The following is a 138,347-nucleotide window of genomic DNA, read 5'->3' as shown; positions in this document are numbered from 1 at the left end:
TTTGGCGTGGCCACCTTCTTGACTTCCTTCTTCGTCTTCTTGAAGGCCACTGACCTCTTGGGCTCGTCGCTCTTGGCCAGCCGGAAAGACCCCGAGGCACCCACGCCTTTGGTCTGTTTGAGGACCCCAGTGGTGACCAAGCGCTTGATGGACAACTTGATCTGGGAGTCGGCGTTCTCACCCACCTTGTAGTGGCTCTTAATGTACTTCTGGATGGACTGGCGCGAAGAGCCAGCACGGTTCTTCTCCGCCTGGATGGCAGCCACGATCATGTCTGAATACTTGGGGTGGTCTGTGGACTTCTTGGAGGCCTTGGCCCTCTTGGGCTTGGCCGCAGGGGTGGATGTGGAGTTCTCGGTCATGGTGGCCTGCCTGGTCCTGCTGTTGAAGAAGGCACCTTCCAAAGGGCCAGCCCTCGTCGGAAGCCCAGGAAAGCCTGATTCGGGATCTGCTCTGGTGCCTCTGGCTCCCAAGCCAGTCCGAGGCCGTCTCTCGGGGACCTTGCTCGGGTCGCGGGGGGAGACTCGCTGGGCCGGGTCTGCGTGGCCCAGCCTCGCCGGTCTGTCGGTCGGTCTCGCCGCCCGGGTCTGCCTCCGCCTCCGCCTCCTCTGCCTCCCTTTTCCCAGCTCCGCGTCTGGCGCTCGGGCGGCGCATCCGGGTATTTAGCGGCGGCGGGCGGACCGCGGTGAGGACAGGGCTGTTGGCTGCCTGCTCCCGGCCCGGAATGGCGCCGCGCCGCCGCCATCTGTGTTTCTTCCGCTGAGCAAATCCGACCTTTCCCCCCGGCCCGGGCCTTCCCGCTCCCCGCCGCCGCCCGGGGACGCTGCCTGGCTCTCTGGGCTCCCCCACCGGGCGTCCCGCCGGCCCGGCCGCCGCCCCCCGCGCCCGCCACGCGCCCCAAACGGCGCCAAGGACCGCTGGCGCGCCGGCACATTTCCCCTTTGCCGGGGGCTGGCTCTGCGGGGCCGGGGAGCCCCGGTGCGGGAAACCCCCCGTAGCAAAGCTCCCCCCTGGGGCTACCGGGGACCCCGCTCCCGGCCCGCAGCGGGACCCCCCAGCCTGGCGGAGCGGCCCGAAAGCGGCCCCAACTAACACACGCGGCCCCGAGCCGGGCGACTCCCAGCCGGGCCGAGCCGGGACAGGGGGGAGGGGTCCCTCCCCCGGGGTCCGGTCACCTCTCGGGGGTCATCCCGCCACCGGGCCCCCCGCACCTCTACCCTCTCTCTGTCCATGGGGCCCCTAAGCAAACTTTCCCTGGAAGAGTTGGAAGGGCACTTTCAAACTTTGTCCCTTCCCCCTCCTCTGTCTTCGCTCCCCCAGCGCGCCCCCTGACCTCTACGTCGAGGTTCTCTCCTGAGACCGAACCCCGAATGCTGCCCGGGTCCCCTGAGGGAATGAGGAGGGGTCTCCGAGCCGCCTCTTCTCCTCAAAGACCCCCACATCCTCCATATGTCCTAACTGAGAATTCATTTATAGTCCTCCCTCAGCCTAGGAGTTTTGGGGTGTCAGAGACAGAGCTCGCTGCCCCTACCCCTAGGGCCCAGCCTGGGGATCCAGTCCCCCTCCCAAGGCTCCCTGAAGGCAGTGAGGGGGGCGGTCCACAATGAAGGAGCTGCCCCGCAGGCTCTAACCAAAGACTGTCTTGGGGGCCCCTGGGATGAGGAGAGGCCCTGAGAGCTTTGGGAGCTTGGGAAAATGGGGCTCTAGAGGGCAGGTCGAGGAGGGGGTCGCGCTGCTTGAGTCCTGACTAATCCTCGGAAAGTGTGAGTTGTTCAGGGAGCCGTGGCCCGGACCACCGCCATTTTGCTGGGAAGATGCGATGTCTTTGTTAAAATGTATACATCTTTTCCCGTGCTGCTTGGCAGGTATAGATGAGGAAAGCAAGGGGCGCCACCATCTGTAGGGAACCTTGGGGGCTCAGAGGGGCTTTAGCGGTCTAGAGGCCAGCAGATGGGACCCCAGAGTTCCTGGGACCCCTTGTCTGCAACAGACGTCCTACTCACGTGCAAGGTCCCGCAGGGTCCCGCTTGGCAGGGGCCCTGGGTTGAGATTCTAGGATGCTCGCTCTCTGAGCCTCCTCCCACAACAACCCGCTTTTATTCCCTAAGCAAAGAGGCGGCCACTCTTCACTTAAACAATACGCTGGTAGTGGGGGTTTATAGCTGGTCAAAATTATGAAGGCGGCTCTCCTGTACGGTCCCGGAGCTGTTTGCAGACACCAGCTATTGAGGAAGAGGGAGCGGAAGGGTTGGAAGGTTTAGATGGGGGGACTGGTCGTAACTGGGAGATGTTGGGGGAAGGGCTCCTACTGGACTTGGGAGTCTCTGAGGCCAGGGAAATTAATGGGTCCCCCCCACACACACAGCAAGGGATGGATTAATCCAAATGATTGGGAAAGGGGAGGGGGAGTCCTGAGACTCGGTATCGGTATGGGATGCCTTCTCCCGGGCTTATCTTGGTGTCGCAGGCGGGGAAGAGAAGCCAGGAAGGGCCAGGTTAGTTTAAAAGGTCAACCTTCTTATTTGGATGTTGTCAATTACCCCGAAGTTTCCTGATTTGAAAACACAACATTCTGGTGGGTTTGTTTTGGTTATTTTCAAAGACAATTCTTCTGGTTCCCACTAAGATCTAGATGGGAAAATAGGCATCCACATAGTCAGCCCCAGGTCCGAGATGTCGTTCCACCCTGTGCTCCCAGAGACATGTCATCCCCGCATCCCAGGTCCCTGGGTGTCTAAAAATAAGGACTGAACGAGTCCAGTGGCACCATGATGAAATCATTTTATTTGCACAGCGCTCTCCACCCGTTTCCTGATCCTTTGCGCCTCCTGCCTGGGGAGGCAGGTAACGCGATCACTCCCCCCATCACCCTCATCTACTGTGGAGGCCACGGGACCAGGAAGGACGGATGGGGGGGCGCACTGCGAGGCTCAGCTCCCGGCGCCCGCAGGCCTTCACTTCGTTTTGTAGCTCTCACATCCCGAGTCCCCGCCCATCCCAGCAACCTGTAAATTCTCTCCCAGAACTGAAGCCAGAAATGGAGGGAGGGGTCGCCTCGGGGTCTCGGGGGCTTTTACCGCCGGTGGACAGCTCTTCTCCCTGCTGGCGATGAGATTCACCGCCCCTCCCCCCGTTCGGGAGAACTTGAGGGGAAGGGGGTGTTGGGAGGGGTTCCCCGGGAGTTGGGCATAGAGTCCGAGGCCGAGGTGGGCACGAAGAGGACCGGCTGCTTCCAGATTGGCTTGGCCTCACCTCGCCTCGCTGACACTGCAGAGCTCGGGGGGCTTCTTGACTTCGGCCCGGCCCGCGTACCCTCGCAGGACGGTCTCGGGTCCCCACCCAGCTTAGAGCCGTTTACCGGCCGGCAGACGGCAGAACTCCCTCCGCCCCATTTAACGCGAGCCCTTTAAAAATTCGGGAGCCGCAGAGCTGCGGGCAATTCCTCCTGGGAAATGTAGTCTCCCGATGGCGAGCCCCGCACTGAGACCCTCCTGGGACCCTCTCGAGTCTCAGAACGCCGGGCCGCCCCAGGCGTGGGGAGGGGGGTCAGACATCAACTGTTCATTCACTTAGGGAGGGGCCCAGGCCTCTCTGCTGTTTTTTCACTTGTCAAAAGAGCCCTCAGTATTTTCACCTATCAGAAAGGGGCTCTACCTACATCTGGGGTTGGTGTGAGGGTGAAATGAAATCCTGTATGGAAAAGCGTAAATCGTACTAGAATGCCAGGGGTCCTGTTTTTACTAATATGCATGTGTGAGTGTGCCAGCATTTACTGAGCACATTCAAGGGATATATAACATCTCCAGTTTTCAGAGAAGATGTCTACGATGGCTAAATGACTTGTCCAAGGTGGGTCAACCTGGAGGAAGGAGGGTGACAGGTGACAGACTCCCCAGCCAATGACTTTCCCACTGCAGACATGCATTCATTCTGGTCTTTGGAACTCTAAGGTGTTCACTTGATATGTGCCAGGCACTGGGATAGGGCTGTGAACAAGAGACAAGAGATCCCTGCCCTTATAGAGCTGACATTCTAGTGGAGAAGATAGATAAGCAATAGACTAAATAAAGAAGTCCAGGGACTTCCCTGGTGGCTCAGTGGTTAGGAATCCGCCTGCCAATGCAGGGGACACGGGTTCGAGCCCTGGTCCGGGATGATCCCACATGCTGCGGAGCAACTAAGCCCATGCACCACAACTACTGAGCCTATGTGCCACAACTACTGAGCCTGCGCTCTAGAGCCCGCAAGCCACAACTACTGAAGCCCACGCACCTAGAGCCCATGCTTCGCAACAAGAGAAGCCACCACAATGAGAAGCCCGCGCACCACAATGAAAAGTAGCCCCCACTTGCTGCAACTAGAGAAAGCCCGTGTGCAGCAATGAAGACCCAACGCAGCCAAAAATAAATCAATAAACTTATAAAATAAAGAAGTCCATTATAGGGACTTCCCTGGTGGTGCAGTGGTTAAGACTCTACACCCCCAATGCAAGGGGCCCGGGTTCGATACCTGGTCCGGGAACTAGATCCCACATGCAATGCCGCAACTAAGGAGCCAGCCTGCCGCAACTAGACCCGATGCAACCAAATAAATAAATATTTTAGAAAAAGATAAGTCCGTTATATCGTATGTTGGAAAGCCATAATTGCAAAGACAAAATTAGAGCCGAGTGAGGGTGAGTGCTGAGAAGGTGTTAGCAAGTTTAAATAGGGTGGTCAGAGAAGAAGAAGCTGACATGTGAACAGATTCAAAGGAGGTGAGAAAGGGAGCCATTCTTATTCTTGGAGGAAGAATCTTCCAAGCAGAGGGAACAGCCAGTGCAAAGGCCCTATGGCAGGAGTGTACAGGGTGGCTGAATTAAGGAGGACAGTAGGAAGAGATGAGTTTTTTAAAAGGTAAGGTCTGGGAAGTAAAGGAGGCACAGGTCATGTAGGGTTTGGGGGACCATTGTAGGGACTTCGACTTTTACTCTGAGTGAAGTGGGAGCCATTGGAGAGTTTTGAGCAGAGGTGGGACATGGTGGGACCCAGGCAATAGTTAATCATAGGACTTCCCTGGTGGCACAGTGGTTAAGAATCCGCCTGCCAATGCAGGGGACACCGTTTCTAGCCCTGGTCCAGGAAGATCCCACATGCTGCCCAGCAACTAAGCCTGTGCACCACAACTACTGAGCCTGCACTCTAGAGCCCGCAAGCCACAACTACTGAGCCCACGTGCTGCAACCACTGAAGCCCGCACACCTAGAGCCCGTGTTCCGCAACAAGAGAAGCCACCGCCATGAGAAGCCTGCGCACCGCAACGAAGAGTAGCCCCCACTCACCGCAACTAGAGAAAGCGCGTGCGCAGCAACGAAGACCCAACGCAGCCAAAAGTAAATAAATTTATTTAAAAAAATAGTTAATCATAGTCAACTCTGGCTACTGTGTGGAAAAGAAGCTGCAGAGGGCAAAGACAGAAGAGGGTTGGGAGGCTGTTGCAGTAATCCAGGTGAGCGATCATGGTAGTTTGGCCCAGGTGTCAGCAGTGGAGGGGATGGGAAGTGGTCAGGTCCCAGGAGGACCCCACAGATTTGGGCCTGAACAAGCGAAGATGGAGCTGTCATTAACTGAGACAGGGAAGACTGAGGGTTTGAGAGTTCTGGCCGGGTTAGGTTTGAGATGCCTCCCAGGTGTGTGAGTGGAGATGCTGAGAAGTCAGGTACATGGAAGAATCCTGAGTCTGGAGTTCAAGGAGAGAGATCCTCTACCTCCCTCTTCCTCCATTTAAGGACCCTCTACTTTGGCTGAGTGCCAGGTGTGAACAGAACAGACCCAGCTTGGTCTCACGGGGCTCAGAGTCCACTGGGGAGACAGCATTGATATCATTACAAATTGTGATTGTGTCAAGTGCAGATAAGGATGAGAATTGGGGCCTGGGAAGGGGGTCACCGACGGGCTTATGTACATCAAGTGCCAGGGGAGGTTGTGTGGCTGGATGGAGACAGGATGAGGAGTGTGGAGGGAGATGCCATTAGACTGAAGAGCCGGCTGGAGCACGTGTGGCTTTAAGCCACGGCAAGGGGTGTAGGTTTGTTCTGAGTGCACTCAGAAGCCACTATAGAATTTTAAGCTTAAAATCTTGTTTCTTAAAATAATTAACCCAGTTATTTTAAAATAAAAATTTAAATGATGACATACATCATCCATGCAAGAGATTATGCAATGTAATACAATTCTAAAACCAACATGGAGACAACTGTTTCCCTTACTCAAGTTAACACGAGAATCATCATCAGTCCCTCGGAAGCCCCCTGTGTCCCCCTCCCTAACCATACCTCCGTGACCTCTATCCTGGAATTCTGTAAAACAATTCTCTCCTTTTTCTTTATAGTTTTCCTATGTGAACTTAACCCCATACACACTGTATAGCTTACTTTTGCCTGGTTTTGGACTGTATGCAAACAGAAGCATATCATGGGTATTCTTTTCTGTGACTTGCTTCTTTCACTCTGTATTTTTGAGAGTCGTCATGTTGGTGCAAGCAGCTGTTGCTCAGTGGTCAGAGCACATACTGGTTTTGTAGGACCTAACATTTATACAGTTTTTGAAGTCCTTTTTTTTTTTTTTTTTTTTGCGGTACGCGGGCCTCTCACTGTTGTGGCCTCTCCCGTTGCGGAGCACAGGCTCCGGACGCGCAGGCTCAGCGGCCGCGGCTCACGGGCCCAGCCGCTCCGCGGCATGTGGGATCTTCCCGGACCGGGGCACGAACCCGTGTCCCCTGCATCGGCAGGCGGACTCTCAACCACTGCGCCAGCAGGGAAGCCCTGAAGTCCTTTTTTTAAAAAATGCAATAATAGGGAATTTCCCGGCAGTCCAATGGTTAGGACTCCCTACCTTCACTGCTGAGGGCCAGGGTCAGGGAACTAAGACCCCACAAACCACATGGGTGTGGCCAATAAATTAAAATACAGTAAGAGAAAATTAGGTAAAAAGTGAGTTTATATTTAGAATGAAAAAAGAACTCACAACAAATCATATTTTTTTAAAAAAATAAAAGCTAATAAATACCACAAAGATCATGAAATCCAGAAATATACTTTTACTAATGAACTGTCTGACCCGTATTGCTAGGATCCCTCAGGGCCTTGGGCAAGGCAGAGACCCTAAGGCTCCAGTGAGGCCAGCTTCACAGTGAATCTCTCTCAGAATGTGGTCTGTTCCACTGTAGGAAGAGGCTGCCGTTTCTCTCCACGCTGCTTGTGGTAGATGGCTCCCAGACCTGTCCATGCCCTCATCCCTGGAACCCGTGTGTATGCTCTGTCACACGGCAAGGAGGGATTATGGCTGCAGATGGAGTTAAGGTTGCTGACCTTGAGATGAGAGACCACCCTGGATTATCCAGGGAGGCCCAATGTAATCACAAAGGTCCTTAAGTGGGGGAAGAGGGAGGCAAAAGAGTAGGAACCAGAGAGCTGGTGTCGTGGAAGAGTGGACCACTGTGGGCTTCTGAGATGGAAAGAGCCCACAAGCCAAGGAATGCAGGCTGCCTCTGGAAGGTGGAAAAGGCAAAATTCAGATCCTCCCCAGAGCCTCCAGAAGGAGCACACACCTGACGACACCTGATTTCAGCTCAGTGAGACCCTTTTTGGACTTCTGACCTCCAGAACTGTAAGGCAATAAATCTGTGCTGTTTGAAGTCAACAAATTTGGGACAATTTTTGTCAGCAGCCTTAGGAAATGAATACACTACTGTTTGGGTTGGGTATTTAGGTTGTTTCCAGCCTCTTGCTTTCCAGACGGTGTTGCTGTGACTCTCCTTCTCCAAGTGTCCTGGTGTAATATGTACAGCCTCAGCTTGACCTGGTTGTGACAGCTGCTTCTCACAGGCTGCAGTTTGGAAGATGGATTTGGGAAGGGCAGAATGAGCGTGACGAGACCATTACGGGCCATCTCAGCAAGCCAGGTACTGAGCTAAAGAGGTGGCAGCGGAGTCCGGAAGAAGGGGCAGATGTGAGAAATATTTAGGATGACAAGTCCACAGGACTCCCTAAAGGGTTCCTTGTTGGAGGTGAGGGAGCAACCAGAAAGATTCCCGAGTTCCTGGAGCAGAAGCAAGGATGGTGGTGGAACCAGAGATGGTGATGGCATGGAGTCTGACACCAGGACCCTTCCTCGTGGGCCTTCCCCTTTCCTGCCCTAGCTGGCAGCTCTCCCGGTCCCTCCTCATCCTTTACAACCTCATGCCTTGGAAGCTGATCTCTCACCCACTTCTCCCAAGTTAGGAAAATAATCGAAATCCCATGTGGGTTGAAAGCCAAATGATGGACAGAAAGACAAACACACACTCCATGACAAAGGAATGAAACTGCAGGTGATAGCTTCACGGTTAAATTTTAACTGATCTAGCTGAACTAAACTTTAACTGATTTCCTAAGATTTAAAGCAACAGAGACACCACCAAGGCAAAGGCTGAGGGTTTTGATTCTTAGAGATAATCTCCTGCATGGGCACCATCCTTTGGGAGGCCACGTGGCTCTTACACAGGAGAGGAGGCTGCAAGTGCAGAGTTGGAATGTGTCTGCAATGCACCAATTCAGAAAAGCAAGCTGACAAAAATATGCGTGGGGATCACGTTTTTATAAAATAGGGAAGTTAGGGAGCTCCATCCAGGTATAGATTGATAACAATAGTTCACATTTATGGAGCAGTTATTGTGTGCCCGGCACTGTGGTCAGTGCTCTACTGATAGGTACTAATGCCTTTGGATCTTTTGCTATTATTGTCACTTCCTTTGACAGAGGGGGAAGGAACTTGTCTAAAGGGATCTGACTCCATGCTCTTAATCAACTCTCAAAGCTTCCCCTCCCTTAATCTGGGGACTAGATGGGCAAATTTGTGGCTGTCCTGCGGAGCCCTGGGAGGAATGAGCTCTGGGCTCCAAGCCCTCCCCTAAACGGGTCAGTAAGATTAGCTGCCATCTGACCCACTGGGATACTCCTGACCAAGGTCATCTGGCAAAGAGGACACCTATGCCCCCAAAGAGGGAACTCACTCTGTGGGAAACGGGATATGGACATTGTGAGGCAGACAGACACCATGTGTGGCTTGGGCTGGAAGCCATGCTGGGCCCTCCCCTCCCCCCATTCTGGCATCATTCCCACTTCAGGGAGCAAGGACTGAGCTCCTGGTATGAACGAGAGGGCTGTAACCTCGGAGCTCACCAGCAGGCAGGCTGGGCCTTATAGGAGTGGGACCGGCCTCCTTTGGATGGAGTGAGCCCCTGGGAATCTCAGACTACTCTGGAAGAGACCTCGAGAGGGAGATGCTGGGCTTCTTACCAATAAATGCATGAGGGTGCATGAGAGATGGTTTTAAAAAACAACCACACTGCACTGTGATGAGGGGATTGTTTTCCAGGCTGGACAAGTGGACTGCGGATGTGTGTGCATATGTCCACATTATTATTGCCAGTTTTCTCTGAGAAGTGGAATTGGGTCATGGCAGGCTTTTACTTTTTACTTTTACACTTTCATATTGTTTTAATTTTTTAAACAATAAACATGTATCACTTTTTAAAAAAATTAATTTATTTATTTTTAATTTTTGGCTGCATTGGGTCTTTGTTGCTGCACGTGGGCTTTTCTCTAGTTGCATCGAGCAGGGGCTACTCTTCGTTGCAGTGCACGGGCTTCTCACTGCGGTGGCTTCTCTCGTTGTGGAGTATGGGCTCTAGGCGCACGGACTTCAGTAGTTGTGGCACATGGGCTCGATAGTCATGGCTCGCGGGCTCTAGAGCGCAGGCTCAGTAGTTGTGGTGCACGGGCTTAGTTGCTCCGCGGCATGTGGAGTCTTCCTGGACCAGGGCTCGAACCCATGTCGCCTGCATTGGTGGGCAGATTCTTAACAACTGCGCCACCAGGGAAGTCCCATAAGTATGTATTACTTTTATAATAAAGAACCTTCATAATGTCAAAAACATACATATGAGGAAAAGGCAAAAAAATATTTTTAAAAACCCTTCAGAGTAAATATGATGAACGGTAAGTATTCATAGCATATAGTAGAGTGTTACAAATCCTTAGGAGAAAAATGGTAGCACCACAGTGAGAGCTAGTACGTAAACAGATAAATTATAGACAAGTAAATACCAGCTAATTTGATCTCATACGTGAGCCAAGATGTGCAGCTTTAAACAAGAGCAATGTCATATTTTTTACCTTTCAGTTTAACTAAGGATTTTTTTTTTTGGCCGTGCCACACGGCTTGTGGGATCGGGATCTTAGTTCCCAGACCGGGGATCAAACCCAGGGCCCTGGCAGTGAAAGCACGGAGTCTTAACCACTGGGCTGCCAGGGACTTCCCTAAGTAAGAGTTTTAGAAATGGTAACAGTGCTGGGAGTGAGTCGTCCACTCCCTTCCCCTGCTCGCAGGAGTGGACCTTAGATCAACGTGTTTGGATAAGAGTTTGCTACTAGGACTCCAAGGCCTTGAATTATTCAAACCCAACCTGGATCCAATCATGAGAAAAGAACTGGACAAACTCAAACCGAGGGACGTGTTATAAGACGACTGGCCTGGACCCTCCAAAAATATTAAAGTCATGAAAGACTATAAAGGCGGAGACATGTCCCAGATTACAGGAGACAAGAGAGACCCAGCTAAATGTTGTACGTGCTCCTGGATGGACGTTGGGTCTAAAAAGGAACAAGTTCTAAAAGACGTTATTGAAAGAGTTGAGGAAGTTTGAATGTGGGCTGTGTATTAGATAACGTTGCACCTGCGTTCCGTTTCTGGAACGTGCTCATTAGAGTGTGGTCTTGTGGATGAATGTCCTTTAACTTAAGAGATGGATGCTGAAGGGCTGAGAGAGTGTCATGATGTCTGCAACTCAGATCACTGAGCAAAATACATGTACTTAGACAGAAGTATTGGCTTACAGATTTGTGTATATGTAGACAGAGGTGTCAACAGAGAGCACCAGAGAGAAAGCAAGGGTGGCAAAGTCATGACCGTTGGTGAGCCTGGGCAAAGGGTGCATGGAAATTTATTGGACTATGTTTTTGGGTGAAGTTTTATTTATTTATTTTTGCTGCGCTGCACGGCTGCGCAGCACGCGGGATCTTAGTTCCCCCACCAGGGATCGAACCCGCGCCCCCTGCAGTAGAAGCGCGGAGTCTTAACCACTGGACCGCCAGGGAAGTCCCTATTGGACTATTCTTGCAGCTCCTCTGTAGGTTTAAAAATGTACAGAGTAAGTTGGAGGAAAAGTGTTCGAGGCCAAGTGAGTGCAGAGGCATAGCCCATTCTCAGCCCAGCGTCTGAGGGAGAGGCAGGATGCGCGGCCTGGTGAGGCTGACCTTGGCTCTGGTCCTGCGTGCCCCCCGGCCTGCCTCAGCACCTCTGGGCTAGAGACCCTTTGCAGGCCTGTCTGGGGGGCACACACAGTTCACGCCGTGTGCTGCCTGCCCTGCCCTGGCCCCGGCCCCACTCCAGACCCCTGAGCCAGTCCTTTCTACTCAACCCCTCATCCCACATGAGGGCCAGGATGAGGCCAAACCAGGACCCTAGCCGCAGAGCTTAGCTCTCACACCTGGGTGGCGGCAAGGAGACGGAGTCTCCCTCTGCCTGTGATCTTACCCGAGTCTCCCCGTTAGCACTGCTCTGGGACCACTTCCTTGCCGGACTTGCCTGTCCATCCTCCCTAACACTCAGGCCTTGTGTCTTTTCCAGCAAGTGTTGGATGGGCAGCCATAGCCTGGAGGGTCATGGAAGCCCCCAGAGGTGGGAGTCTGGGAGAAGCCGGGATCACCCCAGCCCAGATCCAAGGCCCTGCTTCTGCCACTCAGTGCAGGCCCCGCTGTTGAAGCCCAGGGCACGTGGAGGGTCTGTTTGTGTTTAGTTTTTCAAAAGCAGTAACACCCAACGTCAGCAGCAGTTGTTTTCCTAACCTCGGGGCGCGAGCTCTGCTATGGAGATGGTCAGCTGAGCTTGGCCTTGGGGCCCTTCACGTGAGGAAGAGCCGCCTGGACGAGGAGATAAAAGGGGTCCCTGGGTGGGGGCAGGGGGACTAGGGCATCTTGGGAGCAACACGCAACACAAACAAAGCCAGAGTTTCCAGGAAAAGATGGCAAAGTACGTAGATCCAGGCCCCTTCCCTCTGAGAGACCGAAAAAGCAGCTGCCTCCCAGCACTTTGATGTTTTCTAGGCAGCCACTCCCTGATTGCCCAGAGGAAGGAGCGTTGGCCTTCCTTGGCCACAGCTTTTGGGAATGAAGGGCAAAGACTTCTAGAATCAAAGAATTCAGAGCAATTATGGAAGCTAAGAATTCAGTCCTCATATTAGAATTCTCACTTATGTTGAATTCTAAAATACTGGAATCACAATCTCTTATATCTGGAAAGTGGCTAGATAGACGGGTAAATATCATTTTTCTACTCCATGCACCGCATTCTCAGATCCCCTAACTGGTACCCTGCCCAGCACCAGCGGCTAAAGGAACCTGGAACCGAGGCTGGTATGCCCAGGATGGTGAGGAGGGCCTGCATACTCGGCCTGGCTGCTCTCTGGCGAGGGCCATGCCCAACTGGGGCCCAAACACAGCTGGCATCACTCCCTGCAAGTGCTCAAAACATGCTTTGGTGCTGGCTGGGGTGGAGAGCAAAGTTCTGCTCCCAGGAACGAGGGGGTATAAACTCCTGGTCACTGCAGCTTCTCTGGAAAGGTTCAGGAAACGTTTCCCATGGGCACTGAAGGTGTTTAAACACACCTTAGGAGATAGTGTGGGTGGGAGAAGCCCCTGAAACTGCTGTGTGACCTAAAATAGTTTGGTAACCCTCTCTGGGTTCATGTGCTCTCTCCTATAAACTCAGGGTTGGGAGGACTTCATTGACCCACTAGAAGTCCACAAAGTCTAGCATGGTGGTGAGGTCCAAGCACCATAGATTCATGTTGTCTGGGTTCAAATCCCAGCTTTACCACTTACAGGTACGAGGTTCTGGGCAAGTTGACCCTTCTGTGTCTCAATTTCCTCCCCCTGTAAACTGGGGATAATAGTGGCACCTACCTCATAGAGTTTTCATGAAGACTGAATGTATATATATGTGTATATGTAATATGTTTATAACAAATTATATGTCATATTATATATGACATCTGTAGTATTATATATATTATAATGTGATATGATTATATATACATCACTTAGAAGAATGGCAGACACATACTCAGCACAGTTTAAGCATTAGTTGTTATCATCATTGTTGGTATCTCATCACCTGGACGGAAATGATGTGTTTACCCACAATAAGGCGGCAGAGACTCACAAATGGTGTTGTGTCTTTACTTTTGGCTAAGATTTATGTCAATTCAATGTGGGAACAGCGGATTTGCTCCTGCTGATGCAAAGTTTTGACTGGCAGCTCCATATGACTTTCCTTAATTTTTTTAAACGGAGGAATCTCTTATTTCTGAATGTAGGTTGTTTGAGCGACCAGAACTTTTAAAACATGGAAGAGGTCCACTTAGAGGAATCTAGCCTAAGGAAATGACCAGGAATTCACACAAATGTTTCTGTACGAGGATGTTCACAGCAGCATTATTTTTTTTAATTTATTAATTTATTTATTTGGCTGTGCTGGGTCTGATGACCTCACTGATGAACAGTCTTTACCAGAATCTGAACTGGGTGTTGGGAACAAAGGCAAATCAGACATGAGGCCCATCTTCGTGAAACTCACAGTTCAGAGGGGAGACGAAGATGAAATATACAAGCCCAGGACTACTCTATTCTCAGTTTCATACAATAGGTAACCATTTGTTCACATAGTCAAATCTTGCCAAGAGATGGGGCTTCTGCTCGACACCAGGCACTGCACTGAATGCAGGGACACTGACGCGGCTGGCCTTCAAGGGGCCCCCAAGCTGAGAACACACGCCGTGACCCTGGAGCCTTCTTTCCATCCAGAGCAGTGGCCTCTGACTCAGTGGCTCTGGAATGTGGTTCCTGGCCTCTCATCAGTCTGGGTCTACTCTTAGTGGGTCTGACTGGGCAGCTGGGGCCTGGGAGACTGGCCTTGTTCAGGCTGGGGCGACCTTCCAGACCACCTGCCTCACTGCCCTGTGCGCTTATTTAACTTGGGAGGAGAGGGCAGAGGGGAAGTGGGCACGTAGAGAGGGTGCATGTGTGCAGACAGGTGTGTGTGTTTGAGTGTGCTGTATCCATACATACACACAAGCATGCAGGCGTACATGAGACGTGTGGTGGGTGCCTACAGGCTTGTGTGTATGCATACGTAAAATACATATAAATGCATGCCACTAGGCATGCATTTAGTAAAACATTAACATAGGCTATGAAATATGAACACAGTGTAATGATATTAATGTATCATTGAGTGTGTTTTAGAAATCATAACAGTGAATATCTATTGAATAGTGTTCTCAGTACCCTACAGGAACTGCCTCATTTAATCCTTACTGCATCCTGACGAGGTCAGTACTGTTATTATCCCCAGGTTAGAAGTGAGGAAACTGAGGCCCAGAGAGGTTAAGTGACCTGCCTGGGGTCACACAGGTAGTCAGCAGTCTGTCCCCAGCCCACACCCCTGAGCCTCAAGCCGCCTCCACGCTCGGCCCATCTGCAAGCCTCTGGAGCATGTGTGGACACCTGCTCAGGCTGGACGTGTGAGCAGGGGGACGTGTGAGCAGGGGGAGGTGTGTGGGAGTGAACAGTACGGGGCGGGAGCGCACACAGGTGCTCACGACAGCACGCATCTACAACTCTGTTTACGGGGCGTGGCTCCAGGCGTGCCTGCCCTGCTCCCCCAGCCTGGAGCGCCCTTCTCCGCCTTTGTCTCCTGGTGACGCCTATGTATCCCCGGAGACTCACTGTGGGTGTCACCTTTTCCCCCAGGCGGCCCTGGCTCCTCTGGCTGGGTCAGTTGCAACATTGGCCCTCCCTGGCGCTGTCTTCCGTCGGGGTGAGGGCGTGTCCTTCATATCTGTGTCACTCAGGTGTCTGGAACAGGTCTGACCGGGACATTAACAGCAATGATAACAGCTGCCACTCGGTGGGCACGGCCGCTGTGACTGGCGTGCGCGGAAGCGGCGCCCTCGTGACCTCCCTGAATCCCATTTGTCAATCGAGGTCTCAGAGGGTGATTGGAGCACGTACGCAGCAGAACCAGAAATTGAACCCCGGGCTTGGCTTCAGCTCTGTCGTTCCCATACCATGTTCCTTTGGGGCAATTTTATTATTTTTTAAGCTTTTATTTATTTGCGATTAGCTATCACACACCCCTGGGAAACAATTCAGAAAAGCATCTAACATTGAAATAAGCATCCCTCCACCCCTGTCACTCACCCTCCAGCCCACTCCCGAGGCAACCGCTGGTCCAGGTTCTTGCATGTCCAGGGCCCCCTTCCCGCTGCGTTTTCTCACGCTGTGTGTGTGCATGTGCATGCATGTGTGTGGGCGCACACACGTGTGCATGAGCACGTGCACGCGTGTGACTCCTTCCCGAGAGGTTTTGAGCATCTCTAAGCACGTACGCCAACCATACCTGCTGTTATTTCTCTCTCTCTCGCTCTCTCTCTCTCTCTCTCTCGCTCTCTCTATTTTTGTATTTTTGCATTTATTTATCTATTTTATTTATTTTTGGGTGCGTTGGGTCTTCGTTGCTGCGCGTGGGGTTTCTCTAGTTGCGGTGAGCGGGGGCTACTCGTCGTTGCAGTGTGAGGGCTTCTCATTGCGGTGGCTTCTCTTGTTGTGGAGCACAGGCTCTAGGTGTGCGGGCTTCGGTAGTTGCAGCACGTAGGCTCAGTAGTTGTGGCACACGGGCTTAGTTGCTCCACGGCATGTGGGATCTTCCCGGACCAGGACTCCAACCCGTGTCCCCTGCATTGGCAGGCGGGTTCTTAACCACTGCACCACCAGGGAAGCCCTATTTCTCTTCTTTTACATAAATAGTGGCGCACCCCACACCCAGATCTGCACCTTGCTTTGTTCACTTCACAGCACATCTTGGCGATCTCTCCGCATCAGCATGTAAGAACGTCCTCACTGCTTTTTATAACTGCTTGACCCTGGAGCAGTTATAAAAAGTTATAACTGTTATAAAAAGTTATAACAACGTGGTGGGGAATTTATTAAACACTTCCGACTCCCAATGCGGCCATGAATGTTCTCGTACAGGCGCAGACTTTGACTGAATGAATGGATCAATGAAGGAACGAGTGAAGGGGAGAGAGGATGCCCGAGGTTGGGGCCTGGGTTATGGGGGGATCCTGGGCGTGGGGCCAGAGGTACCTCCAAACCTGTCTTTCTAAGGAAATGGGAGAACGTGAGAATCCGCTGGAGTCCTGAGGTCACCGCCAGCTGGGTCCCAGGTGAGGGTCTCTCGGCAGGACCGCCTCGGCTCCTCGTCAACAATGCAGCGACGTCACGCTGCTGGTGAAGTGTGCCCGCCATGAGTCACCTCTCACACCTGCTTGGCCAGTGCAGCCAGCCGCCCCCCTCTTGAAGCTAGAGATGCCTCCGCTGAGGTCGCCGGGCCAGTGGGTGGCCAAACCAAATGAGCATCTTTGGGACGCAGGCTCCACGCCCCGCCCTGATGGGGGAGATGGAGACACAGAGATGGCCACTGACCTCGTTGAACCATGAACCAGGAACCACAAGGGAGCTTGGAGACAGTGGCCGACCGGGTCCAGGGTGCCCAGAGCTGGGGCGGGTCTGGTTTGGGAGTTCAGGGAGTGGAGTTGGAGGTCCAGGCAGGGATCCACACTGCAAGAGCTCAGGGACTTTGAGAAGAAGGTGTGATTGGCACCCCTCGTGACACAGGGGGGAGACTGGAGCTGCCGGATGGTGAAGGGGCAACAATTCAGGCACCTTCTTGCCCTTTCTAGGGGCCTCCAACCTTCCTAGCCCCCTTGGGAGGAACCTCTTGATCTGCTTAACTAGGGAAACTGAGGCAGGAGTGTGGAGGTGACTCATCCAAGTCAGCCCAACAGAGGTGCACCCAGACCTCCCCCCAAACCTATGCCCCAAGGAAGGGACCCAGGGCACCTGGTCTCTGGGCAGTTTCCAATGAGAAGACCTTGGTCAGCTTGGGAAGCCCCTGGTGCTATGAGAGCCACGGACCTGGACTCCAGCTCTGTGACCTCGGCGCTACTGAGTCCCAGCCCCCTCACCTATAAAATGGAGGTAACTGCGCACCTCCCTCACTGGGCTGTTCAGGGGACCAAAGGAGATAGTGAATGCAAATGCCTATTCCAGGACCTGGCACACAGTAAGTGCTCCACAAAAGGTAGATATCTTTCTGTTTGGGCAGGTGGCCTGAGTAAGAAGATTTGGGCGCTGGAGCCAGACATGCCATGATGTGACTCAGTAAATTACTGACCTTGGTGAGTCATGTCCCCTCTCTGATCCTCAGTTTCCTCCTCTGTAAACGGGCTCAGCCCTTCAAAGAGTCGTTGTCTAAAAGTCTGCTCACGGCAGGAGCTCCCTCAGTGTGAGCTCCTCCTTCCCCGGGCCTCAGAGTCCGCTTGTAAAGTCAGATGGGACGCTGGGATGACAGGGCTGACTCACAGTTACAGCCTAGGCTCTTCCATGTGCCAGAAACTGCCATTAGCTCCTAGCACCTCAGGCTGGTTGCTGGGCTTCCAGGCTGATTTACGGGGAGACCCAGACCTTTGCCCTTTGGCGTGGGAGTGAGGGTGAGGCTGAGGCTGTGGCTGTGCCCTGTCTTGAGGGTGCCTGGCTGGGTAGTCATTCACTTCCAGTCAGTCAGTCAGTCAGTCAGTAAGGAAATCAACAAACATACATCATACCGAGAATCCATGTGTTCTGTGCTGGGTCCTGGGGAAACAGAAGTGAATCAAAGCTGGTCCCTGGCTTGGGGGGCTCACAGTCTGGGGGAGCCATGTGGAGACAACATGTCAAGTAGAAGGGCTGTGGAAGCCAGAGCGGGCATCTAGCCCCATCTGGGGGATCTTGGAGGTGGCAGGTGATGACTGATCTGAGTCTTGACTCTACTGGGTCTCCCAGAGGAGGCGCGGGGAGTGGGCAGGTGAATGTGGAGGAGAGGGGTGAGGACAGATGAGTGCCTGGCTGGGCACCCTTAGGAGCTGCAGGTGCCTTTGTGGAGTGGAAACCCAGAGCCCAGGGATCCTGAAGGGGCAGCAGGGGCTCAGAGCAGGGTTTCACAAAGGGAAAACCCTGTTTTAGAAAACCCACACTGGTGGTGTGCAGATTGGATGGGAGGGGAAAAATCAGAGGCTGGGGACTGGGAAAGATGCAGAATGAGGCATGGGCTTAGGGACAAAGATAGGCAGTAGCATCCAAGGGTGGTAAAGGGGTGGCCAGGAGGAGAGGGCAGTACCCCACGGCCACGCTGGGCTCCTCCCAGACTGCCAGCTTCCCCCACCTGCTGGGGTCGAGATGGCACAGGGGCAAGTTGGTGAGAGCTTGCTAATAAGACACTCTTCCAGAGGATTTATCATAGAGCCCCTGAAGGGGTCTGGCTTTGTACCTGGCAACACATCCCACCCCGAGAGACGGGAAGTCTCAGGACGCCCTGAAAAGTGACAAGTGGGAATCTGCCAAAATGGGGGGAAGAGGCCTGGATTCTCACAGGCCATGGGGTCGGGGTTTGGACCAAGTTTAACCAGATCTCCTGGGAATGGCAGGGGGCAGGGACAGCCAGCCGACTTCTGACTAATAATAATAAAATAATAGCTCCTGTTTTTGAAATACTTACTGTATTCTGGGCCCCATGCCATGCATTTTACTTCCATCATTTCACTTAATCCTCATCACCACCCCATAACAATAACAACACCACAATGAGAACTAACATTTTAATTGCATTTTACTCTGTCCCAGGCACTCTTCTCAGCATTTTATATGTATTGGCTCATTTTTGAGCTTCACAACACTCCTGCGGGGTATGAACTACTATCCCCATTTTACAGATGAGGAAACTGAGGCACAGAAAATTTGTATAACTTGCCCAAGTTTGCAGAGCTAGGAGCTAGGATACGGATGGAGGGCTGTCTTGGTCCCTTTACCCCCCGCCACTGACCTCAGCCCTTACTCCTTCCTCATCCTGCCTCTCTCAGGCATCGTGGGACAGGGAGGGGAGGGTCTGCATCATTAGTGCCTTCTGAGGTGACATTGCGCCCCCTTCCCAGAGGAGCTGCAGGTCCCTGGAGCTGAGGGTGAGATGGTCCCAGAGCCCCTGGATGGGGTGGGCCTGGGGTGACTGAAGCTCTCGGCCTTAGAAAAGGGAGCCAGAGTAAAGTCTGACAAGGTGTAAAGAGTAAAGGTGACAAGGAAGTGACAAAACTTCTCTGTCCTCCCCTCACAGCCTCTGTCCCCCTCATGGCTCCCCACCCTCTGTGGCCTGACGAAATTCAGTGGGCCCTTGGTGGGCCTTTTCTCCCAGCCCCAGTTGGCCACTCCCTTCTCAAAGCATCCGCTCCCTCCGGTTGCTGGGAACCTACTTACTGCTCTTCCTTAGGGTCCTGTCCCCCTCTCCAACCCCCCGCGCCCACCCTGCTACTTGCCACCCTGAGACCAACTCAGAGCCTTCACCAACCCCCCGTGCTGAGGATGCCCACAGCCCCGTCTTTGCCCAGACCTCCGTCCTGAGCCAGGGCACCGCCCACCTAAAACTCCCCAATGGCTCCCCACTGGATTAAGAATGAAGCTAGAAGGACTTCCCTGGCGGTGCAGTGGTTAAGACTCTGAGCTCCCAATGCAGGGGGCCTAGGTTTGATCCCTGGTCAGGGAACTAGATCCCACACGCATGCCACAACTAAGAATTCCCACGCCACAACTAAGGAGCTGGTGAGCGGCAACTAAGGAGCCCTTGAGCCGCAACTGAGGAGCCCACAAGCTGCAACTAAGACCCAGTGCAACCAAATAAATATTTTTAAAAAAAGAAGAATGAAGCTAGAGCTTGGATGCAGGGTTCCCACCCTCCTTGCAGATTGAATTCTATTCTAGCTCTGGCCTGTTCCTCTGGCCTCATTTTGGATCCCTGTACGCACGCCAAACTCCAGCCAAACCCAGCTGCTCTGTCCCCGAATGGGCTTTCCTTTCCCATCTAGTGCCTTTGAATGTGATGTTCATTTGACCTGGAATACTCTCTCCACCCTCTTAGTCTAGCTAATTCCTCCTCAGCTCCAGGGCCCCCTCCTCCAAGAAGCCTCCCCTGACCTCCCAGGCTGGGTTTGCTGCATCCTCTGTGCTGATTGTGGCCTCTTGTAAGTAACTGAAGTGGAACAAGTTGGAGGGAAGACAGGGCCTTGATAGCAGCCTTGAGACGGAGGCTGCCCAGGTCTGGAGTTCCCAAGAAAGGCTTGGGTTGCAGGCAGAAAAAAGCCAAGGACAAGAGATCAAAGACAGAGATCAAGCTTGTCACAGGAAAACATGTAGAAGGAGAAGACAGGAGAGCTGAGGACAGACCCTGGGGAACCCCAACATTAGAGGGCGGGACAGAAGAAGAGAATTCTCGGGAGACTGAGAAGGAGGAGGTGGAGAGTTAGGTGGAGAAGCCAGAGCACAGAGAAGAAAGCTAGCTCCCAGTGAATAACCCCCCAGCATCCATGATCAGGGGCTGTCCCCTCCCCTTGACTATGGGCCGGCCCTGTGACTTGCTTTTTTTATTATTATTATTTATTTATTTTGGGCTGCATTGGTCTTCGTTGCCGCGCATAGGTTTTCTCTGGTTGCATCCAGCGGGGGCTACTCTTTGTTGCAGTGTGTGGGCTTCTCATTGCGGTGGTTTCTCGTTGTGGAGCATGGGCTCTAGGCGCGCAGGCTTCAGTAGTTGCAGCACATGGGCTCAGTAGTTGTGGCTCGTGAGCTCTAGAGCACAGGCTCAGTCGTTGTGGCACATGGGCTTAGTTGCTCCACGGCATGTGGGATCTTCCCAGACCGGGGCTCGAATCTGTGTCCCCTGCATTGGCAGGCGGATTCTTAACCACTGCGCCACCAGGGAAGTCCAGTGACTTGTTTTTGATTAATTTGATCGGAACAAGTGCCACAGCACTTCCAAGCCTGAGTCATAAGAGGCTTGTAGATTCCACCAGCATCACTTGAAACTCTCTAAGGGAGGTGAACTGCCATGTAAGAAGTCGGACTACAGACTGCCCTGAGACTGCCATGCTGTGAGGAAGCCCAAGCTAGTCACGTGAAGTGTCCACGTGGAGAAAGGGAGAGATCTGTCCTGTGGCCCCCCCAGCTGCCACCTTCACCCCAGCTGAGGCACCAGATATACGAATGAAGAAGCCGTCTTGGACGTCCAGCCCAGACACCTTTGACTGCAACTGCAAAACAGACACCAAGAGAATGGTCCAGTTGAGCCCAGTCCATCCAAGGGACCAGGAGTGATAATAAAAAACTGTTTTTCTAAGCCATTAAGTTTACGGTAGTTGATTACACGGTAATAGATCATTGAACCAGTTGGTAATTTAATACCTGAATAACCCTCTGTGGTAGACATTATCATTCCCATTTAAGAGATGGGAAAATAAAGCCCAGAGAGGGATGTGACTCTGTGAGATTCATGTAGCCAGCTGGAGGCAGCAGTTGGGGTTTGAACCCCTATGGGGTTGTCTGATACCCCACCCTGTGCTCTTTCCGTAGCACATACTTGGCTGTCTGAGGAGGCCAGACCTAGCAGCCAAACCTTGTAGTTTCGGCCAGATTCCCTGTGTGACAGGTTATTGGGGTTTTCCCCAGGAGCCTCACCTGGGCACCTGTTGGAACCCTGGATTTTTTTTTTTAATTAGATGTGATTCACACAAATGCACAAATCATTAAGTGTGCAAAGTGGCAAATTTTTACATGTGACCACTACCCAGGTCAAGATATACTACATTTCTGGCACCCCAGAAAGTTCCCACTAGTCAATGTGCCCCACCCTACCCGGAGCCCAGATGACTATCACCATAGCAACAGTTTTGCTTGTTCTTGAACTTTCTGTAAATGGACTTTTCGTGGCTGGCTTCTTTCACTTAACATTATGTCTAGAAGACTCATCATGCTGTTGCATGTAGCAGTAATTTTTTTTAATTTTGCCCGTGCCGCGCAGCATGCAGGATCTTAGTTCCCCAACCAGGGATCGAACTCGTGTCCCCTGCAGTGGGAGCTCGGCGTCTTAACCACTGAACCGCCAGGGAAGTCCTAATAATTCTTTTTTTATTGCAGTATAGTATTCTAATGGATGAATATGCCAACATTTGTTTATTCATTCTACTCCTGATAGACGTGTATTGTTTTCAGATTTGGGTTACTATGAGTAAGGCTGATATGAATATTTTTGTACTAGTCATTTTATAAACCTAAGCACTCATCTCTCTTGGGTGTATACGCAGGAGTGGAAATCCTAGGTCACAGGGTAGGTGCATATTTAACTTTATAAGAAACTGCTGGTGGGGCTTCCCTGGTGGTGCAGTGGTTGAGAATCTGCCTGCTAATGCAGGGGACATGGGTTCGAGCCCTGGTCTGGGAGGATCCCACCTGCCGCAGAGCAACTAGGCCCGTGAGCCACAACTACTGAGCCTGCGCGTCTGGAGCCTGTGCTCCACAATAAGACAGACCGCGATAGTGAGAGGCCCGCGCACCGCGATGAAGAATGGCTCCCACTTGCCACAACTAGAGAAAGCCCTCGCACAGAAACGAAGACGCAACACAGCAAAAATAAATAAATAAAAATTAAGAAACTGCTGGGACACAGGGTAGGTGCGTATTTAACTTTATAAGAAACTGCTGGGACTTCTAAGATCTCGCATAGTGTGCAGTGCGGCCAAAAAAAAAAAAAAAGCCAACAGTTCCTCACTGTGCTACTACCAAGAACACTCCCACCAGCAGTTCGTGAGAATTCCAGTTTTTCATATCCTCAGACACTTGGTATCATTAGTCCTGTTAATCTGAGCTATTTTTTAGTGGGGTGGGGTGGAAGTGATCTCTCATTGTCTTTAAGTGGTTCAGGTGGGGCACCTGTTCATAGGTTGGCCAGAGTTTTGGGTTTCTCCAGGAAGCCCTGCCTGAGGAGAGGGTGGCGTGGGAGGGAGCCGGGGAGGAGGACGTTCCCATAGCCCAGGTGCTACACAGGCAGCCCGAGTTGGGCTGAGGGAGTCATGAAGACAGAGGATGGACTCGAGGGAGGCCTGGGGGTGCTCGTGGGAGACAACAGAGCGTGGTGAGGATGGGCAGGGCGCTGGATGGGGCTGCCCAAGGGATGCTCCTTATGAGACAGAAGTCCTGAGGCAGGGCAGTGCCAAGCCTGGGTGATTTGATGACTCGGGGTCCTGGTTCTTCTTTCTTTCTGCTCGGCCATTTTTAGCATATTAATGAGGCAAGATGGTGGCAATGTGGGGACTTCATCCAACAGTGTCCAAAGGCTGGGAGAAAGAGGCCTCCCTTCCTTGTGCCCCACTCCCCTTTTGGCCGCACCATGCGGCTTGTGGGAACTTATTTCCCCCTCCGGGGATTGCGCCCAGGCCCTCGGCAGTAAGAACGTAGAGTTCTCACCACTGGACCGCCAAGGGGTTCCCTCCTTGTGCTCCTTTTTAAGAGCAAGGCAGACCTTTCCAGATGACCCCCTCCAGCCCTCCACCCCAACCAAGACTTTCCCTGGCATCTCATTGGCTGGAACTGCAACGCATCCCATGCTCATTCCTAAACCCATCACTGGCAAGGGAATGGGGCACATTTCCCCCACAGCCCACAAGCTTACTCCCCTGCGGGTCATTCCCTGAACGTATCAGGAAGTTCACAGGGCGTCTGATCATGCTGTTCCCTTGGAACTGGAATGCCCTTCCTGATTTTTCCATCTAGAAAAGTCATATTCCAAAGCCACCTCCAAAAACCCTCTCTGACCTGCGGGCTGGGTTGGGGGTCTCCTCTGGGTTCCCACAGCCTTCCAGGACCCAACCCAATGTGACCTGTTTTTGTGGCCTCAGTGCAGGGTAGGGCCAGTTCTTGTTCAACTCTATACACCCAGTGCCCAGCCCAGAGGAGGTGCCTGAGGGTTGATGGGAAGCGCATGGGGCCGGCTCAAGTTGTCCCCTCATCTTCATCACCTTCACCACAGCCCTGCAAATCGGAGAGCCCAGGCTGGACTGGCAGTAGCTCGGAACTGGGGCCTCTTCTCAGCCCCACGTGGAGCCACAATCAGCACAGCCAGCCAGCAGGGATGAGGCCTCCTGGCCTGATGGGCCTGGGGTGGCCTCGTCCACTGCTCCTGCCCCCAACCCTGCCAGGGCTGGACAAGCCCTCTGGGCACAGCCTCAGTATAGGACTGGGGCTGAAAGGTACCCATTTGATGCAGAAGCAGATTAAGGCTCTTAGAGAGGGGCGTGGCTTGCCCAAGGTCAATCACCGGCAAAGCCTCAGCTCCAGTTCTCCCTCCAAGGCTGGGCCCAGCGCCCACTCCCGGGCTTCTCAGACTGAGGGGCCTTGTTAAAGTGCAGATCCTGACTCAGTAGGTCAGGGCGGGGCCTGGACTTGGTGTTTCTAAAAAGCTCCCTGGTGTCACTGCTGTTCCTGCTGGTCTGCAAACCCCACACGCAGCTGCAAAGCCTGGTGGGGGAACCAGATTCTCAACCCCACCCTCAGAAGCCCACATGCTGCCCCTTCAGGAAGGGTGGAGCGCTGGCGGGGGCGGGTGGTGAAGCCACTTTAAGAAACCCCAACCTCCAGTACCCTCCCTGCCCAGCCACCCAGGACACCAGAGCTGCCGGAACATTTTATTAAGTTAAGGTTCTCAGAGCAGGAGAGAAACGCCTGCCTGCACGGGGTGGTCCCCGCAGATCCATGCCCAGCACCCCTCAGAGGAGGGGGTGGGGCCATGGGGACAGCTGCTGGCTCCCTTTGTCCATCTGTCCCTCTGTCCAGAGTCCCAGGGAGTGGGTCCCCCCAGGGCAGGAAGTAGTTAGTGGGAGGTAGGGTAGAAAGAGGGTGGCTGGCTCCCGGCCTCTCCCAGCAGAGTCAACCCTGCCATAGCTGCTGCTGGGCCTCCGCTAGACCCCGGGCCAGGCTGTGGGCCCAGAAGCCCAAGCAGGCGTCTGGAGACACAGGGGGAGCCAGTGTTAGAGGCACACGCCACCAGGAATTGCTTTTTAAAAAGTATAAAGTGTTTGGGGAAAAAAAAAAAAGGAAAAAAAATCTATATAAAAATCTCTTCACATATAAAATCCTGAAGAAGGTGCAAGGTAAGACCCAGTGCTAGGGGCGCGCTCAGATACGCAGAGAGTGTGCGTGTGTATGTGTATGTGTGTGGACGTGTGTGCGTGTGTGTGTGTGTGTGTGTGTGTGTGTGTGTATAGTGGGTGTGAGTGCATGTGCGGCCCACAGAGGGTGGGGAGAAAGCTTGGCTTCTGACGTCCATCCAGCAGGGAAGGAGGGAGATTGGTCCCCTTGGGCTGGGGGTCTGCAGCAGGGCTGGACCACGAGGACCTAGAAGACAAGAGTGGAGGAGTCTACTAATTAGAAAAGATACACACACCCCAGTGTTCATAGCAGCACTATTTACAATTGCCAAGACACGGAAACAACCTAAGTATCCATTGACAGATGAATGGATAAAGTATACATATACAGTGGAATATTACTCAGCCACAAAAAAGAATGAAATAATGCCATTTGCAGCAACATGGATGGACCTAGGGATTATCATACTAAGTGGAGTAAGTCAGACAGAGAGAGACGAATATCTTATGATGTCATTTATACATGGAATCTTAAAAAAAAATTATACAAATGAACTTATTTACAAAACAGAAACAGAGACACAGAAAACAAACTTATGGTTACCAAAGTGGAAAGCAGGGGTGGGGGGAGGGATAAATTAGGAGTTTGGGGTCAGCAGATACACACTGCTATATATAAAACAGACAAATAACAAGGTCCTACTGTATAGCACAGGGAACTATATTCAATATCTTGTAATAAAATATAATGAAAAAGAATATATGTATGTATTTCTGTATATAACTGCAGCACTTTGCTGTACACCAGAAACTGACACAACATTGTAAGTCAACTACATTTCAATTAAAAAAAAAGAGTGTGGGAGTCTGGCTTAGGCCAGGCAAGGGTGGCTGGCAGGTCCTTCCAATGCCTCTTGGCCCCAAAGGCTGGGCCAGATCCTCTCCTCTGGGCTTCTCCCCAAGCCTGGCCCACAGGGTGGCCTCTCCGGAGTGCCTTAGGAAGTCCCCAAGGATGTGTTAGAAAGAGGAAGCTCCAGGTAGACAGGGCAGTAGGAAAAGGCATCATAAAAATGTTTCACACCCTGCCAAGTCAGGGATGACCATGAGCAGAAGTAGGACAGAGCCCGGCCTCCAGTGATGTCCGGGGTGTGCAGCACGGAGGAAGGAACGCTGTGGGTGATCAGTGATACGCGCTGTGCTGCTGGGTCTAATGAGGGGGTGGCCACACCGGATTTGCCACCCAAGCCCAGGCAGATCAGTTAGGGCACTGCCAGCCCTAAGGAGGGGTGTGGACTGCTCGGGCTGTGGCTGTGGCTCTGTGTTAAGAAGCACCCGCTGTCACATGGCAGGGACAGGGCGAAAATCAGACCCTGAACTCACTGGCCCGCCTCTGAAGACACATGCTCAAGTTTACAAAGCAGCCTCTGGCTGAGTCTGACAGGTCCCCAGGACAACCCTGAGTCGCTAGTGTCACTGTCCCCATTTGCAGAAAGGGATGCGGAGGCTAGGAGAGGGAGGTGCCCTGGCCCCCAAGGCAGGGGGAGTCAGGTGTGGATACGGAGGCTAGGAGAGGGAGGTGCCCTGGCCCCCATGGCAGGGGGAGTCAGGTGTGGATACGCAGGCTAGGAGAGGGAGGTGCCCTGGCCCCCACGGCAGGGGGAGTCAGGTGCAGATGAGCCTCAGCTCACACCTCCAGGCCCCGCGTGGCCTCAGCCCCGCCCAGCCCGGGGCGCCCACCTCTACTCGGCCAGGCTGTTGCGCACGGCCTCCTTCTCCTGCAGCGCGGCCATGGCGAGGCGCAGGTGCTCTTTCAGCTGCTCGATCTCCCGCTCCGACCGCGTCTTAATGTGGTTCAGCTCCACGTACACGTCCTGGTACTTTCCCGAGGTGAAGCGCCTGTCCTGGGGGGCGGGGAGGGGTTGTGAGGGCACGAAGCCCTCCTTCCTGGCCCTGCCCACCTGCCGGCACAAAGCAGCCAGGCCCCTCCACTGCCCCCATGGCCTCCTCCCTCCAGGTGGCCCCCCTAGATGGCCCCCGGCTCCACCCAGTGACACAGGTTTCGGCGTCATTTTCATCCCATTCAAGATGACAGCTGAGGCCCAGGGAGGTGAAGCTTCTGTCCGAGACCAAACAGCAGTGAGTGGCTGGGAGGAGAACCAGGTCAGCCTGGCCCAGTGCTTGGGCCCCTTCCATGAGTTTGGCTCACACACACTTCAGAGCCACCAACATGCAGCGGGTGTCAAAGACAAAGGGACATGGCACCGAGGGTGGGCCAGACTGGGCCCTGAATCCTGGTCCCCCAACTCCCAGCAGCACGGCTTATCCCTCACTGTGACGCACGCTGCACACGTGCGGGGTTTTGGTCTTGCCCACGGCTGTCACCCAGCACCCAGCACAGTGCTGGGCACACAATGGGTGCTCAATAAATATTTTCTGACTAAATAAAAGCAAATGTGGCCGTGAGCAAGCCTCTTACCTTTCTTAGCCTCAGTTTCTTTGTCTGTAAATGGGAATAGTGACACCTACGTGGGGGAGGCACGGGGAGAGCCTGATGAGGCCAGGAGTGGCCGGCACAGAGCAGGTGCTCACAAGATGGGACACAGCTAGATCCAGGGGCTCCCCACCCCGCTGACGCCCTGCCTTGGCCGGCTGGGACTCACCTTCTGCATCATCTGGAGCTCATCCCGGAGGCACTGTACCTCCTTCTTCAGGTACTGCAGCTCATTCTCCTTCACTCGCAGCAGCACCTGGGGTCACAGGTGCCAGGCTGATGCAGGGTCAGAGGCCAGAGCTACCCTGGCTCACCGCACCGCTGAAGCATGGCTTCTCTCTGCCTCAGGCCCCTAGAATGCAGCTCCCAACCTGCACCAAGACCCATGTCCCCAGGAGCAGACTCCTCCAGGAAGTCCTCTCTGATTTCTCCTTGCTCTCTCACCCTGTCCATACAACGTGAGTGGGTAGCTTATGGTCACCTCTGCTATGGCCTCAACACAGCGCCAGGCGTTCCACTTCAGGGCAAAGAGCCGAAAAGAAGCCATAGTGTGGCCCTAGTGTGAACCAGAGTGGGCTGGGCTTCCTCGTTAAGACCTCCCCAAACCCTGATGAGCAGGTACTGCTACCCTGACCTGACCAAGGAGGAGACAGGTTCAGCCAGGACGAAGGAGGCTTAAAAGCTTAGACTCTGGAGCCAGGTTGCCTGGTTCAAATCCCAGCTCCCATACTGACTAGCCATGTGGCCTTGGGCAAGGTACTTGACCTCCCTGTGTCTCAGTTTCCTCACCTATAAAACGGGAACAGTAATGGCATCTTTCTCATAGGACTGTTAGGAAACTTCAATGAATTAGCAGATATAAGGGCTTACAGAAGCGCCAGCCACAGAGTAAAGCTGTATATAAATTTTTGTTAAATACAACAAAAGGCTAGGGTGGCCCTGGGATCACCCCGGCTTCTCCCAGTAAGGGAGGTGCTAGCTCCATTTTATAGATGAGCCACTGAGGCTCAGAAAGGTGAGGTGACTTGTCATGGTCACACAGCAGGTGGGTGGCAGGACCTACCACGGGAGGGCTTTCACCCAGTCACCCACTAGTGCTGGGTGCACAGCAGGCATCCTTCCTAGCTGCCCCGTCCTCTCCCGGCTACAGGGCAGACCCAACCTGTCTGGATACACTCCCCACACCCAGGCCCCAAGAACCAGCTGGGCGGCCTGGCACAAGGGGTGGACGCACCTCCAGCTCACAGGAGCTCCGCTCGCTGCTGCGCCCGCAGCCGTTGCCGGTGCCCTGTGAGGCGATGAAGCTGCGCAGCCGGTCGATCTCCTCGGACAGGCGGGCGTGCAGCTCCTGGGAGGGGTGGGATGGTCAGTGCAGGGGCGCCGGGATGCCCACGCCCCACCCCCACCCCAGCGGGGCCAGGCCCACCTGGTTGTGGCGCAGCAGCTCCTGGCCCTCCTGCTGGCAGCGCCGCAGCGTGTGCTCACGCTCCTCCGCCTGCCGCGTCAGGGCCCCAATCTCCAGACACTTCTGCGAGTACTGCTCTGACAGCACCTGCAGCTCCCGCTTCAGTGCCTCCAGATCTGACCTGCCCAGGGCAGAGGAGGGGCAGGATGGCCCGGGCTCTCTCGCCCTCTGCCAAGCTGGCTCAGGTCACATAGACTCAAAGCAGCTTAGGGCTCCTGGTTCCCGCCCTAGTTTTGCCTTCAGCCAGCTCTGGGGCTGTGAACTGGTGACAGCCTCTCTGGGCTGCAGGCGCCTCCTCTATGAGGGGAGGGGTCCGAGAAGCCCATCTCTAAAGCCTCCATAGCCCCAATATTCCACGGCAGAGGGGCACCTACTGGCTGATACTGTAGCCCAGCTCTAGGGAGACACTAAAGAGGGGAAGAGAAGGGTGGAGACTGAGACTGGCTAGACAAGAAGGGGCCTGAGAACTGCCGTGTGCACTGGCGTGCGGGTCTGGCTGAGGTCCCACTGCTTCTGTTCCCGGTGCCATGCGACCGGAGCAGGCGTCTCAGCTGCGGGCAAACTGACATGCCGTCTGCCAGGGGTCTTAGCACAGGTCCCCCACGCATAATCAGCAGGGTGGACAGCTGGGCTCCTGGCTCAGAGGGAGCCCCTGTCCCCAGACCGCAGGGCCCAATTGCCATCTTACTGGTGCTGTTTCTGGAGGCCATCCGGGCCCTGTGGGAGACTCTGCGTCTTGCTCAGCTCCCGGCTCAGCTCCTCCTGGTAGGCCTTCTTCATGGCTTCGATGGCTGGAAGCAGGGCAGAGAGGTGGAAGGGAGATTGGGGAGGGGTCAGCAGCAACAAGCCCCACTTCCTCCGGGACTCCATATGGAGACAGGAGCAGAGAGTGGTAATGAAAGAGCACTGGGCTGGGCTGTGTCATGGACTGAGTGGCTTTGGGTAAGGTGCTCAACCTCTCTGAGCCTATCTATCAAGGGAGGATGACAGTGCCTGTCTGATGGACCCTGCTGGGGAGACACCTCAATGTCTGACCACTGGTACCTCTTGTTGTTAGTGATTTCTTGGCAAGACCCCACACAGTCCTCTCTGCAGAGCCTGGAAGGTTCTTTAACAAGGTCCATCTGCCTGGCCCAGCCTAGTGGTCAAGAACGCAGGCTCTGCGGTCGGTACAAATCTGTGTGACTTTGTGCAGGGGACTTAACCCCTCTGTGCCTTGGATTCCCTATCTGGAGAACAGGGATGACAACAGCACCTTCTCTCGTGGGTTGTTGGGAGACATGTGTAGAGCAAGCAGAACAATGCATGGCACAGAGTCAGTACTCAGACACTGGCCCCCACTGGTTTATTTTCAGGCTGTGGGCCCCCAAGGACTGAGTCTCTTTCCACGCTCAAATGGGGTTGTTGTGAAGATTAAACAAGCCCTGGGCTTCCCTGGTGGCGCAGTGGTTGAGAGTCCGCCTGCCGATGCACAGGATGCGGGTTCGTGCCCCGGTCCGGGAAGATCCCACATGCCGCGGAGCAGCTGGGCCCGTGAGCCATGGCCGCTGAGCCTGCGCGTCCAGAGCCTGTGCTCCACAGCGGGAGAGGCCACAACAGTTAGAGGCCCGCGTGCCGCAAAAAACAAAACACAAAAAAAACAAGCCCTCATTCATAGTCTTATCCAGAATTCCAAAATCCCAAAGCTCTGAACACTGGACTCTTTTGGTGACGACCCCCAACCTGAACGGACACAAGGCTGTTTGTGATCATGACTATCCCACTTAAGTGTGACTTTGAGAAATTCCCAAAATTTGCCAAAACCTTAGTGCTAGATTTCAGGGTGAAGCCCAGACCCTGCTGGGAGAGGATATTTAATATACATACCAGGTTATCTTTCTAAAATGCAAAACGCACTGACCCCAGGGTTTGGGATGAGGGGCCCTGGGCTTGAGTGCTTGAAGCACTGGCAGTGGTTAAGTTCCAGATCATGTGGCCTCTTTCATCATTTCCATTATTCTGCAAACCCTATGGAAGTGTCTAGGATGCCAGGCACACACAGCAGGTGTTCGGAGAGGGAGAGCTGGCCAGCATCTTGGGCATTCCTGTTTCTGACTTGGGAGAGCAGAGGGGAGAGGGAGAGCTGGCCAGCATCTTGGGCATTCCTGTTTCTGACTTGGGAGAGCAGAGGGGAGAGGGAGAGCTGGCCAGCATCTTGGGCATTCCTGTTTCTGACTTGGGAGAGCAGAGGGAAGGGTTCAGAGAACGGCTTTGCAGTCAGAATGCTCTGAGCTCCAACGTCAGCTTCTGCCACCTCCAAGCTATGCCATCTGGGACGAGTCGCTAACTTCGCTGAGCCCCAGTTACCTCATCTGTGAAATGGGTTCACTCCCTCGGGCACTGCAAGGACTAAGGTTGCTCACGTGGGTAACGGGCTTGGTAAATCCTCACACCTTTCCCTGCTCGCCCCAGGGTCCAGACCACATGCCCAGTGAGACGGCACTGCCATGAGAGCAGGGTCTATGGCTGAGCGGTCTCTCCCCAGCACACGGCAGGGGCCTGGACGTGGAGTTGCAGCTCAGGGCATGTGTGTGGCTTGAGGGGGGCTTCCCAGTGGCCGCAGGCCCCTGAGGGAGAGGAGTCACAACCCATGGTCTGTGAGTCGGGGTCTTTTATTGCCTCGGTTTCCTCTTTGCAGGCAGGGTTAGAGGCCAGATCTAGGGGCTCCTGACCCCTCACCCCAGGTTTGGCATCAGGCCCTCACCTCCTATTTACAGGCCTCCCGAATCCGGTCAGGAGGAGCCTCTGCTTGGAGGTTCATGGGGCTGGGCCCCCCTGTGCCGCTCCTGCCCAGGGACCTCACCTGAGGCTGTGGCCGCCGTCTCCTCGGCCAGGAGCCACTCCTTCTCCTGCTGCAGCCGCTGCAGCTCCCGCTCGTGGTGCCGCTGCAGCTCCTCCATCACCTGCTGGTGCGAAGACTCCATCTCCGCCAGGCTGCGCTCGCACGCCTCCTGCGGGTGGGAGGCCAGGCGGTCACGGGGCTGCCCCCATTGTCTGGCTGGTGGCCCTTTCCCAGCCTGTGACAAGAGGTCTCAGGGGCAGGCCTGCCCTGGTCCAGGCTTCACCACCTCCCCCAAGACCCTGGCATCATCGGCCTGTATCTGCCCCTGCTCCCCGCCATCCACAAACCTCACCCTGTCATTCTCCTGCTTCGAACCCTTCTGAGCCTCCCCATCCCGCAGAGCCAAGTCCCTGCTCCAGTTTCTGACCCTGGTGGTCTCATCCCTGGCCCTCCCCACCAAGAAGTCCCATAATTATACAAAAAAAAAAAGCACAACCAGTTCATGGCACGTTCACACCTCTGAGCTTTAGCTCATGTTCCCACTGCCTGGAACATTCTTTTACAACTTTCTCTTCCTGGGTAATTCACTTGGCCAGCAGACCAGTTTAAAGATCCTCCTAGCTCTGACTCTGGGCAGCCTCTCCCCTGCCTCCAAAGGCTCTGCTTCTGCTGGATCATAAATGCCCCCAAAAGAAGGAAGATGTGATCCAGCTCAGAGCCCCCGGGGTCTGGGCTACGGCCTGGCTTGTGGCAGGTGCTGAGTAAGTCAGCTGAAATTAATGGCTCACTGCAGAATGGGGCTGTGTAGACAAGACAGGCAAGTTTTTAAATGATTGATAATACCCACTGCTGGGAGAGTCAGCCGCGACCGGGTGCATGGAGGGCAGTTTGGTGGCATCATCTAATTTTAACGACCCCTTCACCTAGCAGGTCCACTCCTAGGAATGATCCCACAGAAAGTCATACGTGTACAAAGACTCTTGGACAAGGGTATTCCCTGTGGCAAGGTTGGTAACAGATGATAACTGGAAATAATCTAAATACCTAACAGGGAAGCCCTTAAATAAATTATGGGATTGAGTTTTACAGAGGACCCAGGCAACTGTTAAAAGACAGAGCTGCCCACATGGACTGCTGTAGAAAGTGTCCCAAAAATTAGGTGATGAAAGCTGGTTTCTGACAATACACATGGTGGGACCCCAGTCACGGACACAAGACACTTAGAGCTGTAGGTCTGAGTACATGTACATGAAAACACAGAGAAAGGTATGGAAAGATACAGTGGAAAGCAATGGTGCCCCAAAGAGGTCTATGTCCTACTCCCGGAACCTGCGAATACGTTACCTTACACGGCCAAGGAGAATAGAGGCTGCTAATCAGCTGACCTGAAAATAGGGAGATTATTTTAGATTATCCTCTGGGCCCAAAGTAATCACAGGGTCCTTGGATGTGGAAGAGGAGGCAGGGGAGCAGAGGGAGAGGCAGAAGGGACTACGGAAGGAGCTCAGTGGGAAGTGAGAAGGACTTGACTCTCCTTCGCAGGTTCTGAAGGTGAAGGAAGGGGCCACGGGCCAAGGAATGCAGGCGGCTGCCAGACGCTGGAAAAGGTGAGGAAACGGAGCCTCCTCAGAGCCTATGGAAGGGAACGCGATCCTGTGGATGCCTGGATTTCAGCCTGGCGAGACCTGTGTTAGACTTCCACCCTACAAAACTGTGAGCTGATAAATTTGTGTCTTATGTTAGTGGTTAATTTGTTACGGCTGCAACAGGAAACTCTATAGATGTGCTCAAATGGTAACCAAGGCTCCCTGGGGTTGGGAGCAGGCAGGGGAAGGAGAGTTCACGTGTTTGTTTCTAACCTTTTGATTTGTTTGAATTATTTTTGAAAATGTCAACAAATTCATTATAAAATTTAAAAATTATATAATTTAAAAATGTTTAAAAATGTTTAAGATCATTAAAAAGGGAAGGGGAAGAGCCAAGGAAGAAACTGAGGCACGGAGGGCCAGTTAAGAGGCTGCATTCTCCCCCATGCCACAGGGCACCTCACGGCCGGTGGGGACTGACCCCCACCTCGCCAGCAGCCACATCTGGGGGCTGCACGGGCCAGTTTGGGGGAAGGGCAAGGGTCAGGTCCCCTGGGTCCAGGTGTTCTGAGTGGTGGACAAGGGACACCTGTCCCACTGAGCCTCTGTGCCTGTCCTCTGTGTGTGCCCCCAGTAAGGGCAAGAGAACATGGCTCTGGAATTCCACAGACTGGGTCCTAGTCTTGGCTGTACCATGGAGCGAACTCGAGCAAGCTCCTTTCCCTCTCTCAGCCTCAATCTCCTCATCTGTAAAACAGACCCCATAAGACCGACTCAGGAGGGTCCCTAAGGTAAGTCAGCGTCCACCTGTAGAGATCACCGACCTGTAGAGACCGGAGCACTATGGGAGATGGGACTGCTGTTCTTAAAGAGCTAGATCAGGCAGGCAGACCCGGCAGCCAATAGGGCGTCTGGAGGCTGACGTCAGGAGGTGGGAACCAGCCCACGATGAGGCGCTCCCAGAAGGCCAGGCGCTGCTCCCTCTGACCTGCCTTTCCGAGGGCCCAACGTGTTGGCCGCCACCTCTGACATGGATCAAAGTAGATAAAGAAGTACGCGTGGCCCCCACTGCAGTAAGCACCCACGGGGTGAAGCGCCAGGCCCTCGGCTGCTGTCCTGTGGTGGCAAAGCCCCACAAGCTGGAAGAGGGGTGCCCACTCGGCCTGATACCAGGCTGGGGAATCCCTCCCCTGCTGTCACCTCTCCAGGGTCCAGTGACTCTCTGGCTGCCTCCCCAGGGACCCGAGGGGACACAGATGGCTCGGCTCCTCTCCTCTGGTGCCCCTCCCCCACCCCGTCTCTCCATTATGCCCTTCTCACCCCCAATTCCTCCCGCCCATCCCAACCTAGCAGGACGAAATGCTGACAGCCTTGGGGTGCCCAGTGGGCGCCTGGGGACCAGGAAACCTGGACTGCAGACACAGGTCTGCTGCCAGCTGCAAGGTCTCGCCCCCTCTCTGGGCCTCAGTTTCCCCATCTGTAAGCTGAGAAGTCAGAGCAGTGCTTTTCAAACTTCATTTTAGTGACAGAAACCTTCTTCCAAAGGGAATCTAATGCAGGTTCTAATAGTAAAATGGACAAGGATGGAGCTGTTCTGGTACTGGTGACTGTGAATGAACCCACCCAGAATGGACCCTCCACAGAGCAAAGTCTGAAGCCCTCTGGGTGGGGGTCTCTGAAGTCCCCAGATGCCTCAGGTGGTGGTGGTGTTGGACCTCACCCTGTCTAGAGATGCCCCACCTTCCTCTGGCCTCAAGGGAGCCCTGACAACACTGGGCCCTCCCTTTCCCCCTTCCCCATGTCAGGTGATCCCCAAGCTAGGCCTCTATATCACACCCCAACTCCCCTTGGCCCTGGTCTCCCTTCAGCTGAACGTTCCATCAACCACTCAGCCCCAGATGGCCCTTGGCCTTGCATGGTGGCCCCAGCTCCCAGCCGCTCCCCTCTGCCTTCCTCGGGGCAGTGGCCCAGCCTTAAGCTCACCTCCCTCCACATGCCCTCCTATATCCCTCTCTCCTTCAGCAAAGTCCTAGCTCCTGATGCTGGTCCTACCCCCTCCCAAGCCCCCTGCACTCCAACCCCACCTTCCCGATGTCACTGTCAGACCCCAAACCTCCTCAGATTTGTGGGATGCAATCCCAGCTCCTTAGCTTGGCAGTGGGGGTCTCCACGATAGGCACCCACTGGCCCTCCACCTCCTGCTGCAGCCCACGCTCCCACCCACAGCTCCAGGAAGACTTCCTGAGAGCCCCACGCCCCCTCAGAACTTCTAGAAGGTCCCCCTGCCCAGAGCCTGGGATCCCAGCATTCTTTTTTGCTTCAGTCAAGGGCGTGCTGGCTGGGGGCAGCCGACTGTCAAATTTTTAGGAATTCTGTGGCACGGTTATTCAGCATACCCATTATTAGAAATTATATAAACTTATAATTAATTGTTACATTAAAAACAAAGCTGATACTCAAAATTCATCACTTCCTAATCATGTCACTGCATTTTATTAGTAGCTATGCTTTGAGGTTATTTACGTCTCCTGTATCTATAGGGTGGAAATGTCGTTATGGCGGCGGGCACACAGCTTCCCAACTCTGTGCTCAGGGACATCAGCCACAGCAGGAGTATTTACACCATGGAAGTTGGTAAACGTTACAAATCAGGGCTTGATTTATTGTTTTGTTGACTGTTCAGATTTAAGCAAGAGATGAGAAAGAGCTGATAATGCCCACAGTACAGATTATACTTCAAATCGGCGCGCCCTATCCACGACCATCACGCTGTACACAGAACAAAAACCTGAGAAATATTCTTGAAAGAATATTCTCAAATGGTCTCAACAGAAAACTATCCTCTAATTCAGCAAAGAAGTTGCTATGACATTGACCAAGTAAAGTTTCAACATTTGTCTTGCTGTCTTACTCATTCACACAAACAAAAAGGCCAAACGACATTCGTGTTAGAACGACACTCGTTTGTCGGCTGGCTGTGGATACGAGCATTCGGAAAAAATCAACGAAAGTATTCTGAGAAAAATCAATTTGCTATATGGAATTCACAATAAAAAACATTACATACTTTTTATTTGTAAGTTGCACACTAAACATCCTTTATATCAGTGAAATTTACAATAAACATATACAAGTGTGTCTGTGTGTACACACACATGTATTTTTTCTGGAGAGCTAGTTGTCCCAGGCATAACAATCAAAAGTGTCTCCGGACACGGCCAAATAGCCCCAGGGGAACAAAATCAGCTTGGTTGAGAGCCGCTGTCCTAGGCAGACCGTGCGTCTCCCGAGGGCCACTGGAGGCGCCCACGTCCCGCAGACCACCTTGCGCAGGGCCTCGGCCTGGCAGGCATGGGCAGGATTTCCCTGTGTTTAGCGGGCGACTTCCAGGGGCCTGCCCATTAGGAATCCCACTCTCCACCAGGCCCCCTCTTCCCCAGACGTGCAGGGGAAGGGGTCTAAGTACAGAGGATCACGTGGGGGCTCACACACAGGCTCTGCAGTCAGCCTGACCCGAGCTCAAATCCCACCTCTGACATCTGCAGGCAGGTTGACCTCAGGCAAGTCACATAACCTCTCATAGCTCAGTGGCCTTGTCTGTAAAAATGGGCACAGTGCTCACGTCCACCCGCTGGGGAGATTAAATGAGATGATGAATGTCAAATGCCTCACACGGGTTCCGGTACACAGGAAGGGCTCCCAGAATATTAGCCGTTTTCTCACAACGTGGCAACCGGAAACCTGTCCCCACCCCCAACACAACAGCTTCCTGGCCTTACCTGTGAGATGTAGCCTGGGGGGATGTGGCCGTCCTCCTGGGACTTGGGTGCACCGTGAGAAGCCTCCCCTTGGAGACGCCGAGCCTCCCCTTGGAGACGCCAGGCCTCCAATTGGGCACGAAGGGACTGGACCTATCGCAGGGGTGGGCAGGAAGGCGAGGTCAGTGAGGGCCTGAAAGTGGGGATGTAGCTGATGGGAGGAAGTGGCCCTCGTGTGGAGATGCAGGCAAGGGGGACATTCTAGGTGTTTCCTGGATGGCCAGGTCAGAAACCCAGGAGAGTGCTGGCCCAGAGTAGGCTCGACAGGGCTGGGAGCAGGACACTGCGGTCACCCCCACGTTATGTAGGTGGGGAGAAATGCCTTGGAGCCTCAGTTTCCCATTAGTAAAACAGTGATGAGGTCTACCCTATGGGACCATGAGACTGCTGTGAGGATTACATGAGCCAATGTAGGTAAAGAGGGCCTAGCACAAGGCTTGGGATGCAGAAGGTACTCAATAAATGGTCTCTCCCTTCTCTTCCTCTTCCCTTCTATGTGACTGCTGAGGACAGAACTCAGATGGGAAAACAAAAACAAAAAGTCCCCAAGGTCCAGGAAAGAAGATTCTAGTTCATAAGGAATCGGGGGGGGGGGGGCGGGGGCAGGGTGTCAGTGGTCAGGGGTGAGCTCCCCATCATTGTAGGTATGCAAGATGAATGCCATAGAGCGACTGCAGGGATAGGAAGGGTGTTGGTAGGGTGAGGAGGCTCCCAGAGGCCAGTGCTGCCTACCTCCCTCTCCAGTGCCTCATGGCTGTCGCTTGGGGCCCCCCGGCGCTCCCCGCGGCTTTGGTTGAGCAGGGCGGTGAGAGGTACCCGCTTGTTCTCCCGCAGGGGCAACTTCTCCAGCTCCTGCCACTTCTTCTCGATCTCCTCACTGAGCCGGTTCTGCTGGTCCTCAGTCAAGGGGGCACCCAGGCCCCGGCGCGGACCCTCGCCGGCCTGTGTCTCCGTGGCCCTGCTGTCCGTGGCCTGGAACCACTTGCGTCGCTCCTCGGAACGCTGGGCCAGGTCCCGCTCCAGCTCCTCCTGCTTGGCCGGGCGGTCGAGAGCGCGGGCCGGGGTGCGGGCCCGCTGCAGGGAGCCCTGAGTCAGCGGGGAGAGCTCCACGTAGTCCAGTGACTGCCGCTGCCCGTCCGCCTTCCGGGGGCCGCCCCAGCCGATGATCTCAGAGCCTGCCCGCTGCTCCCCCGCCTTCAGGGAGCCCTTCGGCGTGCCGTAGCTGTGCAGCGTGTTCTCCTTATTGCAGTCTGAGAGCCTAGGGGGCCAGCAGAGCCACATCAGGCGAGACCTTGCCCTCTTGGTCCCAAAACAAGCACTTCTGCAGTGTCGCCCGTGCACCGGGGCCAGGGGACAGACCCCAGTGGAGGAAGCAGCTTAGAACTAGAGCTTCATCATTAACAGACCCTGGGAACCATCCCAGCTCTGCCACTTACCGGCAGAGGGTCCAGGGTACCTGGCCTCTCTCTCTGAGCCTCAGTTACCTCATCTGTGATATGGGACAACAGTGCCACGCACTGGAGGGACTAGGTGAGCAAACGTGTGCAAAGCGACCAGGAAGCCCTTTGAGAATGTGATCGAAGCATTAGTATTAAGGGTGTGCTGTTTGACAAGGCCCTAGGTTCAAGAGCCTCACAGCGGAATAGGGGAGATGCCCAGGGTCACTGCTGGTGAGATGAACGGTGGCCTCTGGGTGGGTGCACTGAGCACAAACTGTGGAGACCCGTAACGACTGAGGCAGTTCCCCTCTTCTTCCATAGCAATACTGAGTACGTGCTTACCCGGCCAAACACTAAAGCACCCCTTGGGGCTACACATGGCCGTGTGACTCCACTCTGCCCAGTGCATATGAGGGGTGGCACGTTTTGAAGGACCAGGCGTGCCCTGGCCTGGCTCCTGGCTGGGACCCATGAGAATGTGAACAGTGCTCTGGCGCAGAGGCAAGGCTGTGGGCTGCTGTGGCGCGAGAAAGAAACCTGTCCCTTGTTTAAACCCGTGTTTGGGGTTTCTTTGTTGTAGCAGCGGAGCCTATATACTAAGTCACAGTCCAGCTGCACGGCAGCTGAGAGTTTACAAGGGGCCTCCATGCACGTCCTCTCATGACACACCTCGGTGTGACACGTGAGGAACGTGAAACTCAGGCCAGACGGCAACTGGCCTAAGGTTGACCAGCCAGGGTGTGGCCAGGCAGGTGGACGCGCACTCAGCACCCCTCGATACCACGCTTCCGTTCCTACTGCCCAGCAGCCAGAGTCCCAGCCCCTACGGGCATCTGGGGTTTATCCTGTGTGGGGCTCTACCACCAGGTCACTCGGTCCTCCTGCCCCTCTACCCTCAGTGACCTCCACAGGGAGTGAGCTCCCCACCCAGACTAAGTAGCCATCCCCTCTCCCTGACACAGGCTCAGACGCAGCCCCTGCGGCACACAGTCAATCAGCCACCTCACGGGGCTGTGACTGACCGGCATCTTCTCCAAAGAGCCAAGGCCTCTCCCCGCCTTTTCAGGATGTGGGGAGATAGAGAGGGACAAGAGGCAAACCTCAAATCCTCAACGTATTTCTGGATGAGTGCCACAGATACCCCGTGCCCTCTCCCTCTCCCTATTCTGCTGGTGGAGAAACTGAGGCCCAGCAGGTAGAGCCACAGGGCCCTCAGGTGAGTGCCGGAAACCCACTCGGGATGCGGGGGTAAGTGCCTCCCCCAGGCCCCGGTCCAGCCCAGCACGTACTTGGTGACATCTGGGGCTGAGGTTGGACGCACAGTCTTCCTCAGAGCCTCGATCCAGTTCCTCCGGATGCCCGAGGTCATGGCCGACAAGGTATAGACAGCATCTTTGGTCTGTAAGTCCACCCCACAGGTAGGTTGCCACCTGGCCAGCCCCCTTGCTCCCTCCCCACTATGGATTCCAAAGAGGTGCCCTTCCCTCCCAGGTGGGTCTCTAAGGTCTTAAGCCTGGAGGTGAGCAGAGCACGCAAAACCTCCCCTCCACTAGCCTCAGGAGAGCCCCATCGGCTCCACGATCTCTCCAACATCCGAATAGCCCTGCCAACGATATCAGGGATCGCCCCAGAAATGCTCGGCGCTGGCAGCAGGGCTTCTGACTGGCTCTGAGGACAGGATCTCCAGGTAAATGAGTGATAGGAGCCAGTCTGCTGGGCCACGCCCCACCCCGACACCTCCTCTGGGGGGCCCTCCAGGCATGCCGCCCCCCAGCCGCCCGCAGGCTCACATGGATCTGGAAGCCATAGTTGCGCTGCACCGCATACTCGGTGACGTCCGTGCAGCAGCGCAGATCGATCTCACCGTCCAGCTCATCTGCCTGCAGCAGGAGGGCTCACGATGGTCCCTGGACTCCAGTGACCCTACCGGGACCCCCAAGCCCCTTCCAGGTATCCCCCGGCACCTGATGGGGGAGCGAGCCCTCCCATCTCATCGTCTCACCTCCTCAGCAGTGGAATCCCTGTAGTACTTGAGGCTTGAATCGGTCAGCACAAACCAGTGCTTCTTCCACTGTGAAGGAGAGATGGTGGTGAGGGAGGGGGTGCGGGGGTGTGGAATGACAGCGTGCGTGCGTGTGTGCACCATTCTGCGGGCACCCTGGGCGCTGCCAGGTCAACCGTTCTGCTTGCAGCAGGGGCCTGGCACCCTCGGCTGCTCTGCTGAGGGGTGGGGGGCAGGGGACAGCGCAGAGTCACAAAATCCACATTTGAAGTAAGCCCCCCCATTTCCTCTCTGCGGGGACAGCATCTGTGAAATGGGTCGGCTTTTCCTCAGTAACCACACCCTTCTTTTCTTTCTCGGGGCCCTTCTCTGATTTGTTGACACTTCCACAGGCTTCCTGATAACTTTCCACCAAGATCACCAAGGCTCCTACATGCAAATCCCACCCAGTGCAATCCAGGAAGGGGATATGACCTGTGTAAGGTCATTTGCCTAGCAAGTCGGGGGCCAGAACTTCAAAAACCTTTTTCCGTACACTGACCCCAGATCAATCACCCCAGTGGTCAAAGACAAGTCTACCAGAGAGCAGGACTGGAAGGGTGCCCAGGGAGAAGCATCCGAGTGCTGGTCGTATTCTGTTTCTCGATCTGGGTGCTGGTTACATGCGTGTTCAGCTATGTGAATACATTATCTGTACATTTATGATGTGGGCTTCTCTCTGCTCCAACCAGGACTAGGTTGGCAGGACACATAAGAGAGGGGTGGGGGCATCAGAACAGCCTGATATGAAAGTGCCAAGCTCAGCCCACCTCTGGGCTTCTGACCGTTCACTGGAAGGCCAGTCGAGGTCCACCCACTGCCAGGGTCAGTGCATGTCCTCCTGGTGCTCTCCCACATCACTAAGCCCTTGTTTATTACTTCAAGTACTTCGTTTTCTTTCCTCAGGAAGACAGTAAGTTTTCAAGGATGTGCCAGGATGATACTTTCTACTTCTTTCCACACTGCCTCCCCTAACAAATACGATTTTAGCATCCAAGAGACCAAGGTTACAACTATTGTATGCCTTGCTAGCTGTGTGTCTTTAGTCAAGTGTCTCGACCTCTCTGAGCTTCAGTTTTCTGACTTATAAAGTAGGGCTAATAAGACCCTAAGCCTCCTAGTGAAGTTAGAAATGCCTAACCCTCCCTGGAACGTCTCTCATGGCACTGCGCATAGGGTCAGGCACTAGGTTGTTGGGGATCGTTCTAAGAGGCTGGCCTTAGAACCACCCTGCTCTTCTGAATGGCCCGAGCTGCTGCTCAGGACAACTGTCCCTCTGTAAAGTGGGGCAGGGGTTCTGTGTCAACTGATCTCTTTGGCCCCTCCAGGCCTAGTCTGTGACTGCCTGAGATGGCAGCTGCATGGGCCTCAGGTGCCCTGAGTTCTAGGCCAGGGTTTGCCCAAAGTGCTGCTAGGCCCAGAAGAGATTAAAGCCCTTGTGGGCCTGTCTCCTGTCTGTGCACCGAGGGGTTGGGCTGGCTGAACTCCCAGGGCCCTTCCAGCTCGGACATTCCAAAACCCTGTGAAAGAGAATGAGTAACGGCCAGTTCTGGGTGGAGCCCATAATCTCTGCCCTCCAGAGACCCTGGGTGGGGGAGGCCGGGAAGGGTCACTGGCAGGGTGCCCAGCCTTGTGTGAGCCTGGAGCCCAGCCACCAGAGGACTGGCAAGCAGGCAGCGGGTACGAAGGCTGTAGGCTGGAGGGAATAAAGCGTGTGGGTAGGAAACACAATGAGATTCCCTTTGGCTCCATGCCCTCCCCGGCATGCGGGCTGCACACAGACTCAAGCCACAGGCGCATGCAGGACCTGGGCGGGGAGATGTCCCTTCTCAGGCTGGGTGGGCAGGAGGCCAGCTCCAGCTTCAGCTTGGCAGCCAGAAGGTAGAGCTGGTGCAAGGCTACTGTCCCTTCTGGATGTAAAGAGGCGCACGTTAGAAAAAGGGAAGGGTTATTAGCTGAGGCCCATCAGGCACTGGGGGCTGTGTGGGACCCTTTACATGCTTAATCTCTGTGACTCCGTTATCCACCCTGGAAAGAACTATTACTATCCAGTATGTCCATTTCACAGATGAGGCCACCGAGGCCAGAGGAAGCTGTGACTCACCCGATGGGGCCCCAGGTTGGTGAGACTTCAAGAAATGTGGTCTGAGCCCCACCCCCAGGGTTGGGGGGAGCTGCTGCAAAGCTGAGTCTTTGGGAATCTGTACGTGCCTCAGGCTGGATGATCTCTGTGAACGCTTCCATCCCAGACCCTTGGATACCCAGCCAGGGTCGTCAAGAGGTGGGAGGGCTGAGGGGCTCTTGGTGAGAGGAGGGGATGGGGTGCAGGGCGTGAAGCACCAGGAGGCCGCCATCCCTGGTGACCTTTACAGACTGCAGACTGCTCCAAGAGGCTGAGATGACTAGCAGCCTCTGCCCTCCTACCCCACAGCCCAAGGCCTTCTTTCTAACAGGACAAGAAACATCCTACCCTCAAGCCTCCCACTCCGGCCCCCACCCTGTACCCTCTCCACCCTGAAGCCAGGGTCTCTAGAAAGCCGGACAGGCCAGGGAAGCAGCTCAGCCACCTGGGCCCTGCAGCAACCCCACCTCCCACCCCCCCACCCCACCCCCGCCTCAGCCCTCCTACCTCTCCAGGTTCATCCAAGATTGACATCCATCCCTTCTTGAAGTTGAGCAGATCGGGCTATGGGGAGAGGAGGGGGCAGATGAGTCAGGCCCAGCAAGAACCAAAGGGGCCTTGGGAGGAAGGGGGGGGCTGACCATCCTGCCCCCGAGTGAGGGAGGGCTGAGGGCCCAGGTAGCCCCCTAAATCCAGGCAGGCTCCCCAGCCACTGAGGCAGCCTTGGTCCCTTTCCCGAACATCCAGCAATCTCTGAGAGGCGGGCTGGGTGACTGGCCACCCACCACAGACCTCTGAGCTCCCTTCCCACCAGCCGGCTTCCTCACCTGAGAGTGGGACAGGGGGCAGGAGATCTCTGACTGTAAAAAGGGACCCTTAGAGAGCTCAGAGGACAGGCCAGATCAGCAGGGCTGAGCGAACCGTCCAGTTCTTCTCGCTGATGAGGCCCAAGCGGCCCAGCAGGACAATGCCTTAACGCTCCTACCCATTCCCAACCCACTAACCCTCCCATGGTCCAACCAGCCCTGCACTTCCCTCATCTCCTGGAGAGCCTGAAAGATGGAGCCAGGCCCAGGCTGAGGTCAGAGACCTCCTGGTCCCCCCTAGATCTCTGGAAGGGCCGGGGAGATGGTACCTCAGTCCCAGCAAGCCCTACCTGCCGGGTGCTGCTCAGGGGGGCACGGCCCCGGGGTCTGGGGGCTCCCAGCTGTAGCATGTTCCACAGGGGCCTGTGAGCTAGGTCCCCCACCTAACCCTAGATGACGAAACTGCTCATCCAGGCATTTTCTCTGGCCAGGCCTATCCACAGACCCTCCCTGCCTGCTGGGGAGACCACTCTCTCGTCTAAGTCCCGGTCCACCTGCAGAGGTTCAGCTCGTGCCCACTGGCGGGCCAGGCTGGCAGGCAGGGAGGAGGCGGCCACCTGTTGCCATGGCTCTGAGCCCACCTATCAGCACCTGCATCACAGCCTCACCAGGCCAAGGTGTCCGGTTGCATGGAGGGAGCGGGTGGCATGGCTCAGTGGGGTAGGCGGCGATGGCGGTGGCGGCTGGAAACCTGGAAACCGGAGCCACCTGACCTGGCCACCTCCCCTGACCCGCCTTCCTGTCAGGGAGCCCCATTCTCCTCTTCCTCAGGTGGAGGAAGAGACCTGAGAGGGGCTTGGGCCAGCAGCCTGGACATCTTGAGCCGTCTCCAGCCATGGCCTTGGGACCAGGGCCCCTGGATCTCGGCAGGCCGGCAGCCCAACTCCTGCATCACAGCCCCTGCCCGGAGACCTGTCTGAGGGAAGGGACACAGGCTCTGCCCAGACCTGGGAAACCCCAGGCTGCGTATGCCCTGTCTGCTCTCTCTCCTTCCCCACCCTGTTCCCCACGTGGGCCGGAAGCCGCTCAGCGTGGTTCCGAGCTAAGACTGAAGACCGGTAGCCACGCTCAGGGCCACCAAGTCACCTGGGTCCACATGCAGATGGAGACCGCCCCCGTGGCCCCAGGGGAAACGTGCTGAAGAAACATCCACCCTCCTCTACCTCCCTGATCTAAATTCTGTGCTTCTGAGGCAGTCCGCACCTCCACCTCCTGGCACTGAGAATGAGAAGCCAGGCCTTCTGGGATGGACCACGGAGCTGGCATCACTGTGCTGACCCGAAGAGAGCCCCCGGAAAGGACAAGCAGATAACCCAGCCAATCAGACTGAGCTGAGCCAGGGCTGGGAGATCAGCCGTGGGCTTCCAGAGGCTGAGGAAGGGCAGGAATGACAGGCTGGGACCCTGAGGGCTGCCTGGGAAGTGGGGTCACGGTGACCTTCCTAAGTCACATGCCCTCCCTGAGCCCGGCTGCCTGATGTGGCTAATGATAGCGGGGCCCTGCCCTCCTGCCGGTTCCGTGAGAGAACTGAATGGGCCACACATGGAGACACCAGCACACACACCACACACATGCCGCACACGTGCCGCATCAAGCACGAGATGGTGCAGTGACCTTGGGGACAGGAGCTTTTAAACCTGCTGGCAGGAGAGGTCCTGAAGTCACCCTGCAACCCCCCCAGGGGTCACAAGGTCTGATAACATAAATTTCCTCCCCTGCACCTTCACGTGTGGCTCCCAGGCCCAGACACTATTCCTCCTCCCGAAGGAAGCTCCCTTTCTCCTTTTTCCTTTCCGGAGCACTGACAGGTCCTCACAGTGGGCCCTCGTTCCTTTGGTCACAGGTCAGCACTGCCTCCCGCTGGCCTGGACCATCGACACAGCCTCCTGTAAGGACACTCTGGCAGGGGACCCGATCCAAAAGGCCGAATGTCACAAGCCGCTTAAAACCTCCAGGGATGGCTCCAGACGGCTTCAGAACAAGGTCCAGCTGCCTTAGGATGGCACAAAAGCCTTAACCTGGACTCCCCACTGCTTAGGGGGCCCCATGTTTATGTCATCACACATCCTCTCTGATGCCCAACACATCAGGACTAGTAGGGCCCTCCACACACGCCTGTGTCCTCTGCTTGAATTACCAGGCCGCCGCCTCCTCCTCCTTCGACCAGGCAAACCCCTTCTCATGCCTTAAGACCTGGCTTAACTGCCACGGCAGAGGCCCCTTTCCCAGTACACACCACACACCACACCAGGCGACCTCCCACGGCCTCTGTTGCATCTGTGATTGTCTTGAAGCCATTTCCTTATCCCTCACAGGCTAGACTAGAAGCAACTCAGTCAGGGAGTTCATGCCCCAAGACCGGAGGACTCAGGGAACATTCATAAAAATTTCTTTCTTTCTTTCTTCTTCTTTCTTTTTTTTTTTCGCTTTCTTTTTTTTTCCTCTGGAACCAGGCCCCTGTTCTACGCCAGGAAATAAGCTGTGAACAAGAGATGTGGCCCCTGCCCTGGTGAAAACTCAGGGCAGAAACAGACAATAAACAAGCGCACAGGTATATAATTTGATGCCGGGCAGCAGCTGGGGAATGAAGCTCCAGGGGCGAGGCTGCACCCGGCTAGCGCAAAAGGAGGTGGAGCAGATCCTGACTCCAGGCCTGGCTTCCCGAAGCCTCTAAGCATTTACCCAGTCACAGCACCTTTGCCACTTGCTCGTTCAGATTCCTGAGGTCGGGGAGATGGGGCCAGAAGAGAGGAAAAGGGTATGAAGAAGAAACAGGAAGGACACCGGCCTGGAGCAGGCTCAGGTCTGAAAGCGGCCAGGATGAATCCGGTAAACGCTGTCAAAGGTGACTGTGAGCCTCCCCTCCGCTCCGAAACCTCTCATGGCTCCCCAGTGCCCCTGACCAAAGCCCAGGCTGCTCTTCCTGGCCTCTGAGGCCTCCTCCCCAAGTCCCTTTTCTATGTTTTCACCATTTAATTCCCCAAATATGGGCACCAGCCTTTGTCCACACTGTCCCTCCTCCCCCAGCCATCTCCACCTGACCAAGTCCTACAGTCACAGGAGGACATCTCCCTCGGGAAGCCCCTCCCATCAGCAGGGATGTGCTGTCTTCCTCCACATGCTGCTTCTAGCAGCCTTACCCGTGTTCAGTGTGCTTCCCCAGGAAAGGCAACTGTGTACATTTCTTATCTCATCCTGAGAGAAGACTGGGACAGACCTGGTTACAAACTCTGGCTCGGCCAGGGCCCAGCTGTGTCACCTGTAACTTCACCTCTCTACACCTCAGTGTCCTCATCTGTTAGATGGGGAGTTACCATCAACCTTCAGGGTTCCAATGTGGTAATGTGAAAGCACCCAGTTCAGGGCCTGGCAGGCACACAGTCAGCAATGAAACCACCCCCCACTAGCCTGCTGGGGGGGCGGGGGCGGGCGGCCAAGACACTGACTCAGCTCCTCCCCCCACATCCCTCTCTACTCCTCCCTGACAGGGAAGGGGAGGCTGCTGACAACAGGAAGGGCCGGCAGAGAGGTGGCAGGATGTGCAGAGCCTGAGGAAGTCCAGGCAGTGAGCAGGTCATCACACTCACAGGGGCAGGGCCCCTGCATACAGCACCCTGCTCAACTCTCCCCACCCTCCTCATCAGGCTGTCAGAGCCTCCCTAAGTCACTTGCCAGAAACCAAAAGCAGTCCTGCCCCTCTCTTCCAGAACATCACAGTCAAGGGGCCAGAGTGACGTGGAAAAGGGCTACTCCTTCCCTTACAATCAGGGTAACCTCTGGCAACTCACCAACGCCCCTCCCCAAGCCTCAGTTTATCTGACTGTAAAATGGGGGTAATGGTGAACTCAGCTATGAGGTGCAATATGATAAATAAGGCGCAGGTATTGAGAGAGCTTGGGTAGGGCTCATCCCCAAGAGAAAGACAAATCCCTGCCATCGTGTTCCCCACCCCCAAGAGCGGGCCTGCCCCACCCAAGGTCCCAGCGCCGCTGCGAAGTGGCAAGCTCGAAGTGGCAAGCCCGAGAGAACATGGTATCCTGCTGCTTCAGAAGTCCCAGGACAGGCTCTGGTCAGGATGGGAAGAGGCGGCCCCTTCTCACCCACCCAACCTCCGGCCAGCGCCCACACAGGCGTACAGCCTTCCCAGGCCCACATCAGCGCGACCCATCCGAACCAGGGAGCGCCTCTCTCCAGGCCCCGGCGAGACCCAGATCCAGGCCAGGCCCATCTCCGCTCCTCCCGTGGCCCAGAACCCTGAGAGACCCTACGGATCTGGCAGCTTAGGAGGATCAGATCAGGTTTTCACCAAGGGGGGAGCTGGAAAGGAGAAGGGAAAAGGCCACCCGGAATCTGTCCGTGATTGGTCCCGCAAAAGTGAGGGGGTGGTGCCTGGGAACGAGAGTTCCCATCTTCTCGGGGGTTGCCCGGGCTTCTGGCCCAGAAAGGTGAGGCGGAGGCCGGGGGAAGGTGAGGCAGGACGGCCGGCCCGTGCCACCGGGGTCGCCCTGTCTTCCGGCCGAGACCTCCTCTCGCCTCCGAGAAGTGAGGAGGGGGCTGCCCAGGAGGGGAGCGGCTCGGCTCTGGCTCTGGCCGTTGCTCTCATCCGGACCTGGGGCGCAGAGGGGCTGCCCCCCGGGGAGGCACTCACCGTCATGGCGGCACCCCGGGGCGGCGAGAGCAGGAGGCAGGAAGGTGGAAAGGGCTCTCGGGCCGGGCTCAGCGGCGCGGGAATCCCGCCGCCGCCGCCGCCGCCGCCGCCGCCGCCGCCGCCGCCGCCCCTTTCGGCCGGCCGCCGCCGTTCGTCCGGCCCTTCCCTTCCCCGGCGCTGCCCCAGCCCCTTCCATCCGCCCATAAAACTTTTTTTTTTTTTCAAACTTCCTGGGAGGATCCGGGCGGGCCAATGGGCGGCGGGGAAGCCGAGACAAACAGTGGCGGGGGCCGCGAGTAGGCCAATAGGAGCGCGGGAGGGGCCCGGGGGCGGGGTCTGCCGCGACGGGACGGGTGAGCTGGGGCAGTCGGGGCGGGCGGATGGGGGCGGATGGGGGCGGAGGGAAGTGAGGGCGGGCCGAGCTCTGACGGCGGGCAAGCTAGGAGGAAGGAAGGGCCTAGCGTGCAGGTGACTCCGTCGGGCCACGGCTAGGGAGTGCGGGGTGGGGGCAGCCGGGTGTGGCACCCTCGTCGTCCAGCAACGGCTTCCCGACCCACGCCAGCCGCCGGACGGAGCGATGGGTCCGTTAGGCCTCGGCGCCTCGGTTTGATGGCGACATGGGCAAAGCACCCATTACTACCAATTCAGCGGGTCCCACACGCCAAGCCCTGTTCGTTACCCATGTAATGGACTTTCATCCTTACCACAAACCCGACAGGTGATATCCTTGTCCCCATTTTACTAATGAGAAAACGGAGGCTCAGCGAGGTGAGCCAACTTGCCCAGGGTCACACAGTAAGAAGAGAAGGGATTCCTAGGAAGTAATCTAAGCACAAAGTGAGTTCTGGAATTGGTAGTGCCTTTCCTAAACGTGCCCTCCTCACCGGGGGTCTTTCTCGCCTTAAGAACCTCATTTTGGGTTCTTGGGTGTGGGCTATACCCGTTTCTCACTTTCCCAGAACACTTGGTGGTTTGTAAGAGTACATTTGCCCTGCAGAATCTCCTCTAAGCCTGCAGCTGAGGAGGTACTGTGGTGGAATTTGTTGCTAACTGCATGAGGTGGCTTATGGGGCATTGTGATTTAAACCCTGTATTACCTTAAGCAAGGTCCTTAACCTCTCTGTGCCTCAACTTCACCCTCTGTAAAATGGGATAATGCTGTTATCTCACAGGCTACTGTAAGTATTAAGTGTTAATTTAAGTAAAGCACCTAGAACAACCCCTTTATCCCTAGTTAGCTCTCCTTAGGTAGGGGCGCAGGGGAGCTTGGAATAATTACCACTTCAATGATTCTGCCATCTCAGTTTGGGGTTCGAAAATTATTGCTGTCATGATTATAATCACTATCTGCATTTCACAGATAAACAGAGGCCCAGGGAGCTGAAGTTTTCCCAGCATTTCCCATTGGAATTCTCTCCTCCACCCTGAGGAATGAGACCAAGGGTAAGTCCTCCTAGACACTGGCCTTCTGGCATCCCTGTGCTGGGTGTTCCCACACTACCCTGTACCTCACTCAGGCATTTGGTCCTTGGGAGAGTGCATGGACAAACAGAACACCTCAGCTACCACCAATGCCCTACCGCAGTGGCGTGGACACCTGGCAGCACCAGCCTCCTTGCTGGTTTCCTGGCCTCTGGGACTCCCTTCTAGTACCCTCAACACAGTGATGAGGACACTCCCCTGCTCAAAGTTCTTCAACACTTCTCCACTGTTGATACACACATCCTTGTGCCCGCAGTCATGTCCATTATCATCTGGCCCCTGCCTGCTGTCCTCTATCATTAGACACACACATTTCACGTGCTAGGGCTACACAACGCTGGGAAGTCCCAGAATAAGCCAGGTCCTCTGTACCTCCCTAACTGCACATGTTGTGCTGTGCCATGCCTGGAACACTTCCCTTCCTGTCCTCTTATGCCCCAACACACACACACTCACTCTCTCCCTTCCCTCCCTCCACATGTTTGTTTGCCTGGAAAATTCCTCCTTACCCTTCAAGTCTCAGCCCAAAGGAAGCCAGAGTGCCCCCAGCACAGACTTAGACGCTCCTTTCCCAGGGCTGCCTGCGTGAACTCCCTGCCCAGAGCTCCCTGCATCTGTACACTCCCCAACTCAAGTGATGACCACACAGTGTTCTAATCAATTATATGTCCGTGTCCTCACAAACTGTGAGCTCCTTGTGGGCAGGAATAGAGTGGTTTTTGTCTATATCATGGTAAGCCTAGGGCCTCAGCCCACATTAGGTCCTTAGTAAACATTGGTCGAGTGAATGAATGCACAAATGAAGGAATGACTGCCTCATTGCAACTTGCCCCGGTAAGACAGAGATGGCACGGCTTCAGGGACCCAGGATTGACTCATTAAACAGAGCCACCAAACCTTGGGGTTATCCAGTCTCAAAGCGTTACTCTATTGAAGATAACAGTGTGAGGCTCAGAGAAGGGAGACGATGGCCCAAAGTCACACAAGTTAGGGGCAGAGACAGAACTCAAGCCCAGGCTTCCTAGCTCTTGACCTTGGACTAATTTCACTGTCCAGCCCAAGAGATGTGTGAAGCTGCTTAAAGTAACTGTCTGGGTGGTTCCACTAGCAGTTCCATCTCTCAGCTCCTGATTTTCCTCATTCCCAGGTGAGAGAATAGCTGCAAATTCATTGAGCCTCAGTTGCCACATCTGTCCAATGGAGAAAATCTGCAGAGACTCTCAGGGCTGCAAGGAGGACTTAGGGAGATACGGATGCACAGAGGTGGGGGGGTGGGCTCTGAAGTCGGCCAGAGCAGGGTTCAAATCTTAGCTCTCCCCCATTGTGTGACCTGGAACAAGTGAGTTTCATTCCCTCATCTATGAAATGGACAATATGAACTGTACCTAGTATGCCTAGTGGTGAGGATTCAATGCAATCAGATGTGCCACACACTGAACACAGAGCTGAGCACATAGTAGGTGCACAATAAATGCTGGCCATCATCACCATCATCATCATCCCAGAGTCCATTTCCCCATTTCTCTCCCCCTTCTCTCCAGCCAAAAACTTACCTGCCCCCTCCTGCCGGAACTGCTGTGTGTTAGTGACCCTTAGTTAGGTTGATAAGGTAATTCCCGCCCATGGCTTGAAGATACCACTCTGCCCAGATAACCACGTTTGCCTGGTTACCCTTGTGCCTTAACCCCCAAAGAGCAGCAGCGAGGAAATTAAGAAGTGGATGGAGAAGCTAGTGTTTGGATGCCCCCCTACCCGTACCCCACCCCATCACACCTCTGTGCATCCTGATTTCCCTGAGTCTTCCCTGCAGCCCTGATCATCTCCATAGATTTTTTTTTCCCCATTAGACAGATGTTGCAACTGAGGCTTGGTGAGTTTGGCTGCTGCCATTCTCTCATCTAGGAATGAGGAAAATCAGCAAGAGGCCAGTTCCTCTAAACCAGGGGTCCCCAGCCCCCAGGCTGTGGACTGGTACTGGTCCTTGGCCTGTTAGGAACTGGGCCGCGCAGCAGGAGGTGAGTGGCGGGCAAACGAGCGAAGCTTCATCTGCCACTCCCCCGTCGCTCCCCATCGCTCCCTGTCGCTTGCATTACCACCTGAACCATCCCCCCCACCGCCTGTCCATGGAAAAATTGTCTTCCACGAAACCGATCCCTGGTGCCAAAAAGGTTGGCGAACGCTGCTCTAAACCATAGCTGTGCAACCTCGGGCAAGTCTACCTCACCTCTCTGAGTCCCGGTCCCTTCATCTGTAGAATGGGTATATAGGCTCTCAGCCTAGAGCTAGACCCCAAGCTGATGAGAGTATGAGAGTCTGCCTGTCACCGAGAGAAGAGACCCCATGAGCCAGGCTGTGGCTCCTGGAGATGGCCAGGCCTCTTCCCTCCCACCGTGAAGGGGGCAGGAGAGCACAAGTCACAGCTGCCTCCCCTCCCCGCCCTTGAGAAAACCACCAACCAGAGGCCTGAGTGTTTACAGCCCTCTCTGGGCAGGGAATGGGTTACGTAATGCCAGATGTTTGTGCAACTGGCTCAGACCCAGGTCTGAGACACACTTTGCAATCCCAGAGCCCCTCGCAGGCCCTCCCTCCCTCTCCCCCTTGCTCCCAGCCTGGCTCCCCTTGGCCTATTTGCTGATTGGGAGCTTTCAGCTGGGTGGATTATTCCATCACCCCTCACCCTGAAAGCTGAAAACAGCCCCAGCCTGGTCCTGCAGGTGGGACGTCCCCCTCGCTGCAGAGACCACGGAAGCTCTGGGCTCTGCTTCCAGCTCTCCTTCCTCACATGGGGCCTCCACATCTCTCACTCTGAGCCCCTACTGGCTTTTCTTTGACTGACACCAGCCTCCTCCCTCCCTTCCCCCACTCTCCCCACCCTCACCCCAGCCCCACCCCACTGGAGCCAGCCTACCCTTTGCCACCTGAGGACCCCCAGAGACAGCAGGAACGGATTGAACAGCGTGGGACGGTCCCCGGGCATCCGCCATGAGGTCACCAGTCGGCCCTTGAGTGGGCTCTCAGCCTTGCCCTCCGCTGGCCTCTTGTCTGCCTGTCAAACAGGGTCCAGTGTTGGCCCCCACGTCCCTGACGACAGCCTCCCCTGCCCATGCTGCCATGCCCACCTCAAAGGCCCAGGGTTGCCATCTTTCTCCTCTCCCAGAACTGCCAAGGTGGACTGCCACGTGTTCACACCGCGTGGTATTGGTTGACAGGGCTCCTGGGGTGCAGCGCCCTTGGGGATATGCACTTCTCCACCCTCAGGTCAGACCCCAGGTGGCCGGCGGGAGGGGAGTGCGGACCACAGATGTGTATTCAGCCCGCATAAGGTTTTCAGATTATTTTGCATTAGGTTCCAGTGTTAAATAATCATGTAGTTTAACACATAGCTACATATTTCCAGCTCCTCTTGAAATATCTAAAGATGGAGAAACTCTGGGCTCCTCTTCCCCAAGGCAACAACCCTCTGGAGCCAAGGGGTCACTCAAGGGCCCCCTAATCCTGAGTCCTCCATCTGCCTACTCTCCTCCCCTTTGTGAAAGGAATGAGTCACAGACTTCCACAGCCACACACCCGGCAGAGTCCCCAGTGCACCCTCTTTGGAGTCATCCTTGTTGGGGAAACTGAGGCCCCAGTGAAGCAGAGGCATTTGCCCAAAGTCACACAACAAGTTACTGGCAGAGGCAGGGCAGAGCCCAGGTGTCCCAACTCTTCAGAATCCAGGGATTCTCTGGATGTGGGACATGAAGCATCAAAGCACAGATCCAGGGCTTTGGGGGGAAGGCCTGCCTCCACCCTGCACCTCATCGCCATCACAGCCCTGACCACTAGACCGTGGGCTCCTTGAGGGGGCTTTGGGGGGAAGGCCTGCCTCCACCCTGCACCTCATCGCCATCACAGCCCTGACCACTAGACCGGAGGCTCCTTGCTGGTGCTTCATGTCGCCCCTGGCCCACACCCAGGCATACACAAGGTGCTCACGAAGGGTATGTGAATGAATGAGTGAGGCAGTTATCAATTCTGTCCAGTCCAGGCTTCCTGGGGGGGGATTGAGAGGTTTTCTGAGTTGCTGGGGCAGGCCAATTTCATGGAGACTAGAGGGGGACACCTGTATTGCTGTTTCGTCTTTGTTCACAAAACTGCCCCCAGGAAGTATGAAGAAATAACCCAGAAAGAGGAAGAGCAAAGTTGCCGGAGTCCCTGTGAGAGCTGGAAGTGCTTTTGGTGACCAGTCCCCGTTCCCTCCCATTTCACAGATGGGAAGACTGGCCCACCAAGCAGTTAGAATGCTGCTTCTACTATGCGAGGCCACGCAGGCAATCAGGGCAGAGCCAGGAAGCGGCGTTGGGGGTAGCAGAGAGAGCGCTGGGTAAGAGATCCTGAGCCCTAGGTCCTAATTTGAGCCCGACCACCGACCGGCTATGTGATCTGAGATGACTGCCTACCCCTCCTTTCCTCATCTGCACAGTCAGGGGCTGGGCAGAATCCCTCCAGCTCTGACTAGCGGCAGGGCCAGACTTGGGGGCTCCAGACTGCCAGACAGACACCCCCCCCCGCCCACCCCCGTCACACCCAGCTTCTCAGGAAGCGGCATGGGGAACAGCAGAACAACAGCAGGATTAGAAAAGCACAGCCTCAAACCGCCTGGTGTTCTCCTCGCCCCCCGCTGCCCCAGGCCCTCAGCTCTGACCTCACCTCTCTGGAGGCTGCGGGTGATGAGAACAGTCTGTTTGGCAGGTCTGTGGGGAGGGGCGGGGCAGAGCATGTGCTCCAGCTGCAGCCAGGCCTCAGAGCGGCCTCGGCGGGTCCCACCCCTTGCACACATCTCTCCCGCCCCAGGACCCTGGAGCTCCTCCAGGCCCAGCTGACTTCTGTACCTCCTTGGCCCTCTTCAGTGCTTCTCTGGCTCCAGCTCCTGGAAGCTCTACCCTTTCTCCCAGCCTGGCCAACCCTCCAGAATCAGGAGGACCTTGCCTTCAGAGACCATCAGGGCCAAACTGCCATTTGCCCAGGGAAGGGCAGCGACCTTTCAGGGCATCCTAGCAAGTTGAAAGCAGAGCCCTAGGCTTCTGACCCTAGGACTGTCCACCCACCCAGATGCGGTGGAGCCCCTCTTCTCGATGTCCCCATGGCAGAGCCAGCCTTGGTCTGGATGACCCCAGAGCTGATCTGAGGGCCTCAGCGCACCTCCAACCTGATTTCCCTTCCCTTCCCCTCCCTCTGTGCCCACACCCATGACCCAACTACCGAGTCTGCCTGCTTCTGGTCAGTCAGTGAGTCTTGGCCTCTGCTTCCTTCTGACTCCTCAGGCTCCTTTGATTGGAACTGGAGGTAAGAAAGAACACAGCTTAGGTCAGATTATTCCCCAGGTTCCAACTTCTTATGCATCCATTCGTCATCCATCCATCTAACATCAATAGACCCATGTATCCATCCAACCATCCAGAATCCATCCTATGTCATCCACCCACTCATCTAGCCAACATCCATTATCCCAATACATGCATCCTCAATTTATTCATCATCTATTCATCCATCCTGTATCCACGGGACTTCCCTGGTGGTGCGGTGGTTAAGAATCCACCTGCCAATGCAGGGGACATGGGTTCGATCCCTGGTCCGGGAAGATCCCACGTGCCGTGGAGCAACTAAGCCCGTGAGCCACAACTACTGAGCCCGTGCGCCTACAGCCCGTGCTCCGCAACAAGAGAAGCCACCCCAATGAGAAGCCTGCTCACCGCCACCAAGAGTAGCCCCCACTCACCGCAACTAGAGAAAGCCCACGCACAGCAACGAAGACCCAACGCAGCCAAAAATAAATAAATTAATTAAAAAAAAACTATATCCACGTATCCTTCCTCAATCCATCCAACATCCATTCATCCATCTACCCATCCTTCCAACATTCATTCACCATCCATCATCCATATTCCACAACATTTACCCATCCATGCAACATCTATCTATCCAGCACCCTTCATCTGTTCCATTCATCACCCGTCTATCCATTCATCCATCCACCCATCCAACATCTGTTTCTCATTTGTCCAACATATATCATCTATCCATCACCCGTTCATACATCTGTCATCCATCATTCATCCATCAACTACCCACGGACCTACCCACCTTCCGTCTGTTTCTTGCAAGCCCTCAAGCATCCATGTATTCACTGGTCAACCAGCCACTAAGCTCATCTCCTTTGTGTCAGACCCTGGGCCAGGGGCCAGAGGTACAGAGATAAAGTAGGTGCATCTCCTGCCCGCATGGAGCTCATGTTTTTTAAGGGAAAACGACAACTGAGTGTGACCAGATGAAGAGGAGCAGAACTACCAAGCCCGGAAGGGAAACATCACCAATCCAGGGGTGGCGTGAGTATTCAGGGAAGGCGTCTCAGAACAGGGCAGCTGATCTAAGACTCAAACAATGAACAGATGTTTGGTGAGTGAAGAGGGAAGGGAAGAGCTTCCTAGCTAGAAACAGCAGGCACAAGGGCAGGGAGATGTGCTCACAGAGCTCTGCAGCCAGCTCAGCACAGCTAGAGGGCAAATCTGGGGGGAAAGGAAGGCCAGGAGGCCTTGAACGCCATGCCAAAGATTTCCTAGAGGTGACCAGCTGGAGCCCCAGCAGGACCTGGTGAATGCCTCTGCTGTGTCATCTGTGAAATGGCCTGAAGCACCTGGTGTTCCTGCCCCTCCCCAGTCACCATCTCCTAACCACCCAGGGACCCCTGAGCCTCACCATGGAGTAACTCTAGCTAGAGAATCTCTTTCCTCCCTCTTCTCTTTGACCAGACCAGCCTGCAGCATCCCAGCGTCCACTGGGACGCAGCATCTTCTCCCTGAGCTGCCTGTGGTGGTCCACCTGCCTGCCCAACAAGCCTGATAGCAACCTCTCATGTGGGGCCCCAAGTCCCCTCTTGGTCCCAAGGGCAGGACCAAGCTGGCTCATCCCTGCATCTCTGGTGTCTGTGCATTGAGTTGATCAGGGGAGAAATCGAGAGCAGCCTCAGGGAAATGCAGGGAAGGGGGCTCCCTAGTCCTTCCATGGGCTCAGAGGCTCCACAAAATAGTGGTTAAAAGCTTGGGCTTTTCCAAGACATGGAAACAACCTAAATGTCCATCAACAGATGAATGGATAAATAAGATGTGGTGTATATACACGTGGTGTACACACACACACACACACACACACACACACACACACACACACACAGGAATATTACTCAGCCACAAAAAAGAATGAAATAATGCCATTTGCAGCAACATGGATGGACCTAGAGATTATCATACAAAATGAAGTCAGAAAGAAAGACAAATGTCTTTTGTCTTGCAAACTAGTATATATAGGATGCATAAGCAACAAGGTCCTACTGTATAGCACAGGGAAATATATTCAATATCCTATGATAAACCATAATGGAAAAGAATATGAAAAAGTATATATATGTATAACTGAGTCACTTCGCTGTACAGCAGAAATGAACACAACATTGTAAATCAACTCTACTTCAATAAAATTTTAAAAAGTAAAAACTCGGGCTTTGGAGTCAATACTTTGATCTCACTTCTCTCGACTTATACTTGTGTGACCCCCAGCAAATGCTGAATGAGTCTGGGCCTCGTATCTAGCTGAGGCACATGTGGCAAAGCATGCGAAGCCCCAGGGCCAAGGCCCGGCACACCATAAGCCCTCCCCTGTCATCCGTGGGGGAGGCAGTACTGGGCTGCACATTGTGGAGACGAGGAGGGTCTGGATGAAAGAGCAGGAGCTGCCGCATCGCCCCAGTAGTGCCTGTCAGGGAAGTAGTTGGTCCCGTTTTACAGAGGAAGACCAGGACCAAGAGTCTGGGTGTCCAAAACCACCTGCTGCATTCCTGGTGAGCTGAGGCCAGGTTGCAGGGTTCTGGCCTCCAGGACCCTTCCCACTGACCATCTTCAGGTAAATGCTCTGGGCAGCACCAGAGCACTACTGACTCTGTGACCCTGCCCTGGGCCAGAGACAGGAAGGGATTTGGTGAGCACCTACTATGCGCCAGGCACTGGGCCTACTTTACATATAGGCCCCCATTTAAGCAGCTGTCTCAGCAGCCAGCTCAGCCCAGTGAGCATTTATGCAACCCCTTCTCTCCTCTCTGAGAGGAGCTTATGGGCCAGAGAAAGGTAAGTGAAGCTGTCAAGCTTCACTCCTGGACTTTAAGGAACTTGGAATACAGCAGTGGCGAGGGGACACGACCACGCTGGCTGCAGTCCCAGACAGGGCCAGGTAGAAGCCACCAGAGGCAACACAAACCAAGTATCGTAGGGCCAGGAGGGGAGAAGGGCCTGGCCAGTGTATCTTGCTTGAGGCCTCAGGGTGATCTGCACAGAGCAGACCCGGGGTCCACCCCTACCCTGGCCCTGACTAGCTGTGTGATCTTGGGTGAGTGGCTTAACCTCTCTGTGTCTCAGTTTCCTTGTCTGTAAATAAATAGTGCCTTTCTCATCAGACTGCTGTGAAGATTAAATGAGGAAAATACCATGAAGCATTCAGACCAAGGCTTAGCACACAGTACATGCTCAAAAACAGTGCTCTCATTATCACTGTGCAGTTTGTGCTAGGGGAAGCTTTTGGTCAGGAGGATTGTGTGCAGAAGCTGAGAGGAGGCCTTTCGGGACACTTGTGTGCGGTGGGACTGACTTTCAGGCTGCCCCTCGGAAGTGAGGCTGACTTACCTCCCATTGTAGCGAGCTGGGGCCCTCTGCAGGGCTCCTGCCCCTCAGCTGGCCTGTCTCCTCCAGACCAGCCATAGTTGAGGTCTCTGGTCCACTTGTCACTTTGGTCTTTGGCCACTGGGTGGAGATGCCGGCAGGGCTGGGCGGCTGGGCGGAGCTCTGGGGCCACTGCCCAGGGCTGTATCCATTGACCAGAGTAGCTCCTGCCCCTCCTTCAGACTGGGTGTGTCGCTCTGGCTCCAGCTCCAGAGTACCCTTCGTGCCTGGGGAAATTGTGCCTGGCCCACCCCAGTGTCCAGCCGTGTCCCGGCGGGGCAGCTGGGCCTGCAGGAGCTCCAGGAGGCCTTCCCAGTCCAGCCTCGGAAGAGTGGAGGCGAGTGTCGGCTCCCCCGACTGGGTCCAGGCCCCCTCTCTGGGGGCCATGAGGAGGCCCACCAGGTCCCTCCAGTCAAGCTCGGGCTGCCTCTCGGGGCCACGCAGGTGTGGACAGGCTCCCTCAGCCCCCCAGCCCGTGGCAGGGGTGGTCTCAGGCCTCCAGGGTTTCGAGAACTCTCCTGGGCCTGCCCTGGAGCTCTCTGGGGGCCTCATAGGCTGGTGAGGACTGGACAGCTCCTGCAGGCTGCCCCAGCCCCGCTGAGCTGGCCTGCCAGAGGGCTCCCATGGCCCAGCACTGGGGGGTTCCTCCCAGGCCTCTGCCTGCCCCCTGTGGCAGGGGGGGCCAGCCAGCAGCTTCCAGCTCTCCTCAGACTCCCTGGGAGGGCCCCTCCAGGTTTCCTCTGGGGCTCTGGCAGCCCCCTGCCTGGGCCCCCCAAGTCCTAGCCAGCCCCCCAGGCCTGGGCCCTCCTGCCTGCCCCAGCCTCTCTCCAGGTGTCCGTGTGGGTCCCCGGATCCTGGCGGTCCCTCCAGACTCTGCTGCCCTCCCAGGGGCCGTCTTGGGCCCGCCCGGCCTCTTTCCAGAGGGCTCTCTGTCCGCTGCTCCCTCTCAGGAGTCCTGGCTGACGTCCTCGGGGGCGGCGAGGACCCCTGGAGCCGCCGTTCCCCCTCAGGCCGCCTCTCGGGGCTCCTGGGATGAGGGGGCTCTGCTCGGCTCCGCCGGGCCGGTTCTGCCTGCTTCGCGAGGGGCTTGGTTACCTGAGGATGAGGTGAGGGAGTGGGTGAGGCTCCAGGACCTTGACTGGGTGGTGTCTGTCTAGGAGGACAGGAAACTGGGGTCTTAGCCAGGCTTCAGGGAGTTGCAAGCTCTGTCCTCACGGCAGGCTGGATTAAAGCAGGTCAAAAAGTACCTAGGGTCTCTGGCTTCCCTCCCTGGGGGTGTCAGCCCTTCCCTCTCACCCACCTTCCTCAGTTCCAGAAAAAGATCTGCAAACAGCTGCTCACTTTCCGGACTTCCCCCTCCCCCCCAAGATATTGATTCCAACCTGGGCTATCAGGTGCCGGAATTTCCACCACCAATACTCCATTCACACTGGGTTGGGCCCTGCCATCTAAGAGTTTCTTTAAAAATACCAATCCCCACCCTGGAAGAGACAGCCCTTAGAGCTGGACTGATGTATGGGGAGGTTTTCCCAGAAAACTTCTCAAGATGGCAGGTGCCTAATGAAGGACGGGGACAGCATGGAAGGGCCGTCTTCAGGATGGACTGATGGGGTCTGGCTCAATTTTGCTGGCTCTTTGGGAGAGGGAGGAGCTGGACGCCCATGATTGGGACTCTGACCCTTTCGTAAAGAACCTCCCTTCCCAGGACCCCCGCCCAGCACCTGGGGGAGGGGAGAAGCTGTGGCTCACCCCTTGGGGGTGCAGGGGCCCCGGGCAGGCTGGCAGTGCTCACCTCCCTGCTGAGGGCAGGGCTGGACTGTCTTCGGAGAGGTTGGCTCTGAACTTGGCTGGGCCGCTGCGACCGCCCCTCATCCCGGGTCTGGAAGGCCCCCGGTGCCTCGGACTTCCTATGAGCAAACGCACCGCCCCTCTGAGGGCCCTTGGGACTGCCCCACTCCCGGCACCCCAGCTCCTCTACTCCCACCCCCAGTGGAAGAGATGTAGCAGATCCAGTGACCCACCACAAGCTCGTTGAAGGGCCTTAAGTGAGGGACGATCCTTTCAGGGCCTCAGTTTCCCCTTCTGCAAAATGGGGATAGTCGACACTGCCCTATTCTACTTGCCTCATGGGGCTGTTGGGAAGATGAAATGAGAAAAGGGGTGGGCAAAGGTCGGGGAGCTCAGCCTTGGCCTTGACCGCCTCCTGTCTCACTCAGTACTTCCTTTCTGGCCGCCACCCCACTGGCAGCCCACAGTTCACCCTCAGACAAAGGCTAGACTGGTCCTTGTGGGAATTAAGATTTATTGAGCACCTACCGTGTCACAGGCAGTGTGCATGCGTGATCATAATGGCAAACATTTATGGAACACTTCCTGTGTCCCAGGCACTTGTACTATCTCATTTCAACTCCTGCAATCCATGAGGTGGAGACAGGAGAGGCAGAATGACATATGCCCCCATATTCCATTCTTTCTGCCCATTTTCTGTCCATATGGTAAATTTTGGACTTCCCAGGCCAACCTGTTTTTCCCCTCAGTACTAGCTGCAGCCCTCTAGCTGTTGGTTAAAGAGCTCTTAGCAAGATCAGAAGGAAGAAACATCCTCTTTTCCCCACAACTCCAGAAAGGCCAACATAAAATCGCCCATGCAAATGTCATTTCTAAGACACCCAGATTTCAGGCATTGTTGCCACGTCCGGCGAAGACAACCTCTAAGCTGTGGAAAGTCCCTAGTTCCAGCTAGTTGTCTTGCTTAATAATCGTTAGCCATGGCTATTAATATTTAACGTGACATCTCTGTTGAAATGTAGGAACATTAAACAGAATCTGGGTACATCTCTCCCCTCCCCTGTGTGAGGGGGTCAAAAGAAAAGACCTAACCACTCCACTGGGTATTTAGGATATTTATTGCAAGAGGGTTTGAGAGTCAGACTTCATCTAAATTCACAGATGGAGCTGTGTCTCCGGTGGCTGAACCAAACCAGAAGGCTGGGAAAGATGACCAGGTGCTGACCTTGACCCAGCCAGTGAAACAGGAAGAAGAATCTCTCCTCAGGTCTGAGCCAGGACCCATACCCTGCAGTCTGCCTCCAGCTTGGGGACTAGGCTGAAACTCTACAGAGGCTTTAGAAAGTGAAACAATTAAGGCCTTGGGCTTTGTTCTTGTCTTACGGCTTTTGCCAATGTTATTGGAATCAGATCCATAAACTAATTTGACTTTTTAGCCATTCTTAGCATTGGACTCACAGGAAACCAAAGTTCCCTGCTCTGGAGTAACTGTTTCTAAGTTTGACGGCTGCCTGATCAGGTTCAATTTTTAATCCAATTTGAAGCGAGAGAGTTTCCTTGCTCTGTGAGATCTGATGCCTTAGAGTGAATTTCCCTCAGAACCGGGGTGTAGGAGCCTCTGCGAAGCAAAAACCCCAACGTTGACTAGGTGGGGAGGATAATGGCAGAAACTACCCTGTGCAGGGTGGCGAGGCAAACGTGCGTTCTCTTCCGAATGAATGCATTTTCCATATAAACTCCAGCTTGTTCAGTGAGCATTCCATCTGAGAAGGTTCCCCCCGTGTGGAATGGAGAGAGGGGAGAGAAGAACTCAAGAAAATTCTGAGACTTGGACAGAGACCCAGCCTCCTGATGCTGAAGCAACAGTATTTCCTCGGGCCACCTGTTCCTGAGGGTTGGTGTGGCTCTGCACCGAGGATGACAAAGAAGCTTGGATGGGCTCTTCCACCTCCAGAGGGTATTAAAGGACAGCGACCGTCAAGTCAGGTAAATTCCATGAAGGCTCTGTTTTGAATTCAAGATACTAGGAAATGCTTATATGATTCTAAGACAAGAAATTCCAAAGGCATCAAGAGGGCAGGAATGAAGATATCGAGCCAAAATTCCTAATGCTTTAATGTGATAATAGCCCTTTAAGAAAAAACGTCCAGCCTCAGTTAGAGCAATGCTTGAACAGAGTAGATGCTCAATAAATACATGTTGAATGAATGAATGGGAGAAAGTAAGAGTACAGTTCTATAGCCACCCACTCATAAATTTCAGTCTGTCCCTTAGAGATATTTAAGTAGGTTTTAAAATTTTATCTTCAGAGGACGAATGGTTTTCTACTTGGAAAAAATGCCATACAAGAGGGAAAATTTTAATTACTCAGTAGAGTCGTAAAGCCTTGGTTAAAAGCAAATAATCTACTTCACCAAAATATATATGCTAAATATGCAATTTTTATATATCAGTCATACCTCAATAAAGCTTTAAAAAAAAGGTAAAGCTACTTCAAAGAGAGCAAAATGAATAGAAGTATCTGTGTAAAAATAATTAAATGATTAATAAAAGTATAAATATTCCAGACTTCTACTATAAACGCTTTATCTCTCTAAAAGTTAATTACGGTAAGAAAAAAAAAGAAGGAAAGAAAATTTAACTTTGGTTCAAAGACCCTGCTGAGTCATCAGGTAAAGTCAAAGGTATGCAAATTGACATCAGACCAAAAATAGTCATCATAAAAGGCCAAAGACAAAGGGGGTTTTCAGGGTAGTGAGACTATTCCGTGTGATACTCTGATGGTAGACACACGTCATTATACATTTGTCTGAACTCAGAATGTACATCACCAAGAGTGAACCCTAATGTGAACTATGGACTTTGGGTGATAATGTGTCAGTGTAAGTTTATGGATTGCAACAAGTGGACCACTCTGACGGGGGATGTTGATAGTGGAGTAGCTGTGCACGTGTAGGAACAGGGCGTATATGGGAAATCTCTGTACTTTCTGCTCAATTTTGTTGCGAAGCAAAAACTGCTCTAAAAAAACGAAAGTATTTTTTTTAAGAGGCCAAAGAAAGAATTACACTAATGCTGGAGACCACAAAGGTTGTCGCCTGGGTTTTAAATGGATAAAACTTACTGGAAAAGGAAATTTGAAGAATAAGAGATAAGGTTTCTCGTGCAGATTCAAATCTAAGAGAAAATGTTTTCTAAGGAACAACAAAGAGAGGAATTGTGGATGCAAAATATTACCCACTCCTTAGGGTGATGGAAATGTTCTAAAATTATGTTGTGGTGATCGTTGTACACCTCAGCCTCGGTAAACATGCTGTAATTTATTGAATTCTACACTGAAAGTTTTGAGACTTTCAGACCTATGTTGTTTTGTTCTCTTGAACTTAGCGAATGGAATTTCAGCCCTGATCCTTAAAGACTCTGAGGCTGGAACTGCTGGAGAAAGAAATCTCAGCCGGATCTGGAGGAAACATTTCTCCTCCCCAAGACTGGGGAAAAGCAGACGTTCTGCTGGGTTGTAAACACCCGCATGAATGGAGCCACTGACCAAGGAGACTTGTGGGATTCCTGGACTTCAGGTGCTGTCGCTGCGTCCCAGGAAAGGAATATTTAACCTCTAAAAAAAGTCTGTCATCCTGTGGGTTCTCTTATTTAAAATATGTGGCTCTGGCCATACGTTTTAAATTGACATCTCTGTTTTTGGAAATGCAAGGGACCTGTGAGCTTTCTTCTTTAAGGCAGAAAAAAAATCTGGGACACTTTCTTCTCCCTCACATAAGGTGTAAAAAATAAATAAATAAATAAATAAACCTGTGACTCTGGATCAAACAAAGGGTTTGAGAATTTAACCTCATTTAAATTAATGTACTAATGTTCTAATTTTACAGATGAGGAAACTGAGGCTCAGGTAGATTAAATCACTTTACCACATCACACCAGTTGGCGAATGGCGTTGACCCAGGGTTTGAACCCAGCCTGCCTGACCCTGGTCTTCGCTCTTACTCTTAGGCTATGCACAATATCACTTAATTGTCAAAAACAACTCCTAAGGTGTGGAAACAGGTGAAGTGATTTGCCTAAGGTCACATAGCCAGTAAGCGGCAGGGCGGGGGTCTAAACCCTTTCCTGGTTTGGAACCTAAGCCTGTGAACCTTCCACCTGTCCTGCCGCCGCCGAGCCTCCGCCCCAGCCCACCTGGCTGCCCCAGCCCTGGGCTCACCTGCGCTCTTGCCCGAAGAGGCGCTCCACCTCTGCGCGGCCAGGGCTGCGGGTGCGGCCCCCGTTGCTGCACTGGGGCCCTGGCTCCCTCTGCGCCAGCCTCCTGGGTGGGGGCAGGTCGGCCAGCACGGTGTATTCCTCCCTCTCCAAGTTGTGCCTGGTCTCACCCGGGGGTGCCGAGCCCCGGGAGCCCCCCGAGCTGCCTGGCGGAGGTGAAGGTGCCAGGAGCGCTAGGTCACTGGGCGGGTGGCGGGGTGGAGAGGAGGCTCGAGGGGCATCCCGGTGCCCTATGCACACTTGAGGGGGCAGCACTGGGGAGCCACGCAGAGAGTCGGTGGAGGGGGCCAGGCTCTCCATGCTAGTCCCAGTGGGGTCCTGGAAGAAGAGGGAGGGCTCGGGGGCCTGGCGGGGCGGGGACGAGAAGGAGGGTGCATCACGGTGCCCAATGCATACAGGGCTGGGGATGTGGAGGCGCTCGTGCAGAGAGTCTGTGGAGGGGACAAGGCTCTCGGTGCTGGCCCTGGGGAGATCCTGGAACAAGAGGGAGGGCTCTGGGGCTTGGCGCGGCGGGGAGGAGGCCCGGGGTGCGTCACGGTGCCCGATACACACAGTGGGGGGGAACTGAGGAGGCTCGTGCTGGGCGGACTGGTTCTCAGCATCTGACGTGTCTGGGAGGAAGGGAAAGGGGTCAAATTGGGTGTGGCGGGGGGGTGAGGAAGCCCGAGGGGCATCCCGGTGTCCAATGCATACGGCTGGGGGCATATAGGGGGGGTCATGGTGGGGCGATTCACTCTCAGATGCGTGGGGGTCTGGGAAGAAGGGAAAGGGGTCATGCTGCAAATAGCGAGGAGGCGAGGAGGCTCGAGGGGCATCCCGGTGCCCAATGCACACAGGGCAGGGGGGCTGGGAGGGCTCCGGAGAGGTCTGGGGTGCACCGCGGGTAGCAGGGTGCAGAGGCGAGGAGGTCCGGGAGGCACTGTGGTGGCTTGGCGGGTGGGAGGAGGAAGTGGCCCGGGATGGTGAGTTGTGCTGGGTGGGGCTGGAGGAGCGCTGGGATGAGTCACGCTGAGCTGGTCTGATGGGAGATGAGGTCTGAGACCTGTCGCTTTGGGTTGGCCGGAGGGCAATGGATGCCCAGGGAACCTCACTTTGCTTGGAGCGAGATGGGGAAGAGGTTCGGGGGCCATCACCCTGGGTTGGCCGGAGGGGAAAGGAAGCCCATGGAATGTCTTTGTTAGTACGATGGGGAGAGGAATTCCTGGGATTGTTCCGCTGAGAGGAACGACGGGGAGAGGAAGGTCCGGGATTGTCCCGTTGGGTGCAGCCCTGAGAGGAGGAGCTTCCTGGGTTTTCCCGCCGTGAGGAAGAGGATTTGGGATTGTCCCGTTGGGCACAAGAGGTTTTGGGGTTGTCCCTTTGGGTAGAAGAGGTTCTGGGAGTGTTCTGTTGAATACAAGAAGGTCTGGGGTTGTCCCTCTGGGGAGTACAAGTAGGGGCAGGAGCTTGAGGGCTGTCCTGTTGGGTAGAAGAGGCTCTGGAGTTGTCTTGTTGGGTGGCTCTGGGGGGAAAGGAAACTTGAGGATTATTTCGTTGGGTGGACGAGGTTCTGGGGTTGTCCCGTTGGGCGACTCTTGAGGGAGAGGATGCTCTGGGGGTGTTCTGTTGCGTGGAAGAGGCCCTAGGGGTATCCTGTTGGGTGGACGAGGTTCTGGGGTTATCCCGTTGGGCAACTCTTGAGGGAGAGGATGCTCTGGGGGTGTTCCGCTGTGTGGAAGAGGTCTTGGGGGTGTCCTGTTGGGTGGACGAGGTTCTGGGGTTATCCCGTTGGGCAACTCTTGAGGGAGAGGATGCTCTGGGGGTGTTCCGCTGTGTGGAAGAGGTCTTGGGGGTGTCCTGTTGGGTGGACGAGGTTCTGGGGTTGTCCCGTTGGGCGACTCTTGAGGGAGAGGATGCTCTGGGGGTGTTCTGTTGCGTGGAAGAGGCCCTAGGGGTATCCTGTTGGGTGGACGAGGTTCTGGGGTTATCCCGTTGGGCGACTCTTGAGGGAGAGGATGCTCTGGGGGTGTTCCGCTGTGTGGAAGAGGTCCTGGGGGTGTCCTGCTGGGTGGATGAGGTTCTGGGGTTGTCCCGTTGGGCAAGTCGTGGGGGAGAGGAGGCTCGGGAGGTATCGAGTTGTGTGGAAGCAGAGCGATGGAGAGAGGAAGCCTGGGGGGTGGTACTTCGAGCACCACTCTGTGGTGTCGCGGGAGAGACCGGGGTCAGCGCCGACCGGTGCCGCTCCAAGAAGTACGCGCTTTCTCCCCGGAGCTTCGCCCAGTGCTGTCCGGCGCTTCGGTTCCCACCACCAGAGCCTAGAGAGAGAAGAGGTAGGTTCAAGGTAAAGGCAGAGGTCTAGGCAGCTCCCACAGCCTACCTTTCTTTGTCCCCTGGGACAGATGATTGGGGCACACCCCACACTGTCTCCTTAGAGGACCCACTTTCCCTATCACACAACTCCACCCCTCTGAGCAACAGATTGGAGGAGGGCTTAGATGCCACTCTCAAGCTGATGTCAGGAATTTGAAATTGAAAACCAGGATGACTCGGTCAAAGTGGGGTGGGCTCTAGAGCCGAAGGTCACATAGTCTGGGGGTTCATGAACAAGTTAGAAAAGAGGCAAACTCGTAAAGAGCAGTTTTGAAAATAGTCTGTGAGGGACTTCCCTGGCCATCCAGTGGTTAAGACTTTGCCTTCCAATGCAGGGGGTGCGGGTTCAATCCCTGGTCAAGGAGTTAAGATCCCACATGACTTGCGACCAAAAAATCAAAACATAAAACAGAAGCAATGTTATAACAAATTCAATAAAGACTTTAAAAATAGTCCACATTGGGCTTCCCTGGTGGCGCAGTGGTTGGGAGTCCGCCTGCCGATGCAGGGGACACGGGTTCGTACCCTGGTCCGGGAAGATCCCACATGCGGCGGAGCGGCTGTGCCCGTGAGCCATGGCTGCTGAGCCTGTGCGTCCGGAGCCTGTGCTCCGCAACGGGAGAGGCCACAACAGTGAGAGACCAGCGTACCGCAAAAAAAAAAAAAAAAAAAAAAGTCCACATCAAAAAACCTTTAAAGAAAAGAAAAAGAAAGAAAGAAGCATAAAATAGCCTGTGTGACCCCGAGAGGGAGAGCTGGATCGAATAGCAGCTACCAACAAATTTTCATTTCTGTTCTACTTCCTGCAACTGGATTCCGAGAAACTCCCCCCTCTCTTCCAGTGAGACTTGTGTGATCGCTCTAAAAATTTCCTTTTGTGAACCAGCAGCACTGGCCTCACCGGGGGTTTGCTAAGAAATGCAGAATCTCAGGTGCACCCTGGGTGCACTGCATCAGAATCACATTTTAATAAGATTCCCAGGTGATTTGCATGCACGTTACAGTTTAAGAAGCCCTGATCTAAGGGATTCATGTAACTTCGCTAATCAGTGACCCCCTCACAACTCCCATCCCCATGAAGGGGCCGCCATGATCATGGTGTCACCCTACACCCCCCTCAGTCCCTTGGTCACCAAGCATGTGGTGGCCACCAGCTGTGTGCGTGTCCCTGGGCTGGTACTTCAGGAGAGAAGTAACGGGTATTGTGGCCGTGTCTTGAAGGAGCCACGACTGCATTCATTAAAGTCCGCACTTAAGAGTCCCTCTTCTCTGGGGAGTTGCCTGATGGCCTAGTGGTTGGGATTCTGCACTTTCACTGCCTTGGCCCAGGGCTCAGTCCCTAGTGGGGGAACTGAGATCCCACAAGCCACGCAACGCGGCCAAAAAAAAAAAAAAAATGGAAACCCTCTTCTCACACTTTGAAACCTCTGCCTCCTCCAAATTCTCTGAGCTGGTGTCACTGAAGTCTTGAGTTTCCAGCACCCATCGAGGAACTGGAACCACGCACAGAGCAGCACTTAAAATTTGCGCTGTTGGGAATTCCCTGGCGGTCCAGGGGTTGGGACTCGGCGCTTTCACTGCCGAGACCGGGATCTAGGATCCCAGAAGCCGGCGATTCGGCTAAAAAAAAAATTTGCCTTGTGGTTGCGTGATGGTCTGATGCCCCACGACGTTCCAAATCTGCACGCTCCTCTCATCCACCTCTTCCCACCTCCCCGCTCTCAGATACCCTCCTTTCTCACCTGGATGGTTGCAATAGCCCCCCAACAATGTGCACTCTGGGCCCAAGGTCATCACCCATCCAGGGAGATCCTTTCCAAAAGCAAATCTAGCTAGATCACCCCTGCTTACAAGGAGAGACGAAAAGCTGTCACAGATGGGAGAAAACTGAAAGACATGGTAACTAAACACAATGTGGGATCCTGGATTGGATCCTGCAACATAAAAGGGACATGTGTGGAAAAACGGTGAATCCAAAGAAAGTCTGTAGTTTAGTCAGTAGCATTGTTACCAGTGTTAATTTCTTAATTTTGATAATAGGGCTATGGTTATGTAAGATGTCAACACTGGGAAAACCCGGGTAAGCAGTATAATGGAAACTCTCTGTACTATCCTTGCAACTCTTCTAAAAGATTAAAAAAAATGCAGGGCTTCCCTAGTGGCACAGTGGTTGAGAGTCCGCCTGCCGATGCAGGGGACGCGGGTTCGTGTCCCGGTCCGGGAAGATCCCACGTCCGTGGAGCGGCTGGGCCCGTGAGCCATGGCCGCTGAGCCTGCGCGTCCGGAGCCCGTGCTCCGCGTCAGGAGAGGCCACAGCAGTGAGAGGCCCGCGTACCACAAAAAAAAAAAAAAAAAAAAAAAAGCAAAAATTTCAGGGGCTCCCATCTGCACTTGGAATAAAATCCAGGCATTTCCCATGTCTGGCAAGGCTCTGCCTGCCCCCACCAGCCTCCCAGCTCCCTGTGGGTAGGGGCCTCGCCTTCTTGTTTACTACTGTGTCTACTGGGCTTAGGAAAGTGTCTAGCACACCATAAGTGAGCAATAATATTGTGCCACCACCTTCCAGCTCTGAGTTGCACCTCGTCCTGGAGTCTTCCCACCCTTTGAGCATGCGCACTGGCTGAGATGGCGTTTACCACCACTCCCAGTGGCTCACAGCTGGGTCAGCACCCCCAGCCCCGGTTTCTTCCCTTTCCCACCCATCACAAGCATCCTTTGGAGCCTGGCCCACCCAGGATCTGACTTCATTCCTGCAGCCCCCTTAGTGAGTACACAGGGCAGGCTATGCAGAGGTTCTAGGGCATCTGTGTTTTGTCCCTCAGCTAGCCGGGCTCGGCACAGCCTGCCCCATGGAGTGTGTCTGCAAACTGAGAGGTGCCCCGAGAGGGATGTCAAGGCATTCCCAGCATCTTGGACTTGGCTAATTCCCCCCAGGCCGTGGCCTCCTGCTGCAATTTGGGAACCTGCCGCCAGGCAGACAGTGGTGACTGCCTTTGATCAAGCAGGTCACATAGTGAGGGTCCCCCCACCCCACGGCCCCTGTGTTTAAGAGCAAGAAAGCAGGGATTTAGTACAAAACCCCACCAGCTCTCAGGCCATTCGCACTGGGGAGGCGCTTCTTCCCATACACACTCTCCCCAGGGCCTGATGGGGCAGGGCAGTGGAGGCTGGGGTGCTGACAAGATCTGATGAATGTTTTTAAAGGATGGCTCAGCTGCTGGGGGCAGAATGGACTAAAGGGGCCTGGCAGAAACAGGAGATCTGAAGGCGCTGTGGCAATATCCCCTGGTTTGGTCGGGGAGCAGTGGTAAAGATGGCAAAAAGGAGACATATTTGGGGTGTGTTTTGGAGGTGCTGACCAGAATTGCTGCTGATTGGATGGAAAAGGTGAGGAAAGAGGAATCGGGATAACACGAGATTTGGGACCTGAGCCTCCGGATGGGTGGTGACATAGAACAGATTGGAGGAGGAACAGGCTGGGAGGGAGGGTCAGGTTACTGGTGGCCCCCAACACCGGCCTCCTCTGCACCCCCTTCTCCTACACTGCACATGCTCCTATCACCCCATCTTTCTTCTCTCCTCGAACCTGCCACCTCTGCCCACTCCTTAAGGCTCTGCAATGGCTCTTCCTTCTGTTTCTGAACTTAGATCTCAGCTACAGTGTTGCCTCCCCAGAGAGGCCCTCCCTGTCCACAGGCCACTTGCTCTCACAGCCTCCTGTCTAATTGTCCAAAAATCAGTTCCCACTCTCTTGGACTTGGAAAAGATGCCATGTCCTCCCCCGTGCAACACATGGGGGCACCTGGCCAGTCTGCCCCATGCTGGGATGCTGAGTGGCCACTTGGTTAAGGTGCTGTCTGCCAGATCTTCCCATCCTAAGGGTGCCTTTTCCCTCTGTAATCGATATGTAATCTGAGGGGCGATACTCTGAGACCGTGTGAATATACTGTTCCCTGACAACCCTTCACCCAGGAATTTAGCATCAGCCGGTGATTCATGCCTAAACCAGTTATCACTACAGTGGCTGCAATGGTCTCTTAAACTGCAAAAGTCTCCTCTGCCTCGTCCTGCTTCAATTCATCCTTCACACCTTGCCCTAGTGAAATTCTTAAGGCACAGGACCAATTACATCGCTCCCCTTCGCAAAAACCTCCTGTGGCTCCCTGCTACTTACAAAAGAAAGTCCAGACTCCTTGGCTAGACTCTAGAGGCCCCGCATGGTCTGGCCCAGCTATATACCACCATCTCTGCTAAAGCTGTGCATACCAGGATACTCCCTTTTCACACCTCCATGCCTTTACCCAGCTGTTTCCTCAGCTACAGTGCCAAGTCCAAAAGGTGTTCCTCTGAGTCCTTCCTTGGCTGGAATGAAGCTCTTTCTCCCCGGACCCCAGACCTACCCCGACCCTCACCCCCAGCCCTTCTCACAACCCCGCACAGCTGTTTCTGCCCTTCCTCTGTCCTGAGCTGCTGTCTGTCATCTCCCATCTGTTTGCTTTACTAGATGATGTGCTTTTCGGGGCAGGGACCATGTCTGGCTCTTCCTGAATGCCCAAGGTATCTAGCATCAGTCACATGGTCATGATGGTCTAGCATCATTACACATGGTTAGTGCTCATGTGTTTGATGATTGAATGCTACAGGAGCCGTAGGAAGCCAAGACTGCCTTCTGGGGTTAGGACATGGATGCCCCGCCCCACATCTCTGAATCCTGATGATGCTGAAGACACAGACCAGGAGGCAACACAGTGCAGTAGTGATGGAGGGCCCAAACTTTGGGGGTCCAGCATCCTGGGTTCACATACCAGCGAGACGCTGACCAGTGTCATGGGCATCTGTGGGCTTGGCCTGACCAGCAGCCTTCTGCCCTTCTCTGGAAACAACACCTCCTTGATTTCCTTTGGGCCATCTCCTCTCTTCCACTCTCAGACCATGAAGTTTGAACAGGGGGTTGATCCCATCCCTGATCTCCAGGTTGGGCACATGACCCATGCTGGGTCCCAGGGAGAACCCTTCCTGGGACTTTAGCTATATCTATAGGGAAGATCGTGCCCGCTTACTGTGGGAGTTGAAAATTAGGTAGGATACAGCCTGATACCGCTGCTACTCATCCTGCCACCATCAGGGGAGGATCTGAGAATGAAGAGAGAAGAGCAGACACCAGATTTCTGATGCCATTTGCATACCTGGATCCAGCCATGCCCGAAGGCATTTCTCTAGACTTTTACTCAGCCAGTTTCCATCACTTGCAACCTGAAGATCCTGACCCACCAGTTGCAAGATGATGTATTTAAAGCAGATTGCATGGCACATTGCCTGCTCCATAATTATATGGGGACCGTTACTGTTATTAAGACTCAAGCTGTCAAAGTAAGATGTACCCAGGGGCCCACGCGGCCAGAGAAATGGTTATCTGGTTCCCAGGCCCCTGGCCATCACCACACCTGTGGTCACAGGGACCAACCTGGCCTGGCAGAAGGTACTCACCCTCCTTTCTCTGGCCTGCAGTGTCTCCTCCTACAGGGGACCGGGTGAGGAGAGGAGGAGCCCTTCGGGCACTGTCAGCCCTTGGCCCCTCCTGTGGCTTCCGTGGGATCATCACGGTGAACTTGTCCCCACTGGGGGCCTCCTCTTGCCTCTCAACAGTGTCCCAGTCCTGCCAGGGAAGGGGAGGAGAAAGCCTGTTTGGAGAGCAAGGAGAGGGAGCCCAGGGCCTGCACTCCCAGCATGAGATGGATAGATGGAAGGAAAGGGAATTGACATTGCAAGAGCACCTGCTATATGCTCAGGACTGTGCTGGGCTCTTGGAAGGTGTGAACTCAGTGAAGGTTCAATCAACCCTGTGCAGTAGGTATGTCCCTTGGTGCTAAGAACTTGCCCAAAGTCACACAGCTGGGAAATGGTTTATATGGGAGGGGATTTGAATCCAGGGTAGTCAGACTCCGTGTGGTAGGAGGCCTTCGAATAGCGGTCCCTGCCCCAGAGACACCCCCAGGATCCAGAGAGAAGTAGGTGAGTTCAAAGTCTAGCCCCAGGGGCTTTCCTGGTGGCGCGGTGGTTAAGAATCCTCCTGCCAATGCAAGGGACACGGGTTCGAGCCCTGGTCCGGGAAGATCCCACATGCCACGGAGCAACTAAGCCCGTGCACCACAACTACTGAGCCCGCATGCCACAACTACTGAAGCCCACGCGCCTAGAGCCCGTGCTCCGCAACAAGAGAAGCCACAGCAATGAGAAGCCCACACACAACATTGAAGAGTAGCCCCCGTTCAACAAAACTAGAGAAAGCCCGCGCGCAGCAACAAAGACCCAATGCAGCCAAAAATAAATAAATTTATAATAGCAAAAAAAACCCTAAAGTTAGCCCCACCACTTCCCAGATGTGTGGCCTCAAGTAAGTCACTTCCCTTCTTTGAGCCTCAGATTTCTTGCCCCAAAACAGGGACATAAAACTCTCCACCTCAGAGTCGGGTGGTGAGCCTTCCTGAGACAATGCCTGCAGGGCTGGGTCGTTTTATTCTGAATCTTATCACTTTCCCCTGGGGTCTCCTGGATAGCCGGCCTCTTCTGTCCCGGGACAACACTTTGAGGGTCGCATGTCCCAAGAAGTTCCCCTGAGTCTCCTCTTCTCCTGGCTAAATAGCCCCCCGCCCTTGCCAGGCCCTACAGCCGGCTCCCTTTCCTCTGACCCTCGGAGATCCATGCCAGGGCTGGCCATGGGGCTTAGCAGTGTGTGACCAGGGCAGGGCCTAGGTCCAGTCCCACTCCTGATCTGGATACCACACCCAACATCCCGGCCCTCCGTGAACTGAGGGTTTTTGGCAGCTGGAGCCCGTTGGTGATGCACGAGCTCCCTGTCAACGGAAACACCTGCCTCCATCTTTTCATAGCCAGACCCTCAGACCCCTGGGCTGGCCCTGCAGAGCCCCCGGTCCCTCCCAGGTGCATGGTCTGGGGCAGCCCAACATGCTGGCTAAGGCTCCAGAGGACCTCGGCTCCGTTCCCTGTTGTGAGAGGCTCAGCCCCGTCTGGGGGTTTGCGTGGGACCCCAGGGCTGGCCCAGGGGCAGACACCTGCTCTTGCCCAGGCCTCCCGCCCCCCTCTCACCACGGAAGACGAGTCGCTGGTATCATCAGGGGCTTCGCAGTCAGGGCTGGAGCTGGTGCCAGAGTCAGGGCTCTCGTTGAAGTTGCCGCACAGGGAGGAGGCCAGGCCCTCCAGGTAGGGTGCTGCCTCGGGTTCCTGGCTCCTGGGGGTGGCTGTGAGGCCCTCTGCAGGGAGCCCTGTTGATGGGCCCCTGGGAGAGGAGACAGACCCATGACTTTTTCCCTCAAAGTGATGGGAATTAAGGAGTAACACCCCACCACCACCCAGGTGCACACACACCTCACTTTTGAGTGGAGGAGGGAGCTAACACCGAGGGCTGCCTGTGTTCTGCCCTTCACGTGGGCTGCCTCGTTTAGCTCCAACAGCCTCCCTTCGAAGTGAGTGTAAAGATTCCCATTTTACAGATGAAGAAACTGAGGCTCAGAGAGGTCAAGGGACTGGCCAAGGTCACAGAGCTAGGAAAAGGCAGAGATGCACTGTGAACCAGGGCTGTGGCCTCAGCCCCTACCATGTTACTGGAGCAGGAGAGAGGACCCCAAGCTCTGTAAGACTAAGACAGAATCATGCTGGGCTAATAGGGGGCTTTGAGAGGGAGCAGGGCTCCAGGGGCAGTGACAGGGCCACCAGTCTGGATGCCAAGGGAGGGAGCTGTAGAGAAAGCCCTGCTTTAAAGAAGCCAGTAGGTTAGAGCTGGCAGTATCCCCCAAAAATGACCCACAATGGACACCAAGGGGGGAAAGTGGTGGGGAGGTGTGATGAACTGGGAGGTTGGGATTGACGTATATACACTAATATGTATAAAATGGATAACTAATAAGAACCTGCTGTATAAAAAATAAATAAAATTCTAAAATTAAAAAAAAAAGTGACCCACAAATTGGCCAATGAGACAGTAATGAGTGATGACCCTTAAAAGAGGTCTGTGGTCAAATAAGTTTGAGACATATTACACTCTTCTCCTACCTTCCCCACCCAAAAGCACAGTGCATGCTAGCAAACTAAAAGCTCTGACAAGTCCTGCAAAAACAATATTCCAATTTGTTTATACCAGACTTTCTGAAACATATTTGACGGCAGAGCCGTTTTTTGTTTTTTGTAAAATAATGCCTACCTATGAGGAACACATGTTCGCAAAACAATGCTGATTTGATTCAATCCCTCTTCTTTTTTAAACAGGGAAACTGAGATATAAAAAGAGGGAATAACTTGCCCAAGGTCCCACAGCCCATCAGGAAAGGAGCTGAAGCTGGAACCCAGGTCTCTAGACCCTCAGCCATGTCCTCCCAAGGCACCATGGCCCCAAAGAGGGACTTCGGTCCAACTCAGGCCCCGGGGTGGAGGGAATTCCAGAGCCTAGGGGCAGTGCATGGTCAGGTAGGTGGGTGATAAAAAGCGCCCCTGGGAGCTGAGACTGTTTAATCTTTTAAAACAGTGCAAAGGGAACCAGGAAATGTGAGTGGGCTGTGGGCCATGCCCACTGCAGGGTGGGTGCACGCGCTCCATCCCCTGAGCTAGGGCCCATGGAACATGCCCACTGCTGCCTGTACCCAGGCCGAGTGGACTGACCATGTGACCCACGACAGCAGCCATCACAGACGGAGGCTGCCAGCATGAAGGGGTGTGGGGTGGGATGGGTGAGGGCATCCAACCCCGGGAACCCCTCCTCAGGCCCCAGGGTTCTACCCACCTTTCAGGCCCTGGCCCAAGGCCCGAACCCACCACAGACTGGCAGTTGGAGGTCGAGGCACCGAGCGGGTCCTCAGGGGCGGCTGGGCGGCGCGGCAGGTCGCAGTAGGGCGCCTCAGCACTTGGAGGGCTCCCGGGCTCCTGAGACAGAGTCGGAGAGGAGGCAGCTCGTTGCCCACGTGGGGGCTCCCCTCCCCCTGTGCAGCCCCTCCCCCCACCAGGCGGTGTGGAAGAGTCTCCAGACAGCACCTCCTGGGATCTCCACTTCTCAGGGAGAGCTGTCCATCAGACTGGAAGTGCTCCTTGGGACCCAAGCTGGGGGCTGGCAGAGGTACAGGTTATGTGCATGCGCACATGTCTACAGGTATGTGTTCGTATAAATTCCTGCGTGTGCGCAAGTATGCGCATGTGCACGCGTGTGTATGCATGTCTGGTGGGTACACTGATGTGTCTGTTTGCGTAAGTGCATGGACGTTTATTTATATGTGTTTATAAACACGCGCATTAGCATACCCACCTGACCTGTGTACACGAGCAAGCACGTGTGTGTCGGCATATAGGTCTGAGTCTGTGCCTGAGGATGTGAAGGGCACTAAAGGATCCAAACGGGTCTTCTGTTGCCAGAACTCAAGGATGAGGAGGGAGAGGGAGGATTAAGCTAGTCCGGAGGATGAAGGAAAATGTCTGAGGCAGGAAGAGGTAGTCTGAGGGAGGAGGAGATGGGAAGGAAGACCTTGGAGAAAAGGAGAGATGTGCGCTCCTAAAGGAGGGCCAGGGGCCTCCAGGGCTGGAAGGTCAAGGCTCCAGGGGTTGGGGTCAGGGCCCCCGAGCTGGCTGAGGGTTTCTCTCTCCCTCCTGCCCTGAGCAGGGCCACACCTGCGAAGGCTGGTGCTGGGCTCACCCGGGGGAACGGCTGCTCGCCTCCGGGAAGGCCCCCCCATTCCTCCCCACCTCCCAGGGTGGCAGGGCCCTCCCCCCGGTGAGGGGGACAGCGGCCACGGCACCCTGCACCCCGCCTCCTCTCGGATTACCTGGGCGGCGGGCTCCGGCAGTGGCGGCTGGCGGCTGTCAGCACCCTCGTACCCGGGGGGCTCCAACTCAGGCCCCCACGCTGCTGCCCTCCCAGGCCCCGACTCTGGGCCGAGGTGGCGGCAGCCGAGGCAGTGGAAACCTTAGAGGGGCCGGCTGCGGGAGCAGGGGCCCCTCATTACTGTTTCATAAGCCGGGGCCCAGCCAAGAACAATGCAGGACATGAAACCGCAGGAACCCGATCCTCGCGGCTCACCTGAGAGCGGGGCCGGGCGGGGGCCTGGGCCCGGGCTCCCTGGGGACCTTGGAGCCCAGAACCGGGGCAGAGGCCACAGCCTGGCCGCAGCCCTGAGGTGGGCACAGAGTCTCCGGGTTCCAAGAAGGCCGCCACTCTGGGACCTGGGCAGTGCCAAGGAGTGGGGCTGGGGTGTCTGCCGTGCCATCCAAGCCAGAGAGGGAAGGCCCTTCTGGATTCAGTTTCGCCCCCTGCCCGGGAGCCAGATTCTGATCAGCGCTCCATAGCGGGAGGTGTCAGATCTGCAGCCCGGCCTGGCGCCTTGGCTACCCTGGGGACCTTGCCGCGTGAATAAGGAGGGAGCGGCACTCTGGGCATCATTGAGGGGTCCCAGCCCAGCTGGGCCCGGCAGGAGCCCCAGCCTGTCGTGGTACCTCCTCCCTGCCTTCACCTCCAGCCGCTGTCACTACCCACCATCCACACGAGTAGGCCTAGCAACTAATCCCCAGCTCTGATTTCCTGTCTGGCGGGTCAGCACAGGCTCTGGCCTCAGACAGTCATCAGGCCCAATCCTGGCGCCTCCATTTCCCAGCTGGGTAACCTCAGCCCAGTGACTTCCCTCTCTGAGCCTGGTTTCCTCATCTACAAAATGGAGGTGATTAATGGACCCACTCCCTAGGGGTGTTATGAGAATTAAATGAGTTAATATGAGTAAAAGGGCTTAGAACACCGCCAGGTCTGTACATCTTAAATATAATAAATAATGTAAAAACATTCAATAGAATTTTATTAGTGTTAAGTCAATAAAATGTTAAAGACACTTAAGAATAGATGCATTGAAAAGGAATGTGTGGGGCCTGGCATACAGCAAGACCCTCCCCTCTCCATCCAGAACCTGGCCATGACCTGGTCTAGGCTGTGTGATTTCCAGGGATAAGCCCTCCTCACACCTCCCAGCCTGGGAGACTCAGCTGAGAGCAGAGCAGAGATGCATCCAGAGCCCAGGATCATGGGGAACTGGAGCAAGCTTCTGGGAAAGGTTTGCTCTGTGACCTGGGGCCCTTTCTGCATTTTCTTTTTCTTTCTTTTTTTTTCAAATAAATTTATTTATTTTTGGCTGCATTGGGTCTTCGTTGCTGCGCGCGGGCTTTCTCTAGTTTCGGTGAGCAGGGGCTACTCTTCAATGCGGTGCGCAGGCTTCTCATTGCAGTGGCTTCTCTTGTGGAGCGCGGGCTCTAGGCGCGCAGGCTTCAGTAGTTGTGGCACATGGGCTCAGTAGTTGTGGCTCACGGGCTTAGTTGCTCCACGGCATGTGGGATCTTCCCGGACCAGGGCTCGAACCCATGTCCCCTGCATTGGCAGGCAGATTCTTAACCACTGCGCCACCAGGGAAGTCCCTGCATTTTCTAACATAGGTGAAGATGTCAGAACTGGCTCTAGCCCCAGGTGATACCTTTATCAGGCCCCTCAGGGATGAGTGTGTGCTGGAGTGGAATTAAGGATCTGGCTGGGGGGATGCTTTTTTAACACACAGATTTTGGGACTCTACGTGTTTGAAACTGTTCATCCATGAGCAGGACTTTCATCAGCGCCAGATCCTGATGACTTGAAAGCCTCTATCTCTTGCAGAGGTCTGGCTCCTGAGCTCTTCATATTAAGTAAACTCCTCTCATCTCCAGTGTGTCCCCCAGGCACCTCCCACTCACCACCCCAAACAACTCCAAACGGGCCTCCCATTCCAAGAACTCTGCCTCAGAAAATAACACAGCAGTCAGCCATGTTCCAGCCTCTCCACGTTACTCATTTACCAAATCCTTTAGATTCTCCTATTCAGTTAGTTCTGAAATGTGTCCATTTGTCTCCATCTCAAAATCTCCAGCATCAGGGACTTCCCTGGTACTCCAGTGGTTAAGACTCCATGCTCCCAATGCAGGGGGCCTGGGTTCAATCCCTGACTGGGGAACTAAAATCCCACATACCGCAGCTAAGCCCGCGTGCCACAACTAGAGAAGCCCGCGTGCCGCAATGAAGACCCAGTGCAGCCAAAATAAAATTAGTTAATTAAAAAAAAGTCTCTGTCACCTCTGATATGAGTAATTGCACTTTTTCCTCATTGGTCGCCTTGTTTACTCTCACTCCCTGCTGTCCATTCTCTGTCCTGCAGTCAGAGTGACTTCTGAAAATGCAAATCTGATCACATCACTCCCCTGTTTAAAATCTTTAGTGGCTGCCCATGCGTCTCAGGAAAAAGTCCAAGGTTCTCAGCATGTCCACAAGTCCCCACAGGTGGTGAGACCCAGCCCCCACCCCATTCTCCATCCTTGGCTTCTCTCCACCCTCCAGTGTGCCTCCTCCTTGCTGCCTCAGGGGCTTTGCACTTATTGTTCCCTTCCACTCCTCTTAGCCCAGCTTCACTGGCGATGCCCTCACAGCCCTTACCAAGCAGTTAAAGTATCATTTCCTTCGAGAAACATTCCCCGAATGCCCTATCATTTACCCTCATGCCACTTGCTGCTCCTTTCCAACATTTATCACAACCATGATTAAAAAATTATTTGCATGATTACTTTCTTCGTCTCCATTTCTCTTGCTAGACTACAAGCCCATGAACCAGGAACTGTGTCTGTTCTATTTGTCACTGTTTCCCCAATATCTAGCAAAATGCCTGACACATTTTAAGCACCGATTCAATATATGTGAACACATGAGCTGGCCCAGGGTCTCAACTGGGAAGTGGTGGGACTGAGACTAGAACTCAGACCTGTCTGAATCCAAGCTTCTCCTCCTGTTCCAGGCTTGCCATCTCCCCACCCATCGGGAGAAGGTCATTTGCATGGGAGATGGACTCAAAGGGATTTCAGGCAACTGCTCCCTGAACTTGGGGGTGAGGGTAGGGGAGATGTTTTTGGAGGTATCAGGACAAGTAGAAAAGAATCTCCCAGGTTGACTTTTCTGGTCGGGAAGGAGGAAGAAAGGAAACGAATGTGTATCGAATTAGCCACATGTGACTTGGGCTAAGCAGGGCCAGATGCCCTGGGTGAGAAGACTTGTTGCCCCACTTTACCCATTAGGAGAGTGAAACCAGAGCAGTCAATGACCCAAGGTCGCACAGCGGGTAAATGGCAAACCTAGGACTGGAACTCTGGTCTGCTTGGCTCCAAAGCTGAACAGCAACTCCCTTATGATGGCCACCTCTTAGAGGCTAATGCCTGCACGGAGATGGCGGCCAGGCTCAAGGGGAGCCTCGAGTCTCACTGAGAATGACACAGAGCCATGAGGGGGTCAAGGCTGCAGCGCCCTTGGAGATTCACAGTCCCGTGCTTCCCATAGCTCTGGGTTTACTCGGACCAGGGCTTAGCCTGAAACCTCATCCTTCACAAAGTGAGAAAATGCCTCCCCTTTCACTCCTTTAGTACCTTCAAGGAGAAAGTCTCCAGTGGATGTGTGTATCTTTAATGGCTAACACCTACCAATCTCCCTTTTTAACAGAGAGACAGCAGGGCTCAGGCTCAGAACCTTCAGCTGACAACACTCTCTAGTTAGAATTTAGTGACATTTCTGGGTTGGTTTTTTTTTCCTCTTTTATTCTTTCCTTTGAACCTTCTATATAAAGAATATGATTCTAGTTTTCTATTTGTGGTGGTGATGTAAAGTTTTGTTTTAATATAAGTGAAAAAATGCGTATTGATTTAATGGACAGTACGGTAAGTAATAGGTTATATGAGGCTTGGCAGAAAAATCATAAGAGCAGGAGGAGAATAACTGGCATTTGAGAAGCATTAACATGGTCCCACCACCTCATTGTACAGACTGGGAAAACTGAGGCTCTGACCACAAGGAAGGTCAGTGTCTGAGTTCAGCTGCAAGTTAGTGGCCCAGCCAGGCACCCCCATCACAGACTCCCCTGTCCCAAACCACCACTCAGGAAAGCCTGCCTACCTGATGCCTTGCTCTGTGGGCCTCCTCAGGGTGGAAGCAGTTTTGACAGCATCTCTGGGCAAGCACATTAGCTTCAAAGTGGTCACAGGGGGCATTCCCTGCCACCCCCTCCATATCAGTTGAATCAGGCCAGGGCAGCTCCTGCAATCCGATGGTGGGGCCTGGGAAGAATTAGGGGTCGGGGGGAGGCAAAGACCAGCTGACTGGCTGGCAGCCCACCCGGACTCCAGCCCCAGCTTGCCCCCAGACCGCCAAGGACCAAGGAAATGAGGTTATCCATCAATTCTTTCACCTGTTCACTTATTCACTCAACAAACACTCATTAAGCACCTCCTGAGCACCAGGCACTCTGCCAAACATTTGATACGTGATTTCTAGTCGTTACTGCAGTGTTGCTCAAAGTGTATTTTGAGGACCCTGCACTAGACTCAGCTGAGCTACTCATAACATGCATATCCCCAGTTCCTTCCCTGATCCACCCAGCCAGAACCTCTGGAGGTGAGGCACTCATACAAGGCATTTATACAATGCATTTTATACATGTCTCCTAGGCGATTCCAATGCACCCCAAAGTTTGAGTACCCTTGCCTTACAGTTATCCTGCACTGTAGATAAAATTAATGCTAATTTCAGATGAGGCAACTAAGTCTCACAGAGATTCCATAACTTGTTCAAAGGCCCAGTGGCTGAACTGGATTCAAACCCAGTCTTTGTGCCTCCCCATCCTCTCAGAGGTGGGCGTGAGGGACACTGGATCACACTGCCAACTCACACAGGTCCCTTGGGAAACCCTGAGAGTGAGGCAAGTGGCCAGCCAGGTATTTTCAGAACTGAGGACAAAATCATGGATGAAAGTGAACAACATAAGGTCACTCTGCAAGTCTGGCAGAACTCAGCCAAAGAGAACCCCTGGTGTTGTGCTGAGCACAGGGCTCTTCCTCTGGGCGCCACTGAGGGCTCCAACCCCATGCCCTGGCAGGGCGGGGGAGCCCCGTCAGAAGAGTGACTTGAAGATGCTCTCCTCACCCCAGCAAGCGGGGTGGGGTGAGAGGAATCCATATCCCCAAACACACATGCACCTTACTGTGACCCCAGGTCGTCTGCTCATACCTGTCGAGTTTCCTCCAAAGCGTCGCAGGGGATCTGGCCTTAGTTGCCAATCTTGGCGGAGAGCTGGGGAATTTCACATCCTCCCCTGGGGCAACCAGGGAGAAGATTCCTGGCTCCTTCACCATCAAACCTGAGGAAGTGGCAGGGCACGGTGGAGGTTGGGGGCACCACTGGCACTTCAGTGGCCCCGGGGTCTCCAATTCTCCCCGAGCTGTTATCTCCCTGCGTCGTTCCCTGTTCCCAGTAGTGCAGAGAGTAGGCATCCGTCCTGCCCAGCCTGGGCGGTTCCTTCCCAATCCCGCCACATAAAGGAGCAACGCCTGGGACTGAGAAAGCAGCTTAATCCCCTGTGGGCGGGTGTGGGGTGCTCTTATACACATGCCCCTCACTGCTCCTGCTTCCCCCTCCCACCCCCAACCAATTGGCAGAATCCTTCTCTAAAATGCACTTTAGGTGTGGATATAACAATGAAAAACCTTCAGCGGACATGCATGCCCCACCCGGGGAATGGACCCCTGGACCTCCCTCCATCCAGCTAGTCAGACAGTCCCTCCTCGTGTCCCTCAGCCCTCTACCTTTTCCCACTAGCCTTTCCTCCCTCTCAACCTTTCCGCTCGCGGTACTAACCTCGGCTCGGGTTTCCACACACAAGGGGGTGCTGGGGTGAGGTGCCAGGGGTCACAGCCTTTCTATTTTAACAATGAATCAGAACGTTGCCTTGAAGGTGGACGAAGACCACGCCCCTGCCGCTCGCATAGGCTCTTTCTAGGTGCTTCATTTACATGAAGACCTTGGGATTGGACAACCCGAGGGCAAGGGGCGGGGCGGAGGCGGGCGGCGCCCAGATGCCTCGGAGTGCCAGACCCGCTGCACGCTCAGCCCGAGCAGCAGTGGCAGGGTTCCCAGGGGGTTCTTGAGAGGGCTGGCACTGGCGGTTCTGGCTCTTTTTAATCTCTTTCCCTTCGGTTCGTTCCCGTCACAGTCTCCTAGGCTGGCTTTGGCTCTGCGTCTCAATTTTCTTATCTGTAAAATGGAAGTGGCAGTAGTACCTGTGAGGATGAAATGAAATGCCCAGGGGTTTTCGACCATTTGCACATCCATTTGCACACTTCCACTGATGTGGAGCTCACTCACAAAATGCAAAGCTCCTCCTTTTTAAAAAATATGCCTTCTTTTCTAACATTCTGCACTATGCCAGCTTCTATTCCAAAATCTTTACATCTATGAGGACGTAGTAACCTGAAGGATTAAGTACCAAGATCCTCATTTCACAGCAACTAGGATCAGAGAAATGAACTAATTCGCCAGTGTCACCCAGCTAGTAAGTGGCAGAGCCAAGACTAAAACCCTGGTGTGTCTGGACTCCACTGGCCAATACAGAGCATCTTCATTCACTAGTTCACTCAGACATTCACAGGTACCTGGTACATGCCAGGCCTGTGCTGGGCACCAGGGATATGGTAACATGAATAAAACGTGGCTTCTTCTGAGAGGGGGAGCCCACCGACCAGGGGGAGAGACAGACCCCTGAACAGGTCATCCTGGCACAGGACGGAGTGGGTGAAAGCACACCTTCATAACAAGGACAATGATCTTTCTGCTCAGTCCCAATGACTGTAAGCAAAGCAGGGAGCAGCGAGGCTCTAGCTCTTGTAGTGAGGCCATGGGATCCTGAGACAGTTACTTGACCTCTCTGACTCAGGGCGTGGGTGGGTGCTTGGTTTGAGTTTGAAACTCTGGGTATGGCCCCAGCTCTCTAGCCCCCACCAACCAGTAAAATCTGGGGCCAACTCAACGTGGCACTCCTGACACTTCAATTCATTCAATACTTACAGAGCCCCTACTTTGTCTGTTGTGCGTGCTGAGGACACATCACTGAACAAAAGAGCGAAACTCCTATTTTTGTGGCACTTACATTCTAGTGGAGACAAACAGATCAGATCCCAAACAAGATAAAGAAGCAATACATGGAGTATGTCGGCTAGTGATAGGTGCTAAAGAGAAAAATGAAGGGGTCGGGGGGTTGGAAGTGGCTGGTGTGGGGAGAGCATTTTTTTTTTTTTTTTTTTGCGGTACGTGGACCTCTCACCATTGTGGCCTCTCCCATTGCGGAGCACAGGCTCCGGACGCTCAGTCTCAGCGGCCATGGCTCACGGACCCAGCCGCTCCGCGGCATGCGGGATCTTCCCGGACCGGGGCACAAACCCATGTGCCCTACATCGGCAGGCGGACTCTCAACCACTGCACCACCAGGGAAGCCCAAGAGCATTACTTTTTAAATAAGGTGGTCAGGAAGTATTTACAGCTGGATCTCATATATATACACATACATTTAGTCAATAAAACAATTCCAATGGCTCTATTTCTTAACATTACAAAAAGCCAAAAATAAATTATTTAGAAAATGTTAAACATTAAAAAATAAATAAGGTGGTCGGCGATGGCCTCTCTGAGATGGCGACCTTTGAGTAAAGACCTGGAGAAGACGTGGCAGTGAGCCTGCAGGTCCTGGGAAAAGCATTTCAGGCTGAGGGGAAGGAAGCAGTGAGGCTGGAGGGGAAAGAATAAGGAGGTGAGGGGGAGAGTCAGTGGGTGGGACTGGTGGGCTGTCCTGAGTGCTCTCCGCAGCTCTGGAGCTACCTGGTTGTATTCCTCCAGGGCAGGGAAAACAGTTGTGGTGGGGGGATCGGGGTTGGGCAGCAGCCAGGGTCCTGAAGGGGGCCGGTGAGCCAAGGGTGTGTTGGGATGAGTGAAGGGGTCTGTTGGAGGGAGCCCCTTCCTGTGGGGGACAGTGGTACTTTCATCCCTGTGATGGGAAGGGCAGCTACAACCCCATTGTACAGATGGGAAACTCAAGACTCAGGCAAGTTGCCCAAAGCCACCCAGACCCTCGATGACAGTGCCCGGTCTGAAAACACACTCAAGTTCTGTGGGGTGGCTCAGGGCATAATGGTGGCAGCCAGGGCAGCGTCCCACTTGTCACCATTTGGCCCCAGCCTCCCATTCCCCTTTCTGCTCCCTGAAGAGTCTGTGCCTGCTCACCTCCACCCCTTGGCTCACATCCTTCCCCTCGGCGCAGACATACCTCTTCAGAGATTTGGGGAAGCAGAACAGTAAGTGACAGTTCTAATCCCACTCTACCCTCCTGAGCCTCAGTTTCCTCACTGATCAAGCGGGAAGGGTCATCCCAGGCCTCCGGGCTCACAGGCCTATTGGAGTGTCACATGGTCTGGGCAGACAAGGTAGCGATGCAGGGGGCTGTGACCCAGTGGAGCAGGGGCTGGAAGGTATGAGTCTCTAAAACGGTCATCAGGGCTGGCTCCAGCCCAAAGCTACCTACCCTGTAAAGTGGTGATCCAAAGCCTGCAGAAGCTGAAGCTGGAAATCTGAACTTTTATATAAAACCTCAAAAAATTTTAAATATGGCTAAATCAAATTGTTTTCAAACATTATGTGAGTCAAATCAAACTAACCCTCAGGACTTCTCTTTTATGCAGTGTCTCTGAAATGGTAAATCACAGATTTTCATCCTTTAGTTATGGCTTAAATGCCCACCCCCTCCAGGAAGCCCTCCCTGGCTTCCCCAGCCTTAAGTGAGGGCTCACTCTGCCGGGCTCCTGTGCAAGACTCCCGTTGTTCCTGGGGTGTCTTTCACATTGTCGACCATGTGAGTGGCGCCCCCTGGAGGTAAGATCCTGGATCTCCGCCTCCCGTTTCTTTGGGTTTGTTCAGCGAGTCCGGCAGTGTTAACGTAGGTATCTAGGGTGTGACTTATTTCTTTGCGGAAGGACCCATGGCTTGGGTATATCTACCTTCTTGATCCTTCCCTGGAGATGTACATGTGCCCAGCCAGAGATGACCCTCAGCTTAAATCCCAGCTCCAACTGAGAGACAGTGAGCAGTTAGAACTCAGCTGAAACAGTGTCCTGGAGGACATCAGGGTAGGGTTGGGGGGCATCTCAATGTGCCTCACCTGCAAAATGGGCTTAATGGAATTCCCTACCCTGTGGGGTTATGGTGAGAACTCAGTGAGTTGAACCAGGTAAAGAGTGACTGGTATACAGTGAGTGCTCAATAAGTGTTATCATCTCTCCTCCTCTCTGTCCCTATAGAAACAGCTCAGGCAATCTAAGTCCCTGGAGGGCACGGACCACCCTGTCTTGCTCACCAGTGTATCCCCAGTGCTAACCACCCAATACCGGTGCTTTACTAAGCACTTCCCTACCGGTGCTCAGTAAACACTTGCTGAGAGAGCAAGTGGTACCTGCATGAGAGGAGGGTCTACCCACCCCTCCCCCGGATTATTGCTGGAGGGTCTTGGAGCTTCCAGTCCCCCTGGTGCACCCTGACACTGCCACCAGGGAGATTTCTCTCAAATGAATCCCTGACTGACTCTCCCCAGGCTCAACCCCCACTCCCACATCGGAGGCTCCCGCTGCCCCAAGATAAGGGTCCAGATCCTTAGCTCAGTATCTGAGGCCCTTAAGGGTCTGGTCCCCGCCGGCCTCTGCAGCTTTCTCCTCTCCTCTGACCACCCCTCCCCCACCTTTGCTCACCAGGGCTCTCGGCCTGCCCATCCCCTCTCCCATCCACCTGGCCAAGCCATCTTCCAAGACTCCTTTCAATGTCGCCTCCTCTCTGTTCTGTGCCCCCCGGGCCTATACTTTATTGAACCGACCTCCAGGGTGATCTCTATGTGTCTGTCTCCCTCATGAGACGTGAGGATCATGTCTTATTATCTATAATGGGGTAACTTTTGATGTAACTTAACCTGAGACTCAGTTTTCTCAACTGTCAAATGGAGGTAGTACCCACTTCACAGTGCTGCTGTTGAGTTAATGTCATCACTGGCACATTGGAGGTACTTGGTAAATTTGTTTTCCATCCTCCTTCTTTTGGTTATTTGCCAATCATGATGGCTAAGGGGGAAGGGAGAGGGCAAAGCTCACTGGACAGGGAAGGTTTCAGCAAGGGCCCACGGGAGATGGTTGTGGCGATGAGGAGAAAAAACTAGATTCGGAAACTTGCAGACAGGAAAGAATGGCACTAGGGCCAAGAAAATCTCAAAAAGATTATTTCAAGGGTTACGTGGGAACACCTGTGAGGAGGGGGAATGGGTCCAGTGTAATCCAGCCAGGACTGGCCAAAAACCTACAGCGATTCAGGTCTTGTTTCAAGAGCAGAAACACAGAAATGACCGACACAACTTCCCATTCAGAAAGCTCAGGGCCTGGCTGGGGGGAAAGAGGTAACCAGGTTATAATACGTTCAGTGTTTAAAAGAAAGAAATGCAAAGTATCCCGGGAGGCCAGATGGAGAAATGACTGATTGCCAGGTGTCAGGGAAGGCTTCCCAGAGGAGGCAGCTCAGAGCCGAGGTGAGAAAGGCGGAGGGCAGGGTGCAAACACCTAAAGGGCTTCTCTGGCATCTGGAGGAGGCAGATGTTTGCTCAGAACAGGACGGCTTTTCTTTTTTCTTTTTCTTTAATAACTATTTATTTGGCTGCGCCGGGTCTTAGTTGCGGCAAGTGGGATCTGTTAGTTTTGTTGCAGCGTTCAGGATCTATTTCCCCCACCAGGGATCGAACCGGGCCTCCTGCATTGGGAGCACGGAGTCCTAACCACCACTGGACCACCAACGAAGTCCCAGGAGGGCTTTTCTAAGATGGACCTGCTCACAAAAGAGCAGGCAGTGAGCCCTCCAAGCTCAGGATGAATTGGGAACCCCTCCCCAGAGTCCTCCACACAGCTAAAGGGAGGGCAACAGCTCAAATCTAGGGAACATCAAGGTCAAGGGGTTTTTGGAGAGGAAGGAAGCTGAGACTTAACATCAGATCCCTCCCCTCCTCAGTTTCAGGCGCTGGCGGGCAGCTCCACCCGGCCTGCTCACCTCAGCCCCCGGGGGAGAATCAGGCCACCCCAAAACGGATCCTACTAGGAGAGTTCTTTCCTCTACTGAGCTGAGGCCTGGCTCCCAGTAACCATGGCCATTGCTCCTTGTTTTACTAGCACAGGCCTGACCCATCTGGGAAGTTCAGTGCGGTAACAGGAACGTCTGGATGAGCGTCTGCTATGGCTTTAGTTCCACAGTTGGATCCCCTCTGGACAGCCCTTTACATATTTGGCTCCTGTGTAAGAACCTGCTGCTTGCACCCCAACACCAATTCTCCCATTAGTAACGCAATCCCCAATTCTTAGTGGGTACACGGTTTTCCAGAACAGACCACGGACCCCAGCCTTCCCTGCAACTAGGAGCTCCCTCTTCCTCCTGCCCTAAGCTTTTGCCACCTGCCTAATAGCACAAGCATCAAGTGTTCCTAAAAGGAGGGCCCTGACCTTCATCCCTTCCTCCTTCCTGCAGCTGAGGGTCAGATATGATGGCTGAAGCTCAGGCAGCCATCTTGGACCACGAGGTGGAACCCATGTGTTGAAAATGGCACAAAACAAAAAGCTAAAAGCCTGCCATCTCCACTCCAGGCTAGCTACCTTCCATCTTTGTTAACCTGAGAATTCCTCTCTTACATAAGCCAGTTATTTTAAAATCTTGTTTCGTATTATATGTAGCTAAATCTAATCTTTCCTGATTAACCTCCTAGAGGTCCCAAACCACAGGGCTCACAGGATGGGGAGCGACAGGAAGAATCCAGGTAGAACATGGAGAGAAAAGACAAGTTCTCCAGAGAATTCTGACTCTATCACTTTCAATCTTAGGATTGGCAAAAATTACCATGATTCAATTTCCTTGGTCTGCTGGTTTCCAAGGGCACACATGGGAGAAAGTGGATGAGAACTTAATACTAGTAAACATTACAAACATAGGTTTAAGTTGTAAAACATCCTATGTCATTGGGGGTGGAGGAGAGAGCCCGGCATGGTGTCTCAGCGGCAGCCACGCACACACGGAAGACACACCTGGGAAAGTCAGGAACCGTGGGAAGAGGTTCATGCACGTGGTCTCCCTTCAGCCTCCAGGCAGGCCTGCGAGATAGGTGTCTTATGACATCTCACACGTGGGGAAACAGTCCCAGTGAAGTCAGCAGTGAGGAGCTCACACAGTGGGCCAGCGGCTAAGCCAGGACTCAAACCCCAGCCCGGCTGTGTGTGCGAATTCCCCAGGCTCATCTCTGCTCCTGATCACAAGGGGCTGTGAGGGAGAGACTCACTGCCCCGGGGCAAGTACCAGAACCACCTGGACAGCTTGTACAAGCTCTGCCCTCTGCCCTGGATAGAGGCAGCCGAACGGGGCAAGTCGCCCCACCCCAAGCACGGGGAGGACAACAGGAAGGCAGCAGGGAGAGCAGGTGGAAGGAGCCAAGAAGCCAGGTGACCAGGCCTCCCAGCCACAAGCCCTGAGCTTCGCACTCGCACGGCCAGGTGTGGCCTTCAGCCCCGCAGCAGCCAGCACCAGACGGCGGGCTGATGGTGACAGGGGAGAACGCCTGCCCAGTGCAGGGCCAGGGCTGCTCCTGGCAGCCCCACCACAGGGTGAGTGGAGGGGAAGGCCGGCTCTGCGGACCCCCGATCCCTGCTCCCCTCCTCCAGGAGCCCCCGCGCCCCACGGCTGAGCAGAACCTGCACTCCCCTCACACACACTCACTAGTGCATCAGCTGCACAGGGGCCTAGAGCTCATGTGTCTCGCCTTTGCAGTCCTAGTGTCAGGGCCCGACACAGCTCCACTAATCAGGGTGCAACCTGAAATTCCTGTGCCCTGGCCCAGAGTCACAGGAACCAGTCAGCGCAAGTGGGGTCTGACAGTCTCCAGAACAGATGCTCCGGCTGTCCTCACCGGCACCACATCCATCTGAGGCAGCTGGACCTGGATTCTGCCACCAGCCCAGCTCGGTCAGGAGAAGAGCGGGGAGTGTGAGTGACGTGGGTCACTAACAGGCTGGCTTCCATCGGCTCTGAAGCCGCACCTGAAGGTGTCCCTGGAAGAAGTGTGAGAGAGCAGCAGGCCTCACTGAGCACCAGCCGGCCTCACGAGGGGCTGCTCTGAAAGGGCCAGGCCTTCAGGCGAGTGGAGGCGTATTTTCTTTACAAGGGACTAACTGCTCCTTCTTTGTGGGGCTCTGTCTGGGAGCTGCTGGAAGCCTGGGGCAGCTGCCCAAGTTTGCAGAGGTGAGGAATACTCCGGGACTTCCCCGTCTCCACCCCTTCAACGTCAGCTAAGGAGGCCAACAAGGCCAAGGAGAAGGAAGAGGCAAAAGGTCCCAGCCAGGAAAAGGCAGAGCCCAGCTCTGCTCAGCCACCGGCCCAGGTCCCAGAGCCGCAGGGAGGCCCTGGCCTCTAGCAGTGGTGGCGCCGGCCTTCACCCGGGTTGGGGGCCCGGGCCTAGCGCTAGCGTTTCGTGCCCACAGGGAGGACTGCTGGACAGTGAGGATGACCCACACCCCAGCAGCTCCCTCCACCCCAAACGCCTACCCTCGGCATGCGGCATGGGGGCCAGGGACAAACCGTCCACACGTGCGCTTACTTTCACAAATGTAATCAAGGTTCGGTGGGGTATACATTTGGGAAGATGCCCCAAACGTGGCCCTGGAGGCTCCCCCTGGCGGAGGCCAGCTCTCAGCTGCCTGCGTCGGCTGGAGTCTAAGCCCCAGGCCGGAGAGGTGCTGGCCTCCCAAGTTTGGGCTGGGGAGTCAGCGCCTGGGTGCAGGCTGGCTTACGGGACAGCCAAGCTGGGACAGGACAGGTCCTTGCAGCCGAGGCTGGGGCACGGCCTGGGTCTCAGGGCTCACTCCCCGCTGTGCCGGGCTTGGCCTGTTAGCCGGCGGCGCTGGGTCTTACTGGTACGAGTGGCGCTTGGGGGCTTCTTGGTGGAGTCCTGGGCCCGGCTGGGATGTTTCCTCTTGACCTTCTTGCGCCTGTGCGCGTGCAGCGAGGCCGTGAGAGAGGAGATCCTGTGGGAGGGCGGAAGGCTGGTGAGGCTCGGGCCTCAGTCTACCCTGGGGAACAAGGTGCGGGTGGAAGTTTGGGCAGGGGGGTGACTGATGGCCCAGCTCATGGAGGGGAAATCAGGACAGGCCATGGACGCCATTCCAAAGGCAGCACGCTCTGTCCCCAGAGGGCCTGCCAGCTCCTCAGCTCACAGCAAGAAAGGACCTTATCCCAGGCACTAGGGGTACCCAGGGTCAGACATTCTCAGGGGGTGGAGGTGGGGGGCAGTGAGGGAGACCACTTGACAAGCAGAGCAGAGGGCTGCCCAGGGCCCCACACGTGCCCCACACCACCCACCACAGGCGCCCTCACGACGCCAGCCATAGCAGCAGGCTCACAGGGGAGGACAGGCCAGGGCTCACCGCTGGGACAGCAGAGGGTCTCTGGACTTCCTGCGTAAGGCTCTGGTTGGCTTCGCCGCGGATGACGCCCCCTCCTCAGACCTGTGCCCGGCCCCTTGCTAAAGAAGCACAGGAGAAGGACTGTCACAGGGAGCGGTGGATCGAGGGGCCTGGGCACCCTGAGTAGTTGCGGCTGTGTCGCGCGGGGGCATGACCTGCCGCCTCCCTCACCTGGGTCGGGGCTCAGAGAAGGCCGTGGGCAGAAAGGCCACGTGTGCCCTAAAGCAGGGATGACACGGGCAGAGCTGGATTCCAAAGTTCTCCACCACCACAGCCTACAGTGGACACACTCAAACACTCACAAATGAACGAACTCTAAGACGGAGACGAGACTGGTCTTTGCATCAGAACTTACAGAAGAATGAGCACCAAATACAAGGTGAGTGTGAGCTCAGAAAGGATGTGATAAAGGGGTGGCCCTCGAACTTAAGGACACCGTAACCCATGCTCGGGGCTGTGGTTTACCTGGTGACTGTACGTGCACACGCATATAAACCCCTACGCGACCCAAACACAAATTTAACTGAAACAAACGTTTCATAAGACAGCACTTGCTGTGACGTTTTCTGATATTTTCAATTTTATTGTGTTCCTTTTCTTTAAAAAAAAAATGCTGGTTGGAACTTGCTGTGACTCCCACCCCACAGATCAGGGCACAGAGACATACCATGCAGTGAGTGATCACAATCAACGGCTCTCTCGCCTGCTTCTAGTGGATCCACCACTTTTATCCTCCACAGCGACCCCACGAGGCAGCTGCTATCATCAGCGACCCCAAGGTAGTGGTGAAGAGAAGCAGACAAGGCAGAGAGACCTGCCCAGGCTCCCACAGCCACTAGTGGTAGAGCCGGCCCCTGAAGCCCCAGGCTCAGGGCTTTTGTCCAGGCCCTGGAGGGTGCCCCAGAGGAAAGAGCCCCTCACACTGGAATCCCATGACATGGACCCGCACTTAGTGAGCCCCTGGCCAGCTAGGTTGCCCCTGTGTCCCCTCTTCCCTGGGGCCGCGAGGGAGACCCACCTCAGGCGGGGGCAGTCCGAGCAGCCGGGCCGCTGAGAAGTCCAGGTTGCTGATGGTGGTCACGGTGACCGTGTGGTTGAGGTGGTCGTACTGCACCGGCTCTGTCTTTTCTGTCACCAGCCGGTCCAGTTCGTCTGCCTCCTCTGTGCGAGTGGGCACAGAGCCAGGCCTCAGCCCCAGGGCACAAGTAAGCAGGCTCCAGCCACCGCCCCCTGCCCCCAGCCCTGAAGTGCAGTGCCCCCCCCCCCGCTCTATCGGAGGGCATCCAGGAAGCCCCCAGCTCCAGAGCCTGGCCTGCAAATGCTGTAAATGACCCCCAACTCTTCCCTTCACGCTCCAGGGAGACCTCAGACCCCCTGGTCCCCACCAGGACAAAGCTGGAGCCACACCAGGAGCTGCTGCTTCCCCTACCCCTCCACCCCCAGTCCCTCCAGGCCTCAGAAGCTGGCCTTTCTGCTCATGATCAGTTTACCAAGAGGTTTGGATCTCCTCCTGGTCTCTGATCCACTGACGTTTAGAGACAGCTGAGGACTACCCCTGGCTGCCAGGTCACCACCAAGATCCCTAAAGCAAGGGACGTCAGCTTCTGTGCAGCCCTCACACCCCTCCCCTCCCACCCACCAAGGCATAAATAAACTCAGCCTGTTGGCTATTCTCCAGGACAGGCCAAGGATGGGATTACCCAGCGCCTCCTCTCTCTCTGCCAGCATCTTCAAGTATTCCCGGTGGCGCTGAAACCAAAGGGAAGGGAACATGGTGAGTATGGCCTCTCAGCCCAACCTCAGGCAGAGGCGCTGCTCACCTCCAGGGTAAGACCATGGCTTGAACAGAAAGGCCAGGAGATCTCACCGTAAACCTTCCCCAGACCTGGGCCCACGGTGTCTCTATCTGTATAAACTGCTCCCCAGGCCTGCCCACACCTCCCCTCATCCCTGCAGGTGCCCCTTTTCGGGCCATCGAGGCTGCAAGTCCCCTGGAAGTCAGAGACGCTCTCCTGCCCTCTCCCTCTGCACCTCCTCCCGGAGCTTCTTCTGCTCCTCCTTGAGCCGCTTCTTGATCTCCTCAATGGCTGCCTTCTTCCGCTCCACCTTCCGCTTGTGGAAGCCTGTCAGGTACTCCCTACAGCAGAGGTGCAAGAAAGTCAGGATACAAGGAAAGAAGAGCTTGCTCCAGAAAGAGAAAAAAAAAAAAAAAAGAAAACCTAATACTGCATTCACCATGTGCCAAGCACCATTCCAAAAATGTACGTTCACTCATGTAATCCTCACAGCAACCTGCGTAGTAGGTACACATCCCCATTTTACAGATGGGAGACACTGAGGGGCAAGGTTACTTGCCCAAGGTCACAGAGAGTGTAAGATAGGGAAAGAGAGGGAGATGCTGCCTCTCTCCACTCACTACCCTCCAGGGCTCTCAGCTGCCAGCAACAGGGCCAGGTGGTGGGCACAGGCTGAGGGCCTCTGAACCTAGAACAGGTGAGGGTCCCTTCTTCTCTGGCAAACTCCATTACTCAGTGAATTAAGCCACTTCCAGTGGGGCTTTTAAGGCCACCCTCACCCAGACCTCCACGAACTCTCCATTGGATCAACCCCCCATTTGCCCAGGACCCCGCCCCTGGACTCATCTGTAAGTTGTGCTGATGCCACCCTGAGTTTCTTTTTATTATTTATTTATTTAATAAATAAATAATATTTATGTATTATTTTTGGCTGCTTTGTTGCTGCGCGCGGGCTTTCTCTAGTTGCGGCGAGTGGTGGCTACTTTGTTGCGGTGCATGGGCTTCTCATTGCAGTGGCTTCTCTTGTTGCGCAGCATGGGCTCTAGGCGCATGGGCTTCAGTAGTTGTGGCACGCAGGCTCAGTAGTTGTGGCTCGCGGGCTCTAGAGCGCAGGCTCAGTGGTTGTGGCTCACGGGCTTAGTTGCTCCACAGCATGTGCGATCTTCCCGGACCAGGGCTCGAACCCATGTCCTCTGTATTGGCAGGCGGATTCTTAACCACTGCGCCACCAGGGAAGTCCCACCCTGAGTTTCTTGATGCTTCTTCAGCATTTCCCTCCCTCCCCCTATCTGATCTCAGCCCCTCTCATCTCTCTAGAGCCTGCTGCACCATTCCCATCTGTTCCGGGGCCCAACGCTAGGCTTTTCGCTGACCCACTACCATATACCCAGGTAGCACTCTGAGTGGGGGACATGTGATGGGCCGGACGCTAAGGCTTAGGGGTCCGACTCAGGGATCCCGAGGCCTGGCGCGCACACCCCGAAGGAGCTTAGTAATCGCCTGGCGAATAAATGAATTTTAGCCACTCGTTTCATTCACTCATCGTTCATCAAAAGCAGCTGAGTCTGCTGCGTGCGGGGCCGCCGGGCTGGGCTAGGGAGGTCGAAGCCACCGCTCGGAGACCCGAGCTCCCCGCTCTCGGGCGGCGCGCACGGCAGCGCTAGGCGGGTTGGGGAGTCAAAAAGAGAAGTAAGGGCGGGGCGGACGATTCCATTCCTCTGGGCTGGGGGCCCAGTGCGCCCGCTTCCTTCCGCGGGAGCTTCGCACCACGCCCCGAGGGCGGGACCGGAAGGGCCCTCCGCGTGAGCGTGTGCCGGCGGACCTAGCCTTAGCCTTGCCCGGCGGCCCGAACAGGATACGGTCCAGCCTTGACACTCACCGCCGCTTCTCCTCGTCGAAGCTCAAAATGAGTCGCGGCCGCCGGCCGTCGCCATCTCGCCTCTTCTTCTTGTTGCGGCCCATAGCGGTGAGGCCTCGGCGGCGCCGCTCCCTCTCACGGGATACTTCCGGTGTAGCGTTTCCAGCCTCCCGGAAGTGCCCGCAGAGACGCCCCGCAGTTCCGCTCGCCAGGCCCCGCCTTTTAAAGGGGCCGCCCAGCCCGTCTCCCTGTCTCTTCTGCCTGTAACAGGCAAGATTCCTGCCCTTCCCCAACCCACCCCCGCGACTCCCAGCCCCACTCCTCTCTTAGACCAACAACGGTGAGAGCGAGACCCAGAGGTCCCAGCGCCTAGCACGGTGCCTTGCACACAGTAGGTGCTCAATACAGAGTTATTAGTGAATGGCCGAAGATTGCTGATCCTTCTTTTGATTTGGATGTCAACTCCGTGGTGGTCTCCAAGAGCACGTTTCTGGAGCCAAACTACCTGGATTAGAATCCTGGTACCCCAGTTACAGCTGTATGGTCCTGGACCAGTTGCCTTCGCTGTGCCTCAATCACCCTGTTTGTAAAAGAGGACTAATCATACTGACTTGGTAGGTATTGTAAGGCAGTGGTTCCCAAACGTTGGCGTGCATCAGAATCCCCTGGAGGGTTTGCTGAACCCCAGATCGCTCGGGCCCACCCCAGAGTTTCTGATTCAGCAGTTCTGGAGTGAGCCCCAGAATTTGCACTTCAGGCAGTTCTCAGGTGATGCTGTTGTTGCTGATCCACAGACCAAATTTTGAGAACGCTGATTGTGAGGGATAAGTGTGTTATGTAGCGTGTATGTATAACATAATACATGCCACACATGTGTTTGCTACACAAGCCATCACCCCTCTCTGTGCCTCAGTTCCCCAAGTATGGAGTTGGGATGTAGTAACACATCCTCTACTAAAAATGACGGCATGAATGTGAAGGCAGTAAGTAAAACACCTGAAGGGGAATTTTAGTAGCTGGGATTGTATGCCTGAATCCCCCATTCTCAACTCATCTGTGCTGTGTACTGCAGGCAAGCTGCTGCCCTTGCCCTTAAGGACTCACGGGTTGACAGGGTCAATGATCATTACAGTCCAGGGGATGACACCTCTGCTGTGAGATTCACGGGAGGCTGGAGGAGCTCAGGGTTGGCTCTTCCAGTGTGGAGGGCTTCCCAGAGGAGGTGACCACAGAACAATCTGAGAGTGCGGATAACAGACTCTTAGGACGCAATGCTCTTCTTTGACAAGTGACTGGAGCCCAGAGAGCAAGTAAGCACATACATATTGAGTGCCTACTGTGTGCCAGGCACACAGGGAAGGCAACTGTTATCTCAGAGAGGGGAAGCAACTCGTCCAGGGTTACACTGCTATTCTTTGGTAAAGCTGAGACTTGACCTGGGTCACTGGCCTCATGGCCTAGCATCCTGGGGCGCTGGCCTGAGGGATCACTCTCCCAGTAGCAGCACACCCGCTCCGGAGGGCAAGACGCAGACCCTGACCATGAGTTTTGAAAGGAGCTAGGCACACAGTAGGTGCATCTCTGCACGAATGTTGAACCCATTCCACAAGGGTCCTCCGCCTGAGGGATTCCACGTTGGGCACTGAGAGGAAGTTATCCTCAAATACAGGGCACAGCGGGGGGCTTCAGGGTGATGCACAACTGCCCCTCTGCCCCTCTGCCACCCTATAGTGGCCATGCCCCATGCCACCGTTGGCACCCTCCTCCTGGGAGAAAGCATTGCCTTGGATGCAGTGATGCCCCCCAAAAAGATGCCCAGCGAGCCACCTTATGTGGAGGTTTAGAGATAAGTGACTTAAGCAAAGTCACCCCATTATTAAGTGGTGTGCAGCGTCATCCTCAATTGCTGCCCTGTGTGTGGAGTGGTTCTGCCCTCCCGGAGCTTCCGGTCAGGCGCAGAGACTGGGGACCGAGTAAGGAGACACCTGCTTATGCAGGACCTCGTGTGGGGAGCTCTGTACAGTCCGCCCTCACAGCCCACCAGGCCCGAGCTGCCAGCCCACGAGTGGTTCAGGGAGGTCACATCTGCGAAAGCTCCCAGTGCAGAGTGAAGCTCGCCACTTCGGGCAGGTGCTGTTGCTCCAAACTCTTCCCTGGGAGCTCCAGGTCCCCTTTACTCCAGGAAAAGAGATGCAGGACTGGCAACCCCACCCAGATTCCAAAAGCTTGAGAGCCATTTACTGCAACTCACGGTCTAAAACACTTCCCTTTTTAAGTCAGCTTCTCCTTGACATTATTTTTATGTTTATTGAGCCCCTGCTGTGTGCCAGGCACAGCAAGAGGTGGTACGTTCTCCGTAATAGAAATGATGATGAAGATGATGAGCCAAAAGAATAACGGCAGCTGCCATTAATTTAGCTCTTTACACGATTATCTATTTTGAGGTATGAGTTCCATTTTAATGAGGCCCAGAGATGTGCAGTCACTTACCCAAGGTCACACAGACAAGAAGAGCAAGTGCTGAGGGTGAAGCTTGAGTGGTCTAAGGGCAGAACTCTGCTTAGTTTCTCTGGACCCAGTTTCACAGGCTCTTGAGACACACCGAGTCTTAAAAGAGGTGAAGGGAACCAACAGTTACGGAGCTCCTACTATGTGCCAGGCACAGTGTAGTTCTCTACGTTATCTCAGCTAATCCTTGCAACGGCCGCACAGGGTGGATACTAGTACTAATGCCATTTGATAGATGAGGAAACATGTTCAGAGAGGTTGATTAACTGGCCCAAGGGCACACAGTGATAGAGCTGGGGTTTGGACACAAGTCTGTCTGACTCCGAGCCCAGTTTCTTTCCTCCACTGCCAGTGGTCTCTCTCCTTATCTGCCCCAGGGCTTTCCTCTGTCTGGTTGTAGTCCCAGTCCTGGAGTATCGTTGAGTTCCGCCAGTGTAGAGAGAATAAGTGGGATCAGAGAAAGGCAGTCAAGAAGACACTTTCTCTGATGTCCAGCAGAGGGCGCCCCATCCACAGCCAGACTGCCAAAGCTGTTTCTCTCTGGGTGGCCAGTTGGGTGCCCCAGGAGAGCCTGGAGATTGGGTGTGGCTCATGGCAGCTCCCAGCCTTTGCGCTCCATCCTTCTTGGCCCTCTTATAGAGATGTGCCCTCCAGCAGACCCACTGAGATGGGAATCACCCACCCAAAAGGGCCAGGTGAAAATAATGACCCCCATTTTATGGATGAGGAAACTCAGACTGGGGGGTGGAAGAGACCTACCCAGGGTTCCACAGCTAGTGCTGGCTGTCCTGGAGTAAGATTTGCCAGGCTCCCACCCAACACATACCTCAGGAGACTGCCTTGGGGGTTGGGGGTGCCAACTGAGGTTCTGATTCCAAGCCTTCTTGGAACATTGGCTCAGTTCCCAGGGGCTGTTTCACAGGGAGGTAGGGGGCCCTACAGCAGGGAGCAGAAAGGAAAAGGTGCAGGGGAGTGGTCGCAGAGTTGCCCAGCTATCAGCTCATGTCCCATCACTTGCAACAAGTGAGTGTGACTGCCCTCCAAGGTAACGGAGCCTGGCCGGTCTTGGAAAACACGTCCTCTGGAAACCAGCAGAGGAGAGGCTCATGGAGGCCTCATCTCAGGGAGGGTGAGTCTCCCGCACTCTGCGGTGCAGGGAACAGGCTGTGCGCAGCAGGAGGCCTCTGAGAACCTGAAGGCGGGTTTTCAAGTCGGCCCACGGGCCTCTGCTTGTAGGTTCTCTGCAGGGGCTGGTGTATCCTGCCACCGACCCCAATTCCTCCTATACAGAAACGGGCCAGCAGGTGGTGCCAGGGCTATCGCCCAAGCCCATCTTCCCTATGTTGGTTTGAGGGTCCTGAGGAGGGCCACAGAACCCGAGTTTCCAGACTAGCACCCTGGTTGCCCTTACACTGTAGCATTGAGGTGTGTGGCCTGGCGCCACAAAGCTGGGATGCCTGGGGAGCCCCAGAAGGCTCAGCCGGGCCTGGTAGAGACCAGGGAGTCATCACTCAGAGCCTGTTTACTCCCCTTCAGATTCGGGGGATAAGATCTCAAGAGGTAGTGCAGCAGCGACGGGAAACACTATCCACTGCGTGTGTACGTTGTGCCAGGCCCTACACTCATCCTCCATCACACACCTCATTTCATCCTCACAACAGTCCCACGGTAGTCTCCGTGCTATCATCCCCCTCATATAAATGAATAAACCGAGGCTCAGAGAGGTCAGTTAAGGCCCACAGGGGCACACAGCTGCTTTCCCTGCACTGTCTGAACCATATCTCTTTCTAGTTCATGAAAACAAATGACAGGGGCCCCAGGTATTCCTTCCACTTCCCCCTGTGTTGCCCCAGATACCATGGCATGAATCAGTCTGTCCTTGCCTCTCTTCCCGTTTTCATTTATTTCAACATCTTTTGTGCATCTACTGTGTGCTCGGGCCCAGTGAGTTGGGAGCTGCTTGAGGGCAGTGACTGGGTCTTATTTAATACTGAGCCCCTCGCTGTGTATTGAGCTCTCTGTTCAGCCCAGGGGAGCCAGGGGAACAAGATGTCACTAGCACTTAAGAGGTATGCATCGAGGGAATTCCCTGCCGGTCCAGTGGTTAGGATTCGGCGCTTTCACTGCCACGGGCCCGGGTTCGATCCCTGGTCAGGGAACTAAGATCCCACAAGCCGCACAGCGCAGCCAAAAACAAAGGTATGCGCGCACCGAGGCCGTGAATTGAAGTAAAGAAGGGGCGGAGCCTGGGGGAGCCGGTGGGACCCTCCTCTTCCACACCCACACACACAGGAGGCCGGTTCAGGGGGAGCAGAGGCAGCTGCCTTTATTGGGGGCCATGGGCCGGCTGGCTTCACTCAAAGGCCACGCACTTGATCTTGAAGTCGCCATCGGCTGCCAGGTAGTTGATGGCCTCCAGGTTGAGGCGGTTGGGGAACTTGAAATCGTATCCACCAGGCAGCTGGATGGTTAGGTCCGCCTGGTCGAAGGAGACGCACACCTGGGGGTGGAGAGGAGCAGTGAGCGTGTGGACCCCACAGCGGGAGCCTCGGCCCTGCAGCCACGGCCTGCAGGTCCTAGGCCCCCCCAGAGCCCTTTCCTCACGTAGCCCTGACAACAGCCCCGCTTCATGGTGAGGCCCTGAGGTTGGGAGAGGGGATGCTTCTTACCGAGGATCACACAGCAGGTGACTGAAGGGAGGGGAGATGGGGAGGGAGGGAAGGGGGGGCAGGGTGGGACCCAGGTCTCTAGCCACTCAACCCAGCTCTGCCCCAGCCCACCCAGGGCCCTGACCCCACCCCCAGACCCCAGCCCACCTCCACAACACTTCCAGGCTGGAAGGGGAAGACGGACTCCCGCTGCTCAGCCCCCCAGGCCCCGCCATCCTTGCTGTTACACACGATGGTGTTGGTGTCCCCGTGCGCGTCGAAGCGGGGGTTGAAGTGTAGGCACAGGTTGTTGCCATCTTTGCCCATGTTCAGCACGAAGCTAGGGGATAGCAGGTGGGCTTGAAGCTGCCCCCTCCCGCTGCAGCCCCCTCAGGCCGACCAGTCTGTGCCACTCATTCCACGTTAATGGACCTCACCGGGGCAACGCATGGAGCCGAGGCAGGAAACCTGGATTCTAGCTGTGCCCTGCCACCTCCTTGCTGTGTGACCTTGAGCAAGTCCCTGCTCCATCTGGGTCTCAGTTTCCATATCTGCACAGTAGGGGCTCCACAGGAAGTATCTCTTAAGGGCCTTGCTATGCTGACAGCCAGGACTCTTGTAGACATGAATTTGTGTCCCTGCCCGTTTGGTCAAGGTCAGAGACTCCCTCCAGATGGTGACCTCTGGGAGGGCAAGTGTCCTGTCTGTCTTGTCTATCTCTGTATCCCTGGTGCCCAGCATGATGCGTGACACACAGTAGGTGCTCTGTAACCGTGGGGCGAATGAACGAATAACAATAATGCATTTGCTGAGTGGAGGTAACAGCAAGGCCTCCCTCTGAGGGTTTAGAAGGAATTACATGAGCAGTGCATATGAAGCGTGCGGCTCTATACTGTCAGCTGGTCATCAACGTGTGAGATGACCCAGCATTTCGCCTCCACACAACCTCCCCCCCTCCATTAACTGATTAACAAACGAGGCTCAAGGCGGTTGGTTGACTGGTCCAAGCTCACAAGGCTGCGGTGAAACTAGGCCAGCTGGCCGAATGAATGATGAGCTAAGGAAGGACGGAAGGAGTGAAAGTCGAGAGTCCAGAGCGCAGGATACACAGACCTCAGAGGGCGGGCAGCGAGGGTGACACCCTTTCACTCCCTCTCCCCGCCCCGCTCAGCCTCTGGTCCCGCCCACAGCAGTAGGGAGGGGAAGGCCAGCCGAGGCAGCTGACGAGGCCGCAGCTGGTTTAGTTTAAGGGGGCGACAACGGTGGGAGCGTCCAGACTCCGCGGAGGAAGTGACTCACCCAGAACTCGTAGCCTCAGCAGCCGCCGACATTAACCCCGCCCCGCCGGGGGGAGGAGCCGGGCCCGGCCAGCCACGCCCCTGCCAGACGCGGGGCGGGACCCTCGAGCTCCAGCCCCCGCCCCTGCCGCCCGCCGCCCCCGCCGTCGTTCCCTCACCTCTTGGCGTCCGGGGGCACCTCGCCCCGCACTCTGAGGCACTCCCCAGGTTTGAGATTCAGGTTGCTGGCGACCAGACCCTGCGCAGACAAGACCCCGCCCAGCCGGGTTAGAGGACGCAGGGTGGGAGGTCGTGCCCCGCGCCGGGAAGACCAGGCCTGCTCTGACCAGGCCGACCCGAAGGCTGAGGAACCCGGCTGCAAGTTCTAGACTCTCCTTCTTTGTGTGGTCCTGGGCAAGTTTCTTGTCTGTAACATGACTGAGGTTCTAGAAGACAGGATCTAGAAGTTTCTGCGGTTTAGCCCGGGGATTTTAGATGCAGAGTAGCCTGGGTGGTGGAGTGCTGTGCTCCATCGCCTCATTGAATAGATGGAGAGAACCAGGCTCCAAATGCGTCACACTGCGAGTTGGGGGCAAAGGAAGGTGAGTGAGGCGCCTGCCCCTCTGCTGGCGAGGAAGAGGCCTGGGGCTGGGCCATCCCCCACCATCCCCTTCAAGCTCCTCTGTGCAGAGAGGGCCAGGGGCTGGAGAGGAGACCCCTAAGGGGCACAGCTAGACCCCTCTAAGAAGGGAGAGCAGCCCAGGGCGGGAGCCTGCAACCTGGCTGGCTCGGGGTTAACAAGAGCCAGCGCAAAGCTTCACTGGTGTGAGTGGTTCCTCCTGCCAGAAACTTGAATCCTTTCCCTAGGGGCCTGCAGAAGATTCTTGCTGCTTTCTTGCTCCTTTATCACAGCCCCCACCCCCCAGCTTGGAGGAATGGTTGAGCGGGAATTGCCCCAGCCCCCACCTGACCAGCCTGGACAGAATCACCCGCCCCGGGCTAACCCAGGCAGGCTCCCTCCCGGCAGCCTGTTTCAGATCCTGGCGACTTTTACAGCTCGGGAGCAGAGGGTGACTCTGCCCTGGCCCAGTGACGGGGACAGCTGCAGGGGGGAGGGGACAGGAGGCTCTTTGGGGGGAAGGGGGAAGGGATAGTGGCCTGGGCACCCTCAAAATGCCCCACTACACCTCCAGTCGGCCACACCCTTCCCACTCCCACTTCTCAGAGAGCTGCAGAATGTAAGCCCTTGGCAGAAATAACTGCTGTCAGACCCTGGAGGAATCCAGAAAATTCTTAAGCCAGAGAAGGCCTTGGGGAAGCATGGAGCCCACCCCCATTTTACAGACACGGCCACTGAGGCCCAGAAAAGACACTTGTTCAAGGCCACACCACAAGAACTAGAACCCAGATCGTGATCTGCCCTCACTATGCCTGGCTGTCTGCCCCCACGCCATCTCTGGGCCTTGGGGTGGGGTCCCCATACTCACACAAGCCATGATTGAGGAGAGGAGGATGTTCCTGGGACTTCAGGACCAGCTGTCTGAAGACTACCCGAGAGATGGGCTACAGCCCGCTCCCACCCTTTTAACTGGACCAGACCCGGGTGAGTCCCGCCCCCTGGATGCTGAGCCAATTGTAACTCAGAAAGGAGATGGGGGCCACGGGAGGCGGAGTCAATGGAATTTTGAAGCCAGTTCTGGAGCAGAGATGACCAATCAGAGTGGAGACCCCCTCCCATTCCTTCTTAGCCACTCCCCCACGGTCCAGGCTCCACCTCCCATTCTCTTACCCCTTCCCAAAATTATGCTGTGGCAAGGATTGGGGGAAGCCAGTGGAAAATAGTTTGAGGATGAGCTAGGCCCAAGAGTTGGCTGGAAGAGGGCCAGGGCCAGCTAGCTGAGCTCAGGGGGTCCCCCATAGAAGGCGGCTGAGGAGGTGCAGTGTCCTTCAAGAATTAGATCTGGGGTTCGTGAGGCTGCTCCCTGGCAGGGGCCAGGGCGTGGCCCGCTCTGGGCGCCTCTGCAGAGGACCCAGGACCCATTAACCACAAAGCCCTGCCCCTGCGTGGGCCTCCCTCTGAAGCAGAGATTGCGGCTGCTGCTCTCGTGCTCCTCGCTAGCGCTAAAGAAAGGCTGGGCCGGTGCCAGGCTTGAGGCCGCCGCCCAGGCTCAGGGCTCAGGCCTCAGGCTTCGTTCTGCCCTCCCGAGGGGTCTGCCGGGGATCCTCCAAGAGCCCCTGCCTGACAGCCTCTGTCCTGTCCGAGAGGCTCAGGCCTGGGAGAGGGCCCAGGGTGAGCCAGACCATGAGGGGATGGGGTCCCCGGTCTGTGCACCCCCATCCACTCTCCTCACATTTCTCCCTCTGACACCCGGCACAGCTTTCCCTTTCCCCATCTGTTTATTTTACTGAGTACCTACTATGTGCCTGGCCCTGAGCTAGCCTCAGAGGATTCAAAGATGAAGCCCTCAGTCCCTGTTCTCAAGTAGCCCACTGTTGGGGCAGAATCTGGCCATGAATCTAATTAAGAAGTAGCACGATGCAGGCTCTGAGGGAAGTCATGAGCGAGCACCTCGGTGGGATGGTCCAGAATGGGAAGAAGGTGGGTCTTGAAGGATGGGTGAAGAAGCAGGGACTGGCATTCCAGCGTGGGGGAAATGAGAAGGCACAGGTCCGGGGAACAGTGAGCATCTGGGCATGGCTGGAGTTTAGGGTGTGCTGGGGAAAGACAGGGCATGCGGGGGGGAAGCCAGTGGCACCTGGATCGTGAAGGGCCTCACTGAGGGGTTTGGGCATTGTTTTATCGGAGGGTGCTGGGGAGCCACCAAAGGTTATAGGAAGAGTGAGTATTGAGGCCAGATTCAGGCTGCAGGGAAAATCACTGCAGCAACAGAGTTGAAGGTGGGGTGGAGGGGTGCTCACCTCACACTCAGAAACCAGGTAGAGGAAGGAGCGTGGGGAGCACTGGGTGAGGTGGGGGGCTTGCTAAGAGAGTTATCAACAGGACCGCCTTCACGTCACTGTCCCCCTTCTGAAATCACCAGCACTGAAGAGGGAAGTAGATGTGGACCGGGGGTGACTCACATCTGGAGCAAACCTGCCCTGCCCTGCACTGCCTCCCCAGACCCCACCTTCCTCCAGATGACTGAAACCCACGCTGGCACAGGAGGAGAGAGGCTGCCCGGGGCTGAGAGGCAGGCCCAGAGAGGTTGGGTCGCACCCCTTGCGAGCCCCTCATCCCTCCTCCTAGAGCAAGCCAGCTGCCACGGAAACCAACAACAGAGCTTCACTTTTTCCTCCAGGGCCTCCCCCAAACCTCAGCATTAGGGAGGGGTGGGGGGGTGCCTAGCTCCATTGCCTTTCCTCTGTGCTTCCCCTCCGAGGCCCACAGACACTCTCTCTGCCTGGTCAAGGAACGGGGGCATTTCAGGAGGCGTCCAGGCAGTCGTTGCTGTGACTGCCATCAGGTGGGACTGGCTGGCTGTTCCAACCCAGTAGTTGGGCTCTCAGGGCCTCAGGAGCTGCTCCTCCATTCTTCCCCCAGCCTGGAAGACGGGTCCAGCACCAGGAAGTGTTTGCTGTTGGATGAGGGGCTGCTTTACTCCTCTCCGGCATCTGGCCTGTCGAGAGATGGAGTGGCAGGGTGACAGAGTGTATAGGCTCCCGGAAAGGCCCCTTTGGGAGTCTGGAGACTTGGGTTCTGGTTCTAGCTCTGCCACGCCCTCCGCAGGGCATCCTGGCAAGCTGCTTCTCCCTGCTTGCCTCAGTCTCCCCGTCTGTGAATTGGGGATGTGCAGCCCTGCTCTCCTGCATAAGGTTAGTACAAGGTGGAGTTCGGGTCTGTTGTACTTAATAGATGATTACTTTTTTCATAGAGTCTCAGAAGGTTTTAGCCTTCCTCTTGTCTCTTCTCCCAGGCTGAGTTCACCTTCCTGGGTCGGCATTTCTGGGAGGCCTCCCCCTCACCACCACCCCCCATCCCTTGGCAGTCTCCTCCTGCTTAGGCTGCGGTGGGGAGTCTCTCCAGAGTCCAGTGACCCCTATAACAGGGGCCGCAGTTTTCCTGAGGCAGGGACCAGGGACAAGGTGCATTGTGTGCCCCCCGCCCCCATCTTGGGGCCTCCTATTGGTGGCGCCTACTTATCTGTCAGGCCCTGTGCCCGGCGCCTCCCTTTCATACATTATCTCATTTCGTCTTCACCTCCCTCCTGAAGCAGGCCACGTGGGTGAAACTTCTGCACAGGGAAGCTGCTCTGGGGCCCTGAAATGAAGCCGACGTTAGAATCAGAGAAGACGGACAAGTCCTGATTTGGGGGCTACCTGGCTGTGACTCTAGCCTTGGTCCTTGTCCTCCCTGAACCTGTATCCAGGCCCGGAAGGTGGGAATGTCACCCATCTTGGAGGGTAGCAGGATTGCAGGAGTGATGTGAGAGGGGCTGCACGTCAGCTCTCTCTCCTGCACCCCCGAAGGCCAAGGGCACCCACCCCAGGGACTCTCCTCCCACTCACTGGCCTGCCGCAGAGGCAGCGAGCTCTCTGGAATTCCTCTATCCTACAGGCTGGTGCTATGGGCTGGACCTTGGCTGCTGCCATGAGAAATGAGCTGAACTTGTCCAGACAGGGGATCCAGGCCAGCACGGCCCTTCCCAGCCTGCCCACTCCTGCCCTGCCCCCCCGTGAAGGCCGCGCCTCCTCCAGCTGGCCGTGGTGGAGAGGGCTGCCAGGCCCACTGAGACACCATCCGCACCCCCAGGCAACCTGGCTGGCTCAGCTGGGGAAAGTGTGGGTGGTCAGAGCCTCCAGAGCTCCTTCATTGAATGATGCAGAGACCACCCAGAGCGCGTGGCCACGTGGCCAGGGTCACACACGGAGCTAGCGCTGCAGCCCTTTCATCTGCCGAGCCAAGGAAAGAACACTGTGGTCCGGGGATACCTGGACCTCAAAATGATCTTTTCCTCCTGCTCCATGAACGAAGGACTAGTTGGGGGCTGCCCCCAACTTCAGATACTTCTCCAACCAGTTTGTGCTGGAGCCCGCCTCCCCACTTACCCACTCATCCAGTCCCACCTCCCTGCCTTTGCTTATGCTGTTCCACCTGCCCCAGCCAGCCACCTCCCCAAACACAGTACACTCTGTCACTTCTGCCTTCCCACCTGGTGTTTGTCGCCCTCTGAACACATGCCCCAGCTCGCCTTTGGGGAACACTCCTCCTCTCACATGAGGGCTGGGTGGGGTCCAGACCCTGTCATTCATTAGCCCTCCAGGGCTCAGGCATGAGTCTTTTTTATTTTTTCAAACGTTTGGGGGTGTGTGTGTGTGACAATTATAGACTCAGAGGAAGCTAAGAGGTTTTTAAAAGCTTAGAAAATATTTGAGACTTGAAGAAAAAAATGTGTTGGCCCCAAAATTCTAAGACTGAAGAGCTGGAATTAATGAACGTTTACTGTGCTCAAACCTAACACTCGGTAGTCATAAAAATTGTATTACCTTGAAAACCATTTTGTGGGTTGAATTTTCTTCGAAAGTGTGCCCAGTTCTCTCTAGAGGTTGGTCACTCCTAAATTAGATCCCCATAGCCAAATAATGTCTAAAACAAAAGCATAAAAATATTTGGAAAAATGTATAGCAAAAACACCCCATAAATATATTTAATGGGGCCTGTGGGTACATTTTAATGTTTTCTATAATGTGCTTGGGACCTGTGTATCAGGAGAGTTTGGGGCTGCAAATAACAGAAATCTCAACGAAAACTGCTTGAAAATTAAGGAAAATTCACATACCAAGCAGTCTGGAGCTAGGAGGTTTCCATGGTAGGTTAATCCAGTGGCTCAGTGAAATCAAAGATCTGGGTTCCTGCATGATCATGGATTGTGGCCATGTAGACAGTCCTTGCTCTTCTGCACAACCACAATCCACAATTCATCCTTGCTCTTAGGACAGACAGGCTAAAGGATTTGGGATGAACTGTCTTCACATCTGCAACAGACTCTCGAATGAGTCAGTTAAAAAATGTGAAGATTAAAAAAAAAAAAAAATGTGAAGATATTGGATGGGCCAAAAAGTGAATGGTCTTTTTGGCCAACCCAATATATACAGAGCAGTTAAGCAAATCAGACAAATTGGGAATCTAGGTGAAGGGCACATGAGTGTTCATTGTTCTGTTCTTGCACCTTTTCTGTTGGTTTGAAACATTTCTAAATTAAAATTTGGGGAGTGTGACATAATAAGAAATGTATATTTGGTCCATGACCCTAGTTCCTGACACAGAGTTCCTAAATCCTTTGGAATTTCCTAAGTGGTATGGGTGCCCGAAAGAGCATCTTTTGTTCTAACATTTTGGTCTCTGACCCCAGTTCCTGACACAGAGCTCCTAACTCCCTTGGAATTTCCTGGGTGATAGGATCTTCTTTTGTTCTAATGAGGTGACTCTTGGTGGGTACCTGGATGGCTTCAGGAGGGGGGCTGGTCACCAGAAAGACCAAGCAGTGATCAGACGCTTGTAACTTTCAGCCCCGCCCCCCATCCTCCAGGGAGGGGTGAGGGACTAGAGACTAACTATCAGTCATGCCTATGTGATGAACCCCTCCATGAGAATCCCCAAACCACACAGTTTGGAGAGCTTCTGGTTTGGTGAACACATCCACATGCTGGGAGGGTGGCACACCCTAACCCCACGGGAACAGAAGCCCCTCACTTTGTACCCTCCAGGACCTCACGCTATGTATATGTCTTCATCTAGCTGTTCATCCGTAAGCTTTATCATATCCTTTATTATATAATAAAACCGTATTCGTAGTGTTTCCCGAGTTTTGTGAGCCGTTGTGACAAATGATCAGACCCGAGAGGGGAGCTGTGTTGGTCAGAGTGCCAGGTGATGACCTGACACTTGTGACTGGCACTGAAGTGGGGGAAAGTCTTGGGGGACTGAGCACTTAACCTGTGGGGTCTGCACAAACTCCAGGTAGTGTCGGAATTATTGATAGATTGTAGGATACCCAGTTGGTGTCTGCAGAAAACTGGTGAGTTGTTTGATGTAGAAACCCACACATTTGGTGTCAGAGTACTGTATTCTGTGGGCAGAGGAAACAGTTTTCCCTTTCAGTTGGTGTCAGAGAAGTGGGATTTGCTACAAAGGCCCTGGCTCATGGGAACGTGTGGTTTGGGAAGAGAAAGTGTGAAACGGCGCGGGATGAGGAAACTTCGATTCCTGTGTGGTCACGTGGTCACCCATGGCATGAGCAGCAGCTGTGCTGCACTGTCTAAAGGTAAACGTGGGGGAATCCCCTGGTGGTCCAGTGGTTAGGACTCCATGCTTCCACTGCCGAGGGCCTGGATTCAATCCCTGGTCAGGGAACTAAGATCCCGCAAGTGATGCATTGCAGTCAAAAAAAAAAAAAACAAACAATTTTTTTTTTTTTTTTTTTTGGCCATGCTGTGTGGCATGTGGGATCTTAGTTCCCCGACCAGGGACCGAACCCGTGACCCCTCCGTTGGGAGTGTGGAGTCTTAACCACTGGACCACCAGGGAAGTCCCAAGATTATGTGCTTTATTTATTTTACTTTTTGCGGTACGTGGGCCTCTCACTGTTGTGGCCTCTCCCATTGCGGAGCACAGGCTCCAGACGCGCAGGCTCAGTGGCCATGGCTCACGGGCCCAGCCGCTCGGTGGCATATGGAATCTTCCCGGACCAGGGCACGAACCTGTGTCCCCTGCATCGGCAGGCGGACTCTCAACTACTGCGCCACCAGGGAAGCCCTATGTGCTTTCTTAACTAACTAAATAAATAATTTTTTTTAAAAAAGGTTAACGTTACCAATGGAATTTAGACATGGCTCCAAGTCCTGGGGAGCTGGCTTACTGATGCATAAGGAATTGCGAAAAAAGTAAAACTTACAGTCCTGTGGTTATGCTTATCTGTAATAGCTAAGATGAAATAAAAAGAGTGCTGCGTGGGACTCTGATGCTAGACCAAGCTCAGATTTCAGCGAGTCTGAGCTTCGGCCACTGTTTCAGAGCCACCCCCAGAGGAAAAAATTATGGCAGGGACAACAGAAAGTACCCCTAAGGCTTCTGGTCACCAAGAAAGTAGTCAACACGCAGGGGTGGGGGAGGAGGGAGGCAAAACTAGGTAACTATTGAAACCGGGGGTATAATGTGAAGGAGTTGTTTCATTTTGTGGACTGGTGTCATCAGCTTCCTGAAATATTAGCTGGGAGTCCAGTGAAGGCCATATGGTATTCACTGTGCTGTTCTTAGACTTTTTCTGTTGGTTTGAAACTTTTAGAGGTCTGGAGGAAACAACCCCAACAAGCTCTTCCCATCTTTCTGAAGCAGAGTCACAAGCAGAGAAATATACTGGGCCATGCTTTGCGATCACATAATAGCTGCAACCGCTTCCACACCCAAAGCCCAGAAGAGTGAGAGGATGAGAGGGATGCACCTGGAGGGTGTTGGGGCAGCCAATAAACTCTCTTACGCCTTAGCCAGGTTGAGCCAAGTCCGTCACAACCAGAAGTCTCCACAAGAGCACATTTGCTCCCACTTCCTGATGCAGCCAGGCTCAGTCAAGTACTCCCTCTTCCCCAGAAGAATCATAGTGAAGAGAATTTTCCAGACCTCGAAGTCCTACCCTCAGCCAGCTCACAGATGGCCACCTGCTCTGCAGAAGGCACTGAGGATGCTCGAGGCCAGCAGGGCACACGTTCATAGCAGCAGCCCAGGTGTGAAGGATGCCTGAAATGGAGGGGGGTGCGCAGCACCTCACCTGAGCCTCCTGGAGGGTGAGGACCGGTCTCGCACCTGTCTCCACAGAGAGGGGCCGCAGCCTCCCGGAGGCAGCCCACACAAGTCCAGACCCTGCCTCAGGTGGTCACACTTTCCAGGGGTGTGCCGTCGTGTTTAACTTAACATCACCTTTATGATGCTCATTCCCCAAGGAGTAGAGTGGGATGAGTAATGCAAGCTTGCTGGATTTTCTGAAGGACTGAGGCAGACTGGTATATAAAGGCTCAGTGAGGCACAAAGTGCTATTGTGCTAAGGTACCACTGCACACAGAGAATACTCTGCAACTGGGGTAAATCATTTCACGAAGCGGGTGGGCCAGTTCCGGGGAGCGCAGGCTCAGGCAGGGGCTCCTCCCCCCGCCCCACCCTGGACACAGACTTCAACCCACAGACACTCCCACTCGCACTTTATTAAGTACGGGAGGACTGGTTACAACAGGGGTGGAGGTGGCAGGGAAGGCCCAGCCCCCATCCCCACCATCACTGGCACGCAATAATAAATAAATAGCTGGGGGTGGGCGCGGGGGAGAGGTGGCACAGCAAACACTGACAGCACGGGGGGCGGGCCACAAAAGCCCCCCTCCCAAGCTGTGACCACCGTCAACACTGGTCTGGTACCGTGATCAGGGAGGGTGGGGCTCTCAGCTACAGAAGCCCCCAGAGCCACCAAGTGGCCCCCTTTGTGGAGGAGGGGTGTCTTCAGCACTTGGACCCGTATTTATGAACAGAAATCTGGACCCCTGGCTGGTCCAGTCAGACCCAGATTGTCCAGAGGCCAGTCTCTCAGACTTCTGGATTGTTCTATTCAGGATCCAAGAGACTAATGGGTCATTATTACCTAGGGTCCTGATTGGTCTACCAAGGACCTAGGACAAGAAAGGGTCATTGTCGCTTAGGCTCCCAACTGGTCCACTCAAGACCCAACAGCAACGAGTCACTATCACTTAGCCTTCTGATCGGTCCATTCAGGGCTCAGGACAATAGTGATTCATGGCTACCTAGACCTCTGATCGGTCAATAGGAACCCAGGGCCAGGACCCAGGAGCAGGCAGAGCCCTAGAGGCCCCAGGGAGGAGGTAGGGGATTAAGTGCTCAGGGTTGGGGGAAGTCCTCACAAGGCAGCAGGGCCCAGATTTAAACAAGCGGAGGTCACAGGTCAGGATATAAGGCCACCTGGCTGGGTCAGGCCAGGGTAAACCAGTGGCAGGGAGGGGGCAGCTTCTGGGACAGGAGAGTGCCCAGCCACTGCTGGAAGGGGGTCCGAGGGCCCTGACATCTTCCCTGGGTTCCAGCCCCACCAGGGTAGAAACTGGGGCCAGGGAGCTGGTAGCCCTTAATGCAGCTCTTGGCCCATCACCTCCATCTACAGGAACAGGGTGAGCAAGGGTTGCAGCCGCAGTTGCTGGTCAGGTGGGCTCAGTCCTCCAACCCCTCCATCATGTCCGCGATGCTCTCCACGTAGTAATGGGGCACGAGGTCGTGCTGGCCGGCTGCCAGGTAGGTCTGGGCCTCCTCCAGACGGGAGACGCCTGTGAGCGTGAGCACGGTGGTCATGCCACAGCGGTGGCCGAAGAGGATGTCGGTCTCCAGGCGGTCGCCCACCATAAGTATGCGGCTGGGGTCCACGCTGAAGTGCTCTGTGATGCACTCAAACATGTAGGGGCTGGGCTTGCCCACCACCAGGGCCTGGCGGCCTGAGGCTGTCTCTACGGCAGCAGCCAGGCTCCCGGTGCCTGCAGGGACATGGAGACTCGGTTAATGCGGGTGGCAGCGGGGAAAGCATCCAGGCCCGGAAACTGGAATTCCCATCGAGGCAGCTTGGCATGGGGGTCAAATTAGGCACTGAAATGAGTTAAAAGGCCACCTGCTTCCAAGTCTTAGTGTAGGGGTTAAGGGCACAGACTCTGCAACCAGAGGCCTGCATTCACACCCCATCTCCACCTTTCTTGGGCAGGGTACTTAACCTCCCTGTGCCTCAGTTTTCCCATCTCTTGGATGGGGATATCAATGGCAGTATCTCACGTGGGTATTGTAAGGCCTGAATGAGCCACTGCGTGTAACCGGGCCTGGCTCAGTCAGCCCTGCGTGCCGTTCACAAGTTTACCCAGGCGGCCACACGCCTTTGGGCAAGCCAACCTCTCTGAGTTTCCCTAGACCCACTGGAAAGGGGGATCCAAGTAATGCCTACCTTCAAAGAGGTGCTGTGAGCACCACAGGGGCAAATGCTTTGGAAACAGAAAAGCCCTTAACAAACAGCAGCTGTGGTCATTGCTACAAGAATGTGTGCTCCTGGCATCAGAAACTGGCACAGCCCTTTTGGAACACAGCAGGGCACAGAAATGTTCGCACCTCTGACCCAGTCAGCCTCCACTGGGAAAGTGATCACAAGGCGAGAATTCAAACTGGAGACAAACAGCTACATGGTTGAAGATGTCCGTGGCCTCAGTAACTATAATAAGCAAAATTGTGGAACACACCCAAGTGTTTAACAATAGGAGGACTGTCTAGAAAAGGCTAATTCCCAGCCCAGTACCATCCTGTCCCACACAATGAGTCCACTGTGCCCGTCTCAGGGGTACATCTTTGTGCCAGAATGTTCTACCTTCACACTAATGATGAGCACATTCTAAAGTGCCAGGGGCTGTGTGGGAGCTCATGAACGCCCATTTTACAGATGAGAAAGCTGATGTTCAGTGTCGTTAAGTAACTTGTCCAGGGTTGCACAGCTTAATAAGTGGCAGATAAAGGATATGCATTCAGGTAGGTCTGACCCAGACACATGCAGGGCCAGCCTGTACGGGCTTGGGAGTGCTGAATGTTTCATTTTCAGGAATTCTGAAATGAGTTGGTGGTTAAACAAAGCCACTATTAAAAGTCAACGTATATAAACTTAACAATCAAGTGAAATATGTTTAAAACAAAGGTAATAAATTCTCAAAACTCATCACTTCCTAATTATTTTACCATTATCTATGCTCTTGAGGTTACTTGCATCCTAATGATGGAAATATTACAGAATGGTGTGTACACATCTTCCCAACCCCATGATAAGTGACTTCACGTTGGTAGGCTGAAATCAGCCACAGTGGGGGGAGTACTTACACCACAGAAATTGGCAAAAGGCATAAATCAAGACTCTTCCAGTTACTAGACATCAGTACTCCACTGGTCTGACCCCAAATGCTCTGGGCCTCCTGTCTCCCTTCTCATAGGGGATGACACTCAACTTGATTAAGCCCAAGACACAGAAGGTGCACAAACAGGAAGAATCGTCAGCCCTGCGGCCCCCAGATGAGGAGGAACTTCCTTAGGATCAAGGCAGAGCTGGCCCAGAGCAACCCTGTTGGGAAGGTCTCCCTGACCTCCGACCTAGAACTCGCCTGCTTGTTTTCCTGAGAACTGGGTAGGGAAGAAAAGCCATTTGCCCTGTTAGAAATTCCTTCCAGGATGGGAAGGGCTCAACTGCGTCACCCCAAAGTGATTTTCTCAGCTCAAGAATGGTAGGTAGCTCTTTGGGCTTCCCTGGTGGCCCAGTGGTTGAGAGTCCGCCTGCTGATGCAGGGGACACGGGTTCCTGCCCCGGTCCGGGAAGATCCCACATGCTGTGGAGCGGCTGGGCCCGTGAGCCATGGCCGCTGAGGCCCGCGTGCTGCCAAAGAAAAAAAAAAAAAAAGAATGGTAGCTCTGGGGACTTCCCTGGTGGTCCAGTGGGTAAGACTCCGTGCTCCCAATACAGGGGGCCTGGGTTCGATCCCTAGTCGGGGAACTAGATCCTGCATGCATGCCGCAACTAAAGATCTTGCATGCCACAACTAAGACCTGGCACAGCCAAAATAAATAAATAAATGAACAATAAATATTAAAAAAAAAGAATGGTAGCTCTGTTAGCATATTCCTTTCCTTTTTAAAATAAATATACTTATTTATTTTTGGCTGTGTTGGGTCTTCGTTGCTGCACGGGGCCTTTCTCTAGTTGCAGTGAGCAGGGGCTACTCTTCGTTGCTGTGTGCAGGCCTCTTGTTGCAGTGGCCTCTCCCGTTGCAGAGCATGGGCTCCAGGCGCGTGGGCCTCAGCAGTTGTGGCACCCGGGCTCCACAGTGCAGGCTCAGCAGTTGTGGTGCACGGGCTTAGTTGCTCCGCAGCATGTGGGATCTTCCCGCACCAGGGCTTGAACCCGTGTCCCCTGCATTGGCAGGCAGATTCTTAACCACTGAGCCACCAGGGAAGTCCCAGCATCTTCCTTTCCTACCAGGTCGGAGCCGATCCCTCTTGGCCCCCCATGTCGCACCTCACTCACTCAGCCAATATTACTGAGGCCCAACTATATGCCAGGCACTGTGTGAGGCACTGGGAATAGAGCAGTGAATGAAGCTAAGATCCGTACCCTGGGTGAGCGAGCATCCAAGCCGGGGAGTCTATGAACGCAACTGTGTCCTCAGACCACTACATCCCACTCTTCTCAACAACCTGTCATCCAAGGCTGGCGTATGTTTTGCTGGCGATGTATTCCTAAGACAACAGGCATTTCTATTTGCCATCTCAAGTGGCTGCCACATGGTAGATAGGTAAACACACAATTTAGGAGACCCATAGGGACTGGGGAGGGGGAACTGGGGTGAGATTAGCATTATTTCAGATTTTATGCATATTGGGGCCTTTATTAGTGTTTTTATTCCACTTTCAAAGCTGCATGATTCAGTTGTGCCCAAACAGGACACCAGCGCTGTATTTGTTAAGCTCTGTCTCCCCCTCTTGGCTGTGGGAATGACCAGCAGAGCTGGCGGGCAAAGCCAGATGGGTGGTGAGACCCATGGGGCACGCGTGGGCAGGGCCTGGTCTCTCCCCAGCTCCTCCACACCATCTTTCCTGAGCCCCTGGGGGAGCTTCTGAACCCAAAACCTTAACCTGAGCTTTGAGGCCTCAAAGAAACTCACTTTTCATAGCATGGCCTAGGGCAGGCAGGAGCTAGTGCAGCTGGGAGCCCTGACCAGCGCCCTCACCTTGGATTTATGGGGAAACTGAGACTGAAGTGGTCATGCAGCAAAGCTAAGATGGGCCTAGAACTATAAGATTCTCAGCCTGGAACTGGTTCTGCCATGGCTCAAGCCCTGTTCCATTCCCTAGTGCCCTGTCCTGCAAGATGCCTCCTCCAGGAAGCTTTCCCAGATCTCCTCAGCTCTAGGACCTCCCTGCCACCCATCTTAATACTGTGTCTACTCCTCAATCGATCCCACCCTGCCCTCCTAGGGTTCGGTATCAATCGAGTCAGTGGCCAGCAGGGAGTGAGTCATGGAGATCTCACCCTGCCCTCAGCTTACTGACTGGTTGTCCACACACACACTCACTACTGTCAGTTAGCCTCTGCTACCACCTGCTCTTGTCTAACTTGAACCCTCCAAGATGTAGGAGGCTCACTTGCTCCTGCTTTCTCTGCAGATCTGAATTCCCAAATGACAGCAGTGAAGAGTGCCTTGGATGGAGGGGGTGGGGTTTAGAGGCTGGGGGTAAGGTGGCCTCAAGAGCCAAGTTCAGATCCTCTTGCTCTTTCTTGGGTGCCTCACTTCCCTTCTCTTAGCCTCAGTTTAACTGGGAAATGGGACAATAACTTCCATCTCCAGAGTAATTCTGAAACTAAATAAGACACCAAGGTGCTTCATAAAGCTCTGTAATAGGAGAGGTCTTGGATACAATTTACATCATCTGAGCACCTACTGTGTAGCAGGCACTCATCCTGATCACTCTCTCCTCAGCGAAACTGTCATGGTTACTATTCCCATTTTACACCCAGGGCAGAGATGCTCAAAGGTTATGTAACTTAACATGATTACAGAGCCCTGGAGCTGGAACTGGAACTCAGGTCAAACTCCATCCACCTTCTGTGCTCCCCGCACACCTGCCTTCAACCTGCCGCTAGAAACTCCTGTTCCAAACCTCCAACGGTGGCGGGGGGAATCCTTCCAGGCTTTGTCCCCAACTCTCCGACCTCACCCCGATGGCGGGTGGGGAAAATGACAGGAGCCCTTGAGGCTGGTTCAGAAAGGCTAGCATTGGGAGTCGGGGCCCTGGATTCCGCCTGCAACTCCTTGAGCCACAATGGGCCTCAGTTTCCTCATCTGTCAAACCGGGACCCCACTGCTGCCCCTCACAGGGTGACGGTTGCAAGAATTACCACATGTGGACATGAAAGCATCCTGGGCTCTTGCTGGCTGGGGACCGCCCTCACATCCCTCCTGTTCCCCACCTGTCACCTGGATACGCCCCTTCCCCACCCCACTCGCAGGAGTGGAGGCATAAGCGCCCTAGCTCAGTTTCCCCGCCAGCCCCGCGCTCACCGGGAGTCCGGCTGCCGTCGCTGAGCGGGTGCCACGGGTCGCGGTCGGTGGCCACCAGCAGGCAGTCGGGGTCGCGCAAGTGCGCGCAGGCCTCGCTCAGCTTAGCGAAGGAGAAGTGCTCGTCGTAGCCCACCAGCACGGCGCGCACGCGCGGGGCCGAGCCCGGGTCCTCGTCGGGGTCCCCCGCCAGGCGCAGCCCCGCGGCGCGCAGCTCGGCCCGCAGCCCCTCGCCGCCCAACACGAACACCGCGCCCTGCGCGTCCGGCAGCCCGAGCAGGCGCTGGCGCAGCAAGCGCGCAGCGCACAGCGCGGAGCTGAAGAGCTGCTCGGCGCGCAGCCCCCCGAAGCCGAGGCGCGCGAAGCGGAGGGCCAGCTCGGGCCGCGCGCGCCGGCTGTTGTTGCTCACGAACAGCGTCGCCTTGCCAGCCCGCGCCAGCCGCTCCAGCAGCTCCGGGGCGCCCGGCACGGCGCGCTCGCCGTTCCACAGCACCCCGTCGCAATCGAAAAGGACCCCCTGCGCCCGGCCCAGCACGTCGCGCAGGGTCGCGCCGCGCAGCCGTTCGCAGCGCGCCATGCAGCCGGCTGGCTGCCCGCACGCTCGCGCCGCGCCGCTCTCTTTCCGCGGGCACGGCGCGCTCGTCCGCAGCTGGCTGGTTTCCGGCACCTGCCAATCGGCGCGCCGCAAGGGCCAGGGGGCGGGGTCACGGCCTGGCCCGCGGCCAATGGGGGCTAGAGTCTCGGGGAGGACCTGGGCTGCGAGCTAAGGGAACCTGGAGAAAAGGGCGGAATCGCGGCCGCCACCGAGGGAAAGGGACCAACGACGGCCTAGCCTGGTCCTTCGTCACTCCCCTTAGTTCCGCTGGGCCAGTAGTCGCTGAGCTTCAGCCCTAACTAGCTTCTTGCAGGGATGGGAGGCTGAGAGACTGACGCTCCTTTTGACCAATAAGGAGTTACAAGTAGAAAATATGGCCCGCTCCGCGTTCCCCAGCCAATCAGAAGCTTAAGACGGCTGGTTGCTAGGAGGAAAACAGATGCTAAAGGAGATGTTATCTTTGGGTCAAATCTCACTGCTCTCTGAACCGTGATCACACCAGTTACGAGCGAAGTCTTGAGAAGAGTGTGGGTGTGTTGAGGAGAGAGGCACACGGTGTCCTCTCGGACGCTGGAGCCCTTGGTCTAGACCAGTGGTTCTCCAATCTGGCTGTGCGGTGGAGTCCCCAGGGGAACGAATTTTTTTTTTTTTGAGATATAATTTACATACAGTAAGATGTGTAGATCTTAAATGTACAGTTCCATGACTTAAAAAATATATATATATTTATTTATTTTATTTATTTTTGGCTGCTTTGGGTCTTCGTTGCTGTGCATGGGCTTTCTCTAGTTGCGGCAAGTGGGGGCTACTCTTCCTTGCGGGCACGGGCTTCTCATTGTGGTGGCTTCTCTTTGTTGGGGAGCACGGGTTCTAGGCGCGCAGGCTTCAGTAGCTGTGGCACACGGGCTCAGTAGTTGTGGCTTGCGGGATCTAGAGTGCAGGCTCAGTAGTTGTGGCGGACAGGCTCAGTTGCTCCGCAGCATGTGGGATCTTCCCGGACCAGGGCTCAAACCCGTGTCCCCCGTGTTGACAGGCAGATTCTTAACCACTGCGCCACCAGGGAAGTCCAGTTCCATGACTTTTGAGAAACGTTTTTTAAAAATACCAATGTGTTGCAGGATCCCAGAAATTCTAGTTTAATTGTTTTGGGTGAGACCCGGCATTTCAAAATTTCTTTGCTTTTTTAATTACCCAGGGATTCTACTGTGAGGCCAGAGTGGAGAGGCACTGGGCTAGAGGCAGTCTGTCACCCGAGGACCCTGGAGCAGGAAGGAGACAGAGCAGCAGTAGCCAGTTGCCCAGGGCAGTGATGGGACCCAGCTGCCTAGGTCCCCACTTGGGGAGGAATGTGTCACAATTCTGAGGTGGTCTGCCAACCTCTGAGAAGGTTCTGAAGACGTGTCTGACCCCCAGGAGCAACTGGAGCTTCAAAGACCTGGGAAAAGCCACACCCTGTCACTCAGGCTCTGAGGCTGATATTTTCTGTGCCTCAGTGCCCTGGGCATTTGCTCCTGGCCTTTGCATAGGTGGTCCCCTTTGTTTGGAATGTTCTTCCTTCTTTCCTTTTTTAGCTGGCCAGCTCCTGAAAGACTCCCCCTCAATATCACCTCCTCCAGGAAGCCTTCTTGGCCTTCACCCTACATACACACACACACACACACACACACACACACACACAAAAACCAGTCTGGGTTAATTGGCTTGCCCCTAAGTGTGCTAACATGGGTTCCCAGTGCCATGACACTTGATTCTTTTTCTTTTTTTTGGCCTTGCCACGCGGCTTACAGGATCTCAGTTCTCCAACCAGGGACTGAACCTGCGCGCTCGGCAGTGAAAGCGTGGCGTCCTAACCACTGGACCATCAGGGAACCCCCATGACACTTGATTGTAATTGTCAGTTCTCCTGCCCGTCCGTTCCTAGGAGCTCCTAGGGCGTAGGGCTGAGTTGGGACCTAGCCCAGAGTCTGCAACAGACTCTGGGAATATTTGAGGACAGATCCATCCCTGCTCCACAGGGGAGCCTTCCCTGCCTTCTCCGGGAACAGAGAACACCACAGGTTGGGGGAAACAGCAAGCAGTCATCACTTACAGGGCACTTCTGTGTGCAAGGGCGGTACCTTGGTCTTTACAAGTGTGTCTCTTTTAATCCTTAAACCAACATTTCTGTGGTGGAAGTTGTTAAATGTTTTCACAGATGAAGGAGACTCCAAGAAGTTAAATAAATTGCTCAGGATGTGAGGGACTGATCCAGGCTCTGGAATCAGGCAGACCTGCGCCAGGTCCATGCCTCACTTGCCCTGTGACCTTGGTCATTTTCTGAGCTTCAGTCTCCTCACCTGTAAGAGGTAATGGGATTTACTTCCCTGGAAGAGGATTAAATGGAAATCATGCATAGAAAAGCACAATGGGTAGCATAGAGTAAGTGCTAAAAATGTTGGCTGTTATTATTTCAGACAGGGAAAAAGAAAGGAGGCAAAGAATAGGTAGTTTTTTCCCCTTTATCAAAGTGGCTTCTTTATTTCAAGAACAGAAAATAAAACTATCATTTGGGCAGCTGCTCCAGTTTTGTCCAAAATAATTTATTTACCAGCCTTACAAAAAAATATGTTGGCAAGAGAAAAATAAAAGTCCTGTAGGAGCAGGCAAGCGTCTCCTTCCTTCCGGCGGCTCCCCTGGGACCCTGCCAGAGAGTGGGGAGTTGGCTGAGGGGCACCCCCAAGCCCAGGGTGGAGCCAAAAGTGAGAGGTCTGGAAGTGGAGGACTGTCCTGAGTCCTCCTTGCCGTGGGGGCCGACCCAGCGGACACCGAGGCACTTGTAGGCAAAGGCTGGAGGCCCTCACCCCCTTGGGAGGGGTGAGGGCTGTGTCCTAGGAGGACAAGGTGGGGAGGAGGGGATGCTGAGGGCTGTCGGGGAGAAGCCGCCAGCTCAGTCGGTCTCTGAGGCGAGGCTCCTGGGCCGGGGCTGAGGGGGGATAACCGGGGGAGTGGGGGCCCTGCCTGCAGCCTCAGGGGCCCCTCCCTCCTCTGCGGCCGCCCCCAGGTCCACATCGGCAGGTGCGCTCAGAGAGACTGGGACGAGGGAGGCTGGCCCCGGGGAGGCCGGGCTGGGGGAGGCTGGTGGGGGCCGGCTCTGGCGCCGGGCAGGCTGGGGGGCAGTGGGGGGCAACGGGGGTGGCACCGTGGGGGCCCGGAGGCTGCTGCCAACCAGACGGCGGGGCAGAGCCCGGGGGGTCGCAGGGCTGCCAGAGCCAGGGGGCAGGGGTGGGGCTGGAGGGGAGCCGCGGGTGCTGGAGACCTGGGGGGGCGGCATGGTGGGTCTGGCCGGCGCTGGGCGCTTGGCTGTGGAGGAAGGAGAGGGGCGGTTAGGCGTTCACACTGCCTGCGGCAAATCCCCAAGCTCGACGCCACCTTGGGATCTTCGAATCGGCTGTATCTGCCGTTCGCTCTGCCGGGAACAGTTTCCACGCTGGCTGCTCACCATTCGGGCCTCGGTCCACGTCTGTCCTCAGCTAGAGGGCCCCTCCCCCGCCCTGCCCCAGTCACTGGCATATTTTCCAGTCGTATTTTCTTCACGGGACTTCTTGCCCTCTGAAATGATCTCGTCAGTTTTAATTCTGCTCGATTATTGCTTGTCTCCCTGACTAGAATGTAAACTGAGTGAGGCCAGCTGACGTCCAGCTGGCTAGCGCAGTGTGCGTGTTCAGTACAGAGCTTCTGAATAAAGAACCGCTGCCTGTTCCACCTGCCACCTGGGTCCTCCTCACTTCCTCTCAGAAGCCCACCAGAACTGCCCCACCCCAGCGCTCAGATGCCCCTGCACAGTCCAACCTCACAAGGCAGCCGAGGGGCTAGGTGGGGCAGGACATCTGGCCCCTGGTCCTAGCTCTGTCTCCACCCACTGGAGGGCCTGGGCAAATCACTTGCCCCCAGGAGCCTCAGTTTCTTCATCGGTGAGATAAGATGACAGCCTTGACCTCCCAGGGCTGACGTGAGGACCAGTGCAGGTGATGCTGTGACCGTCCTTTGACTTGTGCTCCAGTGAGCAAACATCCTGCTTGCACCCCATCCAGGAAATGTGGCTAGAAGCCCCCTCCTGTAAGAAGGTCCCTGTGCGACCTGCCAGCTCCTGCTGGTCCAGAGGCTCCTGACGCTGCTCCACCTACTCCCATCCAGGTGGAAAACTCTAGAGCCTCCTGGGCTGGGTGTCCCAAGTGTCCTAGTTACCCTGGCAGACTCTGCACCTGAACCCTCGGCCTCCTCACCTGCCTGGCTTTAGGCCACCTGAACAGGTGAACGCACCAAAGGGGCTCAGAAGGAGGCTACCAAACCACCACCACCACCACCCTCCTTCGCTGTCTTTTGAAGACCCCATCCTCCCTCTTCACTCTGTGATCCCTGGTCTTCTTGAGGGACTGAACTCCACCGCCCCCAACACTCCATCGCTGACCTTTATCGAGCATTTACTGTGTGCTGGGTATGGGCCAGGCAGCACCATTGAATTCTCCAAACAGCCCTACAAGGCAGGTGCAGTTATTGTCCCATTACACAGAGGAGGAAGCTGAGGCACAGACAGGTGAAGTCACCTGCCCAAGGTCACAGAGCTGGAATCTGAACCCAGAGTGTCCGGCAGCAAACCTGGGCCCTTAGCCACCTGGATTCCCGGTCTCCCCTGGCTGTCTGAAAACATGGGACAGTCTGGGATTGCCCGGCCCCTTTCCCTGCCCACCCTCTGCCCCCCTTCTCCTCCCACAGCCAACTCACTCCTCCGAGCCATGTCCTCTGTTGGGGTCGCTGCCTCCAGGGAGCTCCTACTGACCTTGGGGGAGGCTGGTCTGGGGGGTGCCTCAGACTCTGCCCTGCGAGGGAAGGAGAGGGTCAGGGTCAGCCTTGGCCATCACCCAGAGGACTCCTGGAATCCTGGGGAGATTCCCAGCCAACAGGCTGAGTTTGGGTCCTCCCAGGAGTTGTTCTCCACCACTTTGTGGCTGGGCCTGGGATCTGATACGATGCTTCCGGCATGGGCCAGAGTTTGTATCCACTGAGCCCTGGCTGCTGTGTGACACTGCGACAGTGTCTGAGGTTCCTCATGTGACCAAGATGTGGGGTAGAAAGCAGGGCCTCCCCTGTATCTCAGCTCTCTGCCTCCATGATCTTTACGGGATGTTCTGGCCACTAGAAGCCAGAGAACGGACGAGAAGCAGGGGAGGAGGCCAGGGCTCATTCCTGGCTCTGCTCCGTTGGCTACTCCTTGGGGAGGCCTTTCCTGAGCCCCCCTTGCCTGACTCCTGTTCCCTACTCGACCCCCCGACCCTGCTCTACTGTCCTTCGTAGCACACATCACTGCCTGACATTATACTGTGCCTTTATCAGTGTTCTGGTTGATTCTGTCTCCCCACTCCCTGGAATGCGAGCTCTAAGGGCAGCATTTGTCTGTCTTGCTTATCTGAGGAAATTCATGGTTTGGGCCCCAGCAGTCTGTGATAACTGATCAATACCCGCTGGTACGGAGGCAACGTGGCACCGTGTTAAACCTCCCGATTTAAAGGATCAAAGAGAAGACTGGAAGGTACAGAATTTACACATTCCAAAATGATCAGTTCCCTAGTTCCCTAAATCTCCAGGGTCTGAAACAGCGCCTGGCACACAGTAGGTGCTCAGTAAAGAACCATGTAACACAGAAGGGAACACGTCAGAGGTTGAGAAGAATATGCCTCTCGGGTCTCTATCCTACCCACTCCAAACTGGGAAACCTGGTATTTGGGATGAAAATACAATAATTGTATTTCCTAAAATGCTACTGGACACCCTGAGAGATGGTGTCTCAGGCTAGGCATCTCAAGGTCAGGACAGGGGCCATTCATACCTATCAGTCCTTACCTTTCCTTGAGAGCCACTGAGGCTGGGGCAGGGGCCGGAGCCAGAGCTGGTACAGGGGCCGGGGTGGGTGTGGCAATCGATGGAAGCTCCTCGGAAGCCGGCCTGTCGCTGACCTTGTCCTGGGGTGCAGGCGCTGAGAACAGGCCTGACACGTTGAAGTTGATATCTGCAGACAGAAGGGAGCAGATCTGAACTTACAGAGCTTCCGCAGGCCTCCCCTCCTCAGCCGGTGTTGGGACCACTTTCTCTTTCTCCGGATGTTGTCTGGACCATGTTTCGCCTTCCCACTCCCAGGTGGGCCTCACAAGAATCCCACGAAGCAGGCATCATCACCCCCATTTTACAGATGAGAAACTGAGGCTCAGAGTGGAGGAGCCATTTCCTCCAGGCCTCGTGGTGAGTTTACAGGGTTGCCAGGGACTGAAGCTGAGTCTGGAGGGCACCAAGCTGGGCAGATGAAGGCACAAAAAGGGACACGTTCACAAAGGCGGGAGCTTTACCTCCAGGGAAGAGGGTGTCTGCGTTCTGTATCAGAGCCTCGACCATGCCCACCACCTGGATGGATGAGACGGAGGCTGCGTCCAGCTGGGCCAGGTCCCTGGGACGAAAAGAAGGTGAACGTGAGTCATCATTTAGCAAAGTCTAGTGACCCCAACTCTCTGGCCCTGTGCTGGGCACTGGGGACACAAGGACCAGGTGAATAACAGCCCCTCACATATCACAGCTCTTTACAGTTTACAAAACATTTCTCCGTTTATTTTCTCATCTAACTCCCAAAGCAAACATCCTCAATGTCTGTCTAGTTTCTCTCCCATTTACAGGTGAGGAAATGAAGGTCCAGAGTGACTTCCTAAGGCCCATCTCTGGAAGGTGGGGGGCGGGGGGGGCGCGCTAGAATCAGATCTCTGGGCTCCCAGCTCCCCGTAACAGGCCACCAAGCACCCCATTACTGCCTTTACCCAGAATGCCTATCTCCAAAGCCCCATGGGATCCATGATCCCTTTGGCTGCTCGTCACAGCAGCTCTGACAATTGCAGCTGCTCAACCTACTCCAAGGATGGGGAAACTGAGGCCCAGGGGAAAAGTAAGCAGCAGATGTTGGGGGGGAGGGGACTGCCACCTTCCCCCCCAACCTGTGGCCACTCACCCTTCTTTCTCAGGGGGCCACAGCAGGTTGGGCCCCAGGACAATGGCGATGTTGCTGGGTGTCATCTTGTTCACCTCCTGCGCCTCGGCCAGCAGTGCCAGGAACTTCATCAGGTACCTGGGGCGTGGGAGGGGCACTTGGACCAGGGGCAGGGCATCTTGGGCCATGAACACCCATGGAGGCCCCCCAGGACCTGAGACTTCTCCAGCCTGGGATTGCCAAAGAGTGGCAAAGACACCACACAGGACATTGAGGAACATTTTTACTAGTTATGTTAGCTGACCTACTGAACACCACCTACGTGTCAGGCACTAAGCTGAGAACCTCCCAGCCACCCTACAGAGTAGGGACTGTTATGCTCCAAGTCTTCCACATGAGGGTGCTGAGAGTTGACTCTGTGCTGAGAGGCACAGAGAGTTAAATTGCTAGCCTAGGACCACATAGTGGCAGAGGTGGGATTTAAAGCCGGGTGGTGTGGCTTCAAGGTTCAAGGTATGTGTTCAGTTCGATGTCTAGTATAAAAAAAATACAGTTAATACTCAAAGTGGTATTTTCAGAAATATTGCTTAGGACAAGGATACCAGCCCACGGCCCTGAAGTGGCAGCTGGGCCTTGGCTGGGGGAGGCCTGGGTGTGGGCTGGGGGCTCACCTGAGGTTGCTGAGGTTCTCACAGGGCAGGCGGCTGCACACCTCCTGGAGGGCCTCCAGCCGGGCTCCTGGCTCCTTCAGGCTGTGGATGGGGGAGAGATCTGGTGAGCCTGCCCTGGGTGGCCCCTCTGTAGCCTCGTCCTCCCCAGCACCTGCCCCCCGCCATCCTCACCTGGCTGCCCTCATCCAGTCATCATAGAGGTCAAAGGTCATCAGGGGCTCCGGCAGCTCCCGCAGGTAGGACTTGAGGGCCCCTGGAGGGGTGGCGGGGGCTCAGATGCAGCCCTCCAAGCCCCCAACTTTACCCCCAGGCCTCAGCTCTCTCCATGTTAGGAACCTTTAGCTCTTGTTCACACTAACGTGTCTAGGTCTGATCATTTCTTTGGGCCACGGGCCCTTCTGAGAAAATGATGAAGCCTAGTGATGTTGTCCGCAGAAAAACATACACACGTTTCAGGGGGCTCACCATGGACCTCAACATTAAGGACTCCTGTGTCTCCTCAGATGTCTATCAGGCCTGAAGCCAAACTATCATGGGATCATTTCAGGCAGCTTCAGGGAAGGGATTTGGGGGGAAGGCTCTCCACCCAGGGCTCCCCAGAGCAGGTACCTGCCACAGCGTGGGGGTCAGAGCAGAACTCCTGCAGGCTGCAGGGGTCCGAGGCCATTGTCTGCTTGAGGCGCTTCAGCACCGAGGCCCCGGCGGCCAGACGGAAGAGGCCCTGAGGTGCGAGAGGGGGAAGGTGGGGATCACAGAGGGGTGGGCGGGGCAGGACACCCCGGTTGGGAGGCCCTGGCCCACTCATGGCCTAGGCCTCGGGGGCCCACTGGGCTGGTGGGCAGAGTGAACACCACCGTATTCGTGGTTCCTCTCGACTCTTAAGGTCTAAGATTCTGAGCAAAAGGGGAAGTCTAGGGGCTTCCCTGGTGGCGCAGTGGTTGGGAGTCCGCCTGCCGATGCAGGGGACGCGGGTTTGTGCCCCGGTCCGGAAAGATCCCACATGCCGCGGAGCGGCTGGGCCCGTGAGCCGTGGCCGCTGAGCCTGCGCGTCCGGAGCCTGTGCTCCGCAACGGGAGAGGCCACAACAGTGAGAGGCCCGCGTACCACAAAAAAACAAACAAAACAAAACCGGGAAGTCTGGGAGGAGCTCAGAAAAGTCGTGGGGAGACAGGAGTCTGGTTAGGAGTGAAAGGGAGATAGGAGGCCCAGCAGGACTGTCCTGAAGCCTAGGTCTGTCTTTGGGTGTGGTCCACCTCCTAAGGGTCTGTCCTTAGGAAAGCAGCGGATACACTAGCACGACCAAGGTGCAAAGGACGGATGAGGGCAGCGTGTGGCTGTGACTCACGTGGAGTCTCCGGCTTCACCGCCACTTTCTCACCTGCTGGGCACGTCTACCCACTGGCCTCTGCCTCCCCCTTGCAAAAGGGAGCCAATGAGGGCTCCCACCAAGGGTTATTGGGATAATCCAATGGAACAAGGAGCACAAAGGGCTGATGGCACAGTGCCGGCCCACGTGAGCATCGTTAAGTGGGAGGTGGTATCAGTTCAGCAGCAGAAGGCCACGCCTTCTCCCGGCACCTGTACGCTAATGGTGGTGAGATTACAGGGCCCAGCGACGGGCAGCGTGTGGGAGGTGTGGGACCGAGTGAGGGCCCTGGTGTTCCTTCCCCACCCACTCCAGTGAGCCCCACCTCTTCCTTCATGCCCTCAGAAAGCAGCATCATGACGCAGGCCTCGATGGGCAGGGCGATGTCCCGGCCCAGCTCTCGCAGGTGGGTTCCCAGAGGCACCCCATACACCCTGGAGAAGGGGGCGGCCATCATCGAGGGGGAGGGGTCTGCAGGGACGAGACAGATCAGCGGCCCAGGGTCCTCCCACCTCTGAGCATCGAGGTCAGGGCAGACAGGGGCATCCCCAGACGTTCTCAAGGGGCTACCACCTCCCGCCTGACCACCCATGCCACACATCCTGAAATTATCCAACACATCTCTTGAATCCGCCCACCTCCACTGCCCCCACCCCAGTCCGGGACACAGTCACCTCCCTCCTGCCTCCTAACAGGGTTCCAGTCCCGCCCCTTCACTGCGTCCTCCACGCAGCCCAGCCGGAGAAATCTCTTCATCGCAAATCTAATTGAGCGCTCCCCTGCTCAGAACTCATCTCTGGCTCCCTGCTGCCTTTCGTGATGGAGTGCAAGCTTCTTAACGTGCCCCAAGCAGTGTGGGGGTCAGGGGTGGGGGTCGGGGCCTGCCTGTGTCCCCACCTGTTTGGCTGTGGTTCTCCCTCAGCTCAGCCAGGGCTGTGTCCAGCGAGCTCAGAGACTTGCGATGGTAATCGGCCTGAATCTCCATGAGCTATGGGGACAAGGGGGCGCCCCCGGGGGGAAGTGAGGGAAGCTGAGCCTCCCCCAGGGGCCACAAACACAGACCCCTCCCTCCCACCATCTCGCAGGGGGTCTCAGTGGCCCCGGAGCTCCGGGTGGCAGGAGCCTGGTCTTGGACTCACGTGGATAAAGTGGTTGGCATAGGTGTCCTCCTTGGTGGCAAAGTGGTACAGATCGGCCAAGTACTCGTCCTTGGGGACAGAGAGGGGAGGGCTTATACCAGCGAGGCTGGGGCCCAGCGGGGAAGCTTGGAGGGGACAGCAACTTGCCCAAGCTGTACAGGGAGGGTCACAACCAGCTCTCCTCTCTCTGCTTACGGTTTGCTCCTGGGGCCAGCCCGCAGGGACCCCTTTGAACTCTTGGGGGGCTTTTACAGCTACTAGTCCTCTTCTCTGTGTCCCTATATCCTCAGCACAGTGCCTTGTGTTACTCACCCCTCATTTGTTCACCCACCCTTCATTCATTCATTCACTCACTTAGCAAACGCACTGAGACTCCGGTGAACAGGCGTCTCTCCCTCCCAGGTGTTATGCGTATGGTACAGACAGAAGTGGCTACAAGATGATGGCTAAGTACACAGACCTTGGAGCCTGACAGCCTGGGTTCAAATCCCGGCTCTGCTGCTTCCTAGCTATGTGGCCTGGGGCAAGTCATGTCACCTCTCTGAGCCTCAGTTTTGCCATCTGAGAAATGGGGACAGCACCCACCCGTGCCACCACCACACATGCAGGAAGCCCAAGTGCCCCTCACCTTGCACTGCTCCACCTTCCTCTTCAGCTCCTCCTCCTCCTCCTTCAGCATCTCCACCTTGTTGGCTGTGGTGGTGTAACTGCCCGGGCCGCCACCCAGGCCCTGACCACTGCCTGAGTTCTTAGCTGCCTGACTGAGCCTGGGGAGGATCCCAAGGTGGGGTGGTTACGTCCCCATCGCATGTCCAGAGCCAAGGGCCCCTCCACAGGCCTGACCACATAGGGTTCCGGAATTTATAGATGCAAATCCCGGAGCTGAACTGGCCTTGGCTCTCTGCCCACCCTGGGCAGAGTGCTCTGGCGCACCCCCTGGTGGTGGGCTTGGTGATCGTGGCCACGCACCTCCAGAGTGGAGGGTGGGGCCCCTCCCGCCATCCAGGGACCTTGGAGGATTGTTTATGGCTATCCCGGGCTTTTGGGTACCCCAGCTGGCACAAGCACATGCACATACGCGCACAGAGGCACCCTCACATGCACTGTCCCCATATGTCTTCTTAAGGACCAGGCGTGTGCACAAGGACACACACTGTACTCAGTGGGCCCTGCAGCGTCCTCCTGGTGGGGGAAGGGCCTCGAAGCTCTGTGGCCACATCCGTAGGCTGAAGCAGGCGTGAACCTCACCTAGAGGCTGTGGCTCCCACCTGCTCTTGAGTGTGTTCCAGTCAGACACCAGCTTCTGCAGGCTCTTCTTGTGCTTGAGGATGGCTGGCAGCTCCTCCTGGGGGCGGGCACAGGAAGGGTTCAGCGGGCTGCGGAGGTGGGAGCTGGAGGCTGGGGAAGCTGGGGGCAGAGGGAAGGGGCAGGGTCACCTCACTCAGCCTGTTGAGCGGCTGCAGGACGTCCCGCTCCAGGGTCATCTCAAACTCAGCCAGGATGCGAGCAAGCTGGTTCTGAATGGCACAGCTCATCTCCAAGGCCTTCCTGTGGACACAGCACCCAGTGGGCCCGGGCTCCCACAGCCCCTCACCCCCCTCTGGAGAGACTGGGCAGGGGGGCCTCCTCCCTCCCCATCACCCCCTGTCTCTTCTATCTCTCCTTCGTCTTCACTGAGCCCAACGCCCTTGCAGGCCTGGCCACCCTCACTGACCTGGACACTGTTCCCAGCCCGGACACTCTTCCCAGCCTGGTCATCCTTCCACCGTGGATGCCCTCCCTGACTGGGACCCTCTCCTGACCCAGATCCCTCCTTGGCATCTCCAGGTGAGGGCCAAGGTCCCTGTCCGTGCTCACCCCATGCTGGAATCGGGGTCCAGCTCCTTGAAGCTCTCGGCCATCGTGGTGGACAGAGCCATGAGGGGAAGCTTCTTCTGCAGGGAAGGGCAGGGCCGGCTGTGAGCATGAGCGCGTGTGCTCGCCCACTGGGTTGCTTCCACGCCCCTGCCTGAGCACATGGCGAGTCTCCTAGGGGCAGAATCCCCAGCAAGGCCCTGGGCGTGGACAGGGGAGGCGGGAACCCAGGAGGGCCACAGACACAGGTGACAGTAGAAGCAGGAAGATGACAAGGCACGGTGGAGGTGACAGCTCCCCATAACCATGTACAGAGCCCCCACCCATCTGAGGCCCCCCTGCCCCCTCTCAGAAGCCACACGATTGGGCAGGAAGGAGTAATGGACCAAGTCCCATCACTGAATGGAAAACTAAAAACAGAGGGCATGGAGCTTGTCCCAGTTCACAGTTAGAGGGAGGGCGGAGGAGCCAGGAACACAACCTCAGAGTGGGCCCTCTCCCCTGCCGCAGGGCATCTGTGGCTGACCTAGCCCCTGCGGAGCTCAAAACCCTCCACGGTTCCCTATTGCTCTGGCCACACGGAACTGTTGCCCAGTTACAAGTTTGCCCCCCACATTCCTACCTAGCGTTGTAGAGAGCACCAGCTTAGGTCAGGGAGACCAGAATTCGAATCTCAGTTTTGCCACTTACTAGCTGTGTGACCTTGAGTGGGTCACTTTACCTGTCTCTGTTTCCTCCTCGGTACACAGTGCTAATAAGGGCAGCCTCCTCCTAAGGTTGTTTTCACATTAAGTGAGGCAATGCATGGAGATATCCTACTAACAGACTAGCAGTAATCAGTCCATAAATACTGGCTACTGGCTAACACCAGTGAGTAACACTCAAAATCCTGCTCAAATGCCACTTCTTTCAGGAAGCCCTCACAGACTGCCCAGTTGTGAGCACCTGCTCTGGGTGCTGATTGGACAGAGAGGTTCAGGTGCTGTCAGAAGCCTGGCTGTGGCTCAGAAGATTGGTGCAGGCGGGCGGCGTCAAGAAGGGGATGGGGAAGAAATAGGACCTCATGAGTGGGGTGCCGGAGGAGCCTTGGGACAGAGCAGTCTCCACCCCCTTGGTGCCAGAGACTCAGACTAGTGGGGAGACCCCAGCCCCGACCCCGCTGCCCCACTGGACAGAGGTGTCCTGCCCAGGCCCCTCCTCCCTGGGACCCCCACTCACCACCCGCTTGTCCATGTCTGCCCCGCTCTGGCCCTGCAGACAGGCCTGCAGCCGTTTGTGGACATTGTGGGCTGCTCGCTTGGCCGGCTCCAGTCGCTGCTCCACCTGGGAGGGGGTCCAGGGGTTATGGATCGTGGGGGGCTGTTGTCCCCCATGCCCCACTGTCCTGTTCTCCCCCAGAGCAGGAACTGCCTTTCTCTTCCCTCCTCCTGGGGACCCCATTGCCAACAGCATTGGAATGACTCAACTCGGGCCCCCAACTGGCATCCCTGCCTGGCCCTCTGCTGACAGCCTGCATGGGCCTGCCCTGCCACCCGCTGCCGGCCCAGGCACATACCTGCTGCAGGTCCTCCCCCAGGAACTCGGCAGTCTCCGGGGTGCTGCAGGGGGAGACAGCTTCTGCTGAGCTGGCCCAGGTTAGGAAACCCTCGCCTCCTCCTGCCCCCCCACTGCAAACAGGGCACCTGAACCCCAGATGCTTCCAGTGCCCCTCCCAGTCAGGCCGCCCTGGGTGGCCCGCCTGCCTCATCCCCGTCGGAACACATTCCATGGGGGCGGGAATAGGATACCGGGCTTTTTCCTCCTCCACCCAGGGCTGTGTCCCCAGAGAGGGCGGACGAAACCGAAGCGGGGACCGGGGGCGCCTCTCTCTTCTGCTGACCTGGGGAGAGGAGGCCCGGGCTGCCCCAAGAACAGGAAGTGTGCGAGCTCAGACTCCTGGGCTGTTGGTTACAAAGGGCTCTGGACTGTGGTGGTGGGCAGGTCCTGGGCCCCTGCCCGGGGACACGTGGGGACAGGCTCCGAGCAAGTCGGCCTGACTGCCCACGCTCACATAGGCATCTGTGCCAGTGTGTGACTACAGCAGGTCTGTGGACACCCAGTCCGCTCCCCTGAGCCCAGAGAATGAGAAACTCCCAGCGCAGAGGGAAGAGGAGAGAAGACAGGCCCTGGGAGCTCCCCAAATTTCCACCCTCCACACCACCAGCTCAGGGACTGTGGTGGGAATGTGGGGATGTTTCCACCTGAGGCTGAGAAAAGCAGAAGCAAGACAGAGAAGCGAGGACGCCTCTGGGCTGGAGGACAGCGGGAAGAGGCGCAGGGCAGGGCAGGGGCGGCCCCTCCTCCCATCACTGCCAGGACCCTATCTCTGCTGCTCCCCCAAGGTCTGGGGCCCTGACCATCCCTCCCCCGCAGGCAACCAGAGATGGTTAACAGTCCCCCCTTGTACAGAGGGGACAAGTGAGGCCAGGGAGGACCGTCCACTCAGGGGCTCATGGAGACAGAGAAGACCCAGCATCCTTGATCCTCCACCCACCCTCCAGTCAGGGGTAGGGGTGCCCCTTCCCCCAAAGGCCAGCGCCTGCCCCTCCTGCTCTGGCTAGGAGAGGGGATGGCATTCAGAGGGGAGGAAAAGAGGTGGCCAGTCAGAAGGTGGCTGTCCAGCTGTCCTCAGTCTCCCCCCGACCTCCCACCTCCTCTAGGGTCCTGCCGGGTGAGAATGGGACTGGAAGGGAAGGGGTTGACACTCACCGTCCCAAGCTGCCCGTGTGGGCCAGCTGCCGCATGCGATGCAGCTGCCTCTTCATCATCTTGGGGGCGGGCTGGGGGCTGCGGGGTCACGGTGGGGGTCGAGGGCCCGGCAGCCCCCGGCCCAGCCTGCCTCTGCCCGCGGCGCCTCTCTCGCCCCGGGTGGGTGGGCGGCGCTCTCCGCTTCCTGGGCCAGCCGCGCTCTCGCTGCAGCTCGCTCTCTCCTCCCCCGCTGGCGACTCCGCCCCCGGCCCCCAGGTCACTCCTCTCTCCAAGTTTGTTTTCTCGCTCTTTCGCGTCTTCCGGGCCCCCCAAGGGCGCCCCCCCTACGGTCCCGGCGAGTGTGGGTCTGCCGGCCGCCTGGAGATCCACAGGTTGTGCGCGCGGCCCCTCCTCCCCGCTCCTCCCCGCCCAGCCCCGGTGGCGGGAAGCAGGTAAGCCCGTTCCTGCCACCGCGCCTGCCCGGCTTCCTGGGTTCCTGCCCCACCCTCCGGCCTGCAAGCCCTGGGTATAAATAACCTTGGCACCCTCTTAAAGGGAAAACAGCGTTCCATGTTTAGGAGGCAGAGGCCAAGGACAGGCCCATCTAGGCCTCCCAAAGGATGCTGTCCTAGACTCCCTTCCGGAAGGACCTCCTGGCCACCTTGAGCTAAAGGTCAACCCCTGCTCCCCTGCTGGAAGATGGGCTGGAGGCTTTGGCTTCCTGGGGCCACGCTGCTGCAGCGTGCCCTTGGACAAGTCCCTGGAACTCTGGACTCACTGTCTCTAAGGGCCTGTGGGTCAGCTGTGCTGACGCTGCCCACCTGGAAGAGTGGATAAGACACTCCTGCCTGCTCCTCCAGTGCTCCCATCGCCCTTTTCACGGGGGTCCCCACCACCCTCCAGCCACAGCGAAACCTCCCAGAGCAGTTCCCCGACACCCTGCCGTCCTCCAGCCCCAGCCACGAGTTTCCGCTGTCTGTGAAATTCCTTCCCCGGCAGACTTCCTCAGTCCCTGCCCTAACTTCTTGTAAGGCAAGGACGTGGATACTGCTCTGACCTCCCCAGACTCAGTACTGTAGTAATTTCTTCGGCTCTCCACCCAGAACACACTGGGACATACAGCAGATGCTCCGTAACTGCCAGTTAATACAAGATGAGAGCCTCTGGCAAGCAGTAGGCTCTTCTTACTCTGAACCCCTGCACCCCTTGGGCATCAGGAGCTCCGGGGTGGGGGTGGGGGGAGAGGCAGGGGCCTGGGGTAGGGTCCTAGCGCGCCTTCTGCACTTTGCCTTGTTGGAGTTTCAGTTCAGTTTGAGGGTTACTTGAGCACCTACTGTGTGTGGGTGGGCAGACTGGGCACTTCTGAGGGCAGGACCTCCCCCTCAGACATCTCAGTGTGCCCCGGGCCCAACATGGGCCTGGCACACAGTGGGCACGTGCTGGACACTGGCCACCCCTCCGACTCTCCAAAGGGAGAGCCAGGCAGACCCTGGTGGGATGGGGAGGGGCTGCAAAGGGAACCCGAGTGTGGAATCCTGGCCGGAAGTTGGGAGGCTCCTGGATCAAAGGCTCAGGCCAGGATGAGGGGATTGATCCCAGGCTAGGTTTCCTTGCCCACTTCCCCTTCTCCCAGCTGGAAGGCCCCTGGAGGGGGGATTCTAGGGTGGGCAGGGCTTGAGGAATGCCTCGACGGAGGGAGACATCAGAGTCCAGTATAGACTTGGCTTCTGTTTTTCATTTTTTTTTGGCTGTGTTGGGTCTTCGATGCTGCGCGTGGGCTTTCTCTAGGTGCGGTGAGCGGGGGCTACTCTTCATTGCGGTGCGTGGGCTTCTCATGGCGGTGGCTTCTCTTGTTGCGGAGCACGGGCTCTAGGCTCACGGGCTCAGTAGTTGCAGCGCGCAGGCCTAGTTGCTCCACAGCATGTGGGATGTTCCTGGACCAGGGATCGAACCTGTGTCCCCTGCGTTGACAGGCGGATTCTTAACCACTGCGCCACCAGGGAAGTCCCGACTTGGCTTCTTAAAATGTGGCGCTGCGCTTTGCAATGTCTGGGTTCTAGTCCTGGCCTCTCCACCTCCCTCACTGGACAGATCCCAGAACTTGGTGGTGACTCAGTTTCCCCTGTCTCCGCAATGCGCACAACCTACTGTGTGCAGAATTAGGAAACTGAAGACTCCCAAGGCAGCAACTTGACACCAGGTGCCACTGTCCTGCCGTTTGGGAAATCTCCAGGCTACGTGGTGTCCCCATCCTGTTCCAGCCCTGCCTCTGGCCCAGACCACACTGGTCTGGGCTCGTCCACTTCCCCAGCTGTTCTAAAGGTCCTTGAGGGCAAGGCCTGGCTTCTACCCCTGTCCCTCCTAGTCTTGCCCAGGCCTGAGCCCCCAGCTGCAGCCTGGGGAGGGGTCAACCTACGTGGGCTGTAGCAGCAGCTGCCGTGGAAACAACTGATCCGTATAATCAGGCCACGTGAGCTCTGGGCCTCCCATCTGGGCTCCAGACTCCCCTCCAGCCAGACCCAAGAGCCTCTGCAGGAAGGGCACCCGGCTCCTCCATGTCCAGCCTGGATGGGGCTGCTGGGTAAGGGGTATGTTTTAGGGTATATTTAGGCTCGAGCACACTCAGATGTTGAATCGTGAAAAGGTTGGAAGCCCTGAAGTTTGGGTCATTGGCTGTTCTTTCGAAGGATGTTGTCATCAGAGACTTCTGGACTCAGAGGTTTCAATCAGTGGATATTGAGATCATAGTTTTAGAACTGCAGATGCGGAAGGGGACCTCAGAGGTCACCAGCCAACCCCTTCTCTAATGACTTGCTGGGTCTCCTGAGGAGGGCCTGGGCCTTGTCTGGCTTAGGCTGAAATCAGGGGCCATAGTCACAGGAGCTCAATAAACACAGCCGACTTGAATGGCAAGCGAAGACATCGCATCGATGGACCTTTATTTCCAACCCAAGAGACAGAGCTTACTGGTGTGGATGGAGCCGGCTGGCTGGGCTCAGCCTCTCACCAGCTGGGTGACCTGGGGTGAGGTAGTTCACCTTTCTGAGCCTGTGTCCTCCTCGGTAGCTTGAGAATAATAGCATCTATCTGATGGGTTGTGAGGGTTAAATAAATTAATTTGTAAACTACTTAGGACGGTGCCTGGCCCTGTTTATTATTCAGCCTGCAAAGTCAGTAACGGAAAGACCTTTTAACCCCCATTCCTGCCTCAGTTTCCCCCTAAATGTGTCCTGCAGCCTGGGGTCAATGGCATTTATTGTCATGTACTTCAGCACATCCTCCAGTGAGGTTGGTATCATGTGGTTTTATTTATTTATTTTAAAATTAATTAATTTTTGGCTGTGTTGGGTCTTCGTTGCTGCAGGCGGGCTTTCTCTAGTTGCGGCGAGTGGGGGCTACTCTTCGTGACGGTGCACGGGCCTCTCATTGCGGTGACTTCTCTTGTTGCGGAGCACGGGCTCTAGGTGCGCCAGCTTCAGCAGTTGTGGCACGTGGGCTCAGTAGTTGTGGTACACGGGCTTAGTTGCTCTGCAGCATGTGGGCTCTTCCCGGACCAGGGCTCGAACCCGTGTGCCCTGCATTGGCAGGGGGATTCTTAACCACTGCGCCACGAGGGAAGCCCTCGTGTGGTTTTATAGGTGAGCAGACCCAGGCTCCTGGCCCAGGTCCCTAGCTGGCTGAGTGGTAGAGGCCAAGTTAGAAAGCAGATCTGACAGGCCCCAAAGCATCCGCGTGCTCTCCTGCTGTACCAGATGGCACTGCCTGAAGACTCTAGAAATGCTGGTCCCTGCCCGCCCCCCCCCCGCCTTAATCCCTGCGGCTGCTTCGGGGGGTCCAGAGGCTTCATTGCAGATTGTCTGCCAAAACCCGCAACTGTCTGGGAAACGTCTGCTGCTGAAGCTCCAGCAGGATGTGGGCAGGGAGGCCAGTGGCTGGCGCTGAGGCGGTGGTAGCAGGGGTCAGCTGTGGGGCCGCGGGACTGAACAGGAACATCCCACTTCAGACACTTGAGAAATTGTTTGTGGCCGTATCACTGCTGCCCTCCAAGGGGAGGCTTCTGCCCAGAGCAGTTAGGCATGTGCTGTCACTTCTGGGGCTCCGAAAACTTCCTTGCCTCCTACTCCAGCCAAAAGGACTTACTGGGGAACCCCAAGTGGGGCTGAGGCACGGCGACTCCACCGCAATCCTGACAGCCCCGGAGGGCGTGTGCCCTTAACCCGGGCCCCAGAGGACGGCAGCTGATGGGGGTGCGGGGGTGCGATGTGCAGTCAGGGTGGCCACCTCATAGGACTCCTGGTCACATCTGGGCCCTAACATATGCCCTCAAGCACTTTATAAGCTCCCTGAGCCTCGGTTTCCCATGTTCACAGGGCAGCTGGAGGGAGGGGCTGCGTGCTGCCAGCCTAGAGCGGCGCTGGGCTAGAGCCGGCTCCCCTCTTATCTGCCTTGCTGGGCCCGTGTCCCCGCCAGGAGGCCCGCGGAGAATGGGGGCAGGGGCATCAAGAGGACTGCAGGGACAGGCTCCCCAGGCGAGCGGTGGCTTCTGCTTCTCTTGGCTGCTATGAACAGACGAGCCCAGTGTGCTGTGGTTATTTAAAAAAAAAAAAAAAAAAAGCGCTGCTGCTTCCAGCTGCACAGATAGAAGTGGAAGTGTGCCTTCAAGGCCTGGGAAGTCCCACTGCTCCTGGCGTGGGCGGGGGTGGGGGTGACCCTTGCAGAGACAGAGAACACTCCTGCGTGTACCCCCTTCCAGCCTGAGGTCTCCAGGGGCTCTGGACCTGTGTCTGGATTGACATGCAGTATTTGGGGGATGCCTCCTCCAGGTGGTGAAAGCAAAGGGTCCCCTCCTCTGATCAGACATCCCCTCTAGCCCCTCAGACAGGTGCGGGCTCTTGCGGCAGCTCCCATGTGCATCTCCCTCCCAGCTCTTGGCGGTCATGCTCCTGGCTCAAGGGTCCCGTGCCAGGCTGTGAGCTCTGAGGACAGGGCTGTGCCTGGCACAGGTGCTGCTCAAGAGGCACTTGCAGGACAGACAGGCAGACAGCTGGATGGGTGGCCTAGGAACAGGGAAAGGTGGTCAGAAAGACTGAAGGGATCTCCCTGTCCCTGTGACATCTGGGTCACTCCAAGCCGACTGGGGGACCCTTTTACCCAAGGACTCTTCAGAAGGCCTCTGAGGGGCCTTACAGCTCACTGGGTCCCTCCCACCTTTTCAAACCAGGAACCTAAAGGCCAGAGAAGGAAGCACCTTGTTCAAAGTCTCACAGCAAGCTAGAGACCCCACTGGAAGAGGCCCAGGCTCCCAGCCGGCAGTCACAGGCTCACGCAACCTGTAGAGTGCGTGCTCCTGAGGGTGCTTCTGGGACCCCAGGGGTACGCCACAGGGAATAGGGTTTTGTTTCATTTAAAGGAAGAAGCTTCCAACAAGAGATTATCTTTCGGAGACATCACAAGGGTTTAGGCAGAGTCCTGCCTGGCGGGCAGGGAGGGGAACAGGAAGGAGGCCACGTGGCTGAGAGGTCAGGGTGTCTGGGGGCCTGGATGCAGGATGGTGGTCACACTGTGGGGGCAGTAGGGAACTGGATATGCTGGCTCTGAGGCCTTGCTCCCTCTCCTGTGCCCTTGACAGCACGGCCCACGTCTAGGAGCTCTTGCCGTGCACTTCCAAGGGTCGGCCTGGCACAGAGAAGGGCCCTCATTTGCAGAACTGAAAAGAGCGCGCAGGCTCGGCTGGCCTCCAGCACTTCTCAATAGCATCTGTGTAAAGGTGTTCAGCGCCCAAGTTCACACTGCGAAAAACTAGATTAGACAAAGGGAAATTGATGTCTTAAATGCAGAACTTCCACCGTCTGCTAGAAGAGAAAGGGTGTTCAGCTTCCCCAGATGTCTGTGAGCAGGAACCCTCCCCAGCAGAGCGCAGAGGGCATGGAGGGCGGGCTCCCCACCACAGAGCAAGCCCAGGACTAGCTCCTTCTGGCTCTGCTCTGTGCTGGTTGGCTCCCTCACCTGCTAGCCTCTAAGCCACTCCCCAGCCTCCCAGTTAGAGAAACACTGATAACCCAGTGGGGATGTGCAGGGGACGTGCAGGGTCCGTGGGCCTCTCCGGAAACAAGCTGCAGCTGGCACCCTGCTCCCTGGGAGTAGCCTCTGGGGAGAGGGAGCAGCTGAGGCGCGGGCCTCGGGTGGTGCTGCACCGCAGCTGTGTTTTGAGGGCTGAG

The 138,347-nt window shown here is 55.4% G+C and overlaps 6 protein-coding genes across 12 annotated transcripts in view; all 6 read right to left on the bottom strand.

The window, feature by feature from the left end:
• The window catches only part of H1-0 (H1.0 linker histone), a 2,230-nt gene extending 1,588 nt beyond the window's left edge, over positions 1 to 642 (bottom strand). Inside the window, exon 1 of the mRNA XM_082849976.1 lies at positions 1 to 642. This exon is cut by the window's left edge and continues 1,588 nt beyond it. Coding sequence (XP_082706102.1) covers positions 1 to 362 — 362 coding nt within the window. The 5' untranslated portion in view covers positions 363 to 642.
• A 24,089-nt stretch (positions 643 to 24,731) lies between these two features.
• On the bottom strand, positions 24,732 to 81,242 carry TRIOBP (TRIO and F-actin binding protein; the record flags this gene model as incomplete). 3 transcript variants are annotated; one of them, XM_082849452.1, is made up of 21 exons in its annotated part: positions 24,732 to 25,444; positions 26,935 to 27,098; positions 27,858 to 27,944; positions 28,923 to 29,036; positions 29,115 to 29,274; positions 29,842 to 29,944; positions 31,996 to 32,143; positions 37,340 to 37,471; positions 38,111 to 38,636; positions 40,107 to 40,216; positions 40,608 to 40,697; positions 40,820 to 40,888; positions 43,488 to 43,544; positions 55,218 to 55,295; positions 58,685 to 59,815; positions 60,513 to 60,627; positions 64,728 to 67,077; positions 72,620 to 72,788; positions 74,240 to 74,429; positions 75,927 to 76,066; positions 81,129 to 81,242. In XM_082849452.1, the coding sequence occupies 20 exons, from the start codon at positions 81,240 to 81,242 to the stop codon at positions 26,937 to 26,939; spliced, it is 6,045 nt and encodes a 2,014-aa protein (XP_082705578.1). In that variant the 3' UTR covers positions 24,732 to 25,444; positions 26,935 to 26,936. The 3 variants fall into 3 exon arrangements, with proteins under 3 accessions (XP_082705578.1, XP_082705579.1, XP_082705580.1); XM_082849453.1 differs by lacking the exons at positions 55,218 to 55,295; positions 58,685 to 59,815; positions 60,513 to 60,627; ... (3 more) ...; positions 75,927 to 76,066; positions 81,129 to 81,242 and adding an exon at positions 48,495 to 49,068; XM_082849454.1 differs by lacking the exons at positions 24,732 to 25,444; positions 26,935 to 27,098; positions 27,858 to 27,944; ... (10 more) ...; positions 75,927 to 76,066; positions 81,129 to 81,242 and adding exons at positions 35,939 to 37,191; positions 48,495 to 49,068.
• A 1,949-nt stretch (positions 81,243 to 83,191) lies between these two features.
• Positions 83,192 to 95,383, bottom strand: NOL12 (nucleolar protein 12). 3 transcript variants are annotated; one of them, XM_082849458.1, is made up of 6 exons: positions 93,608 to 94,078; positions 93,277 to 93,325; positions 92,595 to 92,737; positions 91,538 to 91,635; positions 91,026 to 91,138; positions 83,192 to 83,261 (listed from the first exon to the last, which is right to left on the bottom strand). In XM_082849458.1, exons 1-6 carry the CDS (start codon positions 93,812 to 93,814, stop codon positions 83,215 to 83,217), a joined length of 657 nt encoding a protein of 218 aa, XP_082705584.1. In that variant the 5' UTR covers positions 93,815 to 94,078; the 3' UTR covers positions 83,192 to 83,214. The 3 variants fall into 3 exon arrangements, with proteins under 3 accessions (XP_082705584.1, XP_082705585.1, XP_082705583.1); XM_082849459.1 differs by lacking the exon at positions 83,192 to 83,261 and adding an exon at positions 95,252 to 95,383 and having other exon boundaries at positions 90,723 to 91,138; positions 93,608 to 93,713; XM_082849457.1 differs by lacking the exon at positions 83,192 to 83,261 and having other exon boundaries at positions 90,723 to 91,138.
• A 4,663-nt stretch (positions 95,384 to 100,046) lies between these two features.
• Positions 100,047 to 103,211, bottom strand: LGALS1 (galectin 1). Of its 2 annotated transcripts, XM_082850271.1 has the most exons (4): positions 103,151 to 103,211; positions 101,843 to 101,922; positions 100,555 to 100,726; positions 100,047 to 100,238 (listed from the first exon to the last, which is right to left on the bottom strand). In XM_082850271.1, exons 1-4 carry the CDS (start codon positions 103,157 to 103,159, stop codon positions 100,092 to 100,094), a joined length of 408 nt encoding a protein of 135 aa, XP_082706397.1. In that variant the 5' UTR covers positions 103,160 to 103,211; the 3' UTR covers positions 100,047 to 100,091. The 2 variants fall into 2 exon arrangements, with proteins under 2 accessions (XP_082706397.1, XP_082706398.1); XM_082850272.1 differs by lacking the exons at positions 101,843 to 101,922; positions 103,151 to 103,211 and adding an exon at positions 101,686 to 101,735.
• An 8,650-nt stretch (positions 103,212 to 111,861) lies between these two features.
• PDXP (pyridoxal phosphatase) lies at positions 111,862 to 117,356 on the bottom strand (the record flags this gene model as incomplete). Its single annotated transcript, XM_082849733.1, has 2 exons — positions 116,778 to 117,356; positions 111,862 to 112,178 (listed from the first exon to the last, which is right to left on the bottom strand). Exons 1-2 carry the CDS (start codon positions 117,349 to 117,351, stop codon positions 111,862 to 111,864), a joined length of 891 nt encoding a protein of 296 aa, XP_082705859.1. The 5' UTR covers positions 117,352 to 117,356.
• A 2,555-nt stretch (positions 117,357 to 119,911) lies between these two features.
• SH3BP1 (SH3 domain binding protein 1) lies at positions 119,912 to 132,290 on the bottom strand (the record flags this gene model as incomplete). Of its 2 annotated transcripts, none has more annotated exons than XM_082849282.1 (18): positions 132,151 to 132,290; positions 130,958 to 131,000; positions 130,621 to 130,725; positions 129,406 to 129,482; positions 128,985 to 129,096; positions 128,817 to 128,893; positions 128,177 to 128,315; positions 127,549 to 127,617; positions 127,307 to 127,397; positions 126,735 to 126,880; positions 125,653 to 125,764; positions 125,215 to 125,296; positions 125,044 to 125,124; positions 124,394 to 124,510; positions 123,747 to 123,844; positions 123,247 to 123,412; positions 122,132 to 122,225; positions 119,912 to 120,049 (listed from the first exon to the last, which is right to left on the bottom strand). In XM_082849282.1, exons 1-18 carry the CDS (start codon positions 132,207 to 132,209, stop codon positions 119,912 to 119,914), a joined length of 1,806 nt encoding a protein of 601 aa, XP_082705408.1. In that variant the 5' UTR covers positions 132,210 to 132,290. The 2 variants fall into 2 exon arrangements, with proteins under 2 accessions (XP_082705408.1, XP_082705407.1); XM_082849281.1 differs by lacking the exon at positions 119,912 to 120,049 and adding an exon at positions 120,296 to 120,708 and having other exon boundaries at positions 122,131 to 122,225.
• Between the last annotated feature and the right edge of the window lie 6,057 nt (positions 132,291 to 138,347).

Source organism: Leucopleurus acutus (genome assembly GCF_964270905.1).
Source record: "Leucopleurus acutus genome assembly, chromosome: 11".
NCBI lineage: Eukaryota > Metazoa > Chordata > Mammalia > Artiodactyla > Delphinidae > Leucopleurus > Leucopleurus acutus.
This window is presented reverse-complemented; position numbering and strand designations above follow the sequence as displayed.

Coding starts and splice junctions, on each gene's coding strand:
- NOL12 (XM_082849457.1), bottom strand. CDS start 93,814: ATGGTGAATGCAGTATTAGGTTTTCTTTTTTTTTTTTTTTTCTCTTTC. Junction 91,636..92,594: donor TCGGACTGCCCCCGCCTGAG/GTGGGTCTCCCT, acceptor GTGCTTCTTTAG/CAAGGGGCCGGGCACAGGTC. Junction 91,139..91,537: donor GACCCTCTGCTGTCCCAGCG/GTGAGCCCTGGC, acceptor GCCCTCCCACAG/GATCTCCTCTCTCACGGCCT.
- LGALS1 (XM_082850271.1), bottom strand. Junction 100,727..101,842: donor GTGCCCCCGGACGCCAAGAG/GTGAGGGAACGA, acceptor GCTATCCCCTAG/CTTCGTGCTGAACATGGGCA. Junction 100,239..100,554: donor AGCCTGGAAGTGTTGTGGAG/GTGGGCTGGGGT, acceptor CTCCACCCCCAG/GTGTGCGTCTCCTTCGACCA.